The sequence below is a fragment of the Lacerta agilis genome, chromosome 4 (assembly GCF_009819535.1).
Source record: "Lacerta agilis isolate rLacAgi1 chromosome 4, rLacAgi1.pri, whole genome shotgun sequence".
NCBI lineage: Eukaryota > Metazoa > Chordata > Lepidosauria > Squamata > Lacertidae > Lacerta > Lacerta agilis.
In genome coordinates this window covers 21,234,787-21,378,965 of record NC_046315.1, presented here as the reverse complement: position 1 = coordinate 21,378,965, position 144,179 = coordinate 21,234,787, and the positions used below count along the sequence as shown (strand labels likewise).

Genomic DNA, 144,179 nt, shown 5'->3' with positions numbered 1-144,179 from the left:
ACTCAAGGAAACAAAACAGCTCAGTCCTAGTGGTCACAGCAGTAGGTCTTCCCCAATGAAGCAGTAATAATAATAATAATAATAATAATAATAATAATAATAATAATTTATTTATACCCCGCCCATCTGGATGGGTTTCCCCAGCCACTCTGGGTGGCTTCCAACCGAATATTAAAAACAATACAGCATCAAACATTAAAAACTTCCCTAAACAGGACCGCCTTCAGTTGTCTTTTAAAAGTAAAATAGTTGCTTATTACCTTGTCATCTGCTGGGAGGGCATTCCACAGGGCAGGCGCCACCACCGAGAAGGCCCTCTGCCTGGTTCCCTGTAACCTCACTTCTCGTTGCGAGAGAATTGCCAGAAGGCCCTCAGTGCTGGACCTCAGTGTCCAGGCTGGACAATGGGGGTGGAGACGCTCCTTCAGGTATACAGGACCGAGGCCATTGCAAGGACTGAAGGTCCCTCTTTTCCCACCACAGAAAGTGTCTCAAAAATAAACCAGAGCATTTGTGGTTTGGAAAGTTACAGGATTTCAGCAGAGTGCTATAGTCTGGGTATGCACTGATTGGAAATGAAGCAGTTTGACCACCCCAAAACATTTGAAGGCACAAACTGTATAGAAAACTGGGTCACATGTGACCACTCCAAAAGCATCATGAGCACAAATCATCGCAAATGTGCAATAAAAGTGGAGCCTGGGGGGTGCCTATGTAGCTTTTAGGCCTTTCCTCATGTTTTCATACATTGCTTTTTGGACTCCACGAAATAAGGAACAGGAAAACTGTGGCTCTCCAAACGATGCTGAACTCCAGCTCCCATCTTCCCTGATCTTTGGTCAGACTGCCCTGGGCCTGATGGGAGCAGGAGACCAACAATATCCAACAGTTTTCCCCATCCCTGTGTCAAATGGTCATTTCTATACCACGCTAAGAACCATCGCTAGGTTTCATTTGCTCCATTCTCATAAACCACAGTGTAATACAGACCCCGAAAGAAATCTGCAGACGCTGCTGAGTTGCCTCCCTATAGGCTACTCAGAATGGACTGCATACATGCATTATTTAAAAGCCTCCAAGAAAGGAATCTCCCTCCGCCCTGCTCCCAGCCCCTGGAGAGCCCTGTTGGCCAGCCATGCACTTTACATTTCTTTTGCCCCACCAGCTTGAATATTTATGAGGTGGCATATGATTTGATGGTGTCTGGTTCCATGTGTAATGCTGATGTCATCTGTTTTAAATTTGAAATGCCAGTTCTGTTTTGTGGTGCACAGTAATTTGTTTCTTCTGCAGACTATATATATATTTTAAAAAATCACACCGAAACTTGGCATTTCTAGCAAGGAAACTATGGTGATATGGAGAGCTCTCCCTCTCCCCCCCCTCTCTCTCTCTCTCTCTGTGTGTGTGTGTGTGTGTGTGTGTATGAGCAAGTAAGTGGGAGACATGGGGGAGACTCTCTCCAAATAAATTATATTACACCGAGAAGGAGCATTCAAGCCAAACATTCCTCCCTTGCCCCTCCTACCACACACTTGCTTTGGTGTAAAGATCCTGGCCTTGCAAGGGTTTTGGATGTGGCTGGTGCCAACCTCTATAAGGAGGTGGTGCCATATCAGAACAACAGAGAATCCTTCACTTCTTTCTATTTTTAGTCAAAAATTCTTTCCCTGGCAGCAGAATTACCCTGCAGCGGAAAATGAAGCTTGGGCTATGAATCTGGACATCCATGCCCTGCAGCACTCTTCATAGCGTTCACTTTTATTTCAGATCACACAGATTTGCTAGGTGGCTGTGAACAATGAGCTGGCATTATTAAGAGGATTCTCTCTTGTGAATTGGAGCAAAAGCATTGAAAACTATTCCTAACTCTGAAAGTCTTGTGCAATGTTTTTTTAAATTCACACACACACACACACACACACACTTTTTACCCATAACTACCACCTACAGTTTACACCAGTATCCTGAGGATCTCATGTTTCACTGTGATCTGAACTAGTGGGATGTTTTGAAACCTCTTGGTTTCAATGTATTTATGTGGGGTTTATTGTCTATTTGTTGGGTTGCAAGTTGCTTTGTGTAAAGTGACTGACAAATTTAATAAACTAACTAACTAACTAACTAACTCACTAACTCACTAACTGGCATAGCCACCAACATTTCTGATTTAAAATAGACATACTTGCTTTGTGTTGTGCAAGAAAGCAGCTAGTTGGCATATCAAACATGTGAGCAATCAATGTGAGTGAGCCTCTGAGGGTAGGGAGCAACTCATATGCATAAAGGAATTTGGAAATAGTTACTTACAAAAAGTACTGTTTCCTAGGAAACATGATTTTAAATGTGGGATTCTACCAAGGTTTCTGCATTTCAGCGTGTTGTACGAATCTAGCTACCTTATCGTATGAGTTTAATAATTTCAAAACTTATTATGCTAAATGATTGGAAAGGAAAGAAACTGGAAAACTGCCAGCCAAAGAAATACATTTTGGGGGACAAGATCTGGTATATTATTTAGCTAAAATGAATATGGTATACATCACCAACACAAAAACACACAGAGTGAACGGACATTGCATCAATGAAATGGCCAAAGCTGGAGTGTTTTATTAGACTAATAGGCTAAACACTACATTTTCATAGTCTCAAAGGGCATATCTTAAGCTGGTTTGATATTATTGCTCCTCCACATGGAATCTTGGGAACTGCAGGTCTGTGAGGAGGGGGATAATGATCTCTAATAGACCCAGCACCTTCACTAAACTACAATAGCCCAATTTCTTTGTGGGAGAGAATGAAAGGCCACAGCAATCAAACTGAAGTATGACCATTATATCTTTGTAGTGTAGATATGGCATTAGAGCCATTCACTCTCCACATGCAGGCACTGCAGTCAAATGGTGGTGCGCAAGATACAGCTGCCACTTGAGGTCACTTAAAATTGTCTTCGTAGGGATGTCTTACATGTATTGGCTTGGTATACAAATTCGATAAGAATGCACAGTTTGATTCTATGCTACTATCTCAAGCCAACACATCAGGGCAAGCTGGCTATGAAAGGATAGATCATGCCATGCTGGCAAAGGAGGTATTTTTTTCTACCCAGTACAGCAGCCTTCTGCATACTTTCAAAAGGACAGACCAACAGACCTGTAGACCTCAGTGGCAGAACATTTGCTTTGTACTCAGTTTCTGGTTCAATCCCTGGTGTTTCTAGGTTGAGCTGGGGAAAGCTCCTGCTATTGCATGAAAATTTATTCTGAAGTCAATGTAAGAGAGAAAAGGGGGGGGGGTTTCATAGCAGTTTCCATAGCAGTTAGTAAAGAACAAGTCGTGTGGGAAGCAAAGTTGAACTTTGAGGAAGAGCAGTAAATTAAACTGGGAGAGCAAAATAGTATTTCAGAGAGCTGAAGAGAGTATGTTCATTGTTAGTGATGTATCCGTTAATTTACTTTGCCCCCGCTATCATATCTGATCAAACAGGTTAGGTAGGTTTTTGTAATGCTTCTTAAACCTGCCAAAGCTATTTGACCAGCAGCCATGATGGGGCAAAAGAAATGAACGTGGACACCACAGGCAATGGTGGGTTTGTTGTACTGTTTCCCATACCCATATCTGTTTTACGATGAACCGTGCTTGTTTGCTCTAGTTTATTATCGCTGTTGCTGAATATTCATGAAACAATTGCATGACTATTCATAAGTCATGAGTTTGGCCTACATAAGCAACGAACACGATGGCCCCTCTAATGAGGTCCAATGCTAAAGTGGGCTTGCCTCATTTTGCAAAGTATTCTACGGTTAACCATAGCTTGCCTTCTTGGCCTTAATTGTTTGAAACCTGTAGACAAGTAAAAAGATGAACAGCTGCTAATAGTTTACACAGTGGGGGTTTCTCAGCACTTTGCCCTGTTAGTATATCATAAAATCCAAGTTAAAATGGAGTGTAATATCTCATCTCATCAAAGAAAATAAATTTGTTATAAAAGGAAAAAATGTTACCCATCAAGATCGTTCATACAACAACTGGGAAACACTGTTGATATATTTATGGATCAATTCCTGCATGCAATAAATGCGGCAAACATGTAACCCTATTTCCATCTAGGTACTTTTGAATCATACAGTCAAAGAATTCAATATGTTATCATAGATGTTGAAGCTACATCTACTTTAAAAAAGTATTTATTATATGGTTATTCCGCACTGCCATGCAGCAAATAACAACAGGTAGCTTTGGCTTGAAACAACTTAAGTGTATACCTGAAAACATGTGAACGTGAGATAGCTCTGCTTCACTCATCCTCACTGAAAACTCAAGGGGCACCACAGGTTTGGGTTTTCTCTACTTTTCGCTTTGTTCTCTTCAGTCGGTTCTTAAGTACAAGAGACATATCAGATACAGGTGTATCTGAAGAAGTGTGCATGCACACGAAAGCTCATACCAATAACAAACTTAGTTGGTCTCTAAGGTGCTACTGGAATGAATTTTTTAAATAATGTCTAGGGGCATTCTATTTAATTTGCATCTCAAACTATTTAGAAGACCCACATAAGCACTAAATTGGTTTGCTACCTTTACCTCTGACTTCCATATTTTCAGACTGACATTTCTGTGCACAATAGGCTGAACTGTCATACGTTTAACTATGCCAAATGAGAGCTAGGTGCCCATTCTATGCACATTAGGGCGTGTTGAATTTTTCATCTTTAAAAATCCTGATTTGAGGGGTGTTAAAAAGTTGTGGTATGATTAGGTAATTTGAAATATATTTTGGTTGCTTGTAAATATTTAGGTCTTGCTTGGTAAATATCTATGTGAAAAGTTCCTACTTTTTAATTTTTTTAAATTTTTCTGTCATTTTAACGTATATGTTATTCCCAAATTTTCATGAAAACAGATGTTGATAAGTGCCTAAAATTGATTACAAGATATTGTAGTTCTGTTATATATGTATTGTAGTTATCTGTATTATTAATATTAATATTAATAATTATTAATATGTAGTTATCTGTATTATTAATATTGGGTAAGTTTAGCCTGCAGAAGAGAAGTTTAAGGGGTGATATGATAGCCATGTTCAAATATATCAAAGGATGTCATATAGAGGAGGGAGAAAGGTTATTTTCTGCTGCTCCAGAGAAGCGGACACGGGGCAATGGATTCAAACTACAAGAAAGAAGATTCCACCTAAACATTAGGAAGAACTTCCTGACAGTGAGAGATGTTCGGCAGTGGAATTTGCTACCAAGGAGTGTGGTGGAGTCTCCTTCTTTGGAGGTCTTTAAGCGGAGGCTTGACAGCCATCTGTCAGGAATGCTTTGATGGTGTTTCCTGCTTGGCAGGGGGTTGGACTGGATGGCCCTTGTGGTCTCTTCCAACTCTATGATTCTATGATTCTATGATTATACAATGGTATGTGATTTCTTTTTTGCTTTCTACAACCAGTGATAACTGCTTCACTATGACTACAAAGAAGAGAACAAGGCAGGGAGCATTCACACATGTGAGCAACCTTATTGGAAGTGGAAGAGACATGTTGCCTTCAGAATTACCAACTTTGCGAGACATGTTAAGATATGGACTGTTGCTGAGAGAACAAAGTAGTGAGGATATGAGAAACTGTACAGCTGCCAGTGTTGCAAAAGACATATATCCTAAAGTACTTGAAAAATGGGAACGAGCAAACTGTTCTTTTGTTTTTCCTGTTGTGAATTCAAGAGTTACAGTATTAGCAAAGATTCAAGAAAGTTGAGAGCAAGCAAAAAACATATCTCTTGGAAGGGGCAAGTTAGATATTAAAGAAGCCTTTGCTTCAAAACTTGACAAGCTCTTTGACATTCTCAATTGCAAATGTGAAATCATTATGTGCTCTGAATTTGGCTGTGCTACACATTGCACAAAAGAAGCTCATATTAATTGTACATGCTCTAAAGACAAGAAGATCCCAGTGAAAGAACTTGCTTTCATTAAAGGCCAGAGAAACAAGATTGGTTCTATTGGACCACACCAAATTGGTTTGCCAGATTTTCCAGAACATAACAGACTGATAAAGAATCAAAAGCAAGGAGAAGTTGAGAGAACAAGACTTGCTGATGCTGAATATAAAAAGGAATGCTTGCAGACTTCTTTACTTCCATCACATGAAGAAAGTTCCTCCAGGGTTGGAAATGAGGAAAAAGAATCTGATACAGAAGATGGAAGTGAATCAAATTATGATTTAGCAGCTCCTTCAACTTCTAATGGAGAGAAACAGTACAATACATTAGATATACCTAATGTTACTATGCAGAGCATCAGATACGGTGTTGGTCTTCGTGCCACAGCTGCAATTACCACCGCTGCATTTATTGATACTGGCTTGATCACTGAAGAAAATATGAAACTTGTTGTTGACCACAATAAAGTAAAGAGAGCGCAGGAGAAATTGATGTCATCATTAGACAATGAATTTGAAGAAATTTGTAAAAAGGGTCAAATTGATTGCGTATTTTTCGATGGTCGTGAAGATTCAACTAAAGTTATGCTGAAGGCTGAAAATTTAGAGCAGCAGTTTCCCAGTACTATGAAAGAACAACATTATTCAGTTTGTAGTGAGCCAGGTGGGAGATACCTTTATCACTTTACACCAGAGAAAAGCTCAAAGAATGAAAAACCAGCTGAAATAATTGCTGACAATTTACTGAATTTCATGAAAGAGAAAGGTATTGATAAAATAAATACAAGCAATTGGAGGTGATTCAACAAATATTAATACTGGCTGGGAAGGTGGCATCATGCACTGGGTAGAAGTCAAATTAGGCTGCAAACTTAACTGGCTAGTTTGTGCTCTTCACACCAACGAGTTACCTCTTCGCCATTTAATCACAGCCCTTGATGGGAAGACTGTCAAACAACAAGTGGACAGGTGACATTGGTAAAATGTTAGATGCAGCTACAGAGCTTGATATTAATCCTAAATTTCCAAAAATTTCAATTGGAGTACCTGTTATTGAACTCAGTGACAGTATTGTGAAGGATCTGTCAACCGATCAAGCGTATGGATATAGAATTACACAGACCATAAGTGCAGGTAAACTTCCCAATAATCTGGCACTTCTTGAAATTGGACCAGTGAGCCATTCAAGGTGGCTTACAACAGCAAACAGACTTTGTCGCTTGTGGGTTTCCAAACATAGCCTAAAAGGCAAAAACCTCAAGAATTTAAGGCTGATTGTAGAATACATCGTTGGTGTGTACTATCCGTGTTGGTTCAATATCAAAGTAAAACATTTGTGGATAGAAGGCCCACATCATTTGTTGTTTCAATTGCAACAGCTTAGACTGCAAAACAAGGCTGTAGTAAATGCTGTTTTGCCGACTGTTAAGCATTCAGCGTGGTATGCATTTAGTGAAATGTTAATTCAGACACTGCTGTGCTCAAATAATAAGGAAGAAAGGAGAGCTGGAATTCAAAAGATCATCAATTTGAGAGGTGGCAATGATGATATATTTGGAGACCTTTCAGTACGTCCAAGGAAGATACCTTCTATAAACACCTCTGCTTCAAACTTATTGGAGTTGATAGACTGGTTTGATGGAGTTTATGAACCTCCATTAACATGCAAAATGACCTTGACAGAAATAAAGGAATTTATTGACAAGACTATGCAAGTTCCTCAGTAGCCTTGTCATGGTCAAGGGATTGAAAGATGTGTGAAACAAGTCACAGAGGCTGCAGAGAGGCCAAGAAGCAGGTCATCAGCTTTTGTCAAGAAATGAATCAAAACAGGACTTGATGAAACTTGTTATTAATTCCAATTAATGTTATTCTTTTTTTTTTACTATAATAGGACGTTATAAGATAAAGTGATGATATGTTGTTACAGCTGGAAATAAAATTTCTTTATATTTTCGCTTGTATAAAATGATTAAAAACTTTAACTTCGCTTCAAAATGCGAGTTTTTGGCTTTTTTTAGTGTATTTCAAACAAATCTCAATTTACCAAGCTAAACATCAACCAATCATAAAAATAATTGCAGATTTGGATTCCTCATGTGCAATAACATATTTTTAGACCCCCTCATTGAGCAAATTCGCAAAATAAAATTTTCCGTCCTTAAATGACACGCCCTAATGCACATGCAGATCAAAAGTCCCTGAAGATCAGGAGTTCCCAAACTATGGTTTGTGGACCATCAGTGAACCACAAGTTTCATTCAAGTGGTCCGCAGCATGCCTGAATATTCATATTGATATTTTTATTTTATTTTATTTTATTGCATCTTTTCTTTCTTAAATCACATTCTATTGTATTACAATATGAAATCTATGAGATGCAAATTATAATACAATAAAACACAATATAAGAAATAAAATAAGCCAAAAAAGGACAACTACAAATCAAACAGCATCTAGCACAGTGAATTACAATCGCTAAAACAGGCAGAAAAATCATTAGGTAGTCTGCAAAGCCCATCAGCAATTTTCAAGTGATCCATGCAAGGGGGTAGGTTTTTGGGAAGCACTGACTAAGATATTCATTTAGGATGCCTCCAGTTAAATGTAGGCAGTTTTAGTTCAGCTACTGTGGTGACACTTGTATGTCCTGGTCAGAGAGGGAGAGGGAGAGGGAGAAGGAGAGATTTATGGTGCTCTTGTACATTATAATGGTGTTTATGCACAGAAATAATGAATTGCTAACTTCCACTGAGAGTGTGCAGGCATCCATGACTTGTATTGTACATTTACCTAGCAACGATCATACATACAAGCAGACATTTTGTTAGTGCCATTCAGTCTTCACTACTTATTATTAAGGAGGAGGGGAATGTTGTTGGCTACCCTGAGGTTGCATTTTAAAAGGAACCAAGTCCAAGGCCACTAGGGGTTCAGAGGCAGGGGTGGTTTCTGTCATTTAGCCACAAGCTCTATGCCTCACAACGTAAGAGTGAACTGCATGAGTTTCCAACTGTAAGTTCAGCCAGCCCAAGACATTTTGCTGCCTGAGGCACAGGTGGCAGCCTCCTCCATTCAATATACAAAAGCTCACTGGACCGGCAGTTCAGTTTACTTCATCACTACTGACAGGATAGCAGCCTTCACTGCATCAAATAGCAGCAAGCTAGCTTGGGGGAGCGCACAGCTTTCCCCCTCCATCACCTCACTCTGCCTAATGGTAGGGCCAGCACCGTAGGGCGAGCTGTTCACCTCTGTCGAAACCTCACACCCATTTAAATGGGTTTGAGGTTATTAGGACTTGCAAATGTTTCCTTGCCCATATCACTGATGAACCAAATTTTACCCACACATACAGAATGAAATGGACCCTGTCTTTATGAGCTGGTGAGGTTTAGTGCAAGCTGGAAAGTGTAAGCTGGAAAATGATGCGTTTAAATCTCTGCAGCAAATTTGCTCGGTGGCCCGAAACACCCCATTATTCTTTCAGCCTCAACCTTCTACCTGCAATGGAGGGGGTAATAAAATTGGTCCTCATGAGCCTGTTGTAAGGATTTCAGATATAATTATGTGAAGCTATTTTTTTTACCACTTGAAATATGTTTTATAAGCACTAAGGACCAGGCCTGGCACAGGGATACAGCATCCTTGGTGTGTCAGTCAGGTGCGCTGTGGGGAAAACAAAATGGCAGTCAGGTTGCTGCCTCTCAAGGGTTTTGCTGCTTTTTATTTGTGTGAATGTGGAGAGAGACTGCTGCTCAGCTGTCCAAGAACCTCAGGTGTGGGATGTTAGCATCCAAAATGCATATGTAAAGGGTTAGTTGCAAGAGCTGTAAAACTAAGACGCCATACACTCTGTGGCAGTTGTGGCAGTTAGTTGAACAGTTTTAACAGAGCAGCAGGTAGGAATTGTTGCGCTGCTGTCTGCCTCAGAGTCAGAGTTAGTTTGTCTGTAAAAGTTTAATCTATGTAAGATGTTTGAGCGACTTAAGTATCACCTACCCACATTGTGTATTTTAATGTGCAAGTGCACTAAGTAAAAGTTATATGTTATTTAAACTTTAAAAGTGAGTGCCTTGCGTAGTTTTTCTAGGAGGGAAAAAGAGAACTAATTAAAGGGTCAAAGGACCCAGGGCTGTATTCTCTGTAAACGGGAACTGGAGCTTAATTCCCACAGAAGGAAGGGTATTCTGCTGAGCGCCTCCACAAACCTGGAGCCAGTTTTATTTTTTAATAAAAAACACTGAAAAGTTCCAAGTCTTCCACATTTGAGGTGCATCACCAGGAATCTCCCGTTGGAAACCCTGCAGAGCTGGTACAATTCAATTTCAACAGTTCTGAAGTAGATGGGTCAACTGCATCAACTTCAGCCAAAGACCACCAAAAATAAGGTTGCCATATTTTTTTTCAATGAATCCAGGGACAGTTTTCAACTTCCTACTAAATAGATGGATTTTGTCAAGGGGCTGATTTGTAACTCTGGGGACTGTCCCTGGGAAATGGGAACGTCTGGTAACCTTACCCAAAAAGCCTCCATTAGAAGGCAAACTGGGGCTGCCTGCACATCATAGATTTAAAGCCCCACCCAAAGCCTGGGAACTGTAGTTTTCTCCTCACAGAGCTGCAATTCTCAGCACGCTTGGCAAACTACAGGTCCCAGGATTCTTTTGGGTGAGTGTGATTTAAATGTATGGTGCGTATACAGACTGAGAAAGGGGGTTGGGGGAGGACTCCCAAACCCCAGGAGAGAAGGCTTTAGCAGAGCATTGTAAGTGTTTCAATAATTTACCTCAGAACCATTCCAAACTGGTAGCATAAGCACCATAGGACAAAAGAGGGAGAAAAACCACTCTCAGAAAAACAAACAACATCCCCGCCTTAAGACTGACATAAATAATTCATAAATAATGATGAAAGTATTTTCTGGCTTCCCTGCAACGTATGACAAGCCACAAAATGAACTGCTGTGGTAATTGTGAAGTTTGGCCAATAATGCATTTTGTCTGGTATACAATGCTCTATAGGGATGACGGGGGGAGGGGGGAGGGTGGAGACAGCAAAAACTATCTGCAATCGGCCACGACGAAAAAACATTGCCGGTATTGAGCGAGGGGAACTGGGCAGCCGCAGCAACATACGTGATTGGAATCCACAAGGATCAAGACAACTGCCAAGACAATGTAGTAAATTTGTCTTATTTATAGTATATCTATTCCACCCTTTCTCCAAGGAGCTTAGGCAAGCATTCAGAAAGTCTCGCACCACCCCACTTCTAGCCTCATAGATGCTAAGTTAGGTTAGGTTGAGAGAAAGTGGGCATTAGTATCCAACTAATGTGTTCTGTCAGTGCAAGAGTTTCTGCTTGTGCAATGGAACTTCCATCTTCCTCCCTGCAGGCATGCTGTGCCCTCACATAAGAGATTTGAACCCGCTCCTTTTGGCCCAAGTCCAACAATCAGCCCACATTGCCTTACAGGCTTCAGATCTCAGTCTACTCTATACCATTTTATGGGAATAAATCAGTTCCTCCTAAGCCTGTTGAAGAGTTTTTAGATTTCTTTTAAATGCCAGTCTAATATACAATCCCTGCAAGGTATTGATATACCAAGCATGCTGAGTTTTTGTTTTTTAAAAAAGCTTGCAGTAAGCCTATTACTGTATTGGATGTTTAGCAATATATTTATCTCTAATTTTAGCAATATGGTTTAGCTCTAATTTTGATTAATCCTTTTTGGTTATGTTCTGCATCAGGCTCTCAGTTGTCTGGCTTTCTGTAACACATTTGTCATGAGGGTACGATTAAAACCTGTCATTTTTATACACATAAAGAAAAAATAAAGTTGGCAAACAACATACAAGAATGTGTTTCATTTAGCCATCACTAAAAAAATGCTGGTTTACATCAGACTTACGCTGACCCTCTAAGGTGCTGACTGATGAGCAAAAAGAATGCTTGACTTTGTTTGCAAGGATTGTGGGCAAGAGATTTCAAAATGTGTTGGGGAACGCAGCGGCAGGCACAGCAAAAATGGCAGCTCAGAGCAAATCAGCTCAGCAGGGGTCTCTCATGGGAATCTCTTTAGGAGATTTTAATGGGAGAACCAAGTACTCGATTTTCTGATGAATTAAATGGGTCTAAGCTTCATGTGCTTTGAAAAGAATTGACATATTGGTGCAATTGAAGTCCCTTACATTTCATTAAATGTTCACATTTCCTTTTTCTGGAAGGCGTTTTATAAACTATAAAATATTTTACAGTAGGCCCATCTCTGAAGGAGGTCTAGGGATGTTCCAACTTCAAATGCAGTTCTATGTGGCAAGCTTTCCAGTAATCTAACCTGGAGCTAGCTATGGCAGACCTAACTTCAGATTATTTTATTTGTTTTTAAGAAACAAAAACCTGCCCTATTCTGTACTAAGGATAACAGAAGCTAACGAATATTACAATTCCATCCCTATGCCAGTTTATCCTCAGGCACAACAAAGCAAGCCAAACATCAAGGTCATTCACTGCTTCTGACACTGGCAATTAGTGAAGGGAATTCCACAACAGAATATTAGCCATGCAGAGCACATGTATTGTATACAATTCTCCTACTTGCTCAGAAAATCAGCTCACCATGCACATTTAATCTGGTGCTGGCCTTAATAAAGGCCCTGTTGGCAGGAGTGCCAACTTGGCCCCAGGACTGGGGGCGTGGGTGCCATACAGCGTGCCTGGCCCTGGCACCGAAATTTGTGGGTGCCTGGCCCCTTCATGGGGAATTTTGTGGGTACTCGGGCACCCAGGGAATTGGCACCTATGCCTGATGGTTATTACAATCTTCAGAGCTGGGGGTGCATTGTTACAATTTGGGGAAGTGGAGGATAAGGGGGTTTGCTCTTTTTCTCCCCTCCCCCCTCTTTTTAAAAATCAAACAAACAAACACAATTTCACTGTTATTTCTTCACAGCCTAGCAGCATTCCTTTCAAAATGGTACATGATGGCATAACATTGTTCCATGGGCATTGCTGAGGAAAATAAGATGGCTGACCAGGTGGCTAACAAGGGCATCCCTCTACCTTACCTGCAATGCACCTGTGTCATCATGACAGCGCCCAACAGCAACCCTGACACCAAGTCAGAGGCTGCAGAATCACCAACTAAGGAGCCAGATCAGTTCCCGTATTCTGAGGCCGGTGGTCAGGAGGCTACTAAGCCAAAGGCTAGTGAACAAAGCCTGTTGGGCCAGATCTCATAGCATCAGGGCTCATGGAACCAGAACCCTCATGAGCAATTTTTCCTAATGCACAGAAGAAATACCCACATACAGGCCAGAGAGTTGGCTCCTCAAAGATAGCTGTTCTCCCAAAGGGGGTAGAGCCTAGGAGAGGCAAAGGCTCCAAAGGCCTTGGTTTGCTGCTAGCCTATGTTGGAGCAAGTGGTTCACTCAGTGGTGCTGCAACACCTGATCTGCAGACACCTTTGTAAGACCAGAACTGGAACTGCAATGTTCCCATCTGTGGCATTTCCAATGTAAAAAAGGAATGCTGCGCATGCAGCTGTGCAGCCGCTTTGAGTGGCAGCAAAGCTTGCTTTTTAAGGGTGGAGGAAGAGAACTTCTGCCCCGTAGGAATGGTAAGAATTCATTCCCTGAAAGTTGCCAAATTACCCCTTTTGTGGTAGACAAATAGTACTGCAAAAGTACTATTCCAGCTTTAATTTAGCCTCGAGCTACCAAAAAGTGTTTGTAGTTTGAAAATATAGGGTTGGAATTTGGGGTTTGCCTCTTCCAACATATTTCCTAAGCTATGGTGCCCAGAATAGTGGAAAACAGAATCCAGGACTACACATGCTTCATGTATCCACCTACTCCTCTTCAGCCATCTGGAGAGGATGAGTAACATCCCTTTTTTCAGAGATGAAGAAAACAAAGCCGCCCTGATATGCAGTGATGATCTGAGATAATTCTGTGCAGGTATCATTCTTTGGATTGGGAACCACACTCACAAACCTGAGATCATAAGGTCATGGCTCACTGGCAGAGCATCTTCCTTTGCATGCCAAAGGTCCCAAATTTAATCCCTGGCATTTGCAGCTAAGGCTGGGAAAGGCCTGTGTCTGAAATCTTGGAGAGCTACTGTCAGCTAAATACACCAATGGCCTGACTCTGTATAAGGCAACTTCCTGCATCAGACCAAAGCCTATATAGTCCAGCAGGCTTTGTTCACAGTGGCTGACCAGATGCCTATTCAAAGTCCGCTTGTGATTCCCAGCAGCTTGTGTTGGATTGGTGGGCTGAATCCTTTCATCCAGTACATAGAGCTTTCTGGATTGGGATCAGATGGTCAGTTCTGTGAACCACGATACCTCTATTCATCAGCAACTGTTGGTCTAAGTCTAAGAGCACAATTTTTAGCTAAGTGGCACAAGCAGCAGAACCAAGTTGTCCGCCTTTTGCCTAATTTGTACCATTTCAAATTGCATCTCTGAATGCTCCTCCAAACAAGAAACTCACTGCACATAGAAAACTAGCTAGCAAGGCTGGCCTGCTCTCCCCTGTTTCATATGTGCAGGAAGCTTTATATATAGGGGAATCCAGAGCCGTCTTTCCCATAGGGCTTAGTGGTGTGTCGCGCCAGGGCGCCGGCCTCTCAGGTGCTCCCCAGCAAGTGGGGGAGCTGTGCGGCTTTGCCGGCGGTCTCCCCTTTCCCTGCACGCCTGTCAGCTGTGCACCGCCAACCATAAGGCTGGTGGACTTGCAGCTTCCCTCCTAAGCCTCGGGAGGAGAGCGATCCCCGCAGAGGCTTAGGATGGAAGCTGTGCCCTGCCAACTATATGGCTGGTGGGCACACAGCTTCCCTCCCAAGCCTCTGTGAGGATTGCTCTCCCGCAGCAGCATGGGGGAGAGTTGCACCCCTCAGATGGCTGGCAGTGCGCAGCTACGGCCACCCCAACACTATCCATGGTAATGTGGGGGCACTGGGCAGATATTTGCAACCCGGCGCCGCATCTGCTAAAGACGGCCCTGGGGGAATCATTCAAGGGGGTTAAGCCAAAATGAATAGTCAGCCTGGGCTTCCGCCTTCTCAAACCACACTGACCAGGTGGCTTTGTGTGCCATGAGATTGATGGAAACACAGAAACCAATCATGAAATGCTGCAGCGAGACTGATGCTCATTTCTGGATAGCCGCTACCAGGAAGAGAAGGGATCTGAGGTTTGCGCAATGGCTGGAGAATATTGCTTTTTAAAGGTGCCTAAATTACCATGCACACAAGGCCTCTGGGTTTAGAAGGAGGCATAGTGATAAAATGAGGCACACAGAGGTTTTTGAGCTCTTGAGTTTCCATTCTAATGTAAACAATTCTAATGACTCTTTATTTTTGCACAATTTGCTGGAGTATGCACTTAGGGTGTCATGTACATCTTTCCTCTCAAGGAGTTGCTTTGTGTTCCCCCTTTTGTCTAATAATCCTTACATGTGTTTTGCTTTCATGTAGTGCAGACAGTTTTGATAAGTGTCTTTAAAAGGGAGGGGGAACTTCACACACAGCTGAATTTTTATAAGTCGTGCCAGAAATAATAAAGTGTTGGTTACATATAGTACATTATCTTGTGTTCAAACAGTTCAATCAGCTCTACACTGGAGTATGCTAAAATCTCCTTTGCCGTAAGTTACTCAGCCCCCTTTAAACAACTATGTTGATGAAGGATGGGGAGGAAATATATGAACGATTAAACCAAATACTATGGAGGAATCCTAGAACTGCTCCCCCCACCTCATCTGCACACCTAGAAGGAGTTAGGACTATTGACGTTATTAAAATTGAGCATATGGAAGCAAACTGGATGAATAAAAAATGACTCTTATTTGAAACAAAAATTATCCAGTCCAAAAATTTGGTTCAAAAGCTTCACTACATAACTTCGCTCCAAAACAACTTGAAACAAAGTTACATTCAAATAGTTGCTTAATATCTTATAATGACCCCAGCATTGGTAAAATAACTTAGATGATGTTGAGTTAAAAATCAAAGCTCTGTCTCTTCTCCATTCCAGCCTCCATTAGCCTGAGGCTGTTTTCCTGGAGATAGATTACCATGTCCATTCTTTCCAGTAGCTTGAGAACAAAGACTACTCCATCCAAGATGAAAATTTACAGATTAGCATATGCATAGACCTATATCACTATATCTTTCATGTGATTTAAACACCCTGTGACTGAGCCACAAAGATATAGTCCCATGATAGTGCCCCACTAATGATTAATTTGTGCCAGGGTTTCCCAGCTTGGCTCTCCAGCTGTTTTTGGACTACAGTTCCCATCATCCCCGACCACTGGTCCAGCTAGCTAGGGATGATGGGAGTTGTAGTCCAAAAACTGCTGGATACCCAGGCTATCTTCTCAGCTCTTCTTTAGCTTCAGTGGAAAGTTCCATGCCATGCTTCACAGTACTGTATGCAGGCATATTACAGAGTTATCTTTCATTTCAATGTACATTAAACCTTTATACTTAACAAGGACTGGTAAGAGGTGTTCCTCAATCTGGCTGTGCTGGGTTCCACTGCTGGAGTGTGTGCACTCTGTCATGACAGAAGCCACCGTGCCTTCTTGGTGGCTGGGCCTACTATTGGTCTCGTCTGCTCAATCCTCCGGAGCCTGTCTTTGCATGCAGGGGAAGTCCCTAACCCACTGAGGATTTGAGACCCATTGGCAGCCTTCACCCGGTTTAGATGGCCGGTCGAAGTTGTCCCACTCTATCCAGTATTAGGGGAAGGCTGGGAGACATCAAGTCCCAAAAGCTGAAGAGTATATTAGTGGAGGTAGAGAAAAATAAAGACACCTAGCTGGAGATAGCTGGTTCATAGCTTGCAGGATATAACAAGTAACTGTGAGAATTTCAACTCCAGGATCCAAATTATAAAATATATACATTGCATGACTGGGGGGACAGGGGGACCTCAAAGCAGTTTATAAACATAAAAAAGTAAAATTATCAGTAAAGTCAGTTAAAAGCCAGTGTTTAAAACATATTTTGTTTAAAAGCCACGATAAACTAAAAACACTCATCAACATTTTCCATATCTGGGTAGGCTTGTAAAAAACAATACCGCTTTTTTGTCAAGCACCTACCATTTGAATCTGCCTCCTGATTTGTTTTTAAATTAGTTTTATCAAGGATTTTCCGTAAACAATTAACAAGAAAATTAAAAATTAAAAATGTGAAACTACAACGTCTTCGCAGGCATTCATTAGCACGATACAACCTAACATTAGAGTTTATCCTAGCAATGAAGTTGACAAAAAAGTGTCCCTCCCTCCTTTTAAAATATCAGACAGGCCCTTTCTCTGTTATTTTTTTCTCTGTGCTTGTCGGGGTTTGGGTGCTGGAGCTCCTCGTGCACGGCCTTGGACTGGTTATGCACGAGGTACCAGTTGCGGGGAAAGCGGCCAGCGTTCCGCGTGCTTTTGAGCACGGTCGCCGGCCAAGTCTCACAGTCTGAAGGATGTTGAGTAAGCCAATTGACGACTCCGATGAAGTGTGAGTTCCTAATTGCCTTCTTTAATGAACGGTTGCCTCGTGAAATAAAATATATACCCTGACTCTGAATAGACGGACCAGTTTAAAGAAATTAAAAATTTTACTTTACTCCCCCTTTTAACTCCAAAGGAAGACAGACACCGGTTGTATCTTTAGTGGCTTCGGCAGAACCCGCATAGGCTCGTCCCCTAAGCTAAGTTCTCCTAAGCTTAAAGTCCCTGCGCGCCCAATATTCCGCGAGGCTAACTAAATAAACTAAAACCGAAATATCTTCCGCGGGCCTAACCCTAGGCTAACCTAAAAGAACCTATCTAAAACTAAAACCGAATGATCTTCCGCGATCTAACTCTAACTAAAGAAAAACCCATCCAACCCATCCAGCCCGCTCCTAGTCCCTTAAACTAAACTTGACTTCAACTAAAACCCAACTAAAAGAACATAAGAAGAACGTAAGAAGAACGTGCCTAACCCAAACTGAACGTGCCTAAGCGGGGTGCCTCTGCCTTTTATTAGGGAACAAACGTGACATCATCATTAATGCCTTAACCAATAAAATCACTGTTGCTGCCCTCCAAAAGGGCGGGAAGCAAGTTTAACGCTCATTAACAACTTTGAACATGACCGGAACTATAAAATAAAGGCGGATTAATCTCGTAAGTGAACCACACTATTCATTCATGCTTTCACTTTCGCTTTTACGCGCAATTATACCAAAAGTAGACCTCGAAAAACTCATAAAATAACCAAATAAATATGAATCCATGGCGGATCCGTGAAACGTATTCCGACATATCATCTTTCTTTTTTTGTTTTAAATTAAATTAATTTTGATTTAGTTATATAAAAAAAGAAGGTTAGAGATATCATAAGCATTTATCTGACACAAACATTACCATTTGCTTCGATATAGACCTTGACATGAAAAGGCAAACGTCGACAATGCCGACAGTGTCCACATCAAAGTCTACATCAAAACTGTGATATAAACACCAGCAAAACCATCAACATCCACCCCCTTCATAAGAGGAAATACTTGTACAATAATGTAGCAATAAAGTCATGAAAATAACAAACCACTAGCCGAACATAAAAAGTGATCGATCCGATACACTGTAAACCTTTTAGGCATATATAAATACTTCAATATGTAGTGTAACACAACAAATCACCTCATAAGCATGTATACTTTCGCGTGCAGCGTAAAACAACAAATTACTCCCCAAACACAAGAGAGGACCTGATACAGGTCCAAAATTAAAAATAACGGATAACGACTGCCCAAACATAAGAGAGGTCCCGATCCGGGACCCAAAATTAAAGTATAACTAGAGCTGGGGCTACATAGCCTACCCAGACCCCTCCCCCATTTTTTTTAATTTTTATTTGGAAAACTGAAGAAAAATGGATAAGGTAACAGAAAAGGGTTGTGGCTCTGAGGCTACAGAATCGAGGGAACTTTAGATTCTGGACTTACCACAGCGACCACAGGTAACGGGGAACTAGGGTCCGATTCCAGAGAGGGGATTTAAGCCACCTATGTAATGGCTGTCCAGCCGTGAGTTGGGATTTAAACCACCTAAGTAAAGGTCTCCCAACCATGAGGAAGGATTTAAGCCATCTACGCAAGGGTTTCCAGCGAAACAAGATGGGATTTAAACCAGCTACATAAGGGTCTCCCATCAACAGCAGGAAACAGAGTGAAGGGAAAAGCTGGGAACCTGGTTTACTGCCAAAGGTAGCATATAGAGGGGGATTTTTCAAAGAAAAAAGGAGGTACCAAGAGGGTAGGATGTCACCAGACTTAACATATATACTTTGAACAAATCCGAGAATGACCAATTCTTTGACCAAAGGAAATATTTCAAATAAGGTATATAAGTGTTACCACATTTTGAACTACAACTTTTGCAAGCACAACGTGGAGATTTAGGATTATTGAAATAAAACATATATGCATGAATATGTCTATGACTAGAACTGCACAAAGACGATGCTTTGACCTTACATAAACATTTCCATATCATCAAAATTGTGACGCTCTAAATGGAAACCATTTCAGAAAAGTTTCATATATATAAACACCCATATCATTAATTACCAAGCTATATTGAAAACACATGTAACATGCGAGGCGGATATTTCAAGAAGCATACAAAGGTAAATATGCAATTTTTACAAGTACAATATAAAGTACAAGACAGGTTTAGAACTGCAAAATGGTGTTGGAGAGGAGGATGAAGACGATGAATGAGTTGCCGGTCGTCTTCTTCTCCGACTACACACGACCATGTAGAAGAAATAGTCCTGGAACTCAGGAAAAGTTCATGGAGCTCAGGAAAGTACTGAAACATCGAGTTCTGAAGAAACAACGATACCTGTAGAAGAAAGGAGGTTAAGCAAGCAAATCAAGGTGATCTGCTAGTGAATGCAGGTAAGAGAGTAACTGGAACAAATCCAGGCAGCCAGGAATCAGAGGGCTGCCCAGGGGCAAACAAAAGGCCTAGGCAGTAGGAGGGTAAGGCAAACTGCCCAGAACTCAACTGGTGCTATTTGTTGAGCACTTTTGAAGAGTTGGTGCATTTGACAGGAAGTTGAGAAGTTAGCGAATAGCTAACAACCAGAGTTAGACATCACGGCTTGCGATGAAAAGGGAGTATCGAATTTCACGCAAAGTTTGTCCAGCGTGTTTCTTGAGTGAAGAATGGAGTTGAACACACAAACAGGTGTGGGAAATAGGGGTTCTTTCCGCAGAAGTAGGGACAGTCCTTCGCTGAGAGGATTAAGCAACAAGGGGTTGTCGTTGAAGATGCAGGCTGGCAAGTACCACGCAGGGTTACATGACTTGATCTTCAGGTGAAGAGTTCCTTGCGGAAGACAGTACTTCTGAGCACAAGGAGGAACCGCCTGAAGAGCCTGTAGTAGAGTTCTTGGTTGATGCAGGAAAAGATACTCCAGAAGAATACCTGGGGAGATGCGGAGCATATTTGCAATCAGGTAGAGAGCAACAGAAAGCAGGTGAAAAGGGTTTGCGGTTTTGGTTGGAAACAGGTATGCTGCAAGAAGTGATGGCAGCAATCTGTAGGCACGGTGAGTACCATTCAAAACCAGCCAACAGAATGCCCATGCAAAAGACAGCACGGAACATAGCAAGGAGCGTCCCATGGTTGACGATTGAATCACTGAGACAAAGGAAAGCTTCAACGGCGTGAGAGCGCTTGAAGATGCTGCTGAACAGAACTTGTAGACAGGAGAATTCACCTTACCAAGCAGTGAAACTTTCCAGGGGGACTTTGCAATAGGCTTTCTGCAAAGGACAGTTTTAAGACTATCAAGGGAACGTTCTAAGATCAATGACTGTGGAGCTTTATCCATGAGGTACTGACGGAGAGTAAAGGGTTGCATGCGATCCTGGTGTAGCAGCTCTTTGATTAGGGCCTCTGCTGCAGCGAGCTTTTCTGACGTCAGCGCCCATTGGTCGACCCATACAGGGGGTCCTTCCTTCCATGTGAGTGGAAGAGCATGTACTGGCGCTGATGCAAAGGCCCACATCAAAAATGCGTATGGACAACAGTTCTTGCTTTAGACAATAAGTCTCTACCCCAAAGGGTGATAGGCACATCCATAACAAGTGGACGGAGCTGCACCATGGAGCCTGAGTCTGACTGGAAGGTAATCGGATGCACGCTCTGGTGGGCGGGTTCGAAACCTCCGACTCCGAAGTCTTCCTGGGTGACAGTCGTTGCCCACTGGTCAGGCCAATCCTTTCTGGCGATCACTGTGACATCTGCGCCTGTATCAAGAAGACCCTTGATCTTTCGTCCACCCATTTCTAAGACGAGATGAGGGCGTTCTTCTGTAATCTTGATTAGCGCCATTGCTGCCTGAGGAGGCAAAGAGTCTACAGGAGCTGTAGGTGTGGAAGTAAGCAAATAGAGTCTGGCAATTTCCAAACCTTTTGTTAGGACACAAGGAACAGTTGAAAATCCTGGAATCAGCAACTGCGATGAATCTGTGATTCGAACTAGGCCTGCAGTCAGTGTGACTGTGGCAGGGAGGCGATCCATCCTAAGCAGGATAAGGCAAATCGAAGTGTCTGGGAATGGACCACGAATGGATGTTGGCAATTGCTGAGCAAACCATGGATTTGAAAAGTAACAGTCCTCTGTTAAGAAGAGTGGTATACCTGGGACAGAAGAAGCTTCTTGTTCTTCGTTGGCAGTGTCTGAAGACATCTTTTTGGCTTTGGGCTTTTTGCACTGCTGAAGTTGGCAACTCTGAAGCTGCTTCGCGTTGAGTTGGCAAACTTGAGGTTCTTCTGTTAGTAAAAGTTGCTGATGCTGTTGAACCTGCTGGCACTCAGTCAGTTGTGCATCAAACTGGCAGGATGGAACTTCTTCTTTGACACAAGGCAGTCGAAGTTGTTGTTCCTGATAATTGCTTGGTTGTGGCGGGCTGAGCTTAAAAGCTGGAGGTGACACAAAGGCGTGGACATTGTTAACTGGAGTGATGTTTAAACTTCCACAAGAGGGAGCTGGCTCACTCACTTGTATTCTTTGGCCACATGGAAAGTGATCATCAGCTGGGTTGCAACTTGAACACTGCTGTTCCACCAAGGGCAAATGTTCTTCAACGATAGGCTGACCTTGATTTGAAGGTGAATAAAGCTCAGGTGTTGCAAGGTTGACTTCAGTAGGATGTCTTCTCAACGTTGAAGGCAATTCTGCGATCAGAGACTTGACTGTGATTGCTTGCTGTGAAGCGGGGGTGACATCAGCAGGAACTGAAGGGCGGTTAGCAGAAGGTGAACTGAATGCTATGTTCTCTACTGGAACCCTTTGAATAGGTAAGGCAGATGATGAAACCTCTGGAACCTGAATGTTTGATGAGGTCACATCTTTTCTCTGGACATCTGAAGAGTAGATATCTCTCTGGATCACTCCTTTTTCCTGATGACCTGGATAAGGAGTAGCGTTGTTCACCTTTCTGGGATGGTTGACCTTCATGATGTTCTTGAACTTGCACCCTATTGTTTTACCGGGGCCGGGGCGCGGCCCGCAGAACCGTTTCCCTGAACTGGAGACGAGGTAGGTGATGTGTTTTGTGGATTCAAGCGACAATCATTCGCCCAATGAAATCCTTTTTGACAGATGGGACATCTCTCTGGTGGCTTGGCAGAAGGCCTTGGCGTTGTTGTGCACTGCGACCGGAAATGCCCATCGCCTCCACACCCATAGCACTTCTTGACTGGCGTAGAGCTGTCTTGACGTGGCATCTGTACCGCAGCTGCCAAGAGTTGTGCTTTGTAGGAGTGGGTACCAACATTCTGGCAGACGCGTAGCATCTCAGTCAATGTGGCATCTGGGCGAGCTGCAACTGCTGTTAGGGCATTCTTGCAATCATCATTGGCATTTTCAAAGGCGAGTTGTTTTGTCAGCATGTTTCTGGCATGACGATCTTCTATTTGGCGTTCCACTGCAACAATCAGGCGATCCACGAAGTCCCCATAAGGCTCTTTTGGACCTTGCCTAACTGCAGCGAATCCTGATACTGAGCTGGCATCTGTGCGATTGGGTAATCTGCGCCAAGCTTTGACTACGATGTCTGCTATGGTGACGAGTGCAGCATCGGGTATGGCTAGCTGTTGATTGAGATTGGAGTAATGTCCTGATCCTGTGAGCATATCTTCTGTGGCGAGTGGCGTTGCACGTCTGGCTGCTACTTCTTTCCACTCTTGCAGGCACAGAAGAGCATCTGTAGGCGACAGGAAGGTGCGAAGAATCAACTTCCAATCAGATGGCAGAAGTCTACTAGTGGACAGTCCTTCAAGTAAACTTCTAGTGTAAGGAGCTTGAAGTCCATTTTCGCGTATGGCTTTTCGCAGTTCACGTAGTGTTTCAAAAGGGATGGCTTGATATCTTGCAGGTTGTCCTCCATTGGCACAAATCACTGGAAAGATGTGCATTGGATCAGCACTAAAGTCTATTTGTCCCAAAGCTGCTTCCAAAGCTTGGGTTCTGCAGATGGGTTGCATTGCCGTTGGATCTGTAGGTGGCATCAGTGAGTTTAAATCTTCTTGATGCTTTCCAAATGGTGAGCCACTAGATGGTGCCAAAGAGTCTTTGACATCTGGGTGCCTTGAAGATGGCTGACTATGAAGACAAGATGGCTGACTTGAAGTTGGATGAAGACAAGATGGCTGACTTGAAGTTGGATGAAGACAAGATGGCTGACTTGAAGTTGGAGCATAAGGTTGTTGGCTCTGTACTGCAAGTCCTGGCATCTGGATCATCATTGTTTGGCTTTGCTCTTGTCTTGGAATCTGCATTGGCATCGGAGGTGCTGAAGGGTTGGTAAATTGCTGTTGTGCTGCTTGCATTGAAGCTTGGATTGCTGTTGATTGGAAATCAGCTTGCTGCAAAACTGGAGCTGCTGGCTTGAGCGCGGCCTGCAGGGCAGCAGGGTTTGCTGGCAAAAAGGCTGCTTGCTGCTGCTGCTGCTGGATCGCTGGCAAAAGCGCGGCTTGCGATGGAGGAAGCGGGACCGTTGCTTGGAGCGAGGTCCGCGGCTGCTGCTGACTTGAGATCGCTGGCTGGTAAAAGGCCTGCGATGACTGCTGAGCGACTGGCGGTGGGGCAGTCCGCGGCGGGGCTTGAAAGGCCGACGGCGTCTGCTGCACCGGCACAGGCGGCAATGAATCTGGCAATGACAAATTGGACAAGGGCGAGTGCGTGTACGACAACGGGGCCTGAACTGGCTGCTGCGAGGGGGCCGAAAATGGCACAACCGCAAGCGGCAGCACAGGGGCACTATTAAAAGCAGTATTTCCCAAATTCACTGTTCCATTAAGCAAAACATTTCTTGGAGCGATTTGTTGAAAGCAGTTTCTTACTTTGCTCCATACTAATTGTACAGGAATTCCGATTTTCGGGTTGGCCATAAATTCTAACCCGATCCTTTCCCATGAAGCTAGATCTTTCGTTCCCTCCCTAGGGACCCAAGGGCAAACTTCCCCAATAGTTTTAACTAAAAGCTCTACTTCTGATTCAGAGACAGGGTGACCATTTCTTTTCAAAAGGTACAATAAATCTTCACAAAATTTAACTTGAGCAGTTGAGAGTGAGGAGCCCATTTTTTAACACTTTTCCAAAACTTTTCCTCCCCCACCCGTAGGCTTCTACTAGGGGACACCGGTCCTACCCGTAGGCTTTAACCGAAAAACCTGGCACCCGTAGGCTTTAGCCAGAAAACCTCCACCCCCACCCGTGGGCTTCTACTAGGGGCTACCGGCCCTACCCGTAGGCTTTGACCGAAAAACCTGGCACCCGTAGGCTTTAGCCAGAAAACCTTTCCCTCCCACCCGTAGGCTTTTTTCGGGAGATACCGGCCCTACCCGTAGGCTTTGACCGAAAACCCTGGCACCCGTAGGCTTTTGCCAGAACCCTTCCCACCCGTAGGCTTTAGGGAAGACCTTACCCTGCCCGTAGGCTTACACTAAACTCCTTGCCGCTCTACCCGGGGACCCCTTGGGGCAAAATACACGCGCGCAACTTCTATTTACACTACTTTGGGCAAGCGGTGGATTCGCGCTACTGCAGCGAAATCCTGGATAAACCGGGCCGTTATACCTCACCTCTCAATGTCTGTTTCCGAGCCACTTCCGATATGTTGCCTTTAACCGGAGTCTTCGTGGAAGCGATTTTCGACTGCGCTTTGCCTCAGAGAGGGCACCACTTGTCGGGGTTTGGGTGCTGGAGCTCCTCGTGCACGGCCTTGGACTGGTTATGCACGAGGTACCAGTTGCGGGGAAAGCGGCCAGCGTTCCGCGTGCTTTTGAGCACGGTCGCCGGCCAAGTCTCACAGTCTGAAGGATGTTGAGTAAGCCAATTGACGACTCCGATGAAGTGTGAGTTCCTAATTGCCTTCTTTAATGAACGGTTGCCTCGTGAAATAAAATATATACCCTGACTCTGAATAGACGGACCAGTTTAAAGAAATTAAAAATTTTACTTTACTCCCCCTTTTAACTCCAAAGGAAGACAGACACCGGTTGTATCTTTAGTGGCTTCGGCAGAACCCGCATAGGCTCGTCCCCTAAGCTAAGTTCTCCTAAGCTTAAAGTCCCTGCGCGCCCAATCTTCCGCGAGGCTAACTAAATAAACTAAAACCGAAATATCTTCCGCGGGCCTAACCCTAGGCTAACCTAAAAGAACCTATCTAAAACTAAAACCGAATGATCTTCCGCGATCTAACTCTAACTAAAGAAAAACCCATCCAACCCATCCAGCCCGCTCCTAGTCCCTTAAACTAAACTTGACTTCAACTAAAACCCAACTAAAAGAACATAAGAAGAACGTAAGAAGAACGTGCCTAACCCAAACTGAACGTGCCTAAGCGGGGTGCCTCTGCCTTTTATTAGGGAACAAACGTGACATCATCATTAATGCCTTAACCAATAAAATCACTGTTGCTGCCCTCCAAAAGGGCGGGAAGCAAGTTTAACGCTCATTAACAACTTTGAACATGACCGGAACTATAAAATAAAGGCGGATTAATCTCGTAAGTGAACCACACTATTCATTCATGCTTTCACTTTCGCTTTTACGCGCAATTATACCAAAAGTAGACCTCGAAAAACTCATAAAATAACCAAATAAATATGAATCCATGGCGGATCCGTGAAACGTATTCCGACATGTGCTTATTACAGACCTTACTTTCCCAACAAGCCTTTTAAGTGCAGATTTTAATCCTCGCCTCAACTGTATTAGACTTGAAATTACTTTTACATATGTTTTTGTTTATTATGTTTCAGGATGCTTTTATGGGAAGCAGTTCATAAATGAAATAAACTACTGATCATAATGCATTTTAATTCATTCATAATTGTATTCTCCTTTTTGTGTTATGTTGTAAAGCCTTCAGTGTACCCGAAAATAACTAAAGTTTGAGCTGGAATGGGGTTTTAAATAAATTAACTAAAGCTCAGGTTTTTGGATTGTAAGAAGGAACCAGTGGGTTGTTATTCTTTCCCCTAAAGCTCCATCAGGGACGCGGGTGGCTCTGTGGTTTAAACCACTGAGCCTCTTGGGCTTGCCGATCAGAAGGTCGGCGGTTCAAATCCCTGCGACGGGGTGAGCTCCCGTTGCTCAGTCCCAGCTCCTGGCAACCTAGCAGTTCGAAAGCACATCAAAGTGCAAGTAGATAAATAGCTACCGCTCTGGCGGGAAGGTAAACGTCGTTTCTGTGTGCTACTTTGGTTTCGCCAGAAGCGGTATAGTCATGCTGGGCACATGACCCAGAAAAACTGTCTGTGGACAAACGTCAGCTCCCTCAGCCAGTAAAGCGAGATGAGCGCCGCAACCCCACAGTCACCCGCAACTTGACTTAACTGTCAGGGGTCCTTTACCTTTACCTTTTAAAGCTCCACCAGGGCACTCACGAATCTTGTGCAACCTACTTCCCAACCTCCTGTTGCGTATCTCTAAATCTTCTTTCCCCTCCTGAGTTATTAATCACTTTCGAGAACAGGCCTGGGATGATGCCAGCCGACCATTTTTTAAAAAAACACAAGAGCACAAAATCATCAAACAGGTGCATACTACAATCTGAAGAATGCAGAAGACCATTTCCACAAGTGAAGCCAGACAGTATTCTTGGTCTAAACCCAGGACAAGCCCATGCAGCCAAGTACCATGCTTTATTACTCTTTGGCGGCAAGTCATACCTGTGATGCATCACCCTTTGAAATAGTGAACTCTGACAATTGTGTAATTATATGAGACCCTTGCCTGCTGGCCTTAAGTCAAGAGAGACAAAAGAAAGTGCTTCTTTCCACAATGCATAATTGACTTGGCGGAATTTGCTGCCTGAAAATATGGCGGTGGTCACTGGCTCAAACTGGGAATGGGCAACCTGTGCTCCCCCTCCCCAGATGTTGCTGGGCCCCATATTGCAGGACCAGGCACCGGACTTCCCATACCCCAACCCAAATAATAAGAGACCAAAGAGACTGGTTTTGGGTCAAAACAGGCCACAACTTTATTGAATACAGATGAAAGAGGTTTGGCTTGGGCATGGGGTGATCTAAATACTTCCGTCCTGCCCACTGGAAGTGACGCGTGGTCAATCCAGGTGGGGGTTCCTAAGACTTACATCCAATTGGGTGACCCCCACAAAGACCGCCGTCTGGGGGAGTGCCTTCAGCCCTGGCCCTGCCTGGGCACACGGAAATGGCCACTCCCACCGGATCCCTTTAACGGGGCACCCCAGCATTTGGAGGGGCAGGCAGTGACTACAACCTCCCCTCTGTCCAAAATAAGGGATTGCCCCAATGCCCAACCAGTTGTGACAAATTCCTATGAGATAGGCAAAACCACTGGGTCAGTGCCAATTAGCCCGATGGGCAAATTCCTACCCAGCCCCTTAAAGGAGCATCAGCACCAGCTAGCATGGAATGGCCACAGGTTCCCCATATCTGCTTTAAAATATGACTTGATAGGGGAATTAGACTCATTAGATTCATGGAAGATAGGTCCATCAGAAGCACTAGACACAATAGTGAAATGGATCCTAACACACTATTTTAATTGTGGGTAGCGATGCCAGAGAGTTTCGGCAAAAAATGGAAAGGGGAAAGGAAATTGCCAAAGTTCATCCCATGGAAATCAGTGGATATGACTGTTGTTGCTTTCAGCTCACCAAAAAAAATATGTAATTGATTATGGTTCCCCCCTCATATTTCCTTTGCGTTGAACATACATAATTTACAGAATTAAATTTGCAAGTTATGTTATTTTGCCACAGTAGACAATGAGACAAATAATGTAGTTTTTTTGGGGGTGGAACAGAAAATGGTATCTTCTTAAACTCTGGTTTTCAGCTACTCTGGCAATGTGAATGCATTGGGATGCGGGGTACAAATCTTTCAGATTAAACAAGCAAACAAATATCTGGACAAATGAAGTGCTTAGTTGGCAGGCCACACCCCTGTAGTCAGAGGCACTGTATCTGACTGTAGTGGATGGTATTTTATTGACCTGCTGTTCCTGTTATATTGTGTCTCCTCTGTGCTTCTCTCATTTTAATTATATTTTATTAAATGAGTGCCCTCTGGTCCAGGTAGCAGTACAAACATGCAAGAAAATAAAGCACAATTATCATACTGTGAAGTGAAACACATTCCTATATATGTGCCATTAAGCTTTGAACAATGTTCACCTAAGATTGGATGTATAGTTTTTTGACATGGAGGCTGTATTCACACCATACATTTAAAACACATTTCCCTGCAGAGATTCCTGGGAACTGTAGTTTATACCCCAAATGGTTGCAATTCCCTGCACCCTTAAACTACAGTTCCCAGGATTCCTTTTTTTGGGGGGGTGTTTTTAAATGTATGGTGTCTTAATGCATGCAGTCATAATATTTGTGTGTACATGCAGTATAATAGCAAGTGTTTCTTTGTTTCCCCTCCCACGTTTCTTTTTCGTCTGACTCCTCTTAGACTCTGAACCTCTTAGCTGTTTAGGAAACATAACACTGAGGTTGCTTGGGTAACCAGAATGTGACCACCAACAGTTAGCTGTCAATGAGATGCAAAATTGTAAGACATGGAACAGGAATCTGGGCTGATACAACTATGGAATTGCTGCTGCAAAACTCACTATTATAGAAAACAGACAAAAAGCAACACTCAAAGATTGCCTGTGAGACCATGCAGGATAAAATGAGGTGCTATTATTGCTTTTTCATTTGCTGTTTGCCGCTCTGGACTTCTTTGGGAGGGAGAGTGGAATATAAATTCAATAAATAAATGAATAATATCAAAATTATTGATGCCAGCTGAGATGGAACTAAGAGACAACTTTGGCGCTATTTTAAAATAGTAATGAACAAGAGTCGCTTGCCATGCTGCTCAGTCTATCTCTAAGTACTGACCAAGGTTTTTGTACTAAAATAACTCCAGATGTCTCTTTTCTAAGGGTGCTTCTGCACAGGAAAGAGCAAGCTGGACAGACAAGACAAACCTGATACAAAATAATATTGGTTAATGAAATTTCATGTTCATTTTAGAATGGCATTGCATTAACCACATGTATACAGCCACAACATAACATGGGCTGACAGGCTGACAGATAAAACAAATGCAACACTTATAAAACTATAAAAACCAAAAACACAATTAGAATGCAGATTTCAAAACTAAACTAAAAGGCCCAGACTGTCATCATTTAAAATAAATAAGGAGATCTTCATCTGGCAGTGAAAAGATCACAAAGACGGCACCATGCAAACCTTTTGGGAAGACTGTACCATAACAGTGCCCCTAGTGGATAGGTCATCTCCCTGGGAGTTTGGTGCCTCAGTTTATTTGGCAACAACACCTAGGCTATGGGTCAAGGACGGTGATCTTCCAGGGAGGAAGAAGAAGAAGAGGAGGAGGAGGAGGAGGAGGAGGAGTTTGGATTTGATATCCCGCTTTATCACTACCCGAAGGAATCTCAAAGCAGCTCACATTTTCCTTTCCCTTCCTCCCCCACAACAAACACTCTGTGAGGTGAGTGGGGGCTGAGAGACTTCAAAGAAGTGTGACTAGCCCAAGGTCACCCAGCAGCTGCATGTGGAGGAGTGGGGACACGAACCCGGTTCACCAGATTACGAGTCTACCGCTCTTAACCACTACACCACACTGGCTCTTCATCCCAAGCCATCTGTGACTTTAAAGTTGAAAAACAGTACTTTAAATTGAGTTGAGAAGCAGACTGGGGGAGCCGCAGCAACTGAGACAGCACAAATGCAAGATCGGGGATTGTGCAATGATTTACCACCAACCGTGTGTTCAGAACAAGTCAATTTGCAGTGTTTGACAGAGCACTATGCATGAGATATGTTTGTTGGAAGAAATGGGGGATATAAGCAGTGACCTAGGTCAGTGTGACTCCTTTCTACAGGCCATGTAAAGCAGGAACAGAAATCCAGACCACAAAGTGGGGGTGGGGGGAGCACAATTCAATTTTACTTAAGCACAAGGCAAAGCAAATTGCCACCAGGCTACAATCATAATTCAAAACAGTTCTCACCAAGCTGCAACCACAACAGGGGATAGAATTACCAATCAAAGGTGACTCACTGCAACCTAAAGCACACCTTCAGCAAACAGCGGGTTGGCTGGCCCTCTGCTCTTCAGGTAGAGATTTGCACCTTTTTCAGTCAATCCAAGGCAAGGCTTCATCAGTGCAGCAAGTAGGTTGCCCTACAGCCTGTTAACTGGACAGATCTTCCAAGCCTCGTTCACAAGCAACACAGCTTGAGCTAATGGTGCCCTCACTCATTTACCTTCACCATTTCTCTCCTTGTGTTAGGATGCTACCAGCCTCCATCCCTTGTGCTTGCAAAAATTCGCTAATGGCCTTGTGGTATTCTTGCGGTCTTTCTTTACTTCATGTACTTATGTGGTGTGATAACTGCATAAAATCACAGAGTCATACAATTACAGAATCATAGAGCTGGACGAGGGACCACGAGGGTCACCTAGTCAAACGTACTTATTTTATGAAACAAAATTTATATACTGCTTGATTGTAAGAAAACCACTAAGCGGTTTGCAAAAATATAAAATAAAAGATTCAAAATTATCCATTGAAAACAGGTAAAATATTCAAAAGATATTGACAATCCAGAATAGTGAAAATGAAAGGAAACACGTTAACATGTCTCAATAGATGAATGCACCTGTCTGCCATCAATAGGCAGGGAGTTCCAAGTGTAGGTGCTGCTGCACTAAAATAACAGTTTCTTACAAATGTGGAGTAAGTATTATGTGACACTGTAACAGCGCCAGTTTCTGATATCAAAGCAATCAAGTGGGCTTCTATGGGATAAGGTGACCTTGCCGGTAAACTTGGTGAAAGAGGAAGTCTCCCCAACGAGTCAATTATCTACTTTCCTAATATCTACTGACTATACTGCTTGAACAATTCCCCCCCACCGCTGTTCTCTTGATGTCTTTGCTACCCACCTCACCTTTTATTCTTTCCAGATTCACTGCCGTACCTTTTTGTGCACTTTCAATAAAACCTGCCCAGGAAAATGCACTCGATGAATGGTGCCCATCCAGTATCAATAATATATCTGTGCATAAACAGAAGATGGCTCTCCTTTATACTGCATACCAGTACTTACCCCATACCCTGCAAAGTGACTTGCCTAGATGTCAATGCATTTTTTAAAAAAACTGAACAAAAAACAAGGCCTGGGGCAATCTCTCTAGAAGGAGAACGACAGCCTGTTCTGTGACTGTGTAACTGGCAATATAGCCATGGTCTGGCAGTCTAGTAATGGAGTTGGCACTCTAGCTGTGTTTGTGTCACGATGCAGTTTGCCTGTCACATTTTGGCACCTCATGCTGCATGAATCTTTGGCGAGTGACTGCGGAACGTATTTCACAAGAGAGCACCCAACAGAATTATAAATAAAGCGAATGCATAAGGCTTCGCCTAGATAAAGCCATTATTTTCAACCATCTAATTTATGTACTCTTGGTATCCAACTGGACCACAAACCACTTGGAGTAGATCTGCATATATCCCTTAGCTGGTGAAGTACATACCATAAAGTTTAGAGCTACACAGAGAACATGCATTGCACAGAGGTACTGACCACCAAGTTCTGCACAATGAATGAGGACGGCTGGTTTGAATGTAAAGAGTTCTACTGCACTGTTTTCTCCCGACCATTTGTTACTATCTCGCTAATCTCACTCCGTGCAGTTGAAAAAAATCGGCACAGTGAAACATATATACAGTATATATTTACCCTTTTTTGCACATGGCATAGCACGTTGCAAGCTTTAGCTCCTTGCAAAAGATAGAAGAACCTTTCAGAAAGAACTGGTGACAGATGCTTTATCTATAATTGCAGATTGAGGGTGTGGGAGATTTTACCTCTATAATGTATTTACCTAGTTGTTGTTGTTTCTCCAACCAATTCATGTTTGAGACCAATGGATAATTAAATGAAAGTTATTTGTAATAAGATGAAGGCAGGAATAGAAATCTGATGGGCAAATATGCAAATCGTTTCAGGGACTGCAATTCAGTTTACATGCTCACATGTTTCAAAATAGAAATGCTTTCAAATGATTCATTGACCATATGCTTATCTGAAGATTGCAATCCTGATTCTGATATAACATGGCCTTTTAAAAAAATGAATACATTCAGATGAAAACATTCAGATAAATACATTCAGATAAGGTATATTGTAATTGATCCAATGTGTTTTACAATGCCTTAGAATATACAGTTTTATTGTAAAAGGATTACATTGCACTGATCATAACAATGCTAAGGAAGGACCTAATTAGGAAATTGTGTAAGAATGAGCTAAGATGGGCAGAGTATAGCTCAGGATCGGGGAGGAGTTCAGTTTACATTTAAAGGTGAACCTACTAAATTTGCACTTTTTGGAACAATATATAAAATGAAAATTTAGTTTCTTTAATGTGTGGGAGTCAAGTTCCTCTAGCTTATTACCAGTGGTCAGTTTCATTTCCCAGATGTTAGAAGAAGCCACGAGGGGATCATCTATCTTGGATCTGGTCCTCACCAAAAGGGAGGAACTGATCAATGAATGGGAAGTACTGGGAAACCTGGGAGGAAGTATCTTGTCCTCTTGGGTTTCATTGTAGAGAGGAAAGGGAAAGCTGAGTGTAGCCAGACGTGCACTCTGGCCTTTAAGAAGGCCGATTTCAAAAAGTTTAAGGAACTACTGGGTGAGATCTCATGGTCAGAAATACTCAAAGAGAAGGGAGTCGAGAATGGATGGATTGGAGTTTCTTAAAGGTGAAATATTGAAGGCATAAATGCAGACAATTCCAACAAGAAAGGAAAGTGGGAGGCATCTAAAGAAACCAGTCTGGCTGCATAAGGAGCTTACAGATGAGCTGAGATTAAAAAGGGCATGCATAAGAAATGGAAGAAGGGAAAATTATTAAGGAAGAGTTGTCAACAGTTGGAGGGATTTTACTCCACTCACCTCCAGCCTCAAGATGCAGTTCTAGAGAACAAAGGACTGCAGAAGGAGCCCTGGCTGGAAAGGAAACAGGTATGTTTTACATGCAGAAGATCTCACATTTGAATCCAGGATATAGCCCACACTAGGAAATGTGCAGACAGGAGATCACTCAGGCTTGCCTCGGCCAATCAGGAGAAGCGCAGCATGGACCACCCAGCCCCCTTTACAACAGCACTAATTGGTTGCATTATTATTATTATTATTATTATTATTATTATTATTATTATTATTAATTGCCCATCCTTCCCCCCAAGGTCCAAAGGCAACAATTAAAACACAATACTAAAAACCATTTTAAACAATTTAACATTACAGAAATAAGTTGGGTTCCCAAATTATACATCTCAAGTGTCAAAAGCCAGAGTAAAGAGATGCATTTGCTGAAAGCTGTAAAATGAAGATGTCAGGACAGGTGCACCTCTGTAGGAATTCTACAACCTAAGAACTGCCATAGAGAATGCCCTCTCCCAGATCACCACCACCAACTCAAGCTTCTGAGAGTGGTGGAACAATCAAGGGGGACCTCTCTGCCATCTTAGCATCCAAGAGGGTCTGTAGGGAAGAAGGGGTCTGAGTCATCAAAGCATTGTACACAATAATTGTGTCACCCATGTAGTAGGAGAGGAAACCATTATCTCTATTTAGACTCAAACAAATTGAATCAAACTTTGCCATTGATTTCAGTTTAGCTATTTCATGTTAGGATCTCACTTTAAAACTCCTCTCTTGGAGAATGGCAACCTTTAGGTCAGCAGCAGAGTGTCCAGGGAGAGTGAAATGTTCACCTATATGTTTCTGAATGTCAGATTTGTGTCCATTTGTTCTTTCGTACTACCAGGACCAAGCCGAACTCTGGCATAAGTGATCCTTGCTGGCTTAAGCGTAGGTGAAGGAAATGTTTGGTCCAATACTTTTAATGCTCCCAGTCATATTGACATGCTGTTTTAAGGCTCCCAGAAGATGCCATTAGTGCAGCCTGGATGTTAATTGCACATAAAATTGCAAAACAGACTCTTGTGGCCATTATTCACTCTTCACTGGTTGTCTGACTGACCCAATTCACCAGTTTTTAAAAATAGGCTCAGTGTGAACCTAGTCAATGCTTTCCTCTTCTCACCCGATTAATTTGTTTCTCCCACTTGATATTGACAGTGAGTTTCTAGGGACTATACCACAAAACTAAAAATTGCTCCCCCAAATAAATTCTCCTCAGTTTTCTTTTCTGCAAATGGTGATGCCTGATATTCTCTGGACAAGCAAATATTTGATCACTGCCTGACAATATTTTATTACAATATCTGACAATTAATATTTGGCATATATTGGAACTCAGGTCCAATATATATTTGGCATATAGGGAATTCTATACCTTTAAAGCAACAACATACAACTTTAAACAGCCATGGCTTCCCCGAAAGGATTCTGGGAACTGTAGTTTGTTAAGGGTGTTAAGAGTTACAGACGCATCACAGACCTTCAGTTTATGCCTTTCCCCAGAGAAACTTTGTTTGTTAAAGGTGCTGAGAGTTGTTAAAGACCCCTATTCCCCTCACAGAACTGCAGTTCTTAGTATGCTTTAACAATAAATCCCTCTTCATGGGGGACTTTATTGTTTGCGGGAGATTTAAGCGTGGGACTGATCCCCAGCCACTGCTACTTTCAACCGTCACTGTGAAAAGGCAGCAACATATTTGCTTTGATGGTCAAGCCAGGCATCATGCCAGGATTGTACCCAGTGAGCACAAGGCTACCCTTCGAGAAAGAAGCTCTTACACGCGCCTTTCAAAGTCAAATGTAATGGACTGGCAAACACGAAAGGTCAAAACAATCAATAAAGTACTCCATAGAGCTAGGGGAGGGAGATAACGTTCCCATGACCCACACTGATTGATTTCCATTTAAAATGGAAACATTGCAGAATGCATATGCTACACATCTGCATCCATATGCATACCTATCTCTTAAATGTCACAAACTGAGCAGCGCTCTGCTTTCTGCATTGCTTCCACTGCTCTGACCTTTATTTCCTTGTAGGCCTGCAGGGTGGCAGCAGCTTAATGGTTCCTTATCCTTTTGCTACTCAAAAAGATGGAAGGTGAATTTGCTCCCAGCTGACACCCTAAACGCTCCAGCTGACTTGGGTCTGGGTCCCTTGCTAGTGCATGGATATCACTGTGACATTTTCCACCGTGGGAGGAGGGTTCTGTGTCTCCCAGAGAGAATCAAGCTGATTAAAGCAGCAGTTTCCTTTTTAGAAAATGGACGGTACACAGCAGGCAAGTGCGAATGTTAGAGCAAAGTTAATCCATTACAGCAGTGACATTTAAATGCAAATCACTGGATGCCTTGTTCTGATATTTGTATAAAAACAGCCAAGTGTGGACATTCCAAAATTTTGACTGGTTCCAATATAAATAAAGAGCCTGCAGCCAATGAGCTGCTCCCCTTATCTCCACTGTCCTTTTCTGCAAACTTTACCCACTTCCACCCTCATATTACTCTTTCTCTCCCTATTTCCTACTCTGCATCCTTCCTCCAGCCATCTTCCCAACTTATCTCCTACTTCAAGGACTACTTCCCAGTCCTCAGCCTTTCTCACAAAGGTAAAGGGTAAAGGGACCACTGACCGTTAGGTCCAGTCGTGGACTACTCTGGGGTTGTGGTGCTCATCTCGCTTTACTAGCCAAGGGAGCCGGTGTACAGCTTCCGGGTCATGTGGCCAGCATGACTAAGCTGCTTCTGGCGAACCAGAGCAGCGCACGGAAATGCCGTTTACCTTCCCGCTGGAGCGGTACCTATTTTTCTACTTGTACTTTGACGTGCTTTCGAACTGCTAGGTTGGCAGGAGCAGGGACTGAGCAACTGGAGCTCACCCCATCACAGGGATTCGAACTGCAGCCTTCTGATCAGCACGCCCTAGGCTCTGTGGTTTAACCCACAGTGCCATCCGCGTCCCTTTCTCACAAAGGTACTTGTGCCATTTATCCAACCCGTGTAACATTTTAATCCCAGACAAATTAACAGCTACCTCTTTCTTCACAGAAACTGGACGGCAGATATTCTGACATGTTTGTACCCGGAACACATGAGATGTTTGCAAGCAACATCTGAATCTTCAGGAGCCCTATGAAAAGTATTTGCCCAATGTTTTCAAGGAGTCCTTGCATCTGTGATGATGTTGTGTTAAAGTTCTTAACCCCTCATTAACTCTCCCACCACACACTGCTGTTGCCATGCCAGGTATGTTTGGGGGAAGGAGGAGAAGCTCATGACTCAGCGACTCAAGAGGGAGCCGGGGCAGGGCCGGCCCTACCATGAGGTAGAGTGAAGCAGCTTGCTCAGACAGCTTCTTAATTCCAAGTCCTACAATTACTGCCAGTCTCATAGTGGATAAGAAAGCACTGAGGTTCTCTTTGTTAAATGTGATGAATAACTCATCTTTCTCCCCCCGTCTCCGCTCCACACACAAAGGTCTTGTTTTGACTGCCATGTGCATTTCTAAAGATGGATGTTTCTGGTGCGATTTCATAGCCTCTGAGGGCAGGGACTAACAACTAGTTCAGAAATCTGAAGAGCCAACTGCAAATTAGCCTTTCTATATGCCAGGGGTGGTGAACTGGTGACCCTTCAGGTGTTACTGGCCTACAATTCCTAGCATCCCAGTGGCCATGCTGACTGGGGCTGCTGGGAGCTGAGGAAGGCTGAACATACAACAACCTGACTTGCCCAAATGAAGTGAGAGAAGCCTTTCCTATTTCTTTATTTGTGCCCATCATGCTGCCGCTACCGACACAGGAAGTGAACTGGGGCTGAGAATGTCCCACCCATTAATATATTACACACACAGCAGAGACTGGGTTATACTTGAAAAAGTACCGGTAGCCAGCCTTAGCTGCCTGGTACTTTAAGGGTGCTTAAATGTGCGCAGTTAATACTCTGTTGAATAGGTTTTCCTCCCCTTCCCCATATAATAACGTGTTGTATATAAATTAGTTCAGAGTGATTCAAAGGCAAAAGAACACACTGTTTTTCTTCTTTATAGGTACCAGCATGGAATTGTGCAGTTAGGCACAGCAGGTGGAAATGGCCTGCAAATATTCAAAGAACAGCTCATGCTGGCAACCGTGCCACAGACATTTTTTAAAGCCCGGGGAGAATCAGAGCATCTCATTCATCCACACAAACCTATCAAGAGCTAAGAGCGGGAAATGTCAGTGTTGAAAAGCAAGTGCCTCGTGTGCCTTGCTGTTGGATCGTGTGCATAGAGAGATGAGCAGAAGACACTGCAAGAGCTAAATGCAAGGTTGCAATCCTATCCGTTGAGCTCAGTGCGACTCACTTCCAAGTAAATAGGGCTTAGCTAAATCATGTACAAGCAGAGATAAGTAAACCCCATTTGTTAACTATGTTTGCACAGCACTGATCCATTCCTCTACAATCCTCCACAGTCATATGATGCCTGATGATAAAGTTGTGGGCCTCCTGCTTCTTGGTCTCTACTCATTAGATACAATCCTTATGGGTAAAAACCCTGATTGATTGGGTCACAAAACCATGGACTCAGGGCACAGGTATAGAAACATAGAATCATAGAATTGTAGAGTTGGGTGGGACCATGAGGATCATCTACTCTAACCCCTTGCAATGCAGGAATCTTTTGCCCCATGTTGGGCTTGAACCCATGATCTTGAGATTATGATTCTCGTGCACTACCGACTGAGCGCAATACCCATCAGAGAGTTGAGACGGCAATTCCCATCAGCACCATGCAGCATGGCCAATGGTCAGGGATGATGGGGGTTATAGTCCAAAACATCTGAGGGCATCACATTAGTCACCTTTGCTCTGCAGAATGGAAGCCAACACTGGAAGCCAATGTTGGTAGCTTCCATCATTCCACCCTTGGGATACACGTATAGGCAAGACGTTCCAGGGGATGCACGTATAGGCAAGAGCAGGCCTAGGGAACCTGCCACTTTCCAGGTGCAGATGGACTATCATTTTCAGCATTCCTGACCCTGGGGCTACTGGGAGCCCCCCATTGTCTGAAGCTTATCCCTACTTTTAAGTAGTGCAGAGTCTCACACTTCCTGCTCTCATTCAGTTGCTCTACTATCCAATAATGCCCATGAAAAATGCACTTGGAAGATTAGCTTCACCTGGGGAATAGCACTCAATTGAAGAAGCACTCTGATTCACTTTTAATAAGGGGTGTGCGTGTGTGTGCTTTCTTCACTTTTTATTTATTGAATTAATTTATTTAGGAGAGTTTATGATCAAAGAATCCCTAAGCAGTGATTCCCTAAGGTGTACATTTACCCCTCAGTAACTCAGCAGTATTCCTGCTTGGAAGAGTTATTTAGTTCATTTCTCCCATGCTGGGTTTGTCTCATTTTCAGGGGGAAGCTGAAGAGCTGTTCGAATCAGGAAACAAACTACTTTCCATGCACTATCCCCCACCCCCATATATCAAATTGGCCAGATAAAATGTGTCACCTACTTTGTTTACAATAGGGACAGGGAACTTGTGGCTGCCTTTATGCCACAGTGCTCACTTCAGTGTTTTAGTATAGACATCTGAGGCCCTAAACACTTGGGATAAGAAGCAGAACCAGTGAGACATGTGGCCTGGAGGCATGACCAATGGCCAAATAGAGAGATCTGGAGAGCTACATTCAGGACCCAAGCCTGAACTTTCCCACTCCAGCACTAAACAATTGTGTACCTAGTTATATGAAGGTGTGTGTCTCCCAGAGCCATTTTTGCTCATGTCACCCTCCCTGAGATCACTGTGCAGCTCAAACAATCCTATGTATGTCTATTCAGAAGTATATCCCTTTGCATGTTCAGTAGAGCTTACTCCTGGGTAAGCGTGCCTAGGATTGCAGACTGAGAGCTAGCTAAGATGTTGATTCAAAAAGCCACATCCTTGGTCCCTCCGCCGGATCCAGCTCCTCACACCACCAGCCCTCTTCTCGGGTACTGACATTTCTTAGGGGCCCAATTTGCCTCCCTTAACAGGCTGGGACCCTCCCCAGGGTCATCCAGCTCCCATTCTTCTCCAGGACTGGACCATCCCTTCCATCACATCTTAGCAGGACTCGTGACATGACATATCCTTCTCGAGGTGAAGTGACCAGAATTGTACACAGTATTCTGAGTGCAGTCACACCATAGATTAGTATAACGGCAGGGCTTTTTTTTCAGCCAGAACACACTGGAACTCAGTTCCGGCACCTCTCAGGTGGTTACCAGATTGCCATTGCAAGAGAACAAGGGAGGCGTTCATGGTGAGTTCTGGCACCTCTTTTTCTAGAAAAATAGCATTGTGATATCAGCAGCTTTGTTTTCAATCTCTTTCCTAATGATTGCTGTTTTCAATGCTGCCACACACCGGGTGACATCTTCACTGAGTTGTCCACTGTGATCCCCAAGGTATCTATCCTAGTCAGTCACTGCCAGTGAGCTATAGGTAAAATTTAATGACCTTGCCCCAATTTTCAGCAGGAAGCAAGTGCCACTGAAGTGGGTAGAGGTGATATAGAAGCAGTTCTCCTTGGTAGATTTCAGGGGGGTTGCTTTTAATGCTGAAAATGGGAGATCAGTAGCAGGCAGCCCCAATCTAAAAATAAAATAAAAATGTGTTCATCACAAAAAGTAACTGAAATGACCATGAATAATTTAGGTGCTTGTTCAAAGGCTGTTTATTAAAGCAACTCTGGACTTGCTGCACAGTCATTTTTGCTGTGCCTATCATACAATACGTTGCACTGTTCTGTGCCTTAATGGCTAATACCCAGCTTCAAAACAGAGGTCAGTTTCATTACTTCTAGTGATCCTCCCTGTCCAGTAACAGTGTAATAACAACGCAATGTCACAATACATCAAAGGCTCCATGGAGGAAATTGTTTTCCCCCTCCCCTCCTCTGATTATTATGCTGATAATCAGGAGGATACAAGGGAGGTATTTTTATTCAGCTGCATGGTATAAGATTAAGGTTGGGTCAAACAGGTTCTGGTGAATTTGAGAAGGAATATATGCACGATGCAGCTGAGTTTTGACAGGGAAACACAAACAGCTCCCACAACAAGAGAAAAATCCTATCCTGGATGGCGATTTTGGAAGTGGTCCACTGTGGGGTCCGCATACTTCTGTCATCTCTCCTTTTGGATGTAGCAAAGCTATGAGTGACTGTGGTACAGACAGAATCAATGTTTTTGGTTTGCTCTAGCACTATATGAATGATGATAAACAAATAAAAAACATCCCCAATGCTTTTGATTACTAGGTTGGCTGGTGGAAACTTTACTTAAGTACCTGCACCCCCCCAAAAAAACCAACATTTTAAAATTCCTATTAAGAGCCCACTGTATTCGAAGCATGCTTCTAGACTTCCTTTTTCTTTCTTGAAAGGCCCATCTGTAGAACTATCGTGTGCGCACATTTGCACCTGTCTAGACGGCTTTGCTAACACTCGCCTGCATCATCTGTTGTCCTCTCGCCTCTCTGGAACTCATTGACTGCTTTTGCTGCTTGGAGGAGCATCGTGGCATCATCGCCGCCTCTGGCGCCTGACCCAGAATTTACATGACAGTGCACACATTTCGCTCTGCTCTGCTGTAGCGTGGAAAGTTACATCGCAGGCCAAAGACAGCGTCTTTCTGTGTCTCTGTGAGCAGATTGCACATGCTCCCTTCTTCTGCTCCTGCTGCAAAGTTTCTGTCCTTGCCATTTCTGGCTACACTTCTCACTTTCCATAGGAAGCTGTGTTGTACTTGTAAGAAATATATTGAACCGATGCGCTCTTTGTCTTATGTTGCTTATTGTATACAGTATATGTACTGGTATATTGGTGTAGTGGTTAGGAGCGGCAGAATCGTAATCTGGGGAACCGGGTTCGTGTCTGCACTCCTCCACATGCAGCTGCTGGGTGACCTTGGGCTAGCCACACTTCTTCGAAGTCTCTCAGCCCCACTTACCTCACAGAGTGTTTGTTGTGGGGGAGGAAGGGAAAGGAGAATGTTAGCCGCTTTGAGACTCCTTCGGGTAGTAAAAAGCGGGATATCAAATCCAAACTCTTCTTCTTCTTCTTCTTCTTCTTCTTCTTCTTCTTCTTCTTCTTCTTCTTCTTCTTCTTCTTCTTCTTCTGGTATTTATAAGACAACACTGAAGAGTTGGAACCCCTAGCTTGGAATTCACCTTTTCCAGAGGGTTGATGTTTTTGCTTATCTATTCACCATGATGCAACATCCCTGACCCTTACCATGTCAGTCCCTGCCAGCTCTGACCCTTTCAGTGGATATCTGACCCGAAGTTCTTTTTTTTTTTTTTAAAATTGCCCCAGTGTGCATCTGGCTTGCACTGAACCATATTTGACATTTAATTGCCCAGCAATCCATTTTGGAGGTATCTTCACATTCCCTTTACCCTAGCATATGCATTTTTGTACACATTCCCTGTCTGGAGAAGAGCATTGCAAAACTGGAAAGAGTGTGAATTTTGAAGAATGGACTGGTTTTTGGTTCTCATATTCTTTTCGAAAGTGTGAATTGGGTAGGTTCGCCTTGAAATGCGGACTGAATCGGTTTTCTCCCCCACCAGTAGCAGTAGCCCACGGGAGGGCATAAGACCAGTTGACACCTCATCACTCCCTTGTCCAAGTGGCTTTCCAGCCAAATTTGCGTAGTTAAATTCCTAAACGAAACAAGGAAATGTTCTATCCCAGCCCTTTCTGTGTAATCCACGGTGCTGATTATTTTGACTCTTGGAATAGAGACTTCAGTCTTGGCATGGATTTGGAGGCAACAGCTGTCTCCATGCCCATGTAGGTAAACAGAACTGTGTAGTGTACGGCTAATGCTGTAATGCATTCCAACACTGACCTTTGCTGTGTGCCGTGCATCATTTTACTCAGCATTGTCTGTGTTCTATGGCTTCGTCTAGTAATCCCCTGCGGCTCCAGCAGTTCATGTCGTACAACTCCATCTGGACCCAAAAATCTGGTGTGTTTGCTTGTGTTGAAATCTAGCTGTGCATCCCGGTCTTGATTTTGAAAGCACAGATGATGGTGGTGATGATGATGATGATTGCGATTGCCTTGAGGTTGTATTTCTCCCCACAGTGCGTGGCCAGGAAGAACACTATGTATGCATTTGCAGAGTTACCTCTTAGGGAACTGGGGAAGAGGATAATTAGAAAATAACAGGCGCAGACCTAGTCATGGTTGGCATGCTAAACTGAATGCGATTCATCTGGCATTTGGGATCACAAGCAGGTTCAGCTGGAAGCTTGCTCAAAGGACATTATGTGATGACTTTTCAAGGTGGCAAAAGGATGCCCCCTATGTCTTCTTGTAAGAGGCAACAGCTGGTGTAGTAGTAATATGTAGGTTTCCAGACATGTCCACATGTTACCTTCAAAGAGTGTACTGTCTGTGTACACAATAGTTAAGCTGTGCAGATCAGCATGTGTACATTCTTTCAGTACATGCCCAAAAATCTTCTTCATCATCATTATTGTTATTATTATTATTTATTGAATATCTATACAGTATCTCCCTTCATCTAAGGATCACAGGGCAATTTACAAGATAAACACTGGTACACATGTAGAGACATTCTGCCATTTAAAACAAACAAACATATAAATAAAGTACATTAGTAAAATTATAAAGTAAGGTTTGAAAGTAAGCATGGCCAAGGATAAGGAATGATGGGAGTTGGAGTCTAACAACCTCTCTGTTGGACCACAGGTTCCCCACATTTGCCCTCATGAATGTAGGTAGGGTAGGCAATTGGCTGTTGTCGGAAACATTGTCTGGGCAGAAACTGGACATATGGCAGAAAATCCAGACGTATGACAGCGTCGTTTTTGGCAATTTCCCTTAAAATTAGCTCAAAACCTTCAAAAACAGCTCAACAACTTTGGCCCCCTCCCCAAAAACTTTGCCCAAAAAAGTTCAACAACTTTTCTGTCCATATTTTCAACTTTCTGAAATATGGCAGCCCTTTCAACTTTCTGAAATATGGACCACTGAATGCTGCTCTAATGCCCCTATTTTCTTGATGTCTCAACCTGTGTTTCAGAATTTGTATGTTGTATGTTTTATTTTTATTTTTTTGGCACGTGAGGTTTATATTCCTCAAGTAAATAAAGAAAACCTGCTAATGGCTGGGGTGACTTTTCTGAAGAGGGTCAGTGGGTCCATTTTTCTGACACCTTGGCCTGATTCTGAGCCACAACAGAGGATGCCTTATATAGACCTCTCCAGAGATCTTACCCTTCAAATCCCACGAGATTCTGAAAGTCCATGAGATTTCACACTCTCCTCTTCTCGAGGTGACAGGGAGGTCTCCGTCACCACAAGGGCTTCCTCCTCAGCTTGTGGCACCCAGGGAGCTTCCCGAACACCAGCAATGGAGCTCGGCAATGAAGGATAGGAGATGGATCAGTAGTGCTTCTTCCCACCATCACGGAGTAAAGGGTGCCTAACTGTTACGGGATCTCAGACTTCCGAATCAGGGTGGGCTACAAATCCAATAAAGGAGCTGTAAAATAAATACTGTAATACAATTTAATTTTGGACTAAATTAGGCCATAATGTTAAACCATGTTTAAATTATGACCCTGCAAAGGTTTAATCAAATTGCATACGGGTGCTGGAAATGTAACCTAAGAAAAGCAGATTTTTACAAGTAACGTGGTCATGTTCAAAACTACAAAGGTTCTCAGATATGGTATTGTCAAGAGTTAGCTTATCAAAAACTGGCAAAGGATCCTGTTGTTATAGGCCTTCTTGGACTATTAAATGTAATAGATATAGATGACTGGGCACGAATTTTAAATCTTTTTTTTCCCCCCAGCAGAAAATGTGTTGGCTGAGCCTTGGAAACATTATACAAAACCCGATCAGGATGGAAAACGTTTGCCTGAGGTTAAGGGTATACAGTATTGGGAATGGAAAAATTAAGGCACAATATTGAAAATTACCAAAATTAACAAGAATCTAATATACAGTATTGTCAGTTTTTTAGTGGGCAAGTTAAAGAGACCAAGTCTATGTAATGTTCTGCTTTGCTTGCTGTTGAAAAACTTTTAATAACAAAAATTAAGATGCCGGTGATATTTTACAAGCATCTGGGACTGAGCATGAAACTTACTTTGCAAGCAAAATTACTTGCAAAACTAATAAATACTAGGGAGGTAACCCCTTTCACCAGGCTTTTATAGAAAAATAAGTAAAAGGGGCTGCTCGCAAGGCCACTTTAAAGGCATCTCGAACCACATGGAAGCAATACATTTTTCCCATGGAAGTGTGTTTTGATGAAGTTAACGTATGGCATACATTCCATATAATTAGAGATGGTATAAAGTAACTGGAAAGAAGAATGAAAAAGCCCTCCACGAAATGTCAAGGGGCAACACAATTCTGTGCAATAAACAGCATGTGTTTATAAACAGGAGATTTTGCCAGGGAATCTTGATTACATATTGTGACAAGAGTTTTAATATTCCTGGACAAAGGGAATGCGGGCAACGAAAGATTCTTTGAGTTTAGTAAAACAATGGATACAATCTCGCTTTCAAAATATTGATATTGGCGCAGATACAGACAACATCATATGGACTGAATGCGCTGCCGGAGTAACTATAAACACAAGGTTAGAGCAAAGAGCATATTGTCCCGCAAAGCCAGGATCTTAGGAAAGTGCCTTGTGGGGCACCCTACCGATACAGCTCAGGTTCAACATCCCTTTAATAGTATCGGAGAGTAACTGGCCTCTCAAGGGAATCTCTGAAGATGAGAGGAAGAACGGCAAACATGGATAAAGATAACAGATTTAAGCAGGCTGACCTAGCTAAATAATAAAAATTGAGAAGAATAAAATAGATCTATAGATTTAATAATAATAAGAAGGAAGGCTAAACTTGTCCATCCTTTTATTGATTATTGGGAGCGGGGGTGGGAGTGGTTTATGACCGAAGGGAGAACATCCTTGTGTTGCCTAGACAATTGGGGGTAACACTTCCTATTTTTATCACAATATAGGAGGATATTGAGAGCCACCCCTTACCTATAATATGCAAGGGCATCTCTATCTTCCCATGCTGTGTTACATACAAGCCAGTGATGGGGAAATACGGATTATCACCCAGTTGCAGTGTCAGCCCAATACATTTTGCTGCCTGAAGCAAAGGAACGAGATGGCCAGCGCCCATTCTATGTGCAGTAGTTGAATCTTACTTCCCTTGAGATGCCCTTGCATATTTCCCTGTCCTGGGGCAGGCTCGCCACCACCTGTTTCTTTTCTTTATTATTTAAGTAAAGTTTATTCAACAACAAACAGCAACAAAGGGGATTGGGCAGCATCCTTCACTGCATCTGAGGCCAGTTGATACACTGAAAGGCTAAGGCAGGGGTCCCCAACCTGCGGCCCATGGGCCAGAAGCCTTGCCAACCCCTGGGCTAGGGGAATCCCTGGGGGCCTCAGGTAAAATGGCCAAGGAAAGTGCCACTGTTCTCACACAGGCAACTGCTTCACTCTGCCTAACGGTAGGGCCAGCTCTGCCCAGTTGCCTAGGCAATTTGGGACACCTCGTGTCTTCCAAAGCTGTGTTGCAGAGGCTGATAGCTGGAAGGCAACTGGAAGGGAAACCCTCAAGAATCATTAATATACCTCCTCTGCCTGCTAATGACATCACTCAAATCCATAATATAATCTGTTAGGGATGGGCCTGATCTCATGTGCCAACTTTACTGAAACATGCATTTCAGCAGACTAAGGAAGTATGAGACATCCAATTTGTGAGAAAAGTATTTATTAGAGGAGATAGAGGGAATCATTTCCTCAAAGGGGTTATGGGGTTTTCTTTGGACATGTTAGCTCTCAGAGACAGTAAATTTGAGAAGGCCTGCCTGCAATACCTGACAAATGATTTGGCGTGTGAAATAATCACTCATTGCCAGCTTTCTGATTCCCCCTCAGCTAGGCGATGCAATGAGGTAACACAGGAATTATGGCATCCTCCAGAAAGCAGTATTGCAAATACTGTATTAAATCCATCACAGTGTCCAAGGCAAAGCCACTTTACCCTGAGAAACAGTGTTATTATGCCTGGTTGCAATAGTTCAGCGCTGAAGCATTTCAGGGCCTGAAAAAACAGAGATGATGTCATGTTGTAAAGCAACAAAATTCCTTTAAGATCTGACATACATCTTCACATGTTTAAATTATAGTTCACAGATGACGATTTTTGCTTTCTTGGTTGCTCAAAATTAACCCCTTGGGCACATAACTTGTCCAGAGTCCAAAATGCATTCATTTTCCTGTCAGGCCTCCAGAGATCATCATTTCCCATTCATTCCTCTGGCCAGAAGGAAACCTCTGTGGAACAGAATGAAGCAATAAACCTCAAAACAGCAAGTAGAACCAAGATACTAGTCCTTTGACTATTGATACATGTGGGTGTAAGACTCTTACTGAAGCAATCAACAACATGTTGTATACCTATCCACACTACAGACTTATAGTACTTTTATTATCTTTGCAACTGGAATGGTTTCTTCCCAAAAGATGCTGCAAATTGTAATCTGAGCGAAGTCCTGGGAATAGTCCTGAGATCCCCATACAGGACAACAGTTCCACTTACCAGATTTTCCTGTGAAGGTGAAGGATGGTCCTAAACACTCTTACTATGGAATAAGTCCCATTGAACTTAATGAGGAGGGATCTGAAGGAAGCAAGAGAGGAGAGCTTTGAAGGTAAAGTCAAGGAGCTTGTCCTGGATCTGGAAGTGGACAGGAAATCAGCACAGTAGAGGGATTTAAGGATGGATGTCATCTGATCAACATGATGAGTGTTGTACAGATGTGAGGGGAATGAGGTGAGGCCTCGTAAGACCAGAATGCATTTATTGCAAATGGGATATGCAGTAAAAACTGAAAGATCATTGATAATGGGCATGTGTAGTGCTTTCAGTCCCTGATTGAAATCTGACCTCAGTTATGACCATCTCGCTATTCTCTTTGAGCAGATCCACACCATACATTTAAAATACATTTCATGCACATTTAAAGCATATGGCTTCTCCCAAAGAACCCTGGGAACTGTAGTTTGCGCCAGACAAAGCTACAGTTGCCAGCACCCTTAACAAACGACAGTTCCCAGGATCCTTTGGGAGAAATCATGTGCATTAAATGTGCCTTGAATGTGATTTAGATGTATGCTGTGGATCTGCCCTTAGTCTCATCCACTCTTCCTTCCCCATCTGCAATATGAGGATGATAATATCGACCCAACTTAAAGGGCTGTTTAAAGGATCAACTGAGATAATGGATAAATGATGAGGACTCGGTGGCCTTTAAAATGTAGCTGAACATGAACTCCCATCAACCCTAGGCAGCATGGCCAGTGGTCATGGATGATGGGTATTGCAGTCCAACAACATCTGGAGGGTCACAGTTTCACTATCCCTTATGTATATAACGTGGTATGAATACTCAATAAGCTCTCCAACACTACCTACAGTGCAATCCCATGCATATTTACTCAGATGTAAGTCTCACTAGGATTGCAGAAGTTCTGTGTTCATGTGCTTGGGAATAAGCATACCGGTAATTAAACTCAGTGTGATTTACTTTTGAGTAAACCTGTATAGGAGTGGATTGAAAGTGGCAGACTGAGCTTTTTAGAATCAATGCTCATACTAAAATTCAAAGGAATCTTCTCTACTATATAATTTTGAAAAGTTATTTTGTCTTTTCACTATGCATTTGGACACCTCTTAAGATATCGTACCGAAATTTTGCATGGTGGTTCCTGAGATCAAATAAGTGGTTTCTATGTGTGGATACAATTGAAAGTCATTTTGAATCAAGATGGCAGACTGAACTTTTCAAAACTGCACTGATTTTTTTTTTTTTTTTTAGTTTCTTAGACTTTACCAGAAATGCCAGGTGCTGCTGTTTTGTTATGTTAACATTGTTATAGGTTTTGTTTTCTGGTTTTAGTTCATGATTTTATTAGAACCTGTGTTTGTTTTAATTGTGATACTTGTGATACTAGCATTATTTAGTGAAAGGCAAGTTGTAAGTATTTAGTGAAGGGCAAGTTGCAAGTACAGTATGTATAATAAATGAATAATAAATTATGAACAAAAATCCCGAGTTATTCTCACCCCTTACTTTAAAAACTTAATAATATTTGGGTTACTTTAGGAAACAGCTCAGACTCTGCTTGCCCAGAACATACTGACATATGGGAAAGCTGCTCAAAAATTAGATTTTACCTCAAAAGAAAAGAGCTGAGTTCCCTCCCAATTATTTCCTCATGTCCTCCTGCAGATTAAAGTGCCAAAGAACAGTTCCTTCTTTCTCTATTAGGAAACTGAAACTGGGATCACAATGAAAATGATTAATTTTGATCACAGTTTAGCGTTTTGACAGACTCTGAGCTTCGCTTCAGTCAGCTGCAGATGCTGTTAATAAATTTAGATGTGAAATTATAGCCACAGGTGATAAAGTTGTCAAGAAACATTCTGGATGCCTAGAATTCAGACTGCGTTTCCAAGAACACATAAGCTACTGGGCAGTTTTCTGTACTCTGAGACAAATGTCTCATTAGTACCTCATTAACACCAGCTGCCAATGATAGGCAGCTCTTGGGCAAGCTGCTGTTCAGAAAGAGACTCCCGTGAGGCCTGAAAAGAAAAAGCTTTGCCAAACGCACAGCCATCTCAGCAGGGTTGGCCCAAGACAACGTGCCGCCTAAGGCGGAAGACAAAATGACCATATACAGAAGCCAACTATATGGGCAGCTGAATCTGACTACTGTAGCGGTGTTGGAATGTATATTATTTTGTTTATTAAATTTGTATACCGCCCTACATTCGAAGATGACAAGGCAGTTCACAACATCCTCCACCAAACATCAGGCAACAGGATGGGTTAAGGGACTCAGGACAGGCCATGTGGCCACAGAGAGGAATGGCTGAAGGTATCTGATGCTGATCCCTGAATCATTCGCCTGAGGCAGCCACCTCACCTTGCCTATTATTTATTAAATTTGTATACTGCCCTTCATCTGCAGATCTCAGGGTGCTTATAGTCTTGCGGCACCTTGAAGACTAACACATTTATTATGGCATAGGTTTTCATGAACTGCAGTCCACTTCCTCAAATACACGAGGTATTATTATCCTGATGTCAGGTATTATATACATATGGTTGGAGAAGGGATTATAAACACTGAAGCAGGGTGGATAAGTGCCCCATTTTACAGAGGGGAGACCTCAATTTGAAGGGCTATCGGACCAAGAATCCTACAAACAGAGAGCAAGGGCATTGAATTCAACAATCGGCCATCTGGACAGCAAGCGGAGGAATTGCACAAGTCACCTGTTTGGGTCTGAGTACACACCATACTTTCAAAGCACATGCAAGACGGATTCCCTGTCCCCCAACAATTTGGGGCGCTGTAGTTTGCTAAGGGTTGCTCTATGACAGCCCAGAATTCTTTGAAGGGAAAATGTGCTTTAAAGGTCTACCCAGCCACAGTCTAGTCTAGCTTCGCTTCAACACCATTTCAATGTGTAGCACAGTAGATGGCAGTAGTTGGAGTGGAGACAGGGTCGATCCCAACCATGGCCAGCCCAAGACATTTTGCTGCCTGAGGCAAAAGGCAAACTGGCACCACTCCATGTCATGTACAGAAACTGCTTGAACTGGCAGATGAATCTCACTTTGGCAGCGGTGACCGCTGGCACAGCATACTGATGACAAGACAGCTAGCTATGGGGTTCAGGATAAGTCTCTCTCACACACATTTCTTCCTCCCAGTGTTCATCGTTGCTCCCTTGCCCTGCTTTCCACTGCCTTAGTTGCCTGCTTCACACTGCCTGATGGTGGAACCACCCCGATATCTTTTAGTTAATCGCTAACTTCTAGCATCTCCAGTCTCATCTGGTTGTGTGCAGGTGCTCACACGCTGGATCCGGATTTTGGTTCTAATGCTGCTAACTTAGGTTGTCCCAAATGGCTCACCACAAGTTAGGTTTTCCACGGAGCTGTCACATGCTGATATGTGATATGGTTGAATTATTTCTGCTATGCTAAAAAAACAACAACAAAAAAACAACAACGAGTTGCACAATATGGGTGGCGCGTTGTTGTTTTTTTAAAAAAAATTATATTCTTAGGACATTTGGTCAGATGTTAGTGCTCCTCCAAAAATACTAATTAGACATGAACGCTGTTCTATCCGGCATCTGCAGGAAAATTCAAGGTTGCAATGGCAAACTGATACACATGCCCAGGGCACCCTGCTTGCACCATTGTCTGCAGATACCTCAGTGCCTATGGTCCCCCCCACCCCCAATCTAAGGGAGGCATAAAATGTTTATGAGGATCAGAAGCTAGGGTTGAGAGAGTGTTCCAGAATAGCAGTGGAATATCAGCTCAGTAAAGACTCCTGAGTGGCACTTCCCAGTCCTCTGAACCAGAGCATCTCACTAGGAGCCCAGCAGATGGCAGCAGCCCCAGGTTAGGTTTCCTTCTGACATAGGATCCAAATCCACAAGTTCTGCCTCCTCAAAATACATTGGGCAAATTGTAAGATTAACTGTCAATGTCACATTGGGCTTCTAAAAATCCACATTTGGAAGTAATCATCATCATCATCATCATCATCATCAAACCTGTGCCAAGTGATGCCAACTTAAATCAGAATAACCTGCATTACAGCTGGAACATGTGACACCACTTCTGTGCCCTTTCCACCGGCTACCAGTGCAATTGTGAATCTTTAAGGCCCTAAATAGTTAGGGACTGGATTAATTTGAGGAGCATCTGCACTGGAAGAGACTCTTGAGAGTCCCAAGGACTGCAAGAATATCAAACCTATCCATTCTGAAGGAAACCAGCCCTGAGTGCTCACTGGAAGGACAGATCCTGAAGCTGAGGCTCCAATACTTTGGCCACCTCATGAGAAGAGAAGACTCCCTGGAAAAGACCCTGATGTTGGGAAAGACTGAGGGCACAAGGAGAAGGGGACGACAGAGGATGAGATGGTTGGACAGTGTTCTCGAAGCTACCAACGTGAGTCTGACCAAACTGCGGGAGGCAGTGGAAGACAGGAGTACCTGGCGTGCTCTGGTCGCCACCAGAGGTACTACCCATCCCCTAACACCCCATAATACTTGTATTCTGTAATAAAATGCAGAAACTCACCAACTCAGTAACGCAATACTTTTTTCTCTTTTTTTGCTTTGAGAAGGCTATAACTGTCTAGGCTTGATGGAGTCCAATAACATCTGGAGGGTCACATGTTTTCAGTTCCTGACCTAGGTGAATAGCAGTACAAATTGCTAAATGTATTTTGACCTCTGATGACTTGGTATATCTCATCACAGTATTTTATTCAAAGCTAGGTAGTAATGAGTCTTGTTTATAAAGAAGGAATGCAGGAAATATTTAAACCTGAGAGAATGGAATTTTTCTGTTTTTAAGAACATGAACCCTGATGCAAGCTAGCTTGAAATTGTACTTATTCTTGCTGGGTGCACTCTACCAGTAGCTCCTATTTAATCACTGAAGACGACGTTCTGCAATTTAATTCTAAAGATGCTTAGAGATAAGTCAAATATTTGAACCTTTGTTTTAACATGTAGCAGCTATATACTTATTCCATTTTTATCTCACCCTTGAAGGAGCTCCAGCTGTCAAGACTTTCAAGGTTTAGCTAAAGTTCTGAGGAAAGGTCCTGAAAGGTCCTTTTGAATATCAATAATCTATGTTTAGGTTCTTCTGTTATCTTAAAATGAAGCATACTCAGGGTCATTGTTGTGTTTTTAAAGCATCTCCTTTGGGAATAAAAAATGAAGCAAAACAAGAGTGAAGCAAATGTGAATAAGGACATTAAGGACAGCTTCATGACTGAACAGAGATTTGAAATATAAATGTAACAGTCTACCCTTTATAGGCTGTTAACATCTATGTTACTTACTTACTTACTTACTTACTTACTTACTTACTTACTTACTTACTTATTTACTTACTTATTGCTTTTGTACTCTGCCATTTAGCCAAAAACACTCACAGAGTCATACCAAGAACAAACTTAGTTGGTCTCTAAGGTGCTACTGGAAGGAATTTTTTTTTTTTTTACTCTCAGAGGACAAACAAAGAAACAGCTCATAAAAGTCCCCTGCCCTCAGGTTCACAATCTAAAAAGTCATAGCAGAGGAGGAGGAAGGATTAGGAGGGAGGAGGGAAAAGAAAGCTCAAACACAAGGGCTTAAAGTTACAGCTGATATCAATGGTGGCTCTGGCTGTCTTGCCCTTGATAAAGAACAGTTTCTCCCTTCAAGCACTTGCCCCACTTATTAGATCCAGGAGCAGCAGAAGTGCTGTCAACACCCAGGATAAGAGGACAGGGCACACGTCCTGCCACAGAGTTCTTCCCTTGGAACTGTACCTTTATGCATTCTGTGGATGGGGTTGAAAATTACAATAATTGCATTGCAACGTGGTAGAGCAAAGGAACGGCCACAGTGGGGCAAAGCAATGCCAATGAAAATGGCAGCTGTGTGGTGAGTTTGCTGCTCCTCTAATAGAACTTTCCCCTAAAACCTAATGGCATTGGGGTGGCCATTTCCCCGCTGGTTGCCTCTGGCTGTGGCAAAACAATGCCCATTGTCTTTTCCAGCACCAGCTCCTTGCAATGTGTGGCTCCGCTCCTAAGGGTGAGCACTGTAGAAAGATTGCACAGATTTCTTCAGCTAGTGGCCTGGTGGTCAGAGTATTGGTCTTCAAATCTGTGCTCAGCCATGAAGATAATTGGTTGTCATAAACAAGTCACCATCTCACAGCTTAATCTGCTTTGTTGTTGTTGTTGTTGTTGTTGTTGTTGCTGTTCAGTCATTCAGTCGTGTCCGACTCTTTGTGACCCCATGGACCAGAGCACGCCAGGCACGCCTATCCTTCACTGCCTCTCGCAGTTTGGCCAAACTCATGTTAGTAGCTTCGAGAACACTGTCCAACCATCTCATACTCTGTCATCCCCTTCTCCTTGTGCTCTCCATCTTTCCCAACATCAGGGTCTTTTCTAGGGAGTCTTCTCTTTTCATGATGTGGCCAAAGTACTGGAGCCTCAACTTCAGGATCTGTCCTTCTAGTGAGCACTCAGGGCTGATTTCTTTAAGAATGGACAGGTTTGATCTTCTTGCAGTCCATGGGACTCTCAAGAGTCTCCTCCAGCACCAGCTTTACAGGTTCCATAGGTCCCCCCCCCCAAGGAGGTATGGGGAATATGTACCTTCTTATGATCTACCAGTACTATTTTTTTCTAGAAAAAAGAGATGCCTGAACTCACCATGAACACCTCTCTCATTCTCTTAGAATGGCAATGGTGCCCGTCTGAGATGTGCCAGAACTGAATTCTGGTGAGTTCCAGCTGAAAAAATCCCTGTAAACTACTATGAAGTATCAAAAGAAAGGGTGGCATAATTGTGATTTTTAAATATTCATTAAAGCAGGGATGATGAACACAAACTCCCATCAGCTTTAGCTAGCAGGAGGAATGACCAGGAATAACAGGAGCTGGAGTTTGGCAAACATCCAGAGGACCAGAAATCTGCTCTGTATTAAAGGTTTGTGTGGTATGATAATTCACACAATTCACTCCTCAAATGTAGCATATGTTTGCTGCTGTAGACATTTTAAAGGAGGGCAGAGGAGCTTTGACTCCCATCTTCCCTGACCATTGGCCCAGCACCCTTTTAAAGCTTTGAACTATTGCCTCCTCTTTTTCCATTGTTCAAAACCTGAGTGCCATTGCTTATGTATCGAAAACAGCAACATTCATACATAAGAGATCGGTTATGAGCAAGCTTGGGGAAACCCCAAGGATGGGAAAACTCCAATTTTGCAGGGGGAAGGGGATAACCTCAAAACAGAAAAGCAGGAATGGAATGCTGACCGACTGTTAGGGACCAGGGGACAAAAAGACAAGGGGGTAGAAAGGGAACAGGGAATGGAGTATCCTGCAGGAGGGCATGGCTGGCTGGCTGGCTGGCTGAAATGCTGAACAGAAGCGCTGTGCGGCATAGCATTTTGTTGCAGATCCTGCTTGATTATTGTGATTGCCTGAGTGTTATGGTGCATGGCCTTACTTTGGCTTCTTACAGCTGATATGGAGAAGGCGCTATTTCAAATGAAAAATTAAAGGCAGCAAGGATTCAATGAGCAGGAAACAACTTTGCTCTTGAAATGTTAATGCTCATGCAGCTGAAGCAAATGGGCAGACATTTCTCTCTAAAGGCAATACGGTCTAGGACTAGAAAATAATTGCTTCACCCCAAAGCCAAGTAAACTAAGCCATACAGGTCAACTCCTCCATAGCAGAAGGGGTGTCCCAGCAGGCCCAGTGTGTGCTTGCCAAGGGATTACTATGCAGTCACAGAATCATAGATTTGTAGAGTTGGAAGGGACCCAGAGGGTCATCTATTGCCCATTTCCCATTCTCTGGACAGGTTTTCTCCACCTGTCCTGGAAAGCTCTCCTGTTCCTCTTTAATGTGTAGACCAGAGTTTGCATTTGCAGGAGCATCAACATCCTGGCATGAAAGCCTCTCCCTTGAAATGGAGTCCTCCCTAGCTAGTAAATTTTACAAGGGAAGCCACAGCAGATATACCAGCTAAGGAAGGGCTAAATTTCAAGCAGGTGGAGCCCTCCTAAGATTAAGGATTTTGTTTCTAGGCACACTGCAGGAACACTGTTCTTGACTTTTGGGCTGTAAGCTGCATTCTACACCAAGTTTATATTCTTTCTGTTTACTCCTGATTTTTATTATTTGCCTCACTGAGAGTGGGAGAGAATAAGGGAGGTCAGTTGCTGTCAGGAAGCATGAAAGGTCGTTCTGTTTACGATAATTGCAAAATTCCAAAGTTCACATCAGGGCAACACGTTCAGTTGGCCAACCTTAATATTATTTATTAGGCACACAGAAAAGTCCACATTAGACTGACGCCTTTATTGAGTCAACCCAAATGCTTGTTCACTGTTTCATGGCATTTTGGCTGCCCTAAATAAAGGTACACACCCCACCCCCTTACCGACACTATTGTTTTCCTTACACAGCTCCCTCGGGTGTAGTTGCCAGATGTTTCTCCAATAATTGCAACCCATAATAATAAAAATTACAAAAGAAATAAAATAACCACCACCAGCGTTTCAGCGAGCCTCTTAATGAAGAAATTCAACAAACAAAAATTAGCAATAATGGAAGACTAACAGACAAGCAAAATTAATAAAGCCGCTTTACTTCCACCGCGCAGACCCAACCACGACGCGATATGTGTGTATGCAACCCGCGCTCGCTTCCTCTCCCTTGTCTCGGAATCCTGCGGTCCCGCTCGGCGGGCGTGCCGAGGGGGCGGGGCTTGTAATTGCAGGCGGGGTTCGAGAGGCGACCTCGAGGGCGTGGCTAACGTTGCTGCGGGGCGGAGCCTCGCGGCGGAGCTTCCCTGCGCTTCGCCCTGGGGGGGCGTGGCCAGCTGCGCCGCTGCCTGGCGCACTCGGGTTGCCTCTCTATGCATTGGCGCGCGAGCTGTTCGTCCCTGCGAAGCTGCTGCTGCTGCTGGGCTTGTGGACATGCTGCACTAGCGGCGGCGGCGGCGTTGGCTGGGAAGCCCTTTGCTGCTGCTTCATTCATGGTCGCAGGAGGGGTTGCCGTGGCTGCCGCAGCCGCCTTCTCTTGCCCAGGACCAGCCTGTGATGACCCCGGGCGTATTTCGGGCTGTTTGAACGGCGGCGGGGGGGAAAGGGGAGCTTGATGAAAGCGATGTCTCCCCAACAGGATCACATCGGGCAGGGGCGCTCTTCCTCACTGACCGGAGGGTCCCGGCTCCCCGCAGCCTCCGACGTCAGCAAGGTGAGTGAACCCGCTGCCGCCCCTTTGCAACCCTGCCTGGATTTTTTTTTGGGGGGGGGACACCGAAAACCACCTCCTACTGTGCTGACAAGAGACGGACCGGTCGCCTCCTTCGCCCTTGGGTTTTGCAGCGAAGGCTCCCCATTGCTTATAAAGTAATAATAGCTTAACCTGCCCCTTCCTGAAACTTGCAGGCTGGTCCTGTACCCGCAACTCGGGGAGCAATCCCTGTCGGTTTCCAATGGAGCTTTGCTCCGCGAGGAAGCCGGGCTAGCGCTGCAGCCTCTCCGCGTGCCCCACTTAAAGCACGCTCGTGGGGAAGCTGGTAGCTGGTCTTGCAGTGTTCAAGTAAAAGGGGTAAAAAGACCTCAGTAGCAACTGCAGCCTCTTAACTGGTAGGGAGAGCTCGAGTCTGTGCAAGCCCCTCGTTCACTTTTTTTTTTTTGCATGACCCTCCCCCGCCTCTTTCCCATGTCATTTTCTCTCCCTGCCAATCAATTTCGGGAAATAAGGGGGGGGTGTACCCCCACCCTCGAAGTCCCCTCTCCACCGTTATCCTTGTCGATGCATTTGTCCTGAAGCGTGCTGGTGGGCGGGGAAGGTCAGGGTGGCGGCGGTGCAAAAAGCATCGCTGCAACCTGCGAAGGTTCCGGGTCCTTAAATGCTGCAGAGAGACGGTTCTGTGCGCGCAACGCGCACGTTTCGGGAGAGCGCAGTGGATGGAGGTCGCTTGCGCTCGGGGGGTGGGGGGAACGGGGCTGCGCGCCTCGCGGGAAATGTGCCGCATAGCTCGCGCGGGGGATCGATCGATCTTTCCCTCCCCCGCCCTTGGTAAGATATCCAACGGAGCGCACCACCACGCAGTTCGTCGTGATCGAGAGAAACCACCGAGCTGCTCTTCTTGGCACATCGCGTTCCTTAAAAGCGCCACCAGGGATCCCTCGGGAGGCGAGCGATCGCCTCGGTCCTCTTCCCCTCCCTCCCTCCCTCCGCGCCGCATGCGTGCTCCACCTTCCCTGCCCCAGGTTTGCATGCCTGGATTGGTGTGTTTTGCACTTGATGGATGGACAGACGCGGTTCTGTTTTTTAGTAGCCGCTGCTGCAAGGCTCTCTCGGAGCCCCGCAGGAGCAACGGCGGCGTAGGGGCTTCTCTTCCTTTCTGCGCCGGCTGCTCATGGACGTGAGGCTCGGCGACCGGGGGACTTCGTGATCGGTCTGCTTTGAAGGTGGCATCGTCGCGACAGGCGGGGCCGGGCGATCTCGTCGGGGTGGCATTTTCTACATAGATGCTGGCTGGGATCTGTCGTGGCTCCCTTGGCATGTATTGTTCCAGGTAGTCTTAGATCCTGGACTTAATGGTCTTAGTCGTCTGCCTTCTCTCCCACCAGTAAGGTGTATTGATTCACTAGCGCTCCTCCCCACAGGAATGTGTATTAATTCACCTGCTTCAAATTGTGGGGTGATTGAGGGCCCATCTACCCATTTTGCTGAATGGGCACCTGGATTGTGTCCTAAAGTCCTGTCCTTGTGGTGCCAACTACATTTGATGCCTCTAAATGAGAATGGGACAAAAAGTGGAGGAGGGTTGGCCTTCCTGGTTTGGTTTGCGCCTGCAGCTGCATTTCTATCTAAAATTACATATTTTAAATAGAGTGGTGCTCTTGCCCAGTGCAAGCTTATCTGAGATGTATGGGGAAACAAACACCATTGAAAAAAATAAGCATAAAATATTATGCATTCTCATAATTTGTGCAACAACCCTTTAAGGCAGGCCAGTATTGTTATCCCCATAGTAACGATTGCAAGGTATGAGTGCGGAAATCAGACTGAGAGATTGTGTCTGGCCTAACGTCATTTTGTGGTTGATGAGATTTTTTAACTTTTTGGAGAAGTGAACAGGAGGTGCACTTGTTCTTGCTTTTGCACGATGTTGTGGTTAATGTGTTGTTTGAATCAAGACCTGGGAGACCAGTGTTCAAATCTCTATGGTGCTATGAAGCTCATTGAGTCACCTTGGGCCAGCCACTGTTTCTTCTCAGCTTAACCAACCTCACAGGGTTGTTGTGAGGGTATATAGGGAACCGTGAATGTCACCTGGAACTCATTGGAGGAAAGATGGGAATTAAATGGAATCTCTGTAATATATGCTGCAGCAAGGCTGCAGATAGATGGCTGCATCTTTTTAACGTGTGTTCTGTGTACCTGCAGCCACTTCCAGCTTCTCAGCATGTCTGTGAGACAGAAGCATGCAACTATGCAGCTGTCACGCAGTTTCCTCTGCAGAAGTGACAGCAGTACAGGAAATCTTCCCTTTCAAATAATGGCCCCTTTCTCTGCATGAAATCTTAGGGTATTTCCTGGAGCAGGCCAGCAGATGATGGAGAGGAGGAGAAAAGTTGGGTAGTTCCTCTTCCCATCATCAAATAAGGGGAGTTTTAGACATTCCCTGCTGTTTCTGAATTGACTTTGGATAGTACAACGTTTTACATTGGCGTACGACTTGATTTTTATACCTGGTTTTTGTTATACTGCATAAGATTCCATATCTGCTTGTTTTTCCTTAAACAAACTCTTAAAAACTGCCTTAGGATAGTAATAAAGGACATGAACTTCTGCTGACCTAAGAACTTAAGAAGAATCTCACCAAGGGTTCATCTTGTTCAGTATCCTGTTCTGGGAAGTCTGCAAGCAGGCATGAAAGCAGCAACCCTCTCCAATATTTGTCCTGCCCACCCCAGCAGCAATTGGTATTCTGAAGCATCCTGAACATAGAGGCTCCATTTAGCGTTTGCAAACTTGATCTGCTGCAACAAAATTTTACAGTGTGGAGTGCTGCTTTTCAGGGTGCTGGCCAGCCTGCCCCGTCACCTTCAAGGATATTCTTTTCTATTACCCCTCCCGCTTGGTTTTCTGTGCACTGCCTCTCCTCCGCGGCAGCTTGGCCACTGAGCATGCTCAGTCCTCATTGGGCTTTTTTGGATTCTTCTCCCTCCCCAAATATTTTTGTTCTTCTGCAGATCTTGGGTTTCCTCCAAAGCCCGCTGCTACCTCGCTTTTGTGCATAGGTGGCACTGTTTTTGCAGTGCCAGTATCCACATGCAGCAAACAAATGTACTGTTAGAGTATAAATAGTGCAATGTGGTGTCCTGAGGCTGATGGGATCTGTGGCAGGGGAGCATGTGGGTGAAGTCTGGTATGTAGGTTGATTGGTAGTATGTTGGGAGCTGGTTGTGTTGGAGTATTGCTTTTTGGAGTATTGCTTTTTCATATTCTTCCACCTGTTCTAACTCTTAACATTCAAAACATGTTTTGGGATGAGCCCTGGTTGAAAGTAAATGCTACACTTGCTGTGTTGAGTCTGCTCAATACAACAGCTACTTACACTATTTCTAGAGAGGTAAAGGGACCCCTGACCATTAGGTCCAGTCGCGGATGACTCAGGGGTTGCGGCGCTCATCTTGCTCTATAGGCCGACGGAGCCGGCGTTTGTCCGCAGACAGCTTCCGGGTCATGTGGCCAGCATGATGAAGCCGCTTCTGGCGAACCAGAGCAGCGCACGGAAATGCCGTTTACCTTCCCACCGGAGCGGTACCTATTTATCTACTTGCACTTCATGCTTTTGAACAACCTAGCAGTTCAAAATAGCACATAGAAAGGAACATAATAATATATTTAAGAAGAGCCCTGCTGAATCAGGCCAAGGGCCCATCTAGTTCTACACCCTCTTTTCCCAGTGGCCAACCAGGTGTTCATGGTAACATAACCTAAGAGCAACAGCACACTTCTCACTGCGATTCTTAGCAACTGGTATTTGGAGATATGCTGCCTCCAATGGCGAAGGTAGAACATAACTTCTGTGGCTGGTAACCATCAATATATCGCCATATCTTCCGTGACTTTGTCTAATCCTCTTTTAAAGCCATCCAAGACAGTGGCCATCGCTGTCTTTTATGGGAGCCAATTCCATAGTTTACATACCCACAGCATTTCTCCAATGAAAATAGGGATGTCAAGAATAATAACAAGAATAATAATACCCCGTCCATCTGAGTGGGTTGCCTCTGCCACTCTGGGTGGTTTCCAGCACATATAAAAACATAATAAAACTATACAGGGCTGCCTTCAGATGTCTTCTAAAGGTTGCATAGTTACTTATCTCCTTGGCTCGGGGGGGGGGGGTGTCACATAACTCCACCCCCTCCAACATTTCTCCAGTGCAAATAGGGATGTCCTGAGGAAAAGTGAGACATTCTGGGATCAAATCAGAAGCCAGGATGGGATGTCCCTGGAAGATAGGGACACTTGGAGCGTCTTGAGTTTAGCTATGCGGAGAAGTCCTTTCTTCCTTCTGTCCTGAATCTTTCAGTGTGGTGTAGCAGATAGCATTTCAGGACTGGGCGTAAGATACCCAGGTTGAAATATGTGTTCCACTATAAGGCCCAGCAAGTCTCACCTTTTTGGAGGGATCACTTAGCTCTGGCCCAGCCATACAGTAAGGTGAAGTGACCAGGTTTGGGCAGCAGCATGAAAGAAACACAATACAGTAGATGAAGAAAGGAACCAGTGCCATAGCATCAGCTTTGCCAGCAGAGTATCTTAGGTTCAATCCCTAGTATCTCCAGGTATGGCCGGGGGAGATGCGTGTCTGATACCCTGGAAAGCTGCTGCCAGTCAGTGCGTGTGAGATGGATCAATGGTTTGACTGAGTGTAAGGCAGCATCCTGTTTTGTTAATGGAGTAGCAAGATTTTTAAGAGGTGAGGTATATTGTTTGGGTATGTTCAATGAAATAAAGGTAAATTAGAATAAGCAGAGTGTTATCAACCAAATGCGCCACCACTCTTAAGTCGTTTGGATCATCTGTTGTGCTATAAGCACCTAGGAGAATTCCAGTGTAGAAACTGCACTGTGCTGCAAAAATTTCCTGCACTTCAAGAACATGCTTTGGTGTGTGGGCTTGCCTTTGTGTGTGAAACCTGGCAAAAGAAAGAGTGTGATTTATGAGTCAGATATGTTGGGGGCTCAGAATATGTTTCAGCATACATTCTCGCTCCCCACCCCCATTTTCGTTTTTTAAAAAAACTGGTCTTGCCAGATACTATTCCAGAATAAATAGTGCGAAGACTAAAAGGAACCAAGCTGGGAAGGAAATCTCCTATTTGCAGGGTTTGCATTAAAATGTCATTAAATCCCCGCAAGCGCATTCTCCTTGGAGAATTGCTGCAGCAGGCTGCCAGATTGCTTATTGGGATTTTAATGCCTGCCTGGGTTATTACAGTACACTTCATAAATATTTCCCGTCCTGATCATGTTGGGGAGAGAGAGGGAGAGAAATGGGGACTCCGTATATGTAGTTTTCTCCCGGAACGCAGTCCTCAAGCACAATGCAAGACTCCTGTCCTGGTAAACATTTCACTTTTGCTAGTGCATTGGCCCTTCAAAGTCAAGGACTTTGAGCATCTGAAATCCTGTTTGACCGTAGTTCTGGTGTCAATAAGAAATCGTGCCTTAGCTTAAGATCAGAGGGGTAACTGTGTTAGTCCTTTCTTATACTGTAAAAGCAACACAGAAATCCCAATGAAAATCCTCATCATTATATATTTTACATGGCTGTTTATATGCACATATTTTAAAATTTTATATATGGATGTTTTATGATGGCCTATACTTCGTGCTCTGGTCCATGGGGTCACGAAGAGTCAGACACGACCAAACGACTAAACAACAACATACTTATAATGCCCAGTAAAGTAAAAGCAACACACATTCTTGAGTCACCTTAATGACTATTGAATTTATTCTGGCATAAGTTTTTGTAGATTGCAGTCCAGCTAATCCAGTGCATTTGATAAAGTGAACCGTAAGCCACAAAAGCTCATACAGTAATATATTTACTAGTTTTAAGGTGCCACAAGATTATTTGTTAACATCAGTCGATACTGTATGGAGAATAGCTGAAAATGTTTTACTGTAGTACTGCCAATGCCTCCTATATAAATTTTTATTTCTGTGTGGGGCCAGGCTAGATTCCAGTGAGTAATTGAATTATCCTTGTCAGACCATTAGTGAGAGCATAAGTATATTAATACAAGTAACTATAAAATGAGACTGCACTATTTTGCAGTATCAGAATACTGCAGCAAGGAAACATTTGCTCAGGTATGTATTCTCACTATATGCATGGCTGCCTGTAGACATCGAGTTGGGAAGCTTTTATAAGGGAAGCAGTGGTGGGTTCTTATTTTCATGCATCTGATGTGCCACAAACATTTAGTTTCCTTCTTTGATCTCACCCTCCTGTAAAAAAGTTTCAGTTCAACATTGGCATGCATGCTTCTTGCCACATCTTTGAGACAAATGCGATACTTGTGGGAATGAAATCTTCTGACCTTGGGGTTGTATCCAATGTTCGCCCTTCTCAGAGCAGACCCAGTGAAAAGGACTGACTTAATTTTAGCAGGTCTGCTCCTGAGTAGAACGTATTTAGATCCAACCCTTGATTAGCAAATGTGTTAAGTGGGAAGCCTCAATCCTGTACGAACATACAGGATTGAGTGCACTGTAATGTTTTGTAATGAGTCTAAGGAGTTGCTGGTTTTTAGAAAACGGTGGCAGGTGAACCAGTGTAAATATCAGCTTGCGAACATGATCTTGCATAATTTCAGATAACGTAGAGCTGAATTCTGATAGCTACTTACAAACGCACCACATAGATAATGTGTTGTGATGGTCCACACAATGAACTCCTTTCCCTCTGTGGGTAGTAAGTATATCCAGCTTTACCACGTGGCCAAATTGTTACAGATACCTGGTGGCCCACATCTGTCCTATGGTGAGATTATAAATCATCGCCATGTGGTGTTCTCTGACACCTTAAATCGCATGGACACCTCATATTTAAAGTGGATGACTTGCAGCCATAACACAGGTATGCCCCTAATGCCTTTGAAAAGCAGCCTGTTTAGGCACTGTGACTGTGTAAGATAGAGCTGTTGGTTTGGTGTTAGCAAGGCTGGGGAAAACTGGCTGCCTGAGCCTCTAAAAAGGCTCTTCTGGATTGCGCCGGCACCGGAGCCGCGCCGCGCCGCGCCGCGTTTTAAGGCTGCTGTTTGCTCGCTGAAGCTTTAAAACGCGGCGCGGCTCCGGTCGGAAGGGGTGCCAAGATGGCGGGCGCGATCAGCCGGCGCCCCTTCCGACCGCCACCGGAGCCGCGCCGCGTTTTAAGGCTGCAGTGAGCGAACAGCAGCGCTGCTGTTCGCTCGCTGCCGCTTTAAAACGTGGCGCGGCTCCGGTCGGAAAGGGTGCTGGCCGATCGCGCCCGCCCACCCAAGATGCCGGGCGCGATCGGCCGGCGCCCCTTCCGACCGGCACCGGAGCCATGCTGCGCCGCGTTTTAAGGCTGCAGCGGGCGAACAGCAGCGCTGCTGTTCCCTCGCTGCAGCTTTAAAACGCGGTGCGGCGCGGTCCGGTGCCGGCTTACAGTGGTACTGCGCAAGACGAATTCGTCTGGCGAAGCACGGCCATAGACGAATTCGTCTCGCGAGTCAACTAAAAACTCGCAAAACCCTTTCGTTTTGCCAGTTTTTAGTTGTGCGAGGCATTTGTCTTGCGGGGTACCACTGTACTATGCTGGTGATGCGCTGTAATGTTGATTATTTATTAAATTTCTATACTACCCTACATCCAAGGATTACAGGGCGGCTTACAATATAAAAACATAACATAGTAACAGTAACAGCAGCAGCAACAACAACAACAACAACAACAACAACAACAACAACAACAACAACATAACCCCCTCTCTCTCACACACACACAGTTAAAAAGGCCATAGATTGTTTAATTAGCCAAAGGCCTGGGAGAAGAGGAATGTTTTTGCCTAGCGCCTAAAGATATGTAACAAAGGTGCCAGGTTACACCACTCCCTGGAGAGAGCATACCACAAACAAGGAGCCACCACAGAAAAGGCCCGTTCTCATGTTGCCATCCTGCAGACCTCTTGTCAGGAGGCACATGAAGAAAGGCTTCAGATTATGATTGCAGGGTTCACATCTGTTTATATGGGGAAATGTTCAATTGTAATATTTAACCAATCTCTTGGGTGTATTCTGTCTGTCACAAAATAAATGCAGAATGCTTGGGGGGGGGGTGGAAATATGCAGTGAAAGGCATCAGTATTTCATAGGTTATCCCTAAATTGGAATAGACAAGATAAAGTGGGTGGAGTAGAATTTGCAGGAATGGGGTGAGAAGCTTTGGTTTGTGCCAAGCTTTTATCAAAATTTGGCCTATTAAGAATTGTCATTGTGAAGTCTGCTACAGGTCTTCTCTAATCACGTCTTTTGAAACCAAGAGACAAATATCTCCCCCCAAATGGGCTAACTTCCCTTGGTATAAACAGGTATTTCACAGGTATTTGATGCCGATGGTAGAAATATGAACTTTTTAGGTAGCCAACATTTTCCTTCAGTGCTGGGACTTGGGTAGTTGATGATTGCCTCAGAGAATTTGAAAGAGAAATTCTGTGATCTGGAAAGGAACTTGTGAGTCATCAAGCTGAATAGAGAGGAAGATATTTATATTAATTATCGCATCATGTCTCGTGCATCAGAGAGAGGGTTTAAAGTTGGTTATTTAATGCAAATAATTTAAATTGGTTTAGGGAAGCAAATGCTTTGAGAATAAGACTTGAGCATTTCAAACAGATGCACAACATACTGACTAGCAGGGGTTAGAAATTTTCAGTGACTTAAGGCCTCTGTGGGGACATGGGTGGCGCTGTGGGTTAAACCACAGAGCCTAGGGCTTGCTGATCAGAAGGTTGGCGATTTGAATCCCCGTGATGGCGTGAGCTCTCATTGCTTGGTCCCTGCTCCTGCCAACCTAGCAGTTTGAAAGCATGTCAAAGTGCAAGTAGATAAATAGGTACCACTCTGGAGGGAAGATAAACGGTGTTTCAGGCGCTGCTCTGGTTTGCCAGAAGCGGCTTCGTCATGCTGGCCACATTACCCGGAAGCTGTACGCCGGCTCTCTCGGCCTTTAGAGCGAGATGAGCGCTGCAACCCCAGAGACATCCACGACTGGACCTAACGGTCAGGGGTCCCTTTACCTTTACCTCTAAGGCTCTGTAGTATGTAATAGGCACATTTTTGAGAACTACTATACACATTTCCTTTTAGGATAACAACTTTCCTAAAAGGTAACTTGTATAATAGCTATGCAAGTCAGAATTATCACAAGTGTAGGCTTTTCAGCATTCTAGAAGTGTTTATACATATTTAGTAGCAGTGTGGCAGGCAGAAATTCAATAGAGGAAGCTTTCTAAAGCATAATCTCAAGAAAAGCCTGCATCTTTCGAAATTCTTCCTCTCTCTTATCTGTTAATGGCACAGGAAAACAAAGGTGGCAGTCCTATGTACCTGTTGGTGACCACTGCTCCTCATGTGACAAGCTGTTCTTGTTCATAGATAATTTCTCTATGTGAATTCATTTAAGAACCTAAGGACAGTTTGTTATAAAAACTGGTTGCCGCCAGGACAGCTCAGGCGTTGTAATCAAGTGAGTACATTACATGCTGTGACAGCCATGTGTCGGTCCTTTGTATTCTCCATTGTTTGTTATCAGAGGTGTTCATAATACTGTACTGTAGTTGTGTTTCTCCGTATCTCACATTTGCTTTCTGCTGGAGCATAGCTCAAGCTGATGTGGGGCTGGCTGGCTGGGACTGATGGGAATTGTACTTCAAAATAGTTGGAGGGCACCAGGTTGGCAAAAGCCAGGGGATTCCTCCCTGCTTCCTCTGTAACCATGTGTATGTGAGTCGGGGGGAGGTAGGATGCTTTTTGAAATAGTATTGTTTCAGATGGCTTATCTCTTTCTGCCCTGACTTCTTCTGGGCAATAAGATTGGATCCTGTTTTGTGTGTTTGAGTCCTCTGCATTTCTGTTTTATTTGCTTTCCTATGCTTTTTATAGAATCATAGAGATGGAAGGGACCACAAGGGTCATCTAGTCCAACCCTGTGCAATGCAGGAATCTTTTGCCCAACATGGGTCTTGAATCCACAACCCTGAGATTAAGATTAAGAGCTTCATGCTCTGTTGACAGAACTATGTGTTTTTATTCTTATTCTTTTATTCTTACTGTTTTGTGTTATATATAATTGTACATTTTTTTGAAACTAAGCTATTTATAGGTGCTTTTAAATAAATAAAAATTTATTTAAGGCTGCACATTTCGGAACACTGAAACATTGAATGTCCATGTAAACATGCCTCAAACAGAGTTGCAGGGATTTTGAAATGCTTCCAGAAACTTAAAAAACTAAGTTTGTAACGGTCAGACGGGTACAATCAGGTTCACTTCAGGTACTGGGTTAGCTTGTCTCATTCTGCATGATTTTATATTGACACCCTTGTCACCCTTAGACTTTCAGACTGTATCAAAAAGCATTCATGTAATTATTGCTGAGAGGACAGTGGAATTCCGGCACACAGTTAAAATGGGAAAGCTGACAGTGGCCAGGGTTCACTTTTTGGCCTTGGAGGAGGGTTGCTTTGACATCTCTGTGATGGAAAATGGAGTAGAAAACCAGTTCAGTTTTTAGACCGAAGTGCCAGAGTCAGAGGGATGTTGGGCTCTGTACCTGTTTCTGTGGTCCTTCCTTTGTTTTGGTCCTCCCCATTTGGGGGCCTGTTCTCTTCCTGGAGGCCATTTTGAAGAAGGAAATGGCAGTCAAACAAAGTCACTTGCTGTGGGATCCCGGTTCAGTGGAACTGACACTTTCTTGACAAAATGTCAAGACAGGAAGAACATATATTGAAACAGGAATAGGAACCATGTAAAGTGAGGCAGGTTCATAATGGAGGGAACGTGCTTCGTTATATCTCATAAACGCAAAGGCTGCATGTACAAATTTAACATTGGTGGTACATCAATGCCAAAGTTTCCACACATAACCCTGGAAAATTTAAAAGCCGGTTCCGCCTTGCGGAAACCTTAGGCCTCTTTGCAGAACTAACCACAAGCCCTGAGTCCCTTCGAACGAGGCAGTCGGTGTTAATTTGTCTTTTGGTTTGCAGCTCAGGAATTTCTCAAGACAGCAAGGCCAAAATATTAAGAACTGGAGCTAGTGCAAGGGGTATTGATGTTAGTTTTCTGGAACTGTGTACGTATTGTGGCAGATTTATTTGTCTCCTATCTCGCATAAGACATGTATCGGTGTGACTAGCTTCAGGTTTGCCTGAACTAAGATGTCCAAATTTGATTTTTAGTGTTCTGATTTCGTTGTTTCCCAAATATGGAAAGATAAGAACGAAATGAAAAGAATGTTGACAAATGAACAGGAGAAAAGGTGAATTTTATTTAAAAAGTGTTGACTGTGTCTGAGAACTTCTTTCAGATCCACATTTCCCCCCAATGAGCACCTTCGTCTAAATAGAGCTAAATAGAGCTAGAAAAACTCTAAATTTTGCTTATGGCAATGAATTCGTACATAAACTCTATACAGGGCTCTTAGAAATTGAAAACATTTCCCCTGCTTTGTTTTGAAACACACTTTAGTGAAGATTATTATTATTATACTTATTCCTAGGGTGGACTATAATTGGGTGATATCTTAATTTATTCTGTTTTTGTCTTGGTCCTGCACAGTTGCATGTGATTAATCCTATTGACTTAAGTGTAGCTATGATTGTGCATGTTGTAATTGGATTAAAGATAGGATACTTATCTAAAAATTAATAGTGTGCCATTGTACTTCCATACTACAAATATTATAACTTTCATGATTACCTAGGTGAAAATTTGAGTAGTCTTAGGCTGCAACACTAAACACAATTTCTTTGGAAGCTGCATTGAAATCTTGGGCAATTTTATTATCCCAGCCATAGGCCAATGTAAGTTCATCCAACAGCAGCTATGTGTCGGTTAGTACAACATACCATGTTTAAATCAACACTAAGCTGCCAATAAAAACTGCATTATCAAAAGCAGAGACTACATTCTCAAATTGCCCAGGATAGCTGATTACATTAGAAACAACCCAATTGGACCTTAACCTCTGTTTAGCTATTGCAAAAGATGCTTCTCCCCTGGCCACAAACCCATTTTTGTGTGCATATTTTATTATCTGTGTCCAGTGATGATATTTTTTTTAGGAGTGGCCTGAATAAGGAACATTCCAGTAAAGACCAAAGTTTGTTTTTCCTCTTTCTTTAAAATATTTATATACCATTTTTCTATTAAGATACAACTTCAGTGTAGAACAGTAATAAAACACATAAAAATATCAAACATAGAGAACAATCACCGCAGAGTGGATAAACGGCTTAGGACCACCTCTCTCCATATGCAGCTACCCAGACTTTGAGATCATCCACCGAGACCCTCCTTTGTGTGCCTCCACCACTAGATGACCTGAGGGTGGCAACACAACAACATTCCTTTTCTTCATTGACTCCCCAGTTCTGTTCCCCCCCCCCCAATTTTTTTTATTGATTTTTAACAAAACAAACAAAAACACTACACAAAAACTACATACAAAAAAGAGTCACAATAAAAAACCATATGATCAAACAAAAAACAAAAATACCTATTTAAACCTATCCAATCTTCTATATAACATTGTAGGTTGGCTTCTTCTCATCCTCTCTGGCTGCTTTCCTTGTAAATCATCTTCAGTAATTTCCTTACTTTTTTATAATCTAACTTAAAACTCTGATCAACTTATCTTATTTTAATTACTTTATCATTACTTCCTCTATTACTAAATCTACTCTAACTTCTATATCTGTAGCCTACCTATTTCTACCTGTCTGCATTTAAATACTTATTTTAACCATTGACTCCCCATTTCTGAAATGCTCTCCCCAGGGAAATTTGGCTGGCGCTTTCATTGTACACCTTTAGGTGCTAGACAAAAACTTTCCTCTTCTTCCAAGCATTTGGCTGATTGGCATCCTTTTAAATATTTTGCGGGAGAGGGGATTATTGGTTTGTTTTTGTTCTTATTTTTGTGTTTTTTATATTATAATTTAATGTTGTGAAGTGCCCTGAGATCAACAGGTCTAATAGGCCTGTATATAATTTTAATAAATAATAAAATAAAATAAAAGTGCAGGCAACCAGCAGGTAAAAGAATTAACAGGCCCAGCAGCTTCAGTCACACAAATTTATCAAGGAGGAATCAAAATAGGGGATGGGGAAGCTGTGGCTCTTCAGATGTTGCTTGATTACAACTCATGCAGGTCCTGCTGGCTGGGGTTTATGGGAGTTTGGCTCTCAACAACATCACAAGAGCATTACTTTTGCTACCCTTTCTATATGAATTGCTTTAAAACAAGCAAACAGATGGTCTTTACACTGCTCAAAAGACCACCGAGACAGGCTTCCCTGGGATTTCCAAAGTTCAGCCACAGAGAAGTCTCTGCCTAGTCCATGCCAAACATCCTCATATGTTAGTGGAACATGTAAGAGAACCTGCTGTCCCAGGCTGTTTCAGGAGGCAGAGCGGGATATAAATAGAACAAATAATAACCTCTGAAAGTCATGATGAATGGGCAGGCTTATATTGAGAAGACCATTTTTCAGGTATTCTGGTCTCAAATCATATTATTATTATTATTAAAATCTGTATATCGCCCTATACCCGCAGGTCTCATTTTGGACAGGAATGGTGAATATATGGCTCATGGGCTACATTCAGCCAGTAAAGTTGTCTTCGGGGGCCTGCCAGTCCTCTGCCAAAGTTGGGTGTCTCTTCTATTCCCGTTTCCTTAGCACTAAATCATATTAGCAGTGGTGCCATGCCAGAGAGAGAACAGGTTCTTTTGCAAGCTAAGTGGAGGGCTTTCCTACTTGTTGCAGTGCTGGGCTGGGAGAAGCGCTGCAATTGTGAGGAAAAATAATTGGTTCTGCTCTTCAGAAACCAGTCTCTGAAGAATGATCTTTTCTTACTCAGTGATTCCCCTTCCATTGCTTCTTCTGATTGATTGACAAGCATCAATCCTCCTCTCTGTATGTCTGGCATGTATGTGGCTGTGAATGACTGAGAGCCTACGTTTTAATGGTATAGCTTCCTCTTGGTTTTATTAATAATAAACCCAACTACCAGTGATTGAGTCAGGTTGTGCAGAAAAATATATTCCTGGTTCCTGGAGAATCCAGCAGCTGGAATAACAGAAGTTGGTGCTCCCTTATCTGGGTAGTGTAGATTGTACACTGTGGATATGTGGTGTGCATGGATACTAGTATAGCCTGCTGTAGGGTAAAGATGTTTAGGACTATCAACTTTTTCCTTGACTGTATTTATATGTTTTGGTATTTATTCACACTTTGAATGAGTTTCACTCTGGGTGAACTTTTAAATTCACTTTTGTTGTCATCTCGTTGCCCTTGAGAGGGAGTTCATGCTGAGAAACAGTATCTGAGAGCCAGTAACTTGCTTCAAGCTTTCCTATACATTTTGAGGTCTCTGAGTAGGGTTGGCACATTTTGTGCTGGCTCACTTGCAAAGAGGCGTATCCCTGGTAGCAGTTTGGAACATGTTTAGGACTGTCTAAGCCATGTCATTTAAAAAAATCCTGCTGGGAAAGCCCTGAAGTCTAGAGGATGGGCAAACTCTGTCAAGTGTTAATCTACTTGCTTTGTTTGTGTACACATTTGTGTGTGTGTGCATGCACACTCTTCTGGTTGAACAGAAGCTGGAATAAAGAAGCACGTCAAAGTTGTGCTGCAACACTACAACGTCGTAGTCCTGGGCTGAAAGCCTATTGGCTAAGTGTCTTGTTTAAGACATCTGAGTTTTTTAAGCAAATGGTTCTTTCCACCCAAGTTTGATTAAATGGCAAGTGATCTCCTGCTGGCAAATGTAAATTATAGTCATAGTCTTGTGTAATCTTTTCACCCTTCCATTATTGATGATATATAATGTACTGTATAGGCTTTTCTTTTCTCAACCTTGCAACAACCCTGGGAGCTGACTTGGGATGTAAGAAGCAGCTCTGTTTTTGTTCCACTGCAGTTCATCTTTCAGTAAAAACGATATTATTCATCTTGCTGTTTGTAGCACTGAAATTACGTAAATGACATTGTCATTATGTTATTCCATCCCATTCATTTTATTGCAAAGGAAACTGCAAATGTGGTGGTGGTGGTGGTGGTGGAGAAGTGATCAATTTCATAGTGTTTGTGGACAGAAAGCAACAGTAACAGTGAATACCAATTGTATTCGCTGGATTGATTTCCATTCCGGGCACGGGATGAGTAAGTGAATATAGGCAATTTGTGCTTCAATTTCTTCCAGAATTCTCCAAAACCCCTAGAGCTGAATGAGTCACAATATTCCCATTTTGCAGGTGTAGTGAGGCTGACAGCTGATCTTCTGACCAAGGTGCTAGACTTGGGCTTGAACCCTATTTTCTAGGGCCCACTTTGGACTCTGTTTGCTGGGCTGTACTTAGTTACTTAGGACAGAAGGAGCAGTTTCATACTTTGACTAAAGGACTTTTAGCCCAGTACTGTCTCCTCTGATGGGCAATTGTTCTCTAGAGCAGATGCCTTCTAATATACAGCACTGTATGCAGAAACATTTGTGTGACCACTAACCACCCTCTCTCTTAAATTTTAACTTTTCACCTATTCTTTGGTGGGGGGAGTTACTGGTTTTGCTTTTGCTTTATTATGTATTTTGCATTTTCATTTTGTATTTATATGTTGAGAATCACCCTGTGATCTTTGAATGAAAGGTGGTACACTAATGTAATAAAATAAATGAATAGCTTTCAGACAGAAAACAAGATACAACTTTATTCCACAACTGTTCTTCATTAGCTTTCTTTCTTTCAGTTTGCAGTGCTTGACTTGGGAGGAAGCCTTTCCTTCTTATTATTACTGTTTTCCATAAATTTTTGGGCAAAAAAGAGAGAACGTTTTATCTGAGGAGTTTACAGAATGGCATCCAGCTCAGTTACACCAATAGTCTTTGAACCCTCAAGTCAAGAAATGTATGTGCTAACTGGCTAGTAATTCCTGCACAGCAGGGGGTTGAACTAGATGTCCCTTGGGGGTCACATCCAATTCTATGATTCTAATAAATTTTGAGGACTGGTAAATTGTTTGCAGGTCTGCATATACTAGGGTTGTCATCTGGCCAAAGAAAACTTAGCTGATTGATCATATAAGTGCTAATCTATTTCAGCAATTTATTATCATGAACAATAAAACTGTGAAATACAGTTAACACAAATGAAAAACAAGGGATAGTTTAAAAAAACAAAAACAAAACGAAATCAACATCCATGGTAAGGACTCATTCATCTAGCTAAGAAAGCCTGTTGGAATAAAACTGTCTTCAGTTGTTCCAAAAAGGGCAGATAGTGGACACTTGTCATCTCTCATCAGGAATGCTATATTGCAGAATTGGGACAGCCACACTGAAAGCCCTACTCTGAGTTAGCATGAAGCAAACTTTGATATCTTTGGAACTTTTAGGACAGGCATGTCCAACAGGTAGATCGTGATCTACCGGTAGATCACTGGACGTCTGTGATAGATCACCAGTAGATCAGTGGCCCCCCCAAAGAAGCCAAAAAACTTTGGCTCCCCTAAAAAAATCTCAACATCTTTGCCCTGCACCCCTAAAATGACCTGAACCACCAAAAACAGGGCTTTCCTTCCTAAAGAAAAAAAAAGCTCAACGTCGCTTTCCTCTTCCCTAAAGAAGTTCAACAACTTTGACCCGAACCCCCCAGATCACTGCCAGTTTTTAACTGTGAGGAGATCACAGTCTCTTGGAAGTTGGCCACCCCTGTTTTAGGAGAACCAGTTTCTCAAGGAACCTGGTCATGAGTTAGTATATATGAGGAAAAGAAGTACAGTAGTTCTAAATTTTAAAAAGTTACTGGTACTTGTTATTAGATTACGCATGCATATGTTGCAGTTAGGCATGAGTTTAGAGCAGGGGTCCTCACTGTGGGGCTTGCAGACACCAGGGTGCCCACCAATGCCCCCTCATGGTGCCTACAAAAAGGTCCTGTGCCCTTTCCTGCTCCTTTAGATGTGGCAGCCATTTTGTGTTTGTCACACACCTCACAGCCACCATTTGTGACTAGCGCCTGCACCGCTTCCTCAAAATTCCAAATGTGCACACGGATGCAAGAAACCTCACTATCCTGTCATAGAGGCCTTCTCCCTTCTCACGCACTGGACTGAATGCCTCTTAACATATGCTTGCGATCTGCAGTTTATAAGTACTTATATTAAACACTTTGCCAAAATATTTTAAATCCCTTTATTTAACCGATTAAATGATGCCCTGACACCTACCAGTCTGTATAAGGCTACAATCTTGCAGTTACTTATTTGGGATTAAGCTCTAAGGAAGGGAGTGGTATTTTATTTTTTTGTATTTGGTGGTGTCTCAGGAGACAGTTCTCTTTTCTCTGGATTTCATCAATCCTGCGTGTTGGACATAGTTTAGTAGTGTATTTTTAACTAATCCTGGAATGTGTGCTCATGCTGATATTTTTGTTGCTCAAACTGCGAGTGGAGCATGTTACCATGAAGCATTAATTGTGTTATAGTGTGGAGCCTTATGGAAAGCAGGTTTCCTATAGTGAGTGTATGTAATATATATATACGGTAAATATAGCTAGCAACAGGTGCCAGACTGGGACCTCCAAGTAGCAAAGTCTTGTAAAGTGCAGACAGGATATGGTTATTAACAGTGGGCACATTACTCTGTCGTCTTTAACTTGTTGTTGAACCTTAATCCATTTTTAAGGCAGAAAACTTTGAGTCTGCATTTACTCGTTTCTGTGTGAAAGAGAGGACACTTCATAAGAATAAGTAGGATCTGGAACACAACAATTGCCAATTAAGACCAGAGATGTAATTAGTCAGTGGGCAAACAACTTTAGTAACTCTTCTGGAATAAAACATGCTAGAGTCCAATAGTCTTCTATAGTCCCTTACACTTGGCCAGCATGGCATATTCTGCAGACATTTCTCTTTTAGCTTCTGAGAAATGGTGAAGCCATTTCTGCCAACCTGATGTTTTAGGACCTTCAAATGGACCTGATTTGGTTGTGGTGGTTATTTTTTCCCCTTTCGTGTTTTTCTTCCATACAGCTGCTGTTGTAAAACATTTCTTACATTTTAATTTTGTTTCTGTTTTTCATCAGAAAATGAAGAGCTTGGCCCAAAGGCGTCAATCAGCACCATCCTTGGTTCTCAGCAAAGCACTGACCAAGTCCAGAACAAGTGTCAGGTAAGGTGGAATGTATTGTTTCTGGCTGTACTTTTTTGCAGGTTTCCTGGCCCAGATAATAATGTGTTTTTGACAAGTAGTTAACCACACAAGGCTGAAACGCTGTCTGGAGAGAGAGTTGTAATCCACCCCCACAGCGGCCTTTTCCAGGTGGTATTGATTCTGAAAAACACGTACATGTATTGGGCAGAATGTGATCAAGACTTCATAAACCAGGCTTCCCACATTTTAAGATATCTTGGATTAGAATGTTGATAATTAAAAAGTTATGTATTTACTTAAATGTATATCCTATCTTCCTTCCTAGAACGCAAAGGTGGCATTCAACTCAGTTTTATTCAGAGTAGACCCATTGAAATTAAGGAACATGACTAAGATCCGTTAATTTCAGTTGTTCTACTCTGAGTAAAACTTCATACCTCCTCAAGGCAGTATATAAAGACCTGCTTACATTTAGCATCTTATGAATTGCCCAGGGAACGTTTTGTTCTAGGTTGGCCTATAAATGGCATGCATATTTAATAAGATTTTCTAGTGGGGATCTTTGAAAGCAAATTAGTTATTTGAAATCAAGTGCAAGTAGTATATGGCCTGCAGGCTGCATGTAGCTTACACACCCTTTGCGTGGACAGGCGGAGTCCCCCAAACCCCAGGCGACCACTGAGCGGAATAATGACACAAGACAATGTGCTATAGGATTAAAATTGGCCACAACTTTATTAAGATTCAGATGTAGGGATACCTTGGCTCAGGCATTGGGCGTTTATCCTTCCCAGTCCCCAGCCGGGGATCTGGGAAACTTCAGGGTTATCCAGAATGTGTGGGGATTGGGCTGGCTCTGGAGAACATGTTCAAGCAGAGAGCCTGCCCCCCGTTCGCTGCCACTGCTGGGGGAGAGCAATGATAACCTCTCGGCGTATGCTCAATGCCTCCCCCCAAGACCCCTTTAACGGGGAACCCTGGTATCGCCGTCGCACTGGGGGCGTGGAGTCACCGCTCCACGCCCCCCCCCCCATTTAGGAAGATGACTAAAGGATTCCGTCCAAGGACTGAATCCGCCACCCGAGACCGCAAACTCGCGTTCTCGCCGCCAATACTACTGCTTCCCAGGTAGGCTACACCTTCTATTGTGTGGGCTGGATGGTCTCTCCCCTTACCTGGCCAATCCCTTGGCAACGCCTCCTTAGGCGCGATTGGGTGGTTAACTGAGGTAGGCGGAGACCCCAGGTATCCCTGCCTGGGGGAAGGCGACGCCAGCCCGAACTACCAGGAGTCGCACTGGAATCCAGGGGGCTGCGCACGACCACGCAAACGTCGCCCCCCACTAGATGTGGGAAACGGTCATTCTGCAATTTTTGACCTCTGGGTTATAATCTGTGGGGAAGCTGCTCCCATGTAGTGTGTGATTTAACAGGATTATGCAGATGAATAAAGTGCTCTGCAAGTGAAATTAGCATGATGTAAAGGTCAGTTTGCTCTCGGAGGACCCCTGTTTGATGTTGAGTGGGTGCCCATTGCTATTTACCGAATGAATGAATGCCGTGACTTCCCTCAAACCTCCACATGTTTTTCTAATATCTATTACTTTATACTATACTTCTTAACTCAATCATTGCTTTAAATCATCATATCCAACTTAATCACTGTAATTTCATATTTACAATGACATTTCTTCAATAATCTACAAAGCTTCTTGCAATCCTATCAACGTATTTGATTGAATGCCATTGTCTTTTAAATAATTCGTAAATTTAGTCCAGTCTTTGATGAATTTCTGGTCACGCTGTTCTCGGATTCTTCCCATCATTTTGTCCAATTCCGCATACTCCAGTAATTTCACTGTCCATTCTTCCTTTGTCGGTGTTTCTTCTTGTTTCCATTTTTGTGCTAGTAAGATTCTCGCCACAATCACTGCATATTGGAAATGTTTAAAGTCTTGTTTTTTAATGTCTGTACCAATAATGCCCAGTAAAAAGGCTTCTGTTTTTTTTAGCAAATGTATATTTCAACATTTTCTTCATTTCATTATAAATCATATCCCAGAAGCCTTTCACCTTCCTCAAAAGGTAACTTCCTTTTCCTTACATTTCCCACACTTGTTATCAACCAGTGCCAGTCACATTTTGTTACGTTTGTTGACTGAACTAAAAAGTTTTGTGAGCCCAATTTTTATTAGTATTATTTTTTAAAACTCTTATTTTTGTCATTTTGTCACCCCTCTCAGTGATGACACCCAGGACGGTCCACACACCCCGCACACCCCTTCCTCCGCCACTGACCCCAGTTTATCCTTTCCACCATCCTGTAGGCAGGTTATGCTGGAAAACTATGTTTTTGGTCTTATGCCTTTCTAGTCCAACTTCTACTATACTGGCTTTCCACTGAAGACATGGCCCCGTGTTGAAAATGATTGGTGGGAGTATGGTTTCCTGCTTTACAACCAACCTACCCATTGTTTTGCTGTGAAAATAGTTTTCATTAGTCATGAATATGTTAGTTGGCTTATGAAGCTTTGAATTGTGGAGATAATTCTGGCCATCCTGGATGCTACCGCTGCAGCCGCGAGCGGAGGACCGCGCAACCGTGAACAATGGATCCTGCCACCATCTGTATGGCGCCGTCTGTAGCGGCCCATGCGCTGCTGGGAGGTTTACCCCACCCCTGTGGGCAGTTCACTCCACCCCTCGACACCCCGCACCGGGTGCCGGAGAGCCTTCCTTCACCCCAGCGCAGTTATCCATGCGCTAGGAACAATTGCAGATAACTCTAATGAGCTGCATAGGAGACAATCTTATCTGCTAGAGATGGTGGGTTTCAAACTTCCCATCTTCAGGGAACCATTTTCAAATTGACTTGCCTGTCGCAGAAAGCCTGCCTACTGAATCCCTTTGCTTGTGCAGCAATCTGGAGCATATAGGGTGCAGTCAGTTCATGTTGAACACTGCACTATAAACTTGCTGTTCATGAACTGAGTGAACCATAGAGCACCTCTAGTAGTAGCCAAGGTACTTTTCAAGGAAGCTTGTGCTTGATAGACTCGGAGCTGAAACTAATTTCCATGACACTGCATGCAACTTGAGATATATCTGGATGGTAAGATTTAGCTAATGCTTGTGCAGCATTTTCTACCTGCATTGTCTGTTTTAAAGGGCTTATGTATCAGCTATCCTCAGATTAACTGGCACTGGAGAGATATGTATCTCTCTCCACATTTTAATGTTCTATCCCAATAACCTTTTGAAGCAATTCCTACTAATCTATATGATAGTTCATATAATTTATGGGGATTGCATCTGTGAAAGTAATTGGCAAAATTACATAGGAGCACAGTTTAAATGAACTCTGAGCTCAGTTCAGTTGATTATTTTTTCTCTTACTCTCCTTTCCCCCGCTCCCCAAATTTCCTTCTCTGATTAACGAGAATTCATTCTTCTTCATCAATAATCAAACAAATGTTGTTTGGATTTTCTGTTCTGTGCTCGGTATATGCTTGACTCTTGTAGATTGCTCCTTTTTATAAGCAGAAAAGAGCAATGAGTGGCATGACCTCTGGTATGTTCAGATCTTCAAATATTTTGTTTTTAAAGCTGTCTTAATACTTAGCACCCTTTTGTAGGCAAAACATTGATTTCAAGCTTAAATGGATTATAACTTTATTCTGGCACTAAATCCTGTTGTTGATACTTAGTGCACTGTCTTTTTAGTGGTTGATTAATGACCTGTAGATTACAAAACTCCTTTCCAAATCCAACTTACATCTGTGGGGGATTTATATGAATAGCCTTTCCTTAGCAGTTGAGTCATTTCTGTATTTATTAAACATAATGAGGGAGTTTGGTCAGGAAATATTTAGAAAACCTAGTAAGTTTATAGCTTCATGCCATTTTATGGTCCATTCTCAAATGTCTTCTTAGTACATGTATATAAACAATACCTCAACATAGCATTGGCCTATGGGATTATCCCACTTCCTCCTCTGCCTCCTCCTCCTCTTCCTCCTCCTCCTCTAAAATATCTGAACGACTGTTACCAGGATCCAACTATTCTAACGTTTTCAAGTAGGTGGTATTAGCATTTTATGGAAATTTGGACTGTAATCATGCCTCAGTTAGATAAAGGTAGATCCTGTTGACTTAAAATAATAGAATCGTAGAGTTGGAAGGGAATCTCAACTAAAGCATCCATGACAAATGGCTATTCAACCTTGGCTTACAAACCTCCAATGAAGGAGAGTTCACTTCCCAAGGAACTCTTTCGTTGCATTACTATGAGCAAGATAGATGGATATTTTTGTGCATGTCTGCAATTTCCATTTTGTAGAAAGAAACATGGCAGGAGGCACCCTATCCTGTTCTGCCCCCAAGGTTCCAGGTTGATACCTTCAGAAACATTGGGTGGTGCTCCCCTGCAAAGAATAGCCCAGCCATATTTGTTAATTTCATTGGGTGTTGTTGTTGTTTAGTCGTTTAGTCATGTCTGACTCTTCGTGATCCCATGGACCAGAGCATGCCACGCACTCCTGTCTTCCACTGCCTCCCACAGTTTGGTCAAACTCATGTTAGTAGCTTCGAGAACACTGCCCAACCATCTCGTCCTCTGTCGTCCCCTTCTCCTTGTGCCCTCCATCTTTCCCAGCATCAGGGTCTTTTCCAGGGAGTCTTCTCTTCTCATGAGGTGGCCAAAGTATTGGAGCCTCAGCTTCAGGATCTGTCCTTCCAGTGAGCACTCAGGGCTGATTTCCTTAAGAATGGATAGGTTTGATCTTCTTGTAGTCCATGGGACTCTCAAGAGTCTCCTCCAGCACCATAATTCAAAAGCATCAATTCTTTGGCGATCAGCCTTCTTGATGGTCCAGCTCCCACTTCCATACATCACTACTGGGAAAACCATAGCTTTAACTATACTTTGTTGGCAAGGTGATGTCTCTGCTTTTTGGATGTACTCTTGAGTAAAACTTAGTTCACTGCCACCCATTATTTCCTTTAGTAGCAAAGCTGGGTAATAAGTGCTGACATAGACATAATTAGAACCAAAAACGTGGCTTCTGAGAAACAAGGGAGAGATATTGGAATTTTTAGGGGAATCCTGAGATTTGCAGAATATTTTTTTTAATCCCTAAGAGGACAACATTTTTTAGAAGCCCAGTGAGAATTGATCGTGCTTAGCACCAACATATAAAGTTCAATTTCTCTTGGAAAAAGAAAGTGGGAAACAGAAGGAGGAGCAAAATACCTGTAGCTTGATTGAGCTCCTTATAGTATTCTATGGGACGACTGGCACCAAAATTTCTGGTTGGGACTAAGGATCACAGCAGCATTTTCTTGCAGAGCCTCCTTGTATAAATATTATATAAAGGTAAAGGTATCCCTGACTGTTAGATCCAGTCGCGGACGACTCTGGGGTTCATCTCGCGTTTGTCTGCAGACAGCTTCTGGGTCATGTGGCCAGCATGACTAAGCCGCTTCTGACGAACCAGAGCAGCTCACGGAAACGCCGTTTACCTTCCTGCCAGAGCGGTACCTATTTATCTACTTGCACTTTGACATGCTTTCGAACTGCTAGGTGGGCAGGAGCTGGGACCGAGCAACGGGAGCTCACCCCGTCACGGGGATTCAAACCACCGACCTTCTGATCGGCAAGCCCTAGGCTCAGTGGTATAGACCACAGCGCCACCCGCGTCCCATATAAATATTATATAAATCTAGTTAAAACCAGGATGCAGCCTACTTGCTAATGGCAGTGTACCAACTATGGGAGATTTAAGCACACAATTAGTAGGAGCCACCCTACCCTTGACCCATCATTGTTATTTCAGGCATGTCTGGATTCAGTGTCCATTAGTTTTGCCAGTTAATAGTACTGATAGGACAGCATTGGTAATATTCAGACATCCTTTCTATTTCTTTGTTTTTCTCTTTTTTCCATAAGCGCTGTAAGGTTTTGCAAAATGCTTGCAGAATTTTTCCCATTAGAATGGACTTTTGTGGGAAATGCTAAGCAGGTTTGCACTAGACATGTTAAAAATGACAGTCCAGGTTTCAGCAAAAACTGGATCTTGCATTTAATTCTGTGAATATCCGATAAAAGGATAGCTGGCTGCGAGTATGGTACACAGCTGTAATCCACTTGTTTACCGTTGGGACCTCATTGTGTGGGAGCTGACTCAAAGCTAACTCGTAATGTGGTGCTTGAGATTTGCCTGAAACCAAATAATTTTGTTCTTTTCCAATTCTAGTAAAAAAAACCTAAAAACTAAATGAAGACCAGCCATAACAAAGCCCTGGTGGTTTGAGCTATGCAAATACAGAACTTTTGGGCCAAAACTGTTTTGTTTTCTTCATACTTGCTTCCACTTCTACCCTGAGCGAAAGCATTTCAAAATTGATTTATTATTATTATTATTATTATTATTATTATTATTATTATTATTCATAGCCATAGTTGGAGGCAATATGCTTCTGAATACCAGTTGCTGGAAATTGCAGGAGGGGAGAATGCTGTTGTCTTGCTTGAGTCTTGCTTGCAGGTTTCCCATGAGCATTTGGTTAGACACTGTGAGACCTGCAGTTTTAATTGAATTTTTAAATTTGTATTTTTAATCTGTTATTTTAAATTGATCGTTTTTATGTTTCTTTTGCTGTGATTTTAATTGATGTTAGCCGCCCTGAGCCCGGTTTTTTGGCTGGGAAGGGCGGGGTATAAATAATTTTTTTATTTATTATTATTATTTTAACAGGATGCTAGACTCGATGGGCCACTGGCTTGATCAAGCAGGACTGCAGCCTACCCATCATCTGCATTGTGTGGCAAACAGGTTGCACTCTGGATGTTGTGGACTACAGCTACTACAGTATTATCTCTATTGGCCATGTTCACAGGGGCTGATGGGAGTTGAAGTTCACAACATCTGGAGGATACCATATTGGTTAGTCCTGATCTATATAAACAGCACGATAGGGTACTGTACAAAGCACAGACAAAAACACAATAAAATTATAAAAGGACAAGCCAGCACATCAGAATAGAGATATGGAAAAACAAAGCAAGAGCAGCAGAGCAGGTCAAAGAGCAAAATTCCCTAAAAATTTCCAAGAAAAAGAAGTACTGATCCGGCACTGAAATGACAACAATGTTGGCACCAGCTATTTTGCAAGGAGAGGGCATTCCACAAATGGGACAGCACCACAAAAAACATCTTCTGTGCCACTGAATGATGAGAACACGATGAAGAGCCCTCTCTGAAGATCTGGATCTGGTAGGAGATCAGCATATAGAGAGCCAGTTTCCTCATTTTTGCTCATCTTTTACTTGGGTCTCCAGCTGTTTTCCATCATCCTTGACCACTGGTCCTGCGCTAGCTAGGACTGGGACATGGGTGGTGCTGTGGTCTAAACCACTGAGCCTTGAACTTGCTGATTGGAAGGTCGGCGGTTCGAATCCCCGCGACAGAGTGAGCTCCTGTTGACTCTGTCCCAGCTCCTGCCAACCTAGCAGTTTGAAAGCCACTAGTGCAAGTAGATAAATAGGTACTGCTGTGGCGGGAAGGTAAATGGCGTTTCCGTGCGCTCTGGCTTCTGTCACGGTGTTCCGTTGTGCTAGAAGCAGTTTAGTCATGCTGGTCACATGACTCGGAAAGCTGTCTGTGGACAAACGCCGGCTCCCTCAGCCTGAAAGCGAGATGAGCGCTGCAACCCCATACAGCGGTACCTCGGGTTACATATGCTTCAGGTTACATACGCTTCGGGTTACAAACTCCGCTAACCCAGAAATAACGCTTCAGGTTAAGAACTTTGCTTTAGGATAAGAACAGAAATCGTGCTCTGGCGGCGCAGCGGCAGCGGGAGGTCCCATTAGCTAAAGTGGTGCTTCAGGTTAAGAACAGTTTCAGGTTAAGAACGGACCTCTGGAACGAATTAAGTACTGTAGTTGCCTTTGACTGGACTTAACCACCCAGGGGTCGTTTACCTTTACCTGCTAGCTAGGAATGGTGGAAGTTGTAGTCCAAAAACAGCTGAAGGACCCAAAATCACCCCAGTCTAGAATGATCAGAAATATATATGTGCAGAATGAGACTTTATCTCTTTGCACTATCATGATTGTTCAGAGACCATCATTTTAAGTTAAGCAACCTGTCTGTACATTTTCTAAGGGAAGATGGTGTACTTTGTACAGGCTGTAACCTTTTTAAAGGTTTCAAGTAACTTGTGGTTTTGAAATATCCTTTTGTAAAGATGTCAGAAATGAAATCCCTATGATAGGCAATATAAGACAGTAGTCTAGAGATGGAAACTACTTGTGCTAAAGGAAGAATTTTTAATAGACTTTATAAATAAATGTATTAGAATCCTGTTTATAATTTGAAGTTTAGATTTGCAGATACTGAGAAAAGATGTGGGTTTTTAGGCATTTCCCTTACTTTCTTCCATCCATGTTGAAGAATACCAAAGATCCATGTTTCATGGAAATCCTGCAGTTGTTTAAATCACAGTAAATGATTTTGACATGTTATTTTATATCCCTGTGCCAAATGCTAAGTATTTCTAGATAACAAAGATCATGTGTATTATCTGGTAATGCAATAGGCTTAGCTCTACTATGGAGGTACAGTGTGTACCCTAAAGAATTGCACAGAGCGTTCTCAAGGGTTTAATCAGAAGACATGTGGATCATCTGAGCTATGTGACTTGAAGTTGATGACAGATCTATTAAATATAAATTGCAAATTGCCAGAAGGCTTTAATTGTCCAGCCCAAGTAGACAGTACTTCATCCAAACTATTGTGAATAACAGCTTTGCCATTCACATTATTTTACATTTGTGTATCATACTAACTCTCTTTTTACCTGGTTATATCTTTTAGAAAATAAACTTTAAGATGGCACCAAACCCTCATTGGCCACCAGTTATATGGGCAATATTCAGGAACTTGTGTTAAACAGTTTTCCCCAGACACACATGTATGCACACTCTATTGTTGTGCTTTTAGATGGGAGGTTTTTAATATTAGCGAATATTCCTCCAATAATGCTATTCTCTGTGCACTCATTTGAAGCTAAGCCCCATTGGAAGTACAGTACATAAAGATGCATAGGTTAGTTTGGGATTACTTAAAAGGACCTCACAACCAAGTGTGCCACTGGTGTGTGTAATAGTGGGGAGAGGTGCTTGTTATATGCACTGAGAAGAGGTTGAGTGCTTCTACATCTCTAAAAACACATAAGACAACCACTGCTATTGAGTTTCAGAAGTTAAAGCTTTGAAAATACAGCACACTGCCCCCCCCCCCCACAGCCACCTTTGCAAGCAGCTGAAGAATTGCTATGTGTAATATTATCACATTGAGTAATTGTGCTATTGTATCTTCAGCTGCAAGTCATAGACAGACCCTGCAGGGAGCTCTACTGAGAGAGAATTACAATAATCTAACCTCATAGTTATGAGGGCAAATGTTGCTCTTATGGAGTTGTCCCAGGATAAATAAGGATATGACCTGCACACCTAAGAAAACACCTTTGCTCATCCCTGCACTGGCCTGCATAGTTAGAGAAGAGATATAGCGAAAACCCTGCCTTTTTCTCTTTTGATGTTTTCTTCCAGCAGAAAGCTAATACCTGACGATATATATAATTTCAGTATTTTTCCATTTACTTAGATTGGTAAATCTGATAAGCATGGCGTATGATATGGGAAAGTGTGTGTGGGGGGGGACACACCCAGAAAAATAAAACCACAGCCATTCTCATGTACTGAGAATATATTACACTCCAAAACTTGAGCATTTTAGCTCTGTGATAGGAACAGCTTGAACTTCTACCCTTGCTACTTGGTTTTCCCAGTTTTGTTTTCCTCACTACCGTAATTTTTCTCCTGTCCATACCCCTTGTAGCAAACTTCAAATAGCAGTTTCCTGTTTGAGATGTGCTACCTGCATCCTGGAGTGCAGGGCTGACCTAGGAAGCCTACTATGTGCCAAGCCAGTGCTTTGCTCCCTCTTACATAGACCATATGGTGTGGTTGGTGCTGTCATGCGGCAGGATGTTTTTACCCATGTGCACAACATTCTGTGCATATGGAATTGACATGCTAGAGAGAAAGCAGGAGCTCTTCTACATTAAACGTTCATGCTTCCCACATAACAATCAGAACTCGTGGGTTAACTTTCTTTGGAATGTTTCTTTAAAAAGTTAACCCTTGAGTTTTGGTGGTTAATGTTGGAAATGGCCTTGAGCCCACTCAAGAAACAAATGGCAAAAATATAAGCAGTCCCATTCCAAGCTTGCTTCATTGGAAGACATAACATTGCCCTTTCTCAAAGTCAATGTGGCTGATATTTCCCTGTGACTTTAGTATATGACGGCTGGATCCTGAAGAAGAAAAGATAATAGAAACAGATCTAGCTATGTATAAAAATGTGGGAGTGGGCAGAATGCCAGCAAAGCAGGGCGCTTAGTCCTTCTCATATGAATTCAATTACACCCAGTTCAAATGACTGACTGACAATGCTATTGCACAAAATGAAATTTTGGATCCTCTAATTCCTGTTTCATTTGGGTCAATTATGATGCTAGTATGGTTTTTTTTCCCCTCATCCAAAATTCTGTGCACTTGAACTCAGGGTATTTTTTGTGCAATAATGAGATAAATTTTCATTAAAACTGTTAATAAGGGACAACATGAACTCTCTGAGGCCTCCAGTAGGCTCTCTCCTCCCTCCCTCCACCCCAACCTCCAAGTTAACTTACAGACTTGAAATCCCTGTCCTCCTCCTCCTCCTCCTCCTCCTCCTCCTCCTCCTCCTCCTCCTGTGGTTTTCTTCCTTCTGTTTTTGTAGGACGTTTCAATTCTACGGTTATTACATAAAAGTGGCTTATGGCTGTGTTTGTACACCTGGAAAGTGAAACAGGCTTTTTCTACACACACACACACACACACACACACACACACACACACACACTTTTTTATTAAAGCAAAAGGTAGAGTAAGGAAAGCAGAAGGAAGAAAGAAGGTTCCAAAAGTACATTTTCTAAGGATAACTTTGTTTTATCCAGTGTGGATCTATAATCAAGTTTTCTTTCAGCAATAACTTTGCCCCTTCTAAATCAAAGGGAAGATTGAAAATGTTTTGCCCCAGCTCTGAAAATGCATTCACAGAATTAAATTTATAGAATGTTTATTAGACCAGCATTTGACCAGTGTTCCTCATACCAAATAGGACATTAATTGACTTGTTGAAGAAAAAGAGTAGAGCTGTGACTAGCAGAATACATCTCCAACCAAGGAAGTTTCTGAAACTTTTTATTGGAAAAGTAGAAGGGTTCCCAGCTAAGTGACCCATTATATACATACTGCTTCTAAATGGGCTTAAAATGAATTATTTGCTCTGTGTCTGCCTTTTTGCACAGCAGGTGAGTTTCAAGAATTGGGAAGACTGACTTTGTTGTCTTCTCAACCAACCAACCAATGCAATACTTCCAAATAAAAACCTGCTAAGGTTAAGGTTGTCAACAGTCCAGTTGGCATATATTTGAATGTCAGCCTCACCCACCAGTCTCTTATACCAGGTCATATGGAATCTGGGTCATTCTGCATTTACCACAGCTAGCAAGAACAGAGGAACTGATTGAAAGTGAATAATCACTTTAGTACAACAGAATAATTCCTATCCAGTGGGACATGTATTTAAAATATTGTCTAAAGCTCTACAGACGAATCAAGGTTATAGTTATTCATGTTAAGAGCGCATCCACACTGCAGTTTATTGTGGACAATTTGTGCTTGGAAGTTTTCCCACAGTATCCACACAATACCACCCTGGGCTCCTCTGAGAGAAAGAGTGGGGTATAAATTCAATAATAAATGAGAGTGTGTTGTCATCAGAATGCTAGACCATACTTTTTTGTTTTGTTTAATCTGGATTTTCCTTTAGTGCAGAAAATCTGGTGAGGTAGAAAAATAACCTGATATACTTCTGTAGTCTCTGCTGCTGTGGAATCTTCCCTAGCACACTTTTTGGATGGGCTGTTTGTCAGGTGTGTGGTGATGGTTTCAGGGAATAGAATCTTTTGCCACACCCGTATGCCTCTTTACTCCTCGCATGAACAGATTTGTCAAGCTCTGTAATTATAAAACACAAGTCTTCAGGGGCTGCTTAGTGCTCTTGAGTGGGGTTTGTGGATATTCTACTCTTTCTGCAAATTAAGATAATGCCTCTTTCTTAGCCTTCTCCAGCTGGTATTCAGCATCAGTTTAAAGCACCCAAGGATCCAGTTGTGCTGCTGGGAACGGTGAGAGGATTCAAATAACTCTTGAGCCACCTCTAAATGCTTTTTAAAACTTCCTGAAGATTGTTCTGCAGTAGGAGAACAGATTTTTTGGACAACAAGAAGAGGCAAGCATCTCTGTGCAGCAGAAAGCCCTCTTGCCCCCTCTAGCTGGTTTTAATGCCCACCCAACCTTTATGATGCTACAGGTGACTCTTGGCATTACTTAATTTATAAAAAGATTGAGATTGGCATATGAACACACCACACTTAGAGAAAGAGGCAGCTCCAGAAAATTGTAAACATTTAACAACACTGACAGGACTGATTTAAAGCTTTAACAATACTGACAGGACTGACTTAAAGTTTATAGAAAGCACCGATTTACAATTAACATAATTTTGTGATTATCAGAATTATAATAGAGAGTAAAGAGGGGAAATATGAAATGCAATTAAAAAGATATAATTTAAGGTAATCATAGGCTGGGAGGGAGGGAAGTCGAGTGCTCGCAAGAGCAGAATATAATGTGAACAAATTGTGTATGTTATATTTACCGGTAAATAAAATGGAAACTTAATAAAAAAGTTGTGTTTTTTTTAATAGAGAAAATGGCAGCCCCATTTGCTTTTATTGTATTTTTAAAAAAAGAACAAGCAAACTAAATAGAGCCATAGAATCATTGAGTTGGAAGGGACCATGAGGGTCATCTAGTCCACCTCCCTGCAATGCAGCAATCTTTAGCCCAACGTGGGACTCAAACCCACATCCCTGAAATTAAGAGACTCCTGCTCTACCAACTGAGCTATAATCCTACAGGATATGGGAAGGGGAAGTGATTATGGGGAGGGACCAAAAGCCATACCTGGGATATATTCTGTCACACTCCATGCACTGGTGTGGACAGCCCAAATCTCAAAGTAGCAATGGATATGTTGATTGAAAAAACAGAAATGCGCAGACTCTCATGTACGAAATGCGCTCCCAGCAACTGTAGATCGGAATGACTCATTTGCAAAATAAGGCCTCTGCCTGTACAGAGTCTAATTCTGTGGTCTTGATTCGACCTTCCAGAGGCTGTTCAGTCTTTTAACGTTCACTTTGAGTTCCAGATTCCAGCCTGGACTTCAGTTGTATTGAAAGATTTCCCTGGCACCAGTGGTGGAGCTAATGCTTTTTCTGAAACAATGGCATAGGAAATGTATATCATACTGTGGAATATGGCATCTGGCCTGTCAAATGGAATTGATTAACTAGAAAAGAGAATCTCCAGTTCAGACAAGCTGCATATTGCATATTTATCTGTAGGGGCTTCAGTGGTAAAAACAGAACTTCACAATACTGCAAACACCAAGGCATCTTCTTCCTATATCATAGGAAGGAGAACTGTCTGGTTGAGGTGCCAAAGGTTTCCCATTTGTAGATCTGTATCCTAGTTTGGAAATTTTGAAAAGTAATTTTAACCCAGTTTTTTGCAGTTTGTTTTACTTGCTTGTATACATTCATATCAGAAGCGGCTTTGTCATGCTGGCCACATGACCCAGAAGCTGTACGCCGGCTCCCTCGGTCAGTAAAGTGAGATGAGCGCCGCAACCCCAGAGTCATCCGCAACTGGACCTAATGGTCAGGGGTCCCTTTACCTTTACCTATACATTCATATGGTTGAGATGTTAAACAGTGATGAAGAATAGGGTTTTGGTTTTTTTAGAAAGAAGAATCTAACCTTTTTCTTTCCTCTTCTGAACGCTGTTATTTGGGTTCAGGATCTAGTTGTTGTGATCAACATGGAAGAACAACAGAGAGATCTTTGTGCTATTTAAAAGACATAGATTGCTATTTAATTGATGTAATAGTTACGGAAATGCTGCATAAGGTGACTTCTGCTATGAATAAAACTTTAATGAGAGTGGTGGTTTGGGAACAGAGAGTCGATTCTTCTGCAGTCTCTCGGCATACATCTCTCTTTCTATATTTATAAATCATCCTTCTGGCTTGATAGGTATACTCTGTAGACAAGTTGCTTCTACTCTTTGGCCTGGTTGAGTTCAGTGTTTGGGGTGGGATCGATGCCCTCTGAGTGATCGCTCCTCCTCCTTGCTACTGTTGGTGCTGCCCATCCATTTGTCCTCTTCCTTCAGGCCCAATTGCAAAGCCGTGCCAGAGGGAGAAGGTAAGGCAAGTGGGGCCTCCTGCTACTCACCCAAAGAGGATAGCAGGTGAACAGGCAGCAACAGCAAGGAGAAGCAGGGCTGGATTGGGCTGATGGGAGTTGTAGTTTAAAACATCTGGAAGGAACCAGGCTGGGGACAGCTGCTCCAAACAATGGAGGATTATCTGTGCTCATGGATTTTGCTGCTTAACTTTTTACTACAGAACCTTGAAAGCCATTTTCATTTCAGTCTTGGATTCTTTCATCTTTCTAGTGCTTAAAATCTTTTTCCAGATTCCTCTAGCCACCTCTTTTACTTTTCACTTCAAACATTAAGCACTGTGCTCTGGCTCAGGACTTCTCTCTCTCTCTCTCCCTCTTAAAAAAATATTTTATGATTTTTCAATTTTATACATTTTAATAATTTTATAACCATTTTAACATTTCAAAACTTGACTTCCTTCCCCCTCTTTCTGCTGTTCCTAAAATTAATTTTTAATATTTTTTGCATATCTAAATTCACTTAATTTCCTCATTTATTCATCTACTTTAAATATATACTCTTTTAAAACTGCAGGTTATTACAATAATCCTGCCAATGTTCTTATCTGTTTACAGTTTATTTGTAAATATTCAATAAACCATTTGCATTCTTTTATAAAATGTTTGTTATCTTGATTTCTTATTTTTCTAGTAAGTTTCGCCATTTCTGGCTCTAGGCCTCTCAAAGCACACCTGTTCTGAGGCGTGCCAGAAAGGCAGGTAGACTTATGGCTCAGGACCGCAATACCTCAAGGACCCGCCTCTCTCTATAGCAACCTACCCGGACCCTGAGATCATTATCTGAGGCCCTTCTTTATGTGCTGTCTCCACGAGAGGTTTGGAGGATGGCAACATGAGAACAGGTCTTTTCTGCAGTGGCTCCCCGTTTCTGGACTGCTTTCTCCAGGGCTGTTCGCCTGGCGCCTTCATTAGGCTATACATCTTCAGATGCCAGGCAAAAATGTTCCTCTTCAGCGAGGCCTTTGGATGATTAACATCTTATCCCCCTTTTAAATTTGGGAGGGGATGTGAGGAAGGGAGAAGAATTGGTTTGTTCTTATTGTTCTTGTATTTTGTGCTTTTATATTGTATGTTTATGTTTGTGAACCACCCTGAGATCAGCGGACAAAAGGTGGTACAGGTATACAAATTCAAATTACAACAACAACAGTATTTATTTACTATATTTTCACCATGCTTTTCAGGCAGTGATTTGAATGTGGAGGGGAAGGGTAGAGGAGAAAGTCAGTTCTTCAAGGCCAGAACAAAATGGCGATCCATAAGATGGCTTTATATCTGGTTCAGGCCAGTTCGATCTGTCTGTTGCTGGTGTTGTTGCTTGAATAACAACAGTTGGTGGTTCTTGTTCCACCAACCGATGGATGGCACCTGGGTGTTCTGCTAGTATCCTTTTGAAGGATACTGTCATTTGGAGAGGAGTTGCGGTAGAGCGAGTAGGGCGGTAGAGTTTGAACGAGTTAGGCGGTGGAGGTAGTGCGAGTTAGGCGGTGGAGGTAGTGCGAGTAAGGCGTTAGAGGTAGAGCTGTTTCTTCTTTGATTGTTGCAGCCACAGTGATCTTTCTGGTAGAAGCAAAAGTACCTTCCCAGAGATCCTTGGTCCCCTGAGAAGGAGAATGAGTAAGGCGGCACAGGTAGAGTGAGTTTGAAGCTCCCTGTTGCTGTTCCTTCTTTGATTGTTGGAGCAACACTGATCTTTGGAGAACAGACAGTCACCATTTGACATACTGGCTTTATTAAGCTATTTTGCAAGGTGTGTGCAAATAAATGCTGATTTCCAGTGGTCTGGCAGATCCAAGCTTTTCCAGATGTTGTTGGGAATTGTTTTGTTTGGCTATCAGATTCTGCTTTTTGTTTTTTGCTCATGTGGATAATTGGTGTTTTTTATATCACAGAAGTTTGTACTTCTTGATGTGCTGTTTCAACACCAATAAACTTATGCTGATGATGAAATCCCGATTCCTAGCTGCATCTTTTCCAAAAAGTGCTTGTATAATAGTGGCAATTTATTGTCAATTCCTTTCCTAATGATTGCTAGAATTGAATTTGCCTTTTTCACAGCTACCACACACTGAGTCAATGTCTTCACTGAGCTTTCCACTATAACCCCAAGGTCTTGTTCCTAGTAAGTCACCATCATGGGTGTAGCCAAATGGGGGCAGGGAGGGCAGTTGCCCCCCCCATCAATAAAACTCAATAAAAATACATAACAAACTGAAGTTCTGTCCCCCCAAGCAAAAGGCCTGCCTCCTCCAACAAAATCCTGGCTACGCCCATAGTAACCACCAGTTCAAAACACATGAGTTGTATAGGTGAAATTTAGGGGGATGTCCTAGTTTTCAACAGGAAACTGACCCTGAGCCCAAATACTGCTTGATAGGGGCCCATAGCTGCTTTTTCTTCAAAATAAGTGCTCAGTTTTTAGCACACTTCCCCTCAGAATGAATACAGTTGTTTGACCAGTCTCTTGCCTGCTGCCCTACATTGGCTCTCTAAGGAAGATAAAAATTCAGTTTTCATCTCTACAGGTAAAATGCATATTTAAAACTAAATTTTAAACTGGCAACAAAATGTACCGGTATTTCAGGCACAGAGGGCTGTGTCCTGTCTTAGTAGTGAAGAAGGGCCTTGCTGAAGGGCCCTTTCTTTTTTCTTTTCCAAAATCATAAGCTTTTTTAATCACAGAAGTACTTCGATTGTTACAGATTTGCCATTGTTAAACAAAAGGGCTGCATTCTTGGAATGAGGCTGTCCTAGAGCTGAAGGGATCTGGTTGATGGTAAAATTTCAAAACAAGGTTGGCCGTCCTTAGGAGAGAGGAAGTTCGATGCTTTTCTGCATCCGTGTACTGTCTATTAATAGTATAATACAGCGACTTCATTGGAAATCTGAAAAGTTATTCTTATTTATCCCAACTTCTCAAAAGAAAAGAATCAAAACAAAAAATAGCTGGCATTTTTAAAATAAAATGTCTCACAGAGCAATGTTATTTAGGCCTACTCAGACGTAAGCTCCACTGAGTACATTGAGAATTACTCTCAAGCAGTAGCGGGAGGTGTGGCCTTTGGGGGAGAACTTACCTGACCTGGCAGGTGAGTCAATACAGCTGCTTACTGGGAGGGTGGGGTAGCAGGAAGGGTGTTAAGGTGCAAACACACCAGTAGATCCCAATCTGGCACCCCTGCCAGTGTGTTTGCCCCACGCTGCCCACTTCACCCTCCTCCTCCTCCTCTTCCTCCCAGTAAGCTGCAGCATCTCACCTGCTTGGAGATCAGATAAGCACCTCTTTCCTCCAACACCATTTACTGCTGCTCCCAGGTACCAGTAAGTAGGTCACAATCCTGTGCATTAAATTATAATGCTATGCCCATTAACCCAAGTGGAATATCCAGTGAACTTAGTGGAGATTACTTCTGAGTGACATGATCATAGAATTAGAATTATAGAGTTGGAAGGGACCCCAAGGGTCATCTAGTCCAATGCCCCGCAATGCAGAAATCTCTACACACAGGCCCCCATCCAATTTCAAACCATACTGGATCCTGCTTAGCTTTGCAAATGCGCCGGCAGTTTTATTGCTGGTCTCAGACCTTTTAAATAACTTAAGTATACTTGGCCCCTCTGTTTTTAAATCTGTGTTTTAGTTGTAGGCGGTGCGGTGAGTTTTGCTTATGTTTACATTCACGTAGTTTTCAACTTTATGACTTTGTCTTAAAAAGAACATAGTAAAAAAACAGTAGCACTACTTCCCTATGAAGAAGAAGAACTAAAAGATGGAAAATCAAGTAATTAAACCATTCTCCTTCACAGGATTGGAAATGGACATTGGGGCTGTTAAGAGATGCTGTTCATCACTAATCTCCCACCCATGTACATCAGGAGACACTCAAACGGGATGAGCCTTAAAACAGGGTTTAGTTACAGACACAGGAGCCCTTAGAAGTTTTAACAGCATTTTACCTGCCCACATTAGACAGGCTGATACTGGCACTGTCTTTTATTAGAAAAAATAGCCACAAATCAGATCAGGGATGGGAAGGGAAGCAAGAAATGGAAAAGAAAGAAACAGGGGGAAGCTACAATCTGACAGCAATGCTGTCTAGTTGGCTCCGTAAAAATAAAGAAATGGCACAAAAGGCCTAGTGTGCTGGCCCCAGGGGTTTGTCCGTGAAGCGAGGTCCAAGTCCAGTCCTGGGTCTAGGGGTCCAAAGGAGGTCAGTCCGGCGGGGAGCGAGGCAGGGAGCAGGTCAAGGTCCAAGGCAGGTGCAGGCACAAGGTTGCAGGTCGAGCATATGTTTGCAACTAAGTTGCTCACGCAACTTGGGCTGGGTCTGGCTGGCTTTTGTCTGGCCCTATGCTTAGGGCAGCCCTGATCCTCCAGAGACTCGCCTCTCCTCTGGGCCTGGAGGCGAGCACTCCTCCTGTAGGCACTTAGCTCCCTTCGCCTCTCTGCCCTGAGCCTCTGTAGCTCAGGAGAGGCTGGTGGGTTACTGGACCCAGGGGCTGCCTCAGCTTCCTCTGAAGAGGCTGGGAGTGGAGCACCTGCAGGCAATGGGTCCTCCCTCCCATCAGGAGCCAGAGCAGACTCTGCTGATGCCTGCACCTGGGGATCCAGCACAGGTGGGGATCCTTCAGGCTCAAGCCCTGGCCCCGGCTCAGCTGGTTCTGGAGGCGGGGAATCCTGTGCAGGCTGGGATCCCTCAGCTTCAGCATCAGAGTCTGACTCCCAGGCCATCACACCTAGTGTGGAAGCAGCAAGTCTTCTCTTGCAGCCAGGAAGAGTTTGTGATTTATTTATTTTTTGTAAGCTTCCCAGAAGTTTCTGGCTGGTTCCTGTTGACAGCTGGATTCTGGACTTGATGGATTTTTGGTCTGGCCCTTTGAGGCTCTTCTCATGCTATGGTTTTTCACCAGGCCAAAATGGTTGACCAGTCTTAGGGAATGATAGTTGTCATTTATGGCCTTGTCTCAGAACATGAATTTGCTTGAATTAAGCAGGACTTGTTTGTGAGTAAATCTTAGACTAAGATCTTGGTCACAGGGAAGGGATATTTCTATGTAATGGGGATAAGGACCTTTTTCAGCCAATAGCCACATTTCGTTTTGGGCAGCCTTCCGGGGGCCACTTGGGCAAAGCAATGGATGTGCATCTTACATTTGCACAATAGGCTACATTCCAAACAAGCAAGAATTCCCAGTTCCCAGTTGAAGGATGCCTTCCAACCAGGCAAAGGATCCAAGGAGGGTGTGGCCTATGGAGAGTCCTGAGGTCCAAATAGAGATGCCTGGAGGGCCAAATTAGGTCCCCAGACCTGAGGTTTTAAAGCAGAGATTGGATTGCCGTCTGTCATTGATGCTATAGCTGAGATTCCTGCATTGCAGGGAGTTGGACTAGAGTAGGGGTCCCTTCCAACTCTATCATTCTATGATTCTATGAACTCTAATGTGGAAGTGAGTATATATAAGGATGTAATACTCATAAGATGTGGTCAAATGGATTAAATGTGTGTGTTCTTGCAATTGTGACACCGTCTTCAAGTGCTCTATAAATAGCTGTGGTATATGTTTACTTTTGCCATATTCTCCTGTCCTCTGATACCCAGTTTGGAGGTTCATTATAAGATAATGACTTTGAATGCAAATGATGTAGCAGGCAGGATTAGTTAATTATCAGCACTTTGAAGTCTGCTAATAATGAGAAATCAGTTTGGTTGCTAAGATCCAGTTAGTTACATGTTTAAGTCACATTTCTTCAAATAAGCTTTGAATTAATAGTGCACCAAAGGTTTCTTCTCAAGAGGAATTGTTCTGAGAATCTGAAAAACTCGCCATGAAATAGAGCAGAGGCTGCCATCTGCTCATCAGAATAATCTTTTTCAGAGTGAACTTGACCTAGCTTTGTCATCTTTGGATAATACCAAAAGAGAGCGTCACAGCATCGGTCCTCTCAATATGTGGCATGAAAACGTTATTTGACACAGACTGGATAGTAAAAGAATTAGAGCAGGAATAAAATAAACTCAGGCGGAATGAATCGTACATTAGAATATTGTGGTCTAAGTGGGTGTAATGGGCCCAGTGGGTTCTGTTTGGCAGTGTTAGGGTTATATAGGTTAGCTGATGCTGGGTTCCCCATCTTAAGTTTTCCCATTTCTGTGGATGACCATCTGTCATGGATGCTTTAGCTGAGGTTCCTGCATTGCAGGGGGTTGGAGCAGATGACCCTTGGGTCCCTTCCAGCTCTTAAGATTCTATGATGTATAAAGGAAGGAATACATGAGTAATTCAAGTGGAAATGGCAACCATGGTATAGATATATAGCTGTTGATGAAACAGTATTTAGTTTTAAGTATTTATTCTAAGTTGAGAATTCTCCTTATGAAAACTAACTACCGGTAGGTTGGGGGTACCAGGGTTTTCCTGTTCTAGTCCAAGTGCATGATAAAAAGTTCCCCCTTCCGCAAGCACAGACTTCTGGGCATGTGGCATGACTCCATTGCCTGCATTGCTCATAAAATCATAGAATTGTAGAGTTGGAAGGGACCCAAGGGTCATCTAGTCCAGGCTTCCTCAACCTCGGGCCTCCAGATGTTTTTGGCCGACAACTCCTATGATCCCTAGCTAGCAGGACCAGTGGTCAGGGATGCTAGGAATTGTAGTCTCAAAACATGTGGAGGTTCGAGTTTGAGGAAGCCTGAGTCCAACACCCTGCAATGCAGGAATCTCAACACATGGTCTCTCATCCAATTTGAAACCATACCAGGCCCTGCTTAGCTTTGCAAATGTGCCAGCAGTTTTATTGCTGCACCTCTTACAAAGGTTAGGACTCTTAATAAGGCTACCCAGTGGTCTTCATGGGGGAAAGTGCATGCAGCATATGCCAAAATCAACCCTGAGTGGCCTGCATTTGCACAGTTTGTCCAATTGCCAGTGCGGATGACTAATTGAAAGGTACAAGTTTGGTGTGTCTGGTGGATAAGTTGACAGGTCCAACTTAAGTGGGGAGGAGGAGAAACCAGGTTTGAATTCTTCAGACATGAATGCAACGGTTCTGGTGCTAGGAATGGTAGCCAGACATCTTTAATTTACCTTTATCTTGCTGCCATGATAGGTGTCCCTTGTGGAATATGGATTGGAAGTTCCTTTTGTGTCCATCAGCAGTGCTGGAAACAAAAGGTATTTTTCTCCCAGTCGCCTAAGATTTTCCCCCATTCCCCATCACTTGATGGGTGAATGCCAACCCATGATAGAATTATCACCAGCAGCTTGACTCTTATTGTTGGGTACTTGCCTAAGTTGATAAGAAGAAGAGTGAACCATTGTTGACTCAGCACGGGGATGATTGTTTATATCAGTTTCACACATTCAGGTAGTAGATGACTACAGTTGTCACTCAAAACTAGTGGCTCATGCCCCTGTTGCAATAGTGAGGGTTTTCTTTGCACAGAAAGGCTTATTCCATTAGGTTGGAATAAAAATATATGAAAGCAAAGAGAGAGAGAGAGAGAGAGAGAGAGAGAGAGAGAGAGAGAAGTCCTGTGTAAAATTAATTGGAAGGTGGTTTCCGTCGCATATCTAGATACAGGTAGATATCCTTAACTGTATTACCTGCTTCTGTCTTCCTGTTACAGTGGTGCCTCACAAGACGAAATTAATTCGTTCCGCGAGTCGTTTCGTATTGCGAAAAATTCGTCTTACGAAGCACGACCATAGGAATGCATAGGAATTTAATTCCCATAGGAATGCATTGAAATTTTCATCTTGCGAAGCACGACCATAGAAAAATTTGTCTTGCGGGTCACCTAAAAATCGCAAAACCCTTTCGTCTAGCGAGTTTTTTGTTGTGCGAGGCATTCGTATTGCGAGGTACCACTGTATCTTCCTTTCTCTCCCAGCCCCCTTTTTCAGTGCTAAAAAAAATGGGGAGAAGATACTCTTAGATGGAAATGGTTTTCTCTTTGAACAGTATGTTTTTAATTCTAAGGGCATAGGTTGGGGTGGAGAATCTGCTAATAACAACCATGATACTTGGCTAGAAAATATATTTTCTAGTTTCTTTAGACTGCTAAAGCTTCTAACTGTGCAACATACCCACTGCTTCCTTTGATTTCAAAGGCATGGATGCTAATAATAATAATAATAATAATAATAATAATAATGGTGATAGTTTACAGAATTTCTATTTCCAAGGGTTATACAGTATACCCGGTTTCTGCCCAATTAAATTATTAGCATGGGGCTCTTGCAAAGCAGAACGGGCAATTTGTGCTGAGTTGAGCTGAAAAACACAAAGTGAATGGAATGCCACGGTTCTCCATGGTCCTTTAAGGTGGGAGTTGCTTCGGCAAATGAGACACATTTTTTAAAACAAAACCTTGCTGGATTGGACCAAAGCTCTGTTTCTGGCAGTGGCTGCCTGGAGGACGCTTCTGAGAGCCTTGCAACTTCTGAAGGCAACAATTCTCTCACTGTTCTCTATCCCCAGCATCTCATATTCAGAGGAATATTATAGGCTTGTAAGTAGTTATTTGTGTGCTTGCAAATGGCTAAAAATTATTGTCTCTGTTTTGTAGATGGCTTGAATTCAAATGTTCATGGTGCTTCTCATCATAGCTGTCAACCTTTCCCTTTTTTGCGGGAAATTCCCTTATTATAGCATTGGGAAACAACAGGGAGGATTGTCAGCTATGTACAGTGGTACCCCGTGTTATGTACGCGATCTGTTCCGGGTCGCACGTACGTAACGCAAACGAACCAAAAAAAAAAGAGAAAAAACCCAGAAGTTTGCGGGGTTTTGCGCTTCTGTGCATGCGTGAAATGCGCAGAACGCTTCTGCGCACCCGCGCATTGCGCGCGCTACGTGGAGGACTTCCAGGTCGTGGAGGTGCGTAACTCGAACATACGCAACACGGAGCGTACGCAACACGAGGTATGACTATATATAGCAGTGGGGAACAGCAGGGAGGGTTGACAGCTATGCTTCTCATAGATCACAATGTTATAATTACCATATGGGGTGGGGGACAGCGAGGCTTGTGGAATTCTGGCTTGCCTAAAATCAACTAGTTGCCTTGTGGCTAAGGGAGGTTTGAACTAGGGACTTTGGCACACAACTCAAATTTTTGTCTGCTGTGCAGAAGTAGTACCACCAAATCCTCCAGGGCAGCCCTTAATCATTCTTCATTCTTTTAAAAGTGCAATGTTACCCAATCTAGATTGGCTCAGTGTTGTTCCATTTCCCAGTATTTAACAAGTCCATTGCTATTCCTTTGCTACACTTGATTTCTATGCCTTGTAGATTGCAAAAGCCCAGTTCCAGTTTTGCTTCAATGGATGTTGATGCTAGTGCTTCTATTTACAATTATAGTAGGTTAGTAGGTTTCTAAGAGGCGTCATGATTTCTTGGTTCTGTTTCATCTAGCAATAGATATTAAAATGTAGTATTAAAATAAACATTTTGGCGTTCACATAATAAAGATATTGGTTTTATTTAGAAACACTGATGAAAGCTCTGGAGGAAGAAACTGTCTGCTTGTGGGCTCTTGGTTTAATTTTACTAGTGCAGATGATGTCACAATGATGTGAGACCGACAATGTTTGTTTTCACTCTGGTCGCAGCAGGATGTTCTCTTCAATATTTAGCTGCTTCTTAATGCTGGGCACAGAGTTATCAGTTACCCATATTACACAAAACCTGACAAAGCTCTTTCAGGATGACTTCAGTACCTGCTAGCTAAGTCAGAGGTCAGGAAGTCACATAATGAGGCAAAGTAGGGAATGGGTTTAGGCGAATGACGGATTTTGCCATGAAGCTGCATTGTGCAGAAATCCTGGCTTTGACCAATGGTGCTGTCCAAGCAGGGCTTTGGGGTCCAAGGCCCTATTTAGTTAGCAGCATGACCTGAAGGGCTACCAAATGCAGTAGGGTGGGCTTAACCATATTGTTAAGTAAGTGAAGTAATAATAATTACCATGGAGGGGGGTTAAACTGTTACATACAGATTCTAAAATTACTTATTGCACCACTGTCTTTCCCCTTTTGGAAGTTTCCGTTTCACCAGATATATTTTAAAAAGGAAACAAAGCTCTGGTTGAGAATTACACTGTCATTTGGGGAAGGGCCATGAGCATGAATTGTCCACATCCAACATGACACACTCCTTGCCTCCTGTCATTTTCTATGTTCTTGGAGCAAGTTGGCTAAATCCAGAAACTGGGGAGGTGAAGTTTTTGTCAGACTAAAGCTGTCTGTCAAAATAACTTGGGGCCAACTAGATCACACTTGTTTCTCCTTAAGTAATTAAAGGACCTGGGAAATCCAGTTCTCACTCTGAAGGCAGCACTTGAGAAGGAGAGAGTTATCCAATACCATTGCTGTATAGCTCAGTTGGTTAGAGCATGGTGCTGATAACACCAAGGTTGCAGGTTTGATCCCTGCATGGGACAGCTGCATATTCCTGCATTGCAGGGGGTTGGACTAAGATGATCCTCGGGGTCCTTTCCAACTCTATAATTCTATTTTCCTATCTTGCAATTCCCTGCTGATAGCAGAATGGAGATTGCTCTCCTCACATACAGGACTGGGGAAATTAGGAAAAACTGGTACCAATGGCAATTCCCCCCCCCCCTCGCCCGCAAAAAACCCCTCCAGACTGTGTGGCTAATCTCCATGTTGTCTGCTTACCGAGTCCTGGGGTGGGCAGTGGTTTTGGCACATCACAACAGGCCCTCATCCTGGGGAAGCAATGCTGGGCTAGGTGGCCAGCCTTTGGGAAATTCCCAGGCTGGTTGCTTGGGGATAAAGAGAGAATTGTCCTCTACAGTGAGCATGGCCTTTGCAAAGATATCTGGGTCCCTTGTCCCTGCAGTCAAGGAAAAACAATATACAAAGCTCCCTGCTACTTATTAAGTGCAGGTGTAGTCTGGACCTCAGTCACCATCTTCTGGGTTTCTGTCAGTGACTTTCTGTTGGCCATCTGCCCTGCTGCCCTGGAACTAGATTGTATGTCTGAATTGTGGATAGTATCCAGGTGCTTCAAGTGCTAGGGTGGTCCTTGGTTCAGTTCCAAGGGTGGCAGCTGCTATTTTAAAAATATAACCAAACAGTTATAGGGTTATTTAAATTTCAGGAAAAGGTCATTCAGAGTTGACTGACTTGGTGATGCACCAGCCAGCAGCAGGGACAAGTGCAGAGCAGGTAGAACTTTTGCCATCTTCCTGCTCTGCTTTCACTGCTGCTGCCTCGGAAACGAGGAGAGAGATGCTGAAGGAACCTTCCCACCTACCTCTACTTTAAAGCAGCTGGCCTTGATGTCAGACTTCTTGATGGGTGGGGAGAAAACGAAAAAGTCACTGGGTTGATGTGAATGTTTTTTGGGTGAGAGAGGGGGTGTCAGTGTTGAGCTTTTATTTTGGTCTGTTAGTGGGTGGGAGTATTGTTTTGTTTATTGTTTGTGTACTTCTGATGTTTTTTATTATTGTTATGGGGTGCTGGTGGGTGTTTTTTAATTTCCTCAGTATATCGTATGGCATATTCATGGAACTGTAGAATTGAAAGTGACCACGGGGGTCATCTAGTCCAACCCCCTGCAATGTAGGAACCTTTCACCCAATGTGGGGCTCGAATCCACAACCCTGACCTGAGATGAAGAGTCCCATGCTCTTCCAACTGAGCTGTTCCTCACCAGATGTATTAATGTGTCATATACCCCTACTCACTGCTTTTCAAGGTATAATGTAAGTCACTTGAGCCTTTGGGTGACAAGCAAATAATAAGTTTAACAAATAAATAAAAAACATTGAGATGAATTAAGCAAAAACTTATCTCAACTAGAAAAATTAAGGTCTCTATCACACACACACAGAGCACTAAAAATTCAGGGGTTCTGGGAGAACAAATAATGTGATTTAACTGACAAAACCTTTGTTTCTCTTTGTGTTTGTTTTTTTTTAAATAAGAATACTTAAAATACTAACAGTTGATAAAGAATTGTAACACCCTATCCCATGCTTAATAGGCAAGTCCCAAAAAGCTCAGGATAAAAGCACAGGATGTGCCCCTTTCCCTTAGGTCAGCCCAATAGAATTACTTTGAAGTTACCTTTGATAACAGTCCACCCTGATGCCTGCTGATGCTCTCCAACTTGCTTGCTGTTGGGTCCCCAGTGGGTGGTGGAAATGGAAAGTGGCTCTTCAGTGATTCACTCAGCCACTTACCTCAGCCTGTGAGCTTACACCTCCTCCAGCTGTTTTGGGACTACAACTCCCATCATCCCTAGCTAACAGGACCAGTGGTCAGGGATGATGGGAATTGTAGTCCCAAAACAGCTGGAGGGCCAAGTTTGGGGGTGCCTGGTGTAGACAAAGCGCTGGAAGTGGAAGAGGGCTGCTGCCCTCATGCCCTGCTTGTGGGCTTCTCATAGATAGGCATCCAATTAGCTACCATAAGGAACAGGATACAGGACTTTGGCACGGGACTTTATGCCCAGGCTTTTCTTATGTCCTTAGGATATTGTATGATTTATTTTGTTGATGGAGAAGATTACCCATCAAGTCAAAGTTGGTAGGAGCCAAGCCAGTCTGGCATATTGGCTTGGTTGCTTCCCCCGCCCCCCTTAAGTATACAGAAACTTCAGCATGATTTTATCTTAGGGTCTAGTAAATATGCTTCTGTTTATGTATATTCTAAATGGTTTGGCTTTAGTTCAAGCAAATATGTTCTGAATGTTTTACTTTGTATGAGTTGATCTCGAAATGAGGGATGAGAGCAGGCTTCTCAATTCCTCCCTGTTTACATTGCTATTTATTTTGGAGGATTTTATTTTATTTTTGTAAATGGTGTTGTTATCTGTACATGCCTGGAACGTGGTGGTGGGGGTCCTCAGTTGGTGGCATTTCTGTCCATTTTCTTATTTTATGAATAAAGTAAAAACAAATACCGGTAGTTTGAAAAGAGAGAGAAGAACTTTGCTGCTTTACACCCTTTGGTGCATAATATTTCTCGGTCAAAAGTTCCACAGTACACTTGATTGAAACTTTTAACCCTTTGACTTTGCTTTTTTTATTGCATGCTACTTTCGCTTTAATAAAGTAGCTCTCAAAAACTGCACACAGCCTTTGGCCCCATTTAAAGCATTGGTTTAGCAGTTAATCTCCGTTCCCAGGGAATTCTTGGAATTGTAGCTCTGTGAGGGGACTAGTCTTTTGATAACTCTCAGCACCCTTAACAGATTACAGTTCTCCGGATCGTTTGTGGGTAGCCATGACTGTTTAAAGTGATATTATATTGCTTTAAATGTATACTTGCTGGATTCTTCACACTGCACCTGAAAAACCTCTTTATGCACATTTGTGCTTCTGGATAATAACGCAAGAATTAAAAAAGGAGGAATTGCTTATTATCCCACTGGGGTTACAGTTACTATTTGTGAACGTCCTGAACCTTGGCTGTTATAGGATTTCTTATTAATAAAGGCTTGCAAAATTGTTCACATCACCTCAACTACCCTTTCCTCTTCTTGTCTCTCACCTCCCAGTTTGAGCACACTGTTCAGACATTATCACACCATCCAGTTTAGCATGTGAAATTTGAAGCTTTAATGATTTCTGCTTGCTTTTGTACATAATATGGGAGACTTGCCAGGCAAAAATCGAAATGAGAGCGAAAATCTCGAATACATTGTGCAACCAAAGTGTACCCTAAAAAATAATTCCATAAATGCTGAAATCCCCATTATCTTAATAATCTGAGTTCAGTACCCTGGTATGGCCCAAATGCACGAAGCAAAGAAGAGTAGAAAAACTTATTTGCGCATTTACTAATTTTTTTTAAATGAAGAAAAGAAAAAAGATGATAAATTGAGGGTGTCCCTGTTTTTGAAGTAATGTCCCTATGTCTTCAGAAATGGGTACTTTTTTTCTACTTGAGCTTGCTTGAAGGACTGCTATTTATTTCTAGTTTTCCCGCTATACATATTTAACAGCAGAATGCCAAGCAAGAATTCAACAGATGCCATTTCCTTTACACTTTAGCTTCGGGGTTCCATATCCATACGACTTTATCAAAAAAAACTTTGAACATCTGCTGTGGAATGCTAGTGTGTTGCAGAGGATTCGGGGGTGTTATAAGATTGCATACATAGTTAATGTGGGGCCCACTCTTTTGGGCCTCCCTGTTGATTTACATGAACTGAACATGCAACCTAGAACACGCTTCATATTCTCTTGCAAACAGGAAGGTCACTAGTGGTGGGCAATCTTATTCATTGTTATTGATCTTCCCACTGAAGGAACCCAGCTAAGTTTGGAAGGAACCCCAGTGTTTCAGCTATTGACTCATTGTCATAGAGGCCTTCAAGGTGCAGACGCCTTCCAGAAAAATAATGTGGTAATGGAAGGGGGTTGTTGTTCAGTCGTGTCCGACTCTTCGTGACTCCATGGTTGCACCATCCAAATTCAAAAGTTGTCTCAAACTGTAATCTGTAGTGTTTTAGTCACACTTGATGAATTGCACATCATTGATAGCCTTTGTTTAGTCTAAGGGCTGCAAATCCCATCCATTAGTGGACACTAGTGGTGACAACAGGCCTACTTTTCATTATTTAGATCAGGCATGGGGAACCTGTGGCATTTCAGATGTCCCTGGATTACAATCTTCATTCCCCAGGGATGAGACTAGGAGTGCCTCTTCCACTGGCTAGCCTTACAGGGTCTATCTACATCCATGATCCACCCTGGATGAGGGGCCACCCCACTTTCCCCAGACCAGCCCTGCTTCATGAGTGGAATGGTCAAGTTTATGAGAGCTCTGAGCGAACTCCTTTTTTTGCATAACTGTTTCGCCGCCCCCCCCCCCCATTTCTTTTCCCTCTCCTACTTTCTTCTCCTTTCTGTTCTTTCTCTTGCCATCCCCACTCTTCCTTCTATCCCACCCGCTCTCTCTAGCCAGGTGGGGGCAGGGAGAAATTTCCTGAGCAGCTTTTTGACACGGTTATTCCTGATGATTGACTATGCTGGCTGGCTGGGAGTCTCACAAAATCCGGAGGCCACCTGGTTTGCCTATCCCTGATTTAGATTAATAGCATGGGGTGGAATAAGATAATGAGTACCCAGATTGGGACAGGGTTTCTTGATTCACTTTTCTCCTCTTTTGAAGATTTTAAGCAAGGAGAAGGGGGCCTGTGGTATATGGAGAGAAGGGTTTTGTCAATTTTGCATAGTTGTTAAAAATGGCAGATCTGATCCAAACTGGATATTAAACCTGTTTGCTGACCAAACTGGGGATTAACTCACACAGTCAGCAGTTAATCTCTGCTATTTTATGATTTCACCAGTTAGATTCACCACTGTAGAGGTGAAAATATTCATCAGACTTAAAAAATAATAAAATACAACATTTTTGACCCAACAAACAAATGATAAGGCTGGATTCTCACAGTCAGGCAGCAACTATCTGCATCCTCCCTGTGGTTGTAGTTTGTGTCCTCTCAGCACCAGCTGTTAGGGTTTCCCAAGTCAGCATTGTCATTAGACACCTCTGAATAATCCAGCTGCACTCAGCAAGGGCCATAACAAACACCAGGATGGTGAAGCCAAGAAGCATCCAAACACAGCATGAGTCTCTCCACTCAGGGAATGTTCCTGCAAAGTTCTTTGGGTGGTCAGCTGTTTCAATTGTTGTTGTTCCCAGTAAATAGGATTGGGTGGGGAAGGATGGAGGATTCTGCGAAACTGTGTGCACAGCCAGATGCAGAAGAGGGGTATGTGTAAAAATCTGGGTAAAAGAAAGCTGGGGACAAAACTGGGTTTTCCCAAAGGTAAAATAAATATTGCCCCACACATCTATGATACCAATAACTAAATCAAAACTTGGATAAAACTCAAAAATTGGAATTTAGCAAATTTTGATGGTAAAATTAACACTGGAGGTTGGGTGTCACTGGTATTCAAATAAGAGTTTGTGGGGTTTTTTTCTAAATAGGTTCTGAGTGTGACCATTTTAAAAGATTTGATTTTTATTTTTTGTCAGAGTTTGGAGGAAATCCTGTTCTGATCCCTGAAATGATACCTGAATTTCACCTCCGTTCTGAGTACATGAAACTTGCTTGGTTCTCAGCTGGATTTCAAATTTGAAATGGTTTCTTCATTCATACTGCTGTGTGGACAAGGGTGGCATGTGGATTCTTTGGTTCAGCTCACTCTCTTGCTTTCACATTTGCTACAGGGAAAGTTGCTTCTCTCCCATCAGTCCAGAGACATGTCCGCTGGTGCAGTCCTTCCTTTGTCCCAGCAGAACATTCCTTATGGATGGACATGTGCAGCTGAAGACGGGCCTACAGACCCAGGAACGACACCTTTTCCTCTTCACAGATATTCTTGTGGTCGCCAAACCCAAGTAAGTCCAGTGCTGAAGAAAGGACTCTCTGAGATTCCTGATACAGTAATTTTCTTTCTTTACAAACTACTGTTCTGGGGTTTGAAGCTCAGAATATTCCTGTAGTTGACTGGTTATTACTGTTTCTTTAGCCAGATTTATTACACCTAATAAATAATAATGGGGATAGCTACAGCCACTGTTGACTTGGAAGTAAAAAGTGTGTCCAGTTCTATTAACAAGAGTGCACTTTTTGCACATGGCACTTAAAAGGAGCCCTTTTATTTAACTTGCTTAATGTGTCACTTTTGAGCATTGTTATTTAAAGCTTTCACAAACAAATCCATGTGTAACAGAGGAACAACCAGCTCATTTGTTGTTGCAATAGGGCCCTGTACAGTTTTTAGTTACTGCAAATGCAAATGTCACCTAATAATTATTTTAATAATGTGAGAACCACCCTGCTTTGCTGAGAACTCTGATCCCTAATTTAAGCATGCATTTTTAGCACATTGGAAACTCAATCAGTCTGTGACTTTGGGCTAAAGAAGGCATAACTGTAGTTCAGGAGTCAGTTGCAGCATTGCATTCCGTATCACCTCCCATCTTCTTGTAAGAACTTAGCCACAACTGTAGCTGTTTCCAGGGAAGAAGCTTATTGCTTGGGCAGTTGCACTGGTGGTGAGTGCATGAATGGAGCCCATGCAAGCCCATTCATGGTGGGCCTGGGGGTTTGCTATTTTATGATTTCATTGTATTTATAAATTGTGCATTTGTATCCGTATTTACGGTAGTTTTGTTGTATTTTTTGTATTAATCTGTTCACTGCTTTGGAGGCAAAAAAGTGGTATATAAATAAACCAGTGATGGTCCTACCTACTATACCAAACTTCCCCAACCTGGTGCCCTCCAGATGTTTTTCACTTCCACCATGGACGATGGGAGGACACCAAATTGGGGAAGGCAGTACAACACTTACTATACGACATCAGGCTTTTTCCTTCTTAGCTTCTTGCTCACATATAATCACATGTGAAAGAACCCTCAAGGATTGCCTGAAACCACAAGCACTACAGGAGGCTGGAATGCTAGAGCTCCAGCTTGTAAATTTGATTTAATTTGTGTATGGCTGAGTGAATAATCCAAGCTCAGTGTCAAGCCTGACTGCACACAGACGGCTTCCCAGACTCCTCGGTGCTCTCACCTTCTGTTTCGGAGCATCTTCCAAACAGGTCTTGCTAATGCAAGATCGTTAAAGCAAAAGGGTGTACTCGTGATAACAAAGCAGAGAGTGGTATTGAATGAAGTTTTATTCAGAGCAGACCCATTCAAATGAATGAACATGACTAAGTTACATCCATTACTTTTAGTGGGTCTGCTCTAGTAAAGTTTATATGAATACTACTCACTTAAATAAATCTATTTATGAGATAGTTATCAATAGGATCTCTCTTTGTTTTTAAACCACTCATTATTAAGAACTAGATAGATTTCCTTACCTGAACTCGCAGTCACTTGAACTTGTTGCAAATGCACTCTGAACCCCAAAGCCAAATTAAATAAGGATTTTATTAAAAATATGAAGGAGACAAGAAGGGAAAATAGGTTGGTACTTTAAGAAAAGAAACATGAAATACCAAACTTTTCCGTCTATAAGACGCCCCTATGTATTAGACGCCCCCTATTTTTTTGGGAGGGCTCACATTTAAGAAAATGAGCATTTGGGAGGGGGGATGCCGAACCAAATGTCACTCACCCAACTGGCATACGCTAACAATCGCAAACAATGCAAGCCAAATTGCTGAAGTGGCAGCCAATCCAAACCAGCCCTTGACGCATCCACAAATAATCCACTCGATTGACAAAGCAGCAGCCAATAGAAAAGCAGCCCTTGCAGCAGACACCATTCACCCACCCAATTGCTAGATCCTGCTTGCAGAGGCAACTACCCATGTATAAGATGACACCCACCCCACCCCCATTTTTTTACTTTATTTTGTAGTAAAAACCCCTCATCTAATACACGGAAAAGTAAGGTAACTAGTTAATCTATGGAAAACATTGCATGTAGCCTTGTTACAGTCACAGATAGGGTCACCCAATGCATCCTTGATGGTCAAAAGTGGGGATAAAGGAATATGGACATCATATCCTGTATTTTTCATGTTCACACCCAAGTGGCTTTGATTGACAGACTGCCTAGCACAACTAATGTGCTGAGGCACTCGTAACATTTTTGAAAGCCAAGAAGTGAAGAGAGCAAGGTGTTAATTAAAAAGGTGATTGCCAGGTCTGTTGCTGATACACAGGATATATAATCAGAAGAGGCAGGAGTTACGTGACTCGGTTCTTGGGAGGAATGATGACTTACATGCCTTAAAGAAAGAAATTCTAACAGGGAAAATCTGCATCTCCATGACAAAGTAACTGTTGATGTTTATCAGAATACCAGACTTCCATATTGCTTCTGTGCAAAATTTAATTAATTTCAGGCGGAACAGTTCTATATACGTTTACTCATAAATGCAGGATTGCTTCCTCTTGTTTCTTTTGCTAACTTGTGTTCACATTCTAATCCACTACTTTAGATCTTAGTATTTTTATGTTATAATCCATACCTCTGAGTCTGTGTGTCAGCCTTCTTGCAAACTGCTGCATTAAAGCACACAAGAGGGGTACAGACTGAAATCTGAGCGTGGAATTAAGATAAATAATGTGCTTGGGGAACTTTTCATCTAGAAGTCCAGATGTTCATCACCTGTATGTAGTGCATAAGGAAATGACAATTGCTTTTCCCTGCTTACAGGAAACTTGAGGGCCTTTGTGATGTTGGCAGCCATAACTTCACCTTCGGTCCTGGCCATTTGCATATCTGGCAAAGATATGGGAGGAAAATATCAAGAATGAGTGTAGACTTAATCCCACTTCAGAAATAACACCTTATGGATTCCGTCAATACACAAATTAGCCCCTCTTTCTGGCATCTGAACATGCAGCCTGAACATCTGTTGCAGAGAAGCTGTATGTGTGAAAAATCCACATGATCTGGGAGAGGCTTTGGAGGGCAGATATAAAATTCGTGGCATGCTATGATTTAAAAGAGAACTGCATGAAAATGCACTACAGGTGGTATTTAACACCTGTCAAACTGGCCAAAATGTTCAGATCTAGGTGAAACACCTGTTGGAAATGCAGGGAGGTGGAAGGCACATTGAGACACATGTGGTGGAACTGTAAAAACATCAGAGAATTTTGGGAGATGATCTATAACAAACTTTTAAAAATGTTTAAATGCTCTTTCCCCAAGAAGCCTGAAGCCTTCCTGCTAGAAATAATGAGTAATGAAATGTCAAAGAAATTCAGGAGAATTTTCATGTATGCTACAGTAGCAGCCAGAATTTTAATCGCAAAAGGTTGGAAAGGAGAAGCTATCCCATCCAAATTAGACTGGCAAAACAAATTGGGAGAATATGCAGGACTAGCCAGATTATCAGCAAGGTTCCGAGATGTTACTGATGAGAAATTCAATAGAGAGTGGGATGTATACAGAGTTTATTTAAAAGAACATTGCAAAAATATAAATCAGTTGGCAGGTCTGGATTGACTTTCTGCATGTACTAGGAGAATCTTATAAAATTAATGTAATTGGAACAACCTAGAGGAGACAAAGTTTAGTGTGCAGATAAAGAATGTAATCTGGGAACCACAGTGGAGGGACCGGAGGTCATCTTGAATCCAACTACAAATTGTTACATACAACAAGCAGCAGCTTTGGAATGAATGAATGTTTGTTTGTTTTTGTTTTTATTTTCTGTTGATCTTTAAAACCAATAAAGCATATATTTTAAAAAAAACACATGATCAGGGGCCATTTCACAGTTCATTATCACATGACACCCTTGTGTGTTCAGCTGTAAAGTCTTTTTTGCTACAGGTGTGCTATATGTACAGGAGCCAGAGGGTAGGGTCAGTTAGTAGGGTGTAATTTCTGAAGAGGGCTATAGAAATGGGAGCATCAACCAGAAGAGTTACTGTCTAGAACACAACTGATTTGACTGTGCAGAAGCTGAGGAAGCAAGAACATAAGTTTGGTGAATTGGGGCATTTCACAGACATGGCCACCACAAAGAAGGGGCTGTAACTGAATAGAACTGAAAGGATATGGCGGGGGGAGGTGAGGTAATGATACCTGTGAGGCAGTGGAAACTCTTGGAAGCGCTAATCTAAATATGCTGTTTCCATAGGATTTAGAGTAATGTTCATTTGAATTATGCTCATTAAAAGTAAATTACCAATTGAGCATGGGACAGATCTGGGTTAAGCCTGATTTTATATTATCAGAAATTGGGAGCAGCTCTGGTTGCTTTAGCCCATAATCCTAGGTGTGTTATCTATAGCACCTTACTTAGCTTGCAATTTGCATCTTGCAACTTTTTCTACAAGCTGATCTCATGACTACAACATCCTACTTGATTTTTATACTTATTCTTTATTTTTTCTTCTTGTGTAGCATCTTGCCTGATTAAGAGTTCTAAGAATTCAAAGCTTTACACAATTTTGTGACATTCTGCTTGTTCCTAATAAGGGCATATCCCAACAGCAGATTTGGAAGGATATTTTAAACAGAGCAACATAGCTACTTTCTGTTTTCCCCCTTGCATTGCGATTGGTTGCAAAAAAAAAAAGAGGGGTAGGAAGTTTACTTTAAAAAGGTAAAGGTAAAGGACCCCTGACAGTTAAGTCCAGTTGCAGACGACTCTGGGGTTGCGGCGCTCATCTCGCTTTACAGGCCATGGGAGGCGGCGTTTCTCCACAGACAGTTTTTCCGGGTCATGTGGCCAGCATGACTAAGCCGCTTCTGGCGCAATGGAACACCAAAACCAGAGCAGTGCACGGGAATGCTGTTTACCTTCCTGCTGGAGCAGTACCTATTTATCTACTTGCACTGGCATGCTTTCGAACTGCTAGGTTGGCAGGAGCTGGGACCAAGCAACGGGAGCTCACCCCGTCACAGGGATTCGAACTGCCGACTTTCTGATTGGCCAGCCCAAGAGGCTCAGTGGTTTAGACCACAGCGCCACCCGTGTTCCAAGGAGGTTTACTTAGTGGATTTGAAATGTTGGTTCCTATTCAGATTTTATTTGAGGCTGGCTCCTAGGAGATGGCCATTCGTACAACTCCATTATTGTAAACCAACTCTGTACTGTTGTTGATTCAGGCAATTTGCGTTGAAGTGGTTTCAACAAAGAGCTATTGTATTTTAATATTTTGTTGGAAGCCGCCCAGAGTGGCTGGGGAATTAATAATAATAATAATAATAATAATAATAATAATAATAATAATAATAATTAATAATAATACTGGAGCAGGAGCTATGATAGGGAATACAGAAGTATGATTCTCAGAAGGCACTGTCTACCTAGAATGCCTGGGGAAACATCAGTGGAACTTGAGAGAATTGTCTGATCTTGCCCAACTCCTGTTCATTTCAGTGAGGTTTGCATTGGAGGCTCTTCCCAGTGAGTTTTGTCCAGAGCTATGTTTACATCTGTGGATATTTGAACTGGTGCCAGTTCCTCTGCGGCACAGCATCCAGCCACAGCTGTTAACAGACTAGATATTAAAAGCTTTGGAAAAATAAGAGCATCATAAATGTAGGTCAGTCCTTTGAAATCCACAAGGGTCAAGTGCTTTCACATTGGAGATCCTGTAGATTGGTGAATGTGGCCTATGTTGTTTGTACTGCAAATTAGACTAATGCTGAAGAAGGAATCCCACTTTGCCTATCTCTCCCAGAGCTTGTTCTGCCCTTGCTTAGCCTTTGGGAATCCTCTTGAAATGAGACTGGGAATGTGGAACCTAAGGCCCATGTGTACCTTCCCCAAAATGAGAACATGGAGAGATACCACATTTATTTGAAAGTGAGATCTTCCTTACCCTGTGATAGAGATCAGCTACACTCCCTATAAAGAGAACGACAGGTATGTGTGTGTATGGGGTGGGGTGGGTGGAATTAAGGCATGCTCTCAGTTTCTAGTGCATCAGTTAACAATAAGCCAAACACTTCTGGACAGAAGGGACTGTTAAAGAAGGCTATTGGAACACCCACTGGAAGTTAGGTCTTCTCTGAACTCTCAATGCAAGGCTGATAGAAACTCTCACATCTGCATTTTGGTTGATGGGGCCTGCATATATAAAAGCAGAGGTGTCTAAAGTGGCTTGTAGTATAAAAACACAATATAGCCAACCAAAAGCAAGCCATATTAGAAACTTCAATACCAATATCAGCAGCAAAACCAAACAAAGCAGTAATAATCAGCAAAGCTGTGAATATGCTCAAGTCAGGCGTCTCTTCCATGTCTGTGGTAAGCCTGCTTGTCCCATTGATGTACTTCTGACAAGAGTTGAGGGGAAAGCTAAGTACATGTGACCTTCCCTTTACTTACTATGTCTGCCTTTTTATGCTTCCACACCAGGCTTCACACACAACAGAGAGCCTGAGGTAGCAAGTGTGTTCATTTTAGTTTTTATTTATATTAATGAGCTGCTTTTGTACCGAATGACTCAAAGTGGCTTGAATACCAAAGTGGCATCAGAACATTCTCTGACCTTTCTTGACATGGCTTTGAGATTACCCTTGTTTCCACTTGTAAGGGCAGATATATACTCCTGGATTCACTGTTTTTCTTGAAATACAGCATTTGGCAGCAGTCTTTGTTTCACTACAGAACTTGGTCAGGTCCAACAAACCCCATTTTTGAATTGGTGATAATCTGTTAGTTCACCCTTTTTTGCCTCCAGGGCTGTGTCAGTTGCAGCTCTTGTGTGTAGTTCCAACAGAGTCCATTGTTTTTATAGTTTTGTGCTGGCTGAAATGTGCCTGTTTCATAGTTATTTCTAACCTTCATTTGCCAGCGATGTACTATAACAGACTTCTTTTAATTACAGGTCACACTTGCATTTCAAACTGAAGAGCCAGGCACGTCTCTGTGACATGTGGACAGCTTCTTGCCTGGAAGAGGTCTGTGAGGGTAGCACTGACCTTGAGAAGTCTTTTGTTTTAGGATGGCCCACCACCAACTGTGTTGCCAGCTTCAGGTATGAGAGACTATTTGCATTGGTTGCCCCCCTTCCTGCCTGCATCCATCCAACAGCGTTAAAGTTCAAGAGTTGAAAATACCCAGTACCCTTTTTTATGAATTACCTCAATGAGAGACCTTTCATATCGCAAATGAAGTTGGTGCCGAATCATGGTTCCTTCTGCAGCTTGGAATGAGTGGAGCCCTCTGGGTCTTGCTTTTCAAAGTAACAGTTTTGTGGAGTTCTTCAAATGCACGTGAAATTATAATTTACATACATGCGAATCACACTTACTTTTCTCATGGTATTTGTGGTGCATTTGTGGTATACACCTTCTGTCTTTACAGTTTGACTGTCATGGCTTCTCTCAAAAGATTCTGGAAATTGCCATTTTGATATTGCTGCTGAGATCTCTATCTCTAGTCACCTTCACAGAGCTTCAGTTTCCAGAGTTTCTGAGGAGAGGGATGCTATTGAGGTCCTCCTGGTGGTCCCCGCAATGGATATAGAGGAGAAAAGGGAAATAGCTGAGCCAGTTGGTCAGTCCCCTCATTAACTTTTAACAGCCAAGAAGGGAAAGGGAGATGAGAAGACATAAGATAGGCTGGACCCCTTCTAGTACTAGTATCAATTGCTGTCCATGCCTGAAGGAAATGAATTTCTCCTTATGAATGGACTTCACCTCCAAAATCTGCTCGGAAGGGTTAGGGAGCAGATTTTAGGGTGTGCAGAGGTCTTCAGGGCAAACATAGGAAGGTGAAGTCCAATTTCGTGAGTGGAAGATACAGTTGTGCAGTGTTGGATTCCATCCATTGAACTTCTGTCATTCTATTAATAGAAATCCATTGGCACTTCATCAGTCATAGTAAAACCTTTATTTTTAACAACAGCAAAATGAAGTCTAATTATATTGAGATAAATCCAAGCTTTTATCATACCCTTTTATCATACCTCTCTAATTCTAGGTTAAGATTACATTTTTGCTTTCAATATTGAAGAAGACTGGGGTACGAGGATCCCCTAAGAAGATACTTGGAATATGAGTAACAGTGTAGGGCAGGCTTGTATGTAGAATGCCTTTTCTCTGAGATATTCTGTCCCAGGCCAGAACTATGTACTTTGAATCAAGCCTGGAAACAGATTGGCAGCCTGGCTTATAATGGCAATGTCTGTATGTAGAGAAAATGTATAAGGTGGCACTCTTATTTCTTGCCAAATAAATTTGACAGAAAAGTTTTGATTGTCTATGCTGCAGTCCACAACCCACTTAATTGAAATCTCGCTGATTTCTACTTTTACAGTTTTAGAGTTAGTAGGTTCTGGTTTATGGTGATAGCATAGCTTTGATTTTATGTGTCAGTGAAAAAAACATGTTTTAATAGGTACTTTTTCTTGACTGTCTTTTGCTGACTCTGAAATAGTCTGACTTTATAAATATGATGGCCTCTGTTAAAAAAGGGAATTTTAGATTTTATGTAAGCCAAGCCATTCACAATGGGAGGTAAAAAGGGCATTTGAAGAATTTTACAAGAGTTGTTATAAAGGAAAGTCCAAATATTTATGAAGTGCATGATGTGGAAGCAATTTATACTTCCCTTAACGTCCTCTGAATCCATGGGAGTCTTTGAAACACTTTCTGAGAGATGAAAAGATACAAAGACAAGAGGTACATGAATTGATGGGTTGTTTGCTAAGGCCACAGCTATTGGTGCAATTTACCAGCTGACAGTGGCGGAGCTTCATGTTCTAGCACTGGGGGCTGAGAGCAGGTGGGGCAGGGGGTGCGTTCTGGGGGCGGGGCTTGGCTGGGGCAGGGGCAGGGTGCCCAACGCAGGTGGGGGGCAGCCATGATGGAACCCCACCACAATCGCGCTGCTGGGGGCAGTGCGCTCCCTTCCTCCGCCCCTGCCAGCTGGCCTCATCCAACCAGTTTAGTTTCTCAGCTAGCTTTCAGCTTGGGCATGGAGGGAAGGATCTACTTTGAAATTTTGATTCTAAAGCTTTTATTAAGTTGGGAAATGTGGTACACAGCTATCATTTAAAACTTGTTTTTCTTTGTTTCAGTTCCGTCGATCAGAAAGAGAAGTGGCTTACTTTCCTACAAAGGTATTTCTGTTCTGCCACATTATCCACAATAGACCATACAATGTCTTGTCTGTCATTCTGAACCTAGCACAGTTCCTTGTTGCCATCTAGTTGATATGTAGTTTCATTTTGTGGCTCCAGAAACTGAAAAAGTATTGTGAAAGTAGATTAGAGAAACTGGCATGTTGCTTAGATAGCAAAATTGGATGGAGCTTTTCTTACTGAATATGATTTAATTTTGCAGACTCCAAATCTAGCCATTTGAAGGGAATAATCAAACTGTTTGTGTGGAAGAGGTCCTCCTCATTTTAAAGGTGCTTTTTAGAGGCAAGCCGTTTCAGAAGAGCTCTTCGCATTTAGAGCACCAGCATAACATATTTGCCCTTCTATTATTCTGTTGTTTCAATCTCTGTTTTGTTAAACAACTCCTTTCTGCTTGCTTTGACAGCCGTATCAAAGAAGAGAAGGAAAAAGACTATCCCAAGAGCATTCCATTGAAAATCATTGCAAAGGATATTGGAAACTGTGCATATGTAAGTGTTCATAAGCCACATTGAATGAAGAGCGCGTCAGTGCTATCGTTGTGCCTGTTCCTTGGCAAACAGCTGTGAAAATTCAAATGCCACATGATGTGTAACGCTTATTTCCGAGTACAAAATTGAGGTGTTTGTTTACAAGACCATTAACCAATACAGCACAGAGTCTTTGCAGACTATGGTTTCACATTACATGAACAAGCCATGGGCTTGAACACCATACCCCCTATCTCATCCGCTATTATGGCAAGGAGGCAGTCAGGAGCATCTGCTTTTAAACTAATCAGAACTCCCTACTGCATCCAAATGTGGGGGAGCTCTAGTTAGTTTAAACTATGGCTAGTTCAAACCATGGTTTATGACCTTGGCTTCTTCACAAACCATGGTTTATGACCACTGTTGAACAGCTCTTACTGCCAGAAAGTTCTTCCTGGTGTATAGTTGGAATCTCTTTTCTTGTAACTTGAATCCAGTGGTTTGGGTCCTACCCTCTGAAGCAGGAGTAAGCAAATTTCCTCCATCCCCCATGTGACAGCCAGTTAGATATTTGAAGGTGGCTATCATATCTCCTCTCAGTCTCCTCCTATTTCCTTTGTTGGAGGCTGTTCACCAAAGAGAAACCCAGCATCCTGCCTGTTGTTGTTTCTACAGATATATGTAGGAAACCTCTAGTAGGCATCTCAGAAGCCCTTTGAGATTTTCCCTATGCTGTACTTGGTACTCAGAAAATTCTAGTCTCCTGCATGAATTCTGCTGGGGAGCATTGTCCTAATGCTTCCTTGTTCCCCCAAAATTTCCTTGTATATCTCAGAACTGAATTCTAGCACTGCGATTTTATCCAGTCACATTTTACCAATGGTCCATGACCTTCTTTCTCATTTTTTATCGCTCTGACTCATTATAAAATTGGCTATAAGGAACTGAGGATCAAAGCGAGTATTTCTGATCATATCCTCCAAACAAAGGGCAATCATACAGATTTAAGACAGATTGAACAAAACTCAGCTGAGATGTTCGGGGAAAGGCATCTGTCAGTTCTGTGTATGCACAAAATTGTGCAGTAGTTCAGAACCTTTACAACTGAGTCACTGGAGGCTCCCTTGGACTGGTCATCCTTGAAGTACAACACAGTAGTGCCAGAAATATCACTGATAAGGCAGTAGAGTGGCAGATGGAAGCTTCCTAAATATCTGAACACTTTCTATGAAGCTCGCCTTCCCTTTTTTTTGCAAGAGCAGCTGGAGATCTTGGGGAATTGTTTCATTTTATGCTAGAGTAAGGGCTAGTTAGGGAGGAGGCATATGCAGCACAAATTATTTTATTATATTCTCTAGCCAAAGGCAAGCCTTATGCAAATCTGCTGACCTACTCCTGGGTGCCAGATGTCATTGCTTGGGGAAAATGTTACCCCCCCTTTGTTTATGTTCTGATCATTCAGCTATATCCCCAGGCCAAAATAGACTGCGTCTGTACTCCTTCGCTTAAGTCTTTTTGTCAGTTTATTATTTTTCAGTGGCTCATGCAGAAGGCTGTTTTTGATATTTTGCAGAGAAAAAACTGGCACAATACTCTGAAACCGAGAAGTCCTGTGGACATTTTTTTTTTTTACTTTATTTGCCTCACTATCTGCTAGGGCAGAGGCTTTTGCAGTTAATTATGTAATTAATTTTAGTGCATTTCAGTGGAAGAGAAGCGTCAAAAGCAATGCAGAAGATAACATTATTCACATAATGTTTGCTGACTTAAAAAACAACGATCGCATCAAACACTCATATTCACTTGCATGATTTCTGTTAGTGACCTCAGACAAACATGCAAGTTGTTAGAATTTCTGCTCTGGTTTCAGTTTCTGATGGAATTCTTCTATCTCCTTAATCACAAGTGAGGTTTCCATGCAGCCATATTATATAATTATTTAAGAATACTTTTCTGCCCTTCCTCGAAAAGGTATATGGTAAAGTTAAACATTGCTTCATCAGGTGTGTTTCTTGGGTATAAATATTACATCAAAGTTCTAGCTAACATTTTCTCTTGCAAAACTATAGGTACTTAACTACTTTTAAAGTGCTGTGATTTGGGTAATAATGTTCTCTTCAACCTCTTTTCTCCCCCAACAGTCAAAAACCTTAACCATAACCAACACAGACATAGCAAGTGACATAGTTCTCATGGCCTTGCAGCAACTTGGAATCAACGTGAGTATTCATGATGTCATTTTTAAAAATGTACTCTTTAACAACTTGCGTTATTGGCGGATGTGTGCTTACATTATCCCATAGGTAGTAGAAAGCTGTAGCACTCTCTAACTTGGGCCACCGGGAAAAATCGTTGGTGGGGGAATGAACATTAACAGGACTCCGAAGAAATATATTTATTTATCTATCTGAGTTTTAATCTCCCCATCTCTTTTCATCAGAAGAGATAATCCTTTAATGAATCTGTGCGTAGAGGAAGGCTTGGCTCTTGCTTCCACTTAGCCACCCACTTCTAAAGCCTCAGTTGGCCCAAGAGCTCGTGCAATATGTACAAAATCTACAGAAGAATGGTGTGGGGCTCTGGACCAAGTTTGTAGCTGGAGTCTGGATAAAGCAATTTGTTCTGCCTGAAATGATTTGGGATTCTTCCTCTTGCCTTAATTTTGCTTCTTAGGTCAGAGTTACGATTTGCCAAAGCTGTACGCCCTGTTTTGTAGGAGTCCCTTCCATTAACTGTGTATAAATAGCAGGACAATTGCACTGGGCTTTGAGCACTGATTCTGTGGGGGAAAGAAACTGCATGGTCTGCAGACCACTGAAGTGAACCCTGCAGTGGTACTGAAGTAGCATCCATGGTGCAAGACGTGTATTTTAAAGAAGACCAAGAGCCATGGGGATACCATCAAAGACATAATGTTTATTTCCCTCACCTATGTAATACCTAGCATAAAATACCCCATCTCCTAATACCACTCTGCTGCATATTTCCATACTCCTGGGAGCAGGAAAGCACAAAGCATAGTACCAGTTTCTGTGACTACCCTGTATAATAGGAGCTGCCTTTACTGTGGAATTGCATTTTTTTGTTTTTGTTTTATTTGGTTTTCTTCAATATAGAATTACAAACAACAAATTGCAATACCTATGTGATTGTGTTTTTAAAGGGCTCTGAAAAAGAATATCAGCTTTGGGTGAATTCTGGTAGAGAAGATGCTCCATATCCCCTTATTGGTAAGTTTCTGGGAAGTTTGCTTTTTAGTTCCTTTTCTATCCTGTCCCCTCCTCAGGGTTTATGACCACTAGCAACAGCCAAAAAGCAAGCAACACACACATAAAAGACCAAAAGGAAACCCAATCCTTACTTGCACAAGTTTGGTTGTGAAGCCAGCAATTTTTATGGTGTTCTCCATTTGGGATTTCAAATATGATTTTTTTTTTTAAGCATCAGTCCATTAAAGTTCCCTTGGGAGGGTGGCTAGTCCTTTTCAGCTGAAGATGACAACCAACTTACATGAGGCACAGGCCTACAGATGGTAATGCAGGTCTAGATCCACTTCTTTGTTTATGCAAACTGGGTAGGTAAAAATGTCTAGGATGGTGGTCTGTTTGCCAGTACATCACTAAAGATAAATAATTGGCCAGTGAAATCCAAGCATCCCACCCCCATCCTTGCAGTTAAGAGCTATTGTAGTTACAGGCTCTTAATAATAGTAGTACTGCTAGATTACTAATAACCTGGACTTTTTATTGAGAAAGATACCCATTTATCTTTTTAGATTCTGCATGTAGTCTTAATTCTATATCTGTTGGTGCAAAATATCAGGAACAGTCTTGAAAAGCAGATGGAAGGATGTTGAGTTCACAGAGTCTCTTCCCCTCAAAGTTAGAACATAATTGTCTCTTATTAAAATGGTGCCAGATACTCAAGTGATACTCCTTTTTTACATTGCCCCAGAAGCTTACCCAGAGCCCTGTTTCCATCTCTACTTGATTTGCAGTGGGAGTTGCACAGATGCAGATCAGAAGCCAAATTGGTGGCCCTTGTTACTTCAGCTTTGTTCTCTGATTCCCATTACACCCACAAACAGATTTCCGGTTTCATAGCTTCCAAGTACATTTTAAACGATTAATCTTCTGCAAAATTTCACAGAAGTGATCAAGCGCACTAGAGACTATTCCAGCATTAGACAGGATGTGTTTGAATTAATTTTAGAATATCTCCTTTTCCTTTTGGAGCCATAAAGTACCTCGGCTGTTCATATTTGTTGTGATCTGAAATGTACTTCTCTGTGCAACTCAGCAGTGGCCAGACAGATGCATCTGGAAGCTCCCAAGCAGCCTCACAACCACCCCCCCCCCCCACTTGTTTGTGGTGGTTCCATTTAGCTACCATGGCTAGTAGCAGTTGACAGATCTATACTCAAATCCAGCCCAAGGCGGTGTAGTGTAGTGTAGTGGCTAAAGCGTTGGGCTAGGACTCAGAAGATCCAGGTTCATATCCCCACTCAGCCATGAAGTGTACTGGGTGATGTTGGGTCAGTCATGTTTTCTCAACCTAGCCTACCAGAGTAGTTGTGAGGGTGAAGGACTATGTATGGCACCTTAAGTTCCTTGGAGAAAAGGTGAGGTAGAAATGTAATCTAGAAGAAGGGCTTTTTTCAGCCTGAACTTGCTAGAAATCAGTTTGGGCACCTCTCAGGTGGGTGTCATTGCCATTATAAAAGAACAAGGGAGATGTTCAAATTGAGTTCCAGCACCTCTTTTTCTAGTAAAATAGCACTATTTAAAAGTAATGAAACATTTGGGTGCCTGGGGAAACAGATAAGATGACATTCCTCACATCTCCCAATTCCAGATGCAGAAGTTTATAGGACTGCCAGTTAGGTATTATTTCAGCACTGGCGGTGGAACAGTGACCTCTATTGCACCTGAGGGCAGCAGCTTGTCTTAAAGGGTACAAGAAGGTCTTGTGGTGGGAAAGATGAAAGTAAATGGGCAAAAGTAGCTAAACTAAGAACTTGTGGAAGAGCTTCAGATATTTAAATAGCTGAAAGACTGTCAAGTTGGATGCAGAACCTGGTGCCTTCCAGATGTGGCTCAGCTCCCAACTCCCTCCAGCCTCACACAGTATGACCCCAGTTTCCCCATCTCTGCAGCAAAGGATAAGGAGCCCTATGTTGAAGCTTCATCCGGTCAACTGGGCCACCAGAAACACATCCTTTGGCTGGCTGGTGCCAAAATGCACGTGTATGGGGCATTTCATTTCCCTCTTTTCTGATGTTTAGCCTTATGCAGCCAAAACAGGCTTGGGAGAACCCTGAAGTTTGCCAAAGTAGGGGAAATAAATATTAAACCCTAAAGTCTTGGGACCCAAAGCAGCCCAAGGAGGGTTGAGTGTGATCAGTGCCCATGCAATGGTGACTGACTGTTGAGGGCAGGAGAGTGAAAACCAGGAATACAGTGGAGGAGAGGGAACCCCAACCTGGGGGCATGCCAGGCTGCAGCAGTCTAAAATCATGCGAGTAAAATGAGCACCAAACTGCTAGCTAAAGTTTCGGGAAATGAGAGAGAACAGATAGTGAGGCTTATCAGAAGAAACATTGCACGGAGATCATGGTGTAGTGCAGTGTTTTTCAACCTTTTTTGGGCAAAGGCACACTTGTTTCATGAAAAAAATCACGAGGCACACCACCATTAGAAAATGTTAAATTTTTTAACTCTGTGCCTATATTGACTATATAAAAAGTAATTCTCTTGAATTTTTCAATTTTTCCCACGGCACACCAGGCAACATCTCACGGCACACTAGTGTGCCTCGGAACAGTGGTTGAAAAACACTGGTGTAGTGTATGTCTGGTAGAGTGTATTTATTCCGAGGCTGCTGTGTGTTTTCTTTCTTTGTTTGTTTTTAAAGAGATTGTAAATATCATTGCAGCATCCTTGGGAGGTGCTCATTCGTTGCCTGACCGCCACTCGGTGAAAATTAAACCCTCTTCCTCTTTCTTTGATAAGGACACGAATATCCATTCGGAATTAAAATGAGCCACATTCGTGACACTTTGCCTCAAACCCAGGAATCAAAGGACTGTGTCTGCCCTCTGGAAGTTCAGGAGGCCATCCTAATTGAGCAGCTGCCCCGCGAGCGCCAGTGCCAGTTTGTAATCAAGCCAAGGCACCTGGCCACTGGCCATGAGCTGAATGGTGAGTCTCTCTGCTTACAGAAGCTTCGTTCAGAGAACCTTTGTTAGATTAACTCTGTGTGGTAACAAGCCAGCATCCATCCTGGAGAATGGGCAAAAGGAAGCACAGGGGCAGCTAGACAGGGGGTCATGCCAAACAAACTTCTTACTCCAGGGTTAGGTGGAGGTGGGGGTGTTTTAAGAATTATTTTCTTATTAGGCCAAAGCTTTACTTGAAGCCAGCCAGAGCTCACAAGGAAATGGCCAGATTTCTTCATTACAGAGTATGTGCTTGTGAATGACTAGAGCTTTTGTTCAAAGCAATCATACTTCAGCTTCAGAAGGCCTCCTCGGCTTAAAGAGAGAACACATTGGGTCTAGCTGTCCCTTTTTCCACTGTTTTTTTCATAAGTGAACATTTCCCAAGGCTTACCTGAATGGTTTATCAGTAGTTTTGCAATTTATTTATATATCATCAATTCACATTTCTGGTCTCCTCTTGAGGACCTTGGGGAAGTAACAATACTTTAAATGAGGGGGAGGGGTGATTGTGGGGTGGACTGCACATTTGAACTCTCTCATTGCAGTGTTGCATCAAAGGTTATGGCTTCTGGAACCTCTTTTTTGTGAGTTGAGGAACTCGTGAACATTTGCAGAGGAGCTGCTGTGTGTGTCACAGAGGATTCTGGAAGGTGGTGTGGGATGCCCATGCAGCTCCCATGGGATTCCTGTTGATCTTCTCACTGTTACTTCCTATGACTTTGGCCTATAGGAGGGAATGGGCTTCTATTGAGAATTGCGCTCCCTTGGATGTAAGCTGTCAAGGGCTGCCTACAGACTGGCCTGATCCGAAGCCAGTGGTGAATGCAGCCACTCACTTCTCTTGTTTAGCCCTCCCACCAACACCTCTCCCCTTTCCCTGCATTCAGTTATGGTGGGGAAGCTTGTTTGCTAGATGAAATGCTAGATAAGCTTCCAGTTATGAATTTGGTGGGTGGGGCAGTCTGGATGAGATGCTGGTTCCCATAATCTTGTAGAAGAGGCTGCTGAACCAGCGAAAACAGTTCCTTTGTTAAGATAATGGCTTTGGTTGGCCAGTTACATATTGCTATTTACTATATCCAAAGAGGTGGCTCTGTTGCCATAGAGATGAATGGATGGACCATTTCCTATCTCACCTGACTGGATGCTACCATCATTTTAGGATGGAGAACAATAGGACAAGTGGGGGCGCTGTGCAAGAGAGAGTTGTGTGTATAAGAATTTGGCTGAAACTGAAAGCTGGGGACACAGAAGCATGTCTTGCTTTGTGCTGATCCCAAACTGTGGCTGCGGGGGCTTTCCTGGAAACCTGATGGGGAAGCAAGATCTGTTGGGGTGGAGCTCCTTCAGCCTGTGCTCGGGTTGTGTATATGGGTAAATGAAACCATATATTCTAAAGACACCACCATCTCCACTGACTATAATTCCATGGAAACTGAACCCTGGGTAAGCACAGGCACATCAGCACTTTCTTGCTGCCTGGAGATTGGAGTTGCACGCAACAATACATAGAAGACTTTGCCTACTGTTTTCAGAACTACAGCTTTGCATTTTTTTGCGTAACAGAATGTAATGCCACTATCTAATGTAAGTGAATGTATTGTAGCATAGCTGCTCCAGTCACAGAAGACACCTGTCTCCTCTGCCCTCCTGCCCAGGCTCCTTGCCGCATGGTTTGCTATTTCTGAAGCAACTTTGAAAGTATAATGGACATGTTTATGCTCTTACCCATCACAGTCAGCAAAATGCTCCAAGTGCAATGACCAGGGCACCCTACTTGTGAAAGCGGAAGTAGTTTCCAAATTTAGCCTCTCTTATGACCTCTTTCAGATTCTCTTCTTTATTTTGTTTGGGGTGGTGATAATTTCCACATTGAAGCTTCATATAATGCTTCTCTGAACCTCCAGTATCTCTGTTGCATCCACACTCTGCCCCTTCTTATCCACATTCATATTATGACTCTTTATAGCTTATCTTTTCCATCTGGTCTGGGCAGACACTTCTTGCCAGGCCACTTTGTTCTTCTGTATTCATCAGTTTGTTCTCTGTTCTCTGCGGAGTTATTTGGCAACAGAAGCACCCCCTTGTGGTTATTCAGTGCTACAATAAGAAGCATTGCTCAGTAAACCCTACCGGACTTGCATATATTCATTATTTTTTTCTTGAAACAATGATGGCTAGAAACTTAAGAATCTCAGCAAAGCATCTGAAACTCCCGGCTTTGTTGCTTTGTGAAATGGTTGTATATCTTTGCTATCTTTAGCCTCTTCCTTGGAAGAAATGACAATTGTTGAAAGTTAGCAGTCCAAAATCCAGAGAATAGTCTGTTGCTGCATCATTGCTGCAGATGTTGATCTGATTATATATATATATATCTCACACAAATGCCAGTAGGAGGCTACTGGGAGCTGCATATAGAAGTGGGTTGTTATTTATAAAAATGTTAGTGCAGATGTCTTTGGCTTTTGATACAGAACCTGACCTTCCTTTGTCTCATTGTACTTCCTTCTGGACATCTTTTCTGCCTGCTGAGATGCCATATGACAGCTGCCCAGGCTTTCCAGAATCCACCAGCAGTGTGAAATAAGTTTGCATAGGAATTAGATTGACAATTGCTTCCAAAATGGATGTGCATTGCCTTGCAAGGCAGACACACTGCAGCTCTGTTATTTGACACAGTCAACTGGCCAAGTCACAACTTGAGTACAAAAATATATCCAAACCATTCTGTGTAAAAGAAGCCTTTCCTTTTTGAGCAGGTTTCCACCCCCCTCCCAATATTCATAGGCAGATGTCCCAACATTCGCTTCTCCACACAGTGTTTTATATTGATATTGCTAACAATGTGATTTATTTTATCACTGCAGAGGGTCTGCCCTCCAAGTATTTATATAGCCGTCTCTTCATCAGCAACCAAGCACTGTCATTTGATCTCAAATCTTAGTAACTGAAGAAACACAGAAGTCTGCTGCACCAGTAGAGCTGTAGTGTTGGATACAACCCAGTATTTTTGGATCGATTTTATGCCAATTACATTGATGCAAATTACATTTGTCTTCTCTTGCCTACACGGCTTCCCCATTCTCTTCCAGGCACAATTCAAATGCTGGTTTTAACTTATAAAGTGCTAAGCAGCTGCAACCCAGCACTCCTCCATATCGCTCACATAGGAAACTGCCCAAATCGTAATGCTGCTATACATATCTACAGTATCTGCCTGATGCAACCATATTGAAAATCAGCAGGGACTTCGTGAACTTGGGGTTACGTCAACTGCTTCTGGTTCCAAGAAGATAACTGCTACTGCTGGTCTCTCCTCTGGCCAGCTGCCATGGTAACACAGAGGGTGCAGCTGGCTGCTGAGTCTGGACGCCTTAGGCTCCAGAAAGGTGATTGCTGACACTGTCACCCAGTGCAGCATCAGATTCCTGAATAGTTATGTTTCTAGATCTCATGGTTTGGAAAGACAATTAAGCAAAGAACTCCTACCCCAGAATTTGCATTCAAAAGCAAGCCAAGCAGTGATAGTTTTCACCAGGCTGCCATGCAGTTGGTATTGTTTTCATTTTCACATCATTGAATGTTTTGTGGAAAGAATTCGCCAGCCAAACAAGTTTAAAACAAGCTTTAAAACAAAATACATTTTTCAGTCAAGTGCTGCTGACTTTTAAGCTTTTAGCTAAAAGTATTCCTCCCACTCCCATAAGTTAAAGTGAACTTCTGTAATTACATGCTGTACAACAAAAACAATTTTCCCCTGCCTGAAATCGTATAGGGTAATATTGCATGATTAATATTTTGCTGTATAACATGGCCAGGGATGGGGAACCGTTTTGGTTCTAATGATCTCACTGCCATTTTTAATCATTATTATATTTCTTTATTTGATGGGTTTCTAGTCTGCCTTTTAGATTATAATACACTCCCAAGATGGTGGCTTTGACAGATGGAAGGGCTTATGGCTAGAGCTGGAGGAGGTACATGCGTTTGAAATTCTGTGCACTATCAGAACTTTAAAGCTTTAATCAGAAGCGGTCGCCTTTTTGTACAGTTACATTGGACATAATTGGCCTTTCTGTGCTCCTTCCCCCTGTGAAGGGAAAGCAACATGGGGAAAAACAAAAACTACCTGCAACTGCAAAAGTTTCGGGGTGGTACTTTGTTTGCATTAAGTCCTGTAATTTCCTACTGAAATACCATAACTATTCATGCCACAAATATCTGAGGTAGCGGGGTTGATCCCACTTGCATTGCACTAACCCCCCCCCCCAAACAGTAATACTGTTGTAGCATTGGGGAAGTATAGCAGAATAAAGCTGAATAAATCCAATCCTAGTGCAATGTTTTTGTGTCATGAGCATGTTGCAGAATGTAGCTGCAAAGTACCCATCTGGAGAAGGCCTTAGTGAGCTGGATTTCTAAAATATGCCCTTCATCGTATGAATGCAGCTATCACTAAACACAGTTCTAGGAATTCCTCTTAAACCCATGCACGTTACCATATAGTGCGGGTGCCAAACGGAAGACAGTTGGTTCATCGCAGCCACTAAAGAGAAGGAAATAAAGGATATGACATGAATTTGTGTGGTGTGGTGTAACAAGAAACCTCTTTCTTTCCTTGCAGAGTGTAGCCAAAAGCAACTTAAAAGGAAAAGATCCACTATAAACTGGGCCTTCTGGAGAGGTGCAGAATCTCCCCCTTCCCCAACATCTGCCCAAGGGAAGCTATTCGGACACCCTCTCCCAGACAAGCTGCCCAAGCCAATCTTTGTAAGTATCCCATACATTCAGTGACTGGTGACTGAACTTCAGTAGGACATACGGCAACCCTAAATATGCATATACATATACATATACACATTTCTTTTTCTTTAACAGGACATGCTTTCTTTCCTGAACCAAGAGGGGCCTTTTACTGAGGGCATTTTCCGACGTTCTGCAAGTGCAAAATCTTGCAGAGAGCTGAAGGAGAAGCTTGATTTGGGAGCTGAAGTGAACTTACTCAGCGAGTCCATTTTGGTGATAGCCTCTGTGCTAAAGGTAGACAGGAATTTGTCCTCCTCCATCCCCTCTACCACCCTCTAGGATTTATGTTATGGGTTCTGTAGCCTAGGATGTTAAGAGCTGCCTTTCTTTCTTTTTTTGAACCAAGTTAGACTTCTAAAATAGTCATCTGTGTTGATCTTATCAACAACTGGATTATGGGCATTCTTTAACTATTTTTGGACTCAAGAATAGGATTTCCTCTGGGCAGCCAATTCAGATCTGCTCTTCCATAACTGAGCCATCCTTTAGTCTTTTGTTGTGGCCATGGTAGATCTCTTACTCTCCTCTATGGGCAGGTCCACAGTGCAGGGATGGGATGACGCCAGGACGGTAAAGAAATTCCTGCCCGGTCTTGTGATTTTACAGGGCTTTTAAAAAAGAAAACAAACCTTGTGAGGCATTTTAAAGAAAATGTAACATCTTAGTAAGGAGAGAGAGAGAAATCAGAGCAAGTATCTTATCATAGAGCCTTCTGATGGCTTTCAGGATGTTCTATAATGGAATGTGGTAGTGTCTAGATTAAAAGAAATGTTAGTAAATAGAATGATCTACTCTTGGGAGAGTAAGCTGGGATAACTGGGGCCACAGGGTAACTTCATAGTGGGATAGGTTTCAAAATGCAGGTGCTTGATGCCAAACACTTGCTGATGGGTGAAAGAAGGAATAGCTACCATGACACCCTCCAGATGTTGTGCGTTCCAACTCCTATCATCCCTGGCCATGCTGGAGGGCACCACATTGGTCACCCTTTCTTTAATACATAAGGAGATGTTTTATTTGCTCCTTTGGAATTTTGCCCTTCTTCCAAGGAGCTATCCAAATAGATTTGTGTAGTAAGCCTAAGAGGTTGGTTGGTGCTGAATTGCATACTAGGGCTACCCTGGCTGTGTTGGACTTTGAGACAACATTTTGTTATTCTGCACTGGCTGATAACAGATTAATTTTTTCAGTCTCAAACCTGCTAATGAGCTTCCCATAGGAATCTGGTTGACTGCTGTGCAAGCAGAATGCTGGACTAGACAGGCCTTTGGTCCAGCAGGGCTGTTCTTAGCATTATGAAGTAATTAGCTACTGTTTCATTTACTCTGTGAGAAATGATTCAAATCCATCCATAGCAATTGAAATGGTTCAGACAGGACCAAAATGATGCACTAGTAGACAATCTTATGATCTGCAGGGATTTTGTTCCAGCAATTCCATGGTTTACTTCTTATGAAACAGTCCCCCAAAAATGGTTGCTCATCCATACTTTTCTTCCTTCTTCCTCAGGATTTTTTGCGTAATATCCCAGGCAGCATTTTCTCATCCCAGCTCTGTGATCAGTGGGTTTCCTTAATGGATGAAGGGAACAATGAAGAGAAGATAAAAAGCATCCACAGGTAGAATTGTTTGTGTAACCTCCTGTGCTGCTTCCAAAAACGAATACCCAGACAAAAGCAGAATGTTTGAGATGCAGTTCTTGTTGCAGACAAGCTTATAAATTTAGATTTGATTGTTCATTCCATTTTGGTCCCCTGGTCAATATTCTCACCTGTTCATGGCATGCAGGAAAGTAGATATATGGTGCAGATCTCTGTGCTTTAAAATAGAATGTGGGGAGATTTATTTACTTTTTGGATTTCCACTTACCATGAAGTGGGCTCCAGATTGGCATAGCTAGGAGGCTAGGCTGGGGAATGGCAGAAGGAAGAGTCTTGAGTGTAAATTTTGCAAACAGTCTTGTGTTCTAAAGAGTCGTGTGTTTTGTGTGTTGCTAGGCTAATGGAACAACTACCTGGAGCCAATGTGATGCTGCTGCGTTACCTGTTTGGAGTCCTACACAGCATAGAAAGGCAGTCTGAAGACAATAAGATGACTGCGTTCAATTTAGCAGTGTGCATTGGACCCAGCTTACTCTGGCTACCAGCTGCCACAAACTCTTGGACTGAAGAAGAATTCACAATGAAAGTAGGCTAAGAAACAGTTCTGCTTAGAGGTTCTGCCTCAGAGGTTCCCATAAAGTGGCAGAAGGTGCAGTTAGTCTGCCTTAAAATTAAGCTATTTGCTGTGCAGGCAGGGCAACCTTAGTGAGTTCAGACCCAAATCCCTTGCTCCTGATTTTTCCCAGCTTTTTAAGCTCCAGCGTTTACATCTTTCCACCATTATATTACCTGTTTTACTTTCCCTACTTCATTGGTCTTGCTAAGTGCACCTGGCCAAAAAGCTGGTGAGATGTGTTACTTGGGAGGAGGTGGTGAGGAACGTCCTAAGTTTCTAACCTAGTACCATAGCATACCCTGTTCCTTCTTCAGAGGTTGCTTGTAGAGCCAGGTGCTTTTGAAGAAACAGATTAGCCTGTGAGCAGTATTCAGCTAAGTTTTACTCATGGTAGACCCATGGAAATTAATGGACCTCACTTAAATATGTACATTAATTTCAGTGGGTCTACTCTGAGTAAACCTTGGTTGACTACTAACCTGTATTACTGAGATGGTGAAGAGTTGTAATGAGCCAAAATGATCCTTCCAACTTTTGTACTGGGAAGGCACAGTTGCAAGATGGTAGGTGGGATGCAAATAGTGGTGAAGAGTTTGCCTCACTTCTGGTGCCATTTGCACTACCTGCTTGCTTGGAGCAATTTCTTCAGTGCTTCCTAGTTTCTTCTACCCAGAAGACACTAGTGTGAGGACAAGAAATGTGACTGCATGGCTCAGATTGAGGTCAGGTATAGGAAGTAATACTTTCTGCCTTCTGTCTGGAATCACCTTTGGAGGTGCAACTAGGAAGCACTGAACAAAAAGCCTTCTCCACCCAGCCACCCCTGGCAGCAGCAAGGAACACAACCTCAGCTGGCAGTAGGACCATGTGAACCAGTACCAGAAGCAGCAGAAATATGTGGGCAGGGGCACAGCTTCAGGAAATCTTACCACCACCACGACACTGACCACCCCCAAGCACCCAGGTTCAAGGTGCTGTTGTAGCAAAAAGGACAAAAGCTATGCACATTTCTTTTTAATGTCTCTGTTAGAGACAGGAAACTTAGATGGATCTGTCATTAGCTTTAAGACCACTTTTGTACGGTTAACAGAATCAAGTAGTAAAGTTCTGTTTCGGCTGTTGCCAGTGAGAGTTTTCTTGTGTGAATATTCTCCCACACACACACAAAGGAATCAACATTTTTGTAGAAAGCTTTGTTTGAGGAAGAAATATGTTTTCCCCTCTGTGCAGCGAATTTTTGTTTGTTTGTGGACAAGTAGTCAAATGTGCAGCTTCCAGTGTGCAGCTTGAAGTGTTTTAATTTTAAAAAGGAGAAGAGGAGGGGATCAAATTATTTTGTTGAATGCATGCATTTGCCTGAAGCCGGCGGTGGTTCCTGTGCTCTGTTTTGCCAAAAAATAATAATAAATGTTATTTTTGTTAACTGAAAAGACATGCCCGCACAGAAGTTTAGCTAGGTGCTATTAAAATCAAGAGCACCAGTCATCCCACCCTGCTTTCCATATGTATCCAATAACTCTTATATGGCACTTTCAGATTCCAGTCCAGTCTTTGGGAGGCAGCCTAGAACAAACAGGTTGAACTAGGAGGATTTGTGTGGGAGGAAAAGAACTGGCACAGAAATGAGAGCACACAACAGATGACAGGAGGCAGGCAGGCAAGGAAAATGTTCTAGCGCTAAGCAGAAGAGGAAGGCGTTGTGGAAAGAGCCTGTCCTGTGCCAAGGAAACAGCAGGGATTGGAAGGAAGGCTCATTTGCTTTAAAAAGTTCATGCTAATACATATATATGCTTTCTGTAAAAGAAGCATTTGCATAAGTGCACATTTGTCCATAGCATACAAGCCCAGAATTAAAAACATAATGTGATCTACAGAGTGTGATAATGGGAGGAACAAGAGGAACTTCTTGAGGGAGGGCCAAGTTGGAGCTTTGTAATAAACTATGTGGTTTTCACAACTACCTTTCTTTGCTTGCAGGCTTCTGTCCTCATAGAGTTTATGATTCAAAATGGAAGGAGGATTTTTGGGGATGAAATTAATTACATCTTTGCAGCCATGATGCCCCAAAATGACAACCAAGAAGATAGTTCAGGTAAAAGAAACTTTTAAAATAAATAAATAAAAGTAAAGTGAGGAGAGAGTAAGAGTGATTATCTAGCATTTTGACTTGGACTCCATAGGAAGCCTGTTTGGCATCTTCTCCATACCGTGTTTCTCCTAAAATAAGACATGGCCATAAAATAAGCCATAGCAGGATTTCTATGCATTTGCGAAATATAAGCCGTTCCCCAAAAATAAGCCATAGTGACGCGGCACCTCCCATTAAAACAGCCTGGAGAGGCGTGGCTATGCAGCGTACTGATGCGACGCGGTTAAAATAAGACATCCCCTGAAAATAAGCCATACTGTGTTTCGTTGATGGGAAAAAAATATAAGACGGTGTCTTATTTTAGGAGAAACACGGTAGTAGTTGTAATACGTACTCCAGGTCACAGTATGGCACAGGGAAGTGGGCAATGTGTGGTCTGGATGCAAGGCTCCTTGGATCAAATCTCATAAAGCTGACTGAGCAGCCTGCAGCAAGTCCACTCTCCTCTGTCTCTGTTCTGAACCATCACAAGATGGCTGTGAAAATGGCCAAATTTAGATTAAGAATGGTAAAATACGTCGCCTGCTGCAAAATAGTGGATAAATTTTTGCTTGTTTTAATTAAGCGATGTTGATTTTGATGAGTGAGTGACACCTGAGGGTGTACTGACACCTATTTCATCCTCTTGCAGATCTCTCTTCTGTTCGTCTGCATGACTCCTCATCCGACAGTTTGGAAAATGAATTGAATGACTGCGCAAACCTCAGTAAAAAAGAGGGGGGGAGTAAAGAGGTGGTGTCCCTGAGTGACATAGATTTGGACCTACTGGAAGCAGAGGACCCCCAAATCCGCTGCACCTCATCAGGAGAGCACTCTGAAAGTGAGTCTGGGTATTCGTCAACACCCATTTCTGATGCTCTTGAACCGCCTTCTCCCACCACCTCCACTTAAGTTGAATATTTGCTCAAGAGTGAGCTTATCATTGCTGGGCACTTCCCCTTCAGGGTCTTCAAGATAGTGTTGAGAACTCATTGAAGACCCTGAAGAGGAAGAGCCCAGGGATGATAAGCTCGCCCTTGAGCAAATAAGTAGTGGTGGTGGGAGAAGGCGGTTCAATGCATCTCTCTTTTCACTGCTATGGCTTTCTGGATCATCTTTGCCCACATCAATCCCCATAACCCCATGACCTTCCACAAATCTTCTGCCAAGTTGCCAACCAAATCTCAGCCGGTGTCCATTTCTGCAGGCTTCCGCCACAAATCTCCATCATGAGAGCACTCTGGTGCATCTACAGATGCATCAGAGTGTTCTCCTGATGGAGATCTGCGTTGGAGGGTCCTCTGCTTCCGGTGGGTCCAAATCAGTGTCACTCAGGGTCAACATGGAGTCCCTACTCCTGTTCTCTTGATCTCGTTTTTAAGATGCATCAGAGTGCTCTCCTGGTGGAGATTTTTGGCGGATTTGCAGGGGTCATGGATGGAAACTTAAATGAAACACTGCCTGAGTTAAGGAAACCCACTGATGACAGAGCTGGGATGACAAATACAAGGAACTCTGCTCTTTTCACTCCTATGGCAAATATTCAATGTAAGTGGAGGTGGTAAAATGCACAGTCAAGAGGAAAGGATATGTCATTTTCTTCAGCAAAAAAGGACATACCCAGACTCGCTTTCAGAGTGTTCTCCTGATGAGGTGCAGCAGATTTGGGGGTCCTCTGCTTCCGCAATATGACACCATGGCAATCCAAGAGTCATAAAGGCAAAATGCCACAGACGTTTCCACACTTTCTTGGGGGTCCACCTTGGATCAGGGGTAGGCTCTTCCCTGGCCTGTGTGAAAAGAGTCTGGAGTGGCCTCCTCACAAAAGCCCTGCTAGTCTGCACCCCAGCATGTGGCTAAAAAGCAGAGCCTCTACCATGAAAAGAGAAAAAAGAACTGTCCCATTAAAATAACCTTGGAGTCACAAGCGTATCCTTTGGATGCCAGGAGAATAGTTCTTCTGAGGGAGCTGGGCAGCTCAGCAGCCTTTCCTTTAGACACTTATCCTTGACTCTTGATTTTAAGGCAGAGTTTCGGTCAGTCTGGGCTCCACAGCTGTGGTATCGTATTGCTCTTTCGAAGCTCCAAGGCGTTTGGTCCAATGGAAGTCAAGTATAAGTGTCTCTTCAAAAAAGGGAAAGAGCCTCTAAGCAGGAAGAGTCCAGTTTTTCATGGTGGAAGTCCGCTCCACTTAGCCGTGGGGCGGGGTTGCGGTCGGCCATGCGGCCGCCCACTCTCCTCCAGGGGCAGGGGACGTTGTCCTGCGTTGCCCGAACGATCTTGGCCACATCATCGGCAGCCAGCCAATCATCTGGCTTGGGGGGCATGGCCGGGACCCATTTAAACGAGGGTGCGAGCCAGGGGACTTCCTCTTGGCTTCGCTTCCTCAATCTTCGGCTTCCTCCAGCTACTCCAGTTTTTTACCCTGCTCCACACGGTGCCATCGCCAGATCGGGACCGTTGCAGCGACACACACTCGTCTTCCCCTTTTCGGATCGTCTGTTTGCGAGCTGCTTCTGCGCTTGCTTGACGTTTTATTTCCTGGTGGGATGGAGAGAGGGGTCAGCTGAGTACTGGTAGGGGGTTGGCACCGTTTTGGTTGTTTTAAGCCTCATTTGCTGGTAATTGCAGGAGGGTCCAGAGAACGCCTCTGCTGAGAGTGCTCCCTGCGTGGTTTATTGTGCTTGCCGCCTTTTTACTTCAGAGTTGCCTGACTGTGTGTAGCTGAGTTTAGCTTCTTTATCTGCCCCTGCTCCCTTTAATTTCCACGTGGTCGGTGGCATCGATCACTTGTAAGTGTCAGGGCACATGCGAAGCTGCGGCGGCCATTTTAGGTGAGGGCGTTCGGGACCTTTTATAATAGCCTCTTCATCTTATGGGCGATCTCAAGCCTCTGCCCCTTTAAATATTACTTGCAGATTAAAACATAGATGACTGGGAACTATAATAGGGCTTGCTTTTGGCTAATGAAGGGTTGAGGGTTGCGCTAATTTGCCTTTTTTAAGGAATTAAGCCAGCAGCTAGGCTTCTCCTTGCTTTATTGCACTGAGCTCAATTGGGAGATAATTGCAGCTTGCTTGTTCTCTCTCTACCTGAGTACACAATTTAAAAGCCATTTCATAAATAAATAAATAAATAAATTTGAAGTGAGTTTGCATGGTCAGTTTACAGCTGGTTAGTTTGTTCTGTTTCTATAGCTTGGAATAGGGGTGTTCTTTAAGAAAATAATTTGGATTTTACCTTTAAAGTCTGTGCTTCCATGTGTGCTCCATTTCTGATTTATGCAGTTTTCTTCCTTTCTGACCTTTGGTTTGGGAAGTGAGCTGGATTTATTTAAGTTTTTCTTTGCCCCTGTCCTCCTTACTGTCCTTTGCATAGGGAGGGGAATACAGCTACTTTCAATGGTGTGCCGTAAATAAATAAATAAATAAATCTACAAATCTACTCATCTCAGTTTAAATTGACATAATATCATTGGCTAATTATAATTACTGGTTTTGACCTTGGAACATCTGTAGATTTAATAGGCATATAGTTTTGGCTTATTTTTTATTAAGCTTGGTTCTTTGAACTTTACTGGCTCCTGTGTGAGCAATTGGTCTTATTATCCCTTTCTTTTTAAATTAGCCAGGACCCTTTGCTAGTCTACACTATACTGAACTAGATTCCCCTCTAGAATAGCTCTGTTGCTTAGAGGATGGTGCTTATCCATGTGGGACAACTGCATATTCCTGCATTGCAGATGCAGAGGGTTGGACTAGATGACCCACAGAGTCCCTTCCAATTCTAGAGTTCTATTCAACTCATTAGCCCATCATACATATAGGGTGGTTCAGTTCATATATTTCCCAGGGTCTGTCTGAAAGATAGTTCATTTATGCTGTGGCACTTCTATAGCCCAGATGGTTGAGCATGGTGCTGATAATGCCAAGGTTGTCAACTCTGTCCTTGAGAATTCACACTTCTCCCAATTTTCCACTCAGGGAAATATGATGGTACCAGTTATTCATAGATACATGCTTTTAACATGTAATTACCTGCAGTGACTCAGGCATCAGGCATATCTCTTGGGAAGTCTATGATTTAACTCTTAAACCCACCTCCAATCCCTCACTAGAAAGTGTGGAAACGTCGGTGGCATTATGCCTTTATGACTCTTGGATTGCCATGGTGTCATATTGCAGAAGCAGAGGACCCCACCCCCCATCCCCCCCAAAATCCGCCACAAATCTCCATCAGGAGAGCACTCTGATGCATCCACACCCACCTCAGATGGATCAAACCGCATTCTCTCACCATCTCCACTTATTTTCTCTCAGAAACTGTACAGGGACAGAAGCCTGCAAGCAAAGAAAGATAGTTGTGAAAACCACATAGTTTATTACAAAGCTCCAACTGGGCCCTCCCTTGGCAGGTCCACCCTCAAGAAGTTCCTCTTGTTCCTCCCATTATCACATTCTGTATATCACATCTGCCTTAAGAGAAATTCTTGATTCTACAGCACTTGCAAATAATTATACATGTGCTTGCTGTTCAGTTTTTCTCTGATCCATTCCTGTACATTCTTAACATTTATTTTAAGGCAGTTTCACTCTTAAGGCAGCGTTTCATTTAAGTTTCCATCAATGACCCATTGCAATCAGTGCTGAAGACAGCACCTGGCTCGGGTCTATGTTCAGCACTTAGATTAAGGAAGGAAGGCTGCCTTTTAGAAGGGGGAAATGAAGAGCTTTCTTCCTCTTCCTCGCTTTGCTCAGCCAAAAGCTCCAAGGTGTATGGCCCACTCTGAAAACGAATCTCTGTGCTCCGCGTCAGGCTATGCATCTACACCCATCTCCGATGGATCGAACTGCCTTCTCTCACCACCTCCACTTGTTTGCTCAAGGGTGAGCTTATTATCCCTGGGCACTTCCCCTTTAGGGTCTTCAATGAGCTCTCAACACCATCTCTCTGTTCACTGCTATGGCTTTCTGGATCATCTTTGCCCACATCAATCCCCATAACCCCATGACATTCCACAAATCTTCCACAACAAATCAAGTTGCCAACGAAATCTCAGCCAGTGTCCATTTCTGTGGGCTTCCGCCACAAATCTCCATTACGACAGCACTCTGACGCATCTACACCCATCTCAGATGGATTGAAGACCCCATCTCTCTTTTCACTGCTATGGCAAATATTCAATGTAAGTGGAGGTGGTAAAATGCACAATCAAGAGGAAAGGAGAAGTCATTTTCTTCAGCAAAAAATGGACATTTTTAATTGAAGCAGAAATCCTGCCCTCCTATAACTTACAACTCCCAAGTTTCGTGTGCATCTCCTTATTGTGTTTAATTTGGATATTACATTTTTCTTTCCCTTGTGAATTGTATTTAGGATTGTATAATATATATTGATAAAACTTTGCTATTGTATATGTTCTGAAATAAATGTGTATTTTTGTACTTGCAAAAAACGCTGCTAACTTTTTGGGTGGTTTGGGCTCTGGTGGTGATGTGTATCCATTGAGTAGTGTATTTTGAAATAAATATAACGTTTTTGCCATAAAGCTGCTGGGATGAAAACTGCTGGGCAAATGGCATTCTTCTTGGTGCTTTTCATGTTTATCTCTTCAAAGAATGAGACGTTCCTTTGAAAATAGAGAGCACAGTTCATAAATAATTTTCTCCTCTGCAGTCCTCATAGAAATAAATTGCAGTCCCGCAAGAGTCTCCACACCATTGCTGGATATTCCTGAGGATGACTTGGAAGTTATCCATGTAATATTGAGGGTGATCCATGTCCGGTCATCCTCTGGTTCAGTGATTATGATGAGGAGATTGGGACATCCACCTTCAATTGCTGTTATAAAGACTTCTAGGTTTAAACAATCTGCTCCTCTCCTCTTCCCTTGGGGTGGCTTGGAGCAATTTGCAATATAATGACACCTGTAGATGAATTAACATATATAAAAACGGTTAAAAACAATTGCAAATAAAAATAGCTTGTGTTTTTTTTTTTAAAAAAAAGACAAAACTGTAAATATAAACAGTTTAAAAGAGCAACACATAAAATCAACTCAGATCCAGAACTGATACTTGCTACTGGGATAAAGATTTTTGAAGGCTTGTTGGAAAATGAACACCTTTAGCAGGTGGCAAAAGGCCAATGGAGGAGATGCCCGTTTTATGTACAATGGGAGGGAGTCCCCAAGAGTAGGTGCCACCACCCTAAAGGCCCAATTTTGACAAAGGACCCCTTGAAGCTGGGATAGCTCAGGCAGGAGAGCATGAGACACTTAATCTCAGGGTTGTGGGTTTGGGCCCCATGTTGGGCAAAAGATTCCTGTATTGCAGAGGGTTGGACTAGATGTTCCTTGTGGTCCCTCCCAACTCTATTATTCTATTATAGGGTGGTATCTGCAGGATGCTTTCTCTTGCAGAACACAGCAATCAGTATGTAGAGGATGGTGCAGTTACGAGGCGTTTGTCACACTTGGCTCACAAGTTACGTTACCAGTCATTTATCCATAACTGAAAGTCTAAAATTGGTTTGTGTACATGTGAACTAAGTCCCCATCTATCTTTTCAGATTGCAAAACAATGGCTCCTTATCTTTCCCTCTGGTACAATTGCCTCTCATTTCTGTTACCCCTCTTCACCTCTGCCTGCCCTTTTTGTATTACTGTACTTAAACCTGCCTGGAATGGTTTATGTTGCTTTGCCGGAGTGACAGAACAGCAGCCAGTGAAACACCCTTCTATCAAAAGCAACAGGAGTCTTTTGGGCTGAGGGTGAAAGGCTGTAATCCTGGCACCAGTTGCTTCATGACCTTTCCTTGAAAATGTGATGCTTCAGAAACATGGCATGCTAAGATTCTCATCATTTTAGCAAAGACTTCCTGAGCCAGGGAAGGGAATGTTGTTTGGAGGGCTCAATGCAGCCTACATACCATATGTTTATCTGAGCATATGGAAGAATCCAGAAGGGATGTCTAGTTATCCTTTCTCATTGTAATAGTTTGGGGTGGTGTTGAAATTTGAGGTAGGTGGAGCTGAAAAACTCATTCCTGATTTTCCAAGGAGATCTACTAAAATGGCTTAAAATTGTTTTGCCCTTTGTCTTGTTTCATGGGTTAAGGCTCTGTGTAGGTGGGAAATAGAGCTGACCCATGTGTGGGTAATTAAAAAAAGAATTGGCTGAGTGCCTAGATTCAAAATGTGGGGCTTTGCACACTTTCCAGCAGGACAGAGCCCATAGCAGATTTTAAAACACTCTCGGAGTTAAGCAGCAGCATAGTGTGGAATATAGATTGTTCAGCCCTTTTGCATATCCTGTTTAGTCTGCTTTAAAGCTCTTGCCCCCTCTCTCTACCCCTCTAGCAATGAACAGGCCACACACTGTTGAAAAGCTTAGAAGCTTTACTTATTAAATCCAAAGGTCTGGTTCATGTGTTATTCCATGCAGCAGCAAAGATAACACAAGTAGATTACTTGTGTGTAACAAGCAGAATGTAGTTTCAAACATGCGGTCTGAACTTGGACCAACTTCAGACATGTCCGTCTTGGTCGGTTACATGGTGTGGAGAGAGAGTAAGAGAATGGGAATTGAAGCAGCTTCACTTCCTCACAGAGAAGAGGGGACATGACCCAGCCAAGTCTAGGAACAGAACTCTACAATCTTAACCCCTGAGCTATCTCAGTGGTATGAAATTGTATCCCAGTTCAATTGCTCTTACATACAACTAGTCCAGGGGGTGGCTCTAGCTATGGTTGGCTTCCTCCTTCTTAAACCATTGTGTAGAACTGCAGGGAGGGCCCAAGTAGGGCTGGTTGTCTCTGTCTGTCATTGACTGGTGCCACCTACGGTCAGCCTCCCTGCCTTCTGCCCCCTAGTTCAGTGGGCAACCAGCCATCACTGTAGGAAAGCAAACTGTGTTTCTTATGCTGGAAAAAGGTATTGGTATATAAAAAAAAACCAATAAGAGGGAAGGCTGTATCCCTAGTGCGTACTGCCTGAGAAATCTCCACTAAAGTGTAAGTTCACTTTCATAGTTTCCTCAGGCAGAAATATGGTCTTTGAAATAGCTGGCAGGAAAGTCTAATCTCGAATTGTTGGCATCCATCTGTCTTGTGAGACAACGGAATGCATCTCTTGGGGGGTGAAGTCAAACCACTGCATTAGGGGCATTAAAGTTACCTCCCCAGTGTGTATAGAGGTCCTGGGCTGCCCAGACAACAAGACCCCCCTCTCGACCTTGATGTGGTACAAAGGAAAGCAGAGCAATACATTTGGCACCAACTTGGCTTCAGGACTTTCCCGAAGGAGGCGTACAAGGTGCCAACCAACTCCACGCCGGATTTGTGTAGGATTTACTCCTTAGTCTTTCCTTCTCCTGAAGATATTCCACAAGGCAGCGGATGTTTAGGGTCAGAGTTTTCTTTCTCCTGGATGGGCTACCTTTCCAGGTTGATGAGCCCCAACTGCCCCTCACTTCCCTCCACAGCATGTGCCTTCTTGACCAGTGAACCCAGTATTGGTCTCGTCTGCTCAATTGGTCAAAGCCTGTCTATGCATGCAGAGGAAGTCCCTAACTCAACCATGGATTTGAGACCCATCGGCTACCCTAAATGGCCAGTCAAAGCCATTCCTGGGGTGTGGCTGCTGTCATATGCTGACAGCTTCTAGGAGCCACAGGTGAGAGCTGAGAGCGGGGTAGAGACCAAAGGTAGGCAAACTACCCCAAAAGGAGCACAATGTGCCCCCCCACCAGAGTCACTACCCCTCCCCTATCACAAAATTTACAATAATAATAATAATAATAATAATAATAATAATAATAATAATATATTTATACCCTGCCCATCTGGTTGGGTTTGTAAATAAATACGATGCTCATTACTTACAAAATACTTTACATGCCTTGTTTCAAAGTACGCTTCCTGTGCATTTATCAACATCAACTGCAACAGCAGGCGGGCACCATTGACCATATTTGATAAAACACAATATTAAGCACGATCACTATAAACGAAATGTGTTGTTTTTATGTAAGGGGGGGGTAGGGGTGGGCAACAATTTACCAGCCAGCTGATAATTACATACTTGCAAATGTACAGCCTTGATGCAGCATGCTGACAACATGTGAAATGTATTCTGGACTTGCGAAACTGTGATAGATGAAGAGGGAAGGTGGGATATCCATCACCCTCTGGCTGTGATGAAACAGACACAACCAGGCCAACCGCTTTGAAAGGAAAAACAAATTCTCAATACAAAGCTTGAGCAGATTTGGTTACTATTTGAGTGGCAATATTTGCTCGGATTTGTAGCTGCCAGGAGAAACATAACATAAATCCAGGGTCCTGCAGATTAAAACATTTTGCTGGCAAAACACAATAGGCCTATTTAAAGTGACCTTATAGCAAAATTATTTGTTTTTATTTACTGAATTCCCATGCCGCCCTTCATCCAAAGATCACAGGGCAGTTTACAATATAAAAACACAAAAATGCATACCATAGTAACAAACAAAAGCAATAAGCAATAAAGGTCATCAGCTGTTTACTTACCCCAAGGCCTGAGAAAGAAGGAATGTTTTTGCCTGGCGGTTAAAGCTATATAGTGAAGGTGCCAGGTGAGCCTCCCTGGGAAGAGCAGTCCACAAGCGGGGAGCCACCTCAGAGAAAGGCCTTTCTTGTGTTGCCACCATCCGAACCTCACACAGGAGGCACATGAAGAAGGACCTCAGGTGAACATCATCTTTGTATATGTGGTGCTCCAGCAAAGTTTACTCTGAATTTGTTTGGCAAGATACCTGATGGTGATGATCAAGTGAAAACCACCTATCACATGATTGGTTGCTATGGGCCACAAGTGAAGAATATAATGATGTCATGCTATGAGGTCAGTTCTTCCAGATGTTAATACTTAATACTGAACATGCAGTTGCAGCCAGACTTTTACTATCACATCTAGTTATGCCTGTGGTGAATTGTTCTGGCAATGAAATATCTAGCATTAATATATGTTTTCTTTTATTTTGAATAGGTTAGCTTATATTTTCGTAAATAAATGGGTTTTTTTTTCTTTTGCAAACACAACCAATGTTAATCCACCCCCCCCCATGCAAGTATGCCAAGGAAAACTTTAGAGATACATCCCTTCTTGTCTTAGTTTGGTAAAAAGAAAAAAGAGTAATATTTAATATTTGCTCATCCTACCAGCAGCCTCATTCCATATATGAGGAAATAACAGACAAGAGGTTAAGAGCATTGCCTGAGCACATTGAGGCAATTGGTGTGAAACCCAGCACTGAGTATTCAAAAACTTCCCCAGGGTCTCCAGTTTTGACTTCTCCTCTGTAAACCAAGCTCACTGTGGTTAAGTAAAAAATATGATCGCGTCAGAATTTCACTCTTGTGACGACATTGGAATTACAGGCACATTCGGCAGAATGCATTTCATAACCGGTTATTTGACTTGAATAGTAAGTGGCAACAGGATCAAGTGAAGGGAAATGTTTTCTGTGTTGAAAACGCGTCTCTTAAATAAGGTCACTGAATGGCTAAATTCTGGACTATTTAAGCTTGGCTATGGCTAGTTGTCCCCTAGAAACAGGTACCCGCCTACTTGTCCCCTAGAAACAGTTGACATTTTCAGTCAATCCACAGAAAAGATTTTGATGTGATGAAAGCCCAGGGCAGCCCTCGCGTTGTAGGGAAGTCCATGTTCAGCATACAATTCACATTAACAAATTAAGCTCATGTGCCAAGCCTAATAGGCCTCATGTGGTAGACATGTCCCATTGGGAACCCAAGAATGATTGCAGACCCCCCCCCCTTCTGTGTAAATGTGGATGAATTAGTTTGTGTATCCACTGTGACAACAATATTGCAGCTGTACTGGCAAAGTGAAAACATTTGTGGATGCCGACACGCCTACCTCTGCATCTGAGGAGCACTGCAGTTTAATGACGCTGCCCATAAGTCAGGGAACTCTCCTGTTTAAATGCACTTCAGATATGAACTCACCAGGCGTATTTAGGGAAGGACTGACACATTTTTTGTTTTGTTTTATAAGAAATAAATTCTATCTTCAGACATTAGCAAAGCTGAATAAAGCATAATTGAATGAGTGAGTGCCTGGGTGGGGAGAGAATATGTCAAAGCATTAAGGGATCTCAGCAAAATTACATTTATTATTATTATTATTATTATTATTATTATTATTATTATTATTATTATTATTGCTATTGCACACACTAGGCATCTTCCACATCTTTGCTTTGGGGGCTTTTTGTTTGCACTCTGGCCTGGCCACAGGGCTGAGGTGGTGAGATTCTATGAGATAGTGACTTGCCTAAGGGTAAATGCAACTTAACAATGGCATGTTTCCCTTGTATCCTCCTCTCACTCCTATTTCCCCAAGTGAGTTATTTTTAATCATCCCACCACCCAGACAGATTCTGAAATCATCCTCTAGGGTGAGAATTAGCAAAAACAGGAAGACTTAAAGCACACCTTTCTCTTTGTTCACTAATTCTCCCCTGCAAATGTACCCTTGCCATACATTCTCTCCTGAAAAGGGGCTGGAAATGTGCATTTGCTGAAGTTATGGCTAGTTCCAGCTCTAGGTGAACTGTTCATGCCTGGCATCCTTATGGAAAGTGGACTACAAATATTTAAATAAATCAGCAGAAGTTGGGAGGCAATCGTAAAGCTGGGTATGCTGGCAAACAGCTACGCAATAGGACTTTTCTGTTTCAACAATGGGTGGGCAATGTAGGCCAAGGAGCTTCCTGTGACCCTGCCTGCCCGTGTCTTGTTCTGCCGCTATGGTTTCCGAGCCAGCTGAAATAACATGGGCAACAGAGGCTGTCAATCCCGTTGACCCCCATGCAAATTCAACATTACACTCAGCAGATTGGGCCGTCACTCACAGTGATGTGAAGCAAACCGAAAGATGTGGTCTGCACTGTCAAGTTGCATTGCAATCCGTCGTGTTAACAGCACACGACACAGCGGTGTTGTACATAGCCTCACACCAGATTGCAAAAACTGCTGATGGGCTTGTGCTAAAGAAGGAACAAAAGTCCCCCAAAGTAGCATATATAGAACCTTTTCCCAGGCGACCTATGCAGGGATGTTTCAACAACTCATATTTGTGAATTCCAATACCTCTCCCAGATTAACATGTGGCTCAAAACTAACATATCCATGTTAGCCAAGCTGGTGCCCTCAGATGTAGTGGGAAGATGCTATAGAATTGCGAGCAGCAAAGGAAAATTAAACTACTACTAACCTGGTCTTGCTGGGTGAGATTCTGGCCCAGTCAAAGGTTTTGACATCTTTGTCTATGCTAATTGTGCCTAAGACAAAACACACACTATTTTCCCTATGGTCCTAAAGGTAGCAGATAATTGGTGGCTGCCACTTCCCCCCTGCTCCATGCCGATCAGATTGTTTGTTTCTAAGACTACCCCCGCCCCAATGTGTCACACATATTTGCTCATTTTATACACTGTGATAGTTTGCCGCTCTCGGGAATGACAGAATCGCCTCCCTTCTGTTTTACGCATCAGTCATTCAGCAGCGACGCTTCTGGCTGAAGAGTGTGCTTCTGTGTCAGGCAGGAGAAGGTTGACAAGTTGAATACTTATTAGCTCCTGCAGTCAACCCTGCAGGCCAGAGTGCATATACATTTGTTTCCATTAGCAGACTGAATAAATATGACATAGATGAGACAAGACCTCCCTGCTCCCAACAAATAAATATAGAAGACATGAGTAAACAATAGAGATGTTTAAATGCATCTCCTGGCATTGAATAATTGCAAAGAGTTGCCACTTTGAAATTTGGCAAATTACTTCTACAGCCTTGTCACTTCTGTTTGATTGAATTATTCGGGGGCCCTCTCCGCAGAAGTTTGTTTGCCCCTTCTCAAGCGGGTGGCTTTGTGGGCAGGTTCCCAAGCCTCCTCTCTGAGCTGGCCTATTGCAGGCCAGATCATCCTCCTGCCACCAAATTGGCCAATAGTGGCAGGAATTACAGGGCATTTCCCTGGGCACAGGACCAACTAACCAATGGTGGCACTTGGCTCTGCATGCCCAGGGTAGGGATAAATTCCCAGCCTCCTGGGCCCTTCTGTCCTCTCCCCAGAACAATGGGTCTGGGGTTGGTATCTCTTCATGTGAAGGCAGGTGTGTGTCACTACATTATTGACATTTGCATATCCATAGTAATATGCTATTGCCTGTTTGTTGACTGATGTTTTCCTCCATCAGCTTGTTGGTCAGGTGGTACAGTATTACTCCTAGCCTGCCTTTCTGGAAGGAACCAGGTTGGCGAAGGCTGCCCTGATATCTGGAGGACAAGGCAGATGCAACACTTTCACAGCAGATAGTTGGAGATTCATTCCCCGTGTCTGCAGTCATGGGATTGACGGTGTATGTTTTCATTCCACAGTGGGAAGTGATGGAGACAGGATGTTTTGGTATTACTGTGTTCCGTGAACTGGGACTATTGTCCTTTGTTCTTTCTCTTTTTTGCTGTCTGATGAGAAAGAGGCAGGAGC

At 42.9% G+C, this 144,179-nt stretch overlaps 1 protein-coding gene across 3 annotated transcripts; it reads left to right on the top strand.

Moving 5' to 3' along the window:
- The first annotated feature begins 56,206 nt into the window (after positions 1-56,206).
- On the top strand, positions 56,207-131,571 carry ARHGAP20 (Rho GTPase activating protein 20). 3 transcript variants are annotated; one of them, XM_033146270.1, is made up of 16 exons: positions 56,207-56,471; positions 74,652-74,737; positions 105,429-105,599; positions 112,527-112,676; positions 114,723-114,764; positions 115,192-115,276; positions 117,397-117,474; positions 118,419-118,485; positions 121,267-121,455; positions 126,100-126,245; positions 126,354-126,515; positions 127,791-127,900; positions 128,279-128,468; positions 130,476-130,506; positions 130,567-130,590; positions 131,279-131,571. In XM_033146270.1, the coding sequence occupies exons 1-16, from the start codon at positions 56,373-56,375 to the stop codon at positions 131,536-131,538; spliced, it is 1,890 nt and encodes a 629-aa protein (XP_033002161.1). In that variant the 5' UTR covers positions 56,207-56,372; the 3' UTR covers positions 131,539-131,571. The 3 variants fall into 3 exon arrangements, with proteins under 3 accessions (XP_033002161.1, XP_033002160.1, XP_033002162.1); XM_033146269.1 differs by having other exon boundaries at positions 56,208-56,471; positions 130,476-130,590; positions 131,279-131,570; XM_033146271.1 differs by lacking the exon at positions 56,207-56,471 and adding an exon at positions 57,785-57,804 and having other exon boundaries at positions 130,476-130,590; positions 131,279-131,569.
- Positions 131,572-144,179: the final 12,608 nt, after the last annotated feature.

What these genes read in the sequence shown, in the direction of transcription:
- ARHGAP20 (XM_033146269.1), top strand. Translation starts at nt 56,373, where the DNA reads ATGAAAGCGATGTCTCCCCAACAGGATCACATCGGGCAGGGGCGCTCT. An exon ending in AAGTCCAGAACAAGTGTCAG is followed by an intron (nt 74,738 to 105,428) that starts GTAAGGTGGAAT and finishes CATTTGCTACAG; the next exon opens with GGAAAGTTGCTTCTCTCCCA. An exon ending in TGCAGCAACTTGGAATCAAC is followed by an intron (nt 117,475 to 118,418) that starts GTGAGTATTCAT and finishes GTGTTTTTAAAG; the next exon opens with GGCTCTGAAAAAGAATATCA.